Source organism: Carassius carassius, chromosome 12 (genome assembly GCF_963082965.1).
Source record: "Carassius carassius chromosome 12, fCarCar2.1, whole genome shotgun sequence".
Lineage (NCBI taxonomy): Eukaryota > Metazoa > Chordata > Actinopteri > Cypriniformes > Cyprinidae > Carassius > Carassius carassius.
Genome location: NC_081766.1, coordinates 33,579,445 through 33,723,623, shown reverse-complemented (window position 1 = coordinate 33,723,623; position 144,179 = coordinate 33,579,445). Strand labels below are relative to the sequence as shown.

The following is a 144,179-nucleotide window of genomic DNA, read 5'->3' as shown; positions in this document are numbered from 1 at the left end:
GAGTTTGAAAACATTGTGGAGCAGGACGAGGATGACGACGATGAAGTACAGCAATACATGCGCCTCAATCACAACATGGAAGGTGATGGACGAGATGTGCTGCTATGGTGGAAACAGCACGAGACCCTGCTACCGCAACTGTCAAGACTGGCTCGCTCTGTGTTTAGTGTCCCGCCAGCAGCAGCAGCAGCGAACGTGTCTTCAGCGCAGCGGGAAGAGTGATGGAAGAGAGGAGGACGGGGTTAAAACCTTCCACTCTGGATGCTATTCTTTTTCTCCACGATGCTCTGTAAGAGACTGTTCTAACTTTTCATTTGACTGGACTTTATTTTCGTTTAACTGTTGGAAACTAATGGAAAAAAGAATGGACATGTTAAGTGGTGCATTTTTGAGGTAAGATAACCTGCAAGTTTGTTTTTAATTAATTTAATTTGTTTAGATTGTAGGCTATTTCTCATTTCGTTTGCGAGCGCTGTTGCGAGCCTGCCTCAGTATTTCAATTTTTTTTTTTAATTTTACTCACTGTGGTTTAATAAATAAACATATATTAAACTAACTGGCTTTGTGATAGGCTACACTTGAAGTGTTTTATATCTATGGATTTTAATTGTAGCCAAGTAAAGTATTAGTGTTAATTTGAGAGGCTTAATTGATTAAATATGTTTTAGGCTATATGCTGTCGGCTCGGCTGATTAACGTTAATCGTTAATTCTAAATTAACTTGATAAAGAAATGAAAAGAAACATAACACAAAACTGACCCCTTTTTTAATTGTTGCAAATAGGGCAGGCTTCTGCTGTGTAATAAAATAAATGAATAAAAACACGGGCTCGTGTTGGACTCGGGCTGATAATTCTGATGAGCTGTCGGACACGGGTCGGGCTAGGGCCTGAGCGTCTCGGGCCAAGATTTGAGGCCCGTGCAGGGCTCTACCTTTTTTTGTGTATCAATATCACAAGTTTTTGTTTTTATTTGGTGTACTATTTATTTATTTATTTACTACATTTTCATGAGACTGGGCTCACATGTGTAGCGTATCAGACCCGAACCAGACAAATTAAAGAGTCGATCAGGACTGTGATTGAAATACGAGCCGAATTCCTCAGAAAGGCAACAGGAGGTTGCAAATCATTCCTAGTGCCACAAGTCAGAAGCAAGATAACCAACCAACCAACTCTTTCACGGAACAGCTTTCAACATTAACACCACTAGAACAATTATCGACAATTTCAATTCGGAGAAGAGATTGTCAAATTTGGGGCAAGTAATCAAGATGCAACGCCAGCCAGCACATGTAAACCCATAAGGGTCCTTTTAACCTCTGGTCCCCACAGAACATCTTTATGTCAGAGAATGGCACAAGAAATGTCTTTTAATTAACTCAAAAGGACTTATAAATGAATATCAGTCCATTGCTTAACTCCATATTCATTTATATGTAACCCACACATTTGACTATCATGTTTATAATCACTTATTGTGTATGTCTTTTAATAACTATGGGATAGCTTAAGGATTCATATTCATGTTTAGTATGTTCTGTATGTGTTTTAATCTGTTAGCTTGAAACATTCCTGACCATCAGTTATTTGTCAAATGTATCATATTCTTGTTATAGGAATCATATCCAAAATTATACCCTGCAAGAGCAGGAAAATTCGGACCACGTGCTTTATAAGATAACATATGATCTATGATACCCCGAGCAAAGACAATATCTAATTGGTCAAGACAATATTTGAGGTGTGGCCAAAAGGCCAGTTTAAATACTCAGGACACCATCAAATTTTGCTTTTAGCTTTTAGCTTCCGTCTAGCTTCTGCTATCAGTCATGCCGCCTTTTAGTCATGCTTTTAGCGTTTGCTTTTCAGCTGCTGCTTTTAGTCATGGATTTTAGCGTTCTTTGAGCGCGGTTCCAGCGTGCTTCGGCCTGCACGCCTGCTGCTACTTAGCCACAATGAGAAGAAACACCACCTAGTCTTGTCAAACTTTACTTCTGTTCTTTTACTGTAGTTTATTTTCTTTTCCGTTTGAGAGTTTCATGTTCTGAGTTAAGTTTTGTAACGCCGTTTCTTCAAGTCTGACCTCGAGTGCCCATTCAACTTCAACCAGCCCACATAATTCTACGCCATCAGCCAACTCCCAGCCACGGGCTTTCCAAGACGTCACTGCAACGACTACTGAACTTCTAGCCAATCAGCGACCTCGGGAAACCCCCATTCAACGACAACAAAGGGAACCCCCGTTACACAGGCAACGCCAGTAACTTTACCTCCAGACTAAGCTGAACTGGTGTATCTTATATAATTTTAACCTCATTGAGAAACTCAATTCGAGGGGTAAATTAAATGATTGATGGCTGTTCATGTGCAATTTCATGTATTGCTGTGAACTTTGGATTCTTAAACTCATCCTTCCTAACATTCTATCTTCCTGCAAGTTGTGTGAATGTGTGAGTGCGTGTGCTTGTGTTAGATTAGTTTGTCTTACAACCCGAATTCCGGAAAAGTTGGGACGTTTTTTAAATTTTAATAAAATGAAAACTAAAGGAATTTCAAATCACATGAGCCAATATTTTATTCACAATAGAACATAGATAACGTAGCAAATGTTTAAACTGAGAAATTTTACACTTTTATCCACTTAATTAGCTCATTTAAAATTTAATGCCTGCTACAGGTCTCAAAAAAGTTGGCACGGGGGCAACAAATGGCTAAAAAAGCAAGCAGTTTTGAAAAGATTCAGCTGGGAGAACATCTAGTGATTAATTAAGTTAATTGATATCAGGTCTGTAACATGATTAGCTATAAAAGCTTTGTCTTAGAGAAGCAGAGTCTCTCAGAAGTAAAGATGGGCAGAGGCTCTCCAATCTATGAAAGACTGAGTAAAAAAATTGTGGAAAACTTTAAAAACAATGTTCCTCAACGTCAAATTGCAAAGGCTTTGCAAATCTCATCATCTACAGTGCATAACATCATCAAAAGATTCAGAGAAACTGGAGAAATCTCTGTGCGTAAGGGACAAGGCCGGAGACCTTTATTGGATGCCCGTGGTCTTCGGGCTCTCAGACGACACTGCATCACTCATCGGCATGATTGTGTCAATGACATTACTAAATGGGCCCAGGAATACTTTCAGAAACCATTGTCGGTAAACACAATCCGCCGTGCCATAAGCAGATGCCAACTAAAGCTCTATCATGCAAAAAGGAAGCCATATGTGAACATGGTCCAGAAGCGCCGTCGTGTCCTGTGGGCCAAGGCTCATTTAAAATGGACTATTTCAAAGTGGAATAGTGTTTTATGGTCAGACGAGTCCAAATTTGACATTCTTGTTGAAAATCACGGACGCCGTGTCCTCCGGGCTAAAGAGGAGGGAGACCTTCCAGCATGTTATCAGCGTTCAGTTCAAAAGCCAGCATCTCTGATGGTATGGGGGTGCATAAGTGCATACGGTATGGGCAGCTTGCATGTTTTGGAAGGCTCTGTGAATGCTGAAAGGTATATAAAGGTTTTAGAGCAACATATGCTTCCCTCCAAACAATGTCTATTTCAGGGAAGGCCTTGTTTATTTCAGCAGGACAATGCAAAACCACATACTGCAGCTATAACAACAGCATGGCTTCGTCGTAGAAGAGTCCGGGTGCTAACCTGGCCTGCCTGCAGTCCAGATCTTTCACCTATAGAGAACATTTGGCGCATCATTAAACGAAAAATACGTCAAAGATGACCACGAAGTCTTCAGCAGCTGGAAATCTATATAAGGCAAGAATGGGACCAAATTCCAACAGCAAAACTCCAGCAACTCATAGCCTCAATGCCCAGACGTCTTCAAACTGTTTTGAAAAGAAAAGGAGATGCTACACCATGGTAAACATGCCCCGTCCCAACTATTTTGAGACCTGTAGCAGAAATCAAAATTGAAATGAGCTAATTTTGTGCATAAAATTGTAAACTTTCTCAGTTTAAACATTTGCTATGTTATCTATGTTCTATTGTGAATAAAATATTGGCTCATGTGATTTGAAAGTCTTTTAGTTTTCATTTTATTAAAATTTAAAAAACGTCCCAACTTTTCCGGAATTCGGGTTGTAGATTTATCTCATAAAGCCTTATACATATTGAAAAGAGAAGTATCTTGTGTTTGTGTATGATGCATGTATGAAGTATGATGTTCGACTTCGCCAGTCAGAGATCACTAAAAATAACATTAAAGAGGTGTGTGAACTTGCAAGCACGATGTCAGACACTGTAATATGCTCTGGTCCCCTCCCTGCTTACCGTGGTGACGAGATGCATAGCAGATTGTCATCACTCAATGGCTGGATGTCTAAGTGGTGCCCACAGAATAACATAGGTTTCATAGACAATTGGACGAGCTTTTGGGGCAGACCTGACCTGTTGAAAAGAGATGGTCTTCATCCCTCCTGGGGTGGCGTCACTCTTCTCTCTAGAAATATGGCAAATAGTCTTAGTGTTTATACTTGACTAACTGGGGCCCAGGTCAGGAAGCAGACAGACTGGCTAAACCGACCGTCTGCTAGCTGCCTCCCGTCACAGAGGTCAGTTAATTCTCAGCACATAGAGACTTTTTCACCTAGATATCACACTATAGAGACTGTGTCTGTTCCCCGAACTAGAAAATACAAAAAACGTCCAAACCAAGTTAAGATTAACAATTTAATTGAGGTTCAACAAATAAAAAACAGATGCAATATGGATAAACAAATGATAAAGCTTGGCTTATTGAATATCAGATCCCTTTCAATGAAAACACTTTTGATATGATCACTGATCATAATATAGATGTGCTCTGTTTGACAGAAACCTTGCTAAAACCTGATGATTACATTATTTTAAATGAGTCCACCCCCCAAGATTACTGTTATAAACATGAGCCGCGTCTAAAAGGCAAAGGGGGAAGTGTTGCTTCAAATTATAACAACGTTTTCAGGATTTCTCAGAGAGCAGGCTTCAAGTATAACTCGTTTGAAGTAATGGTACTTCATATAACATTATCCAAAGAAACAAATGTTAATGATAAATCCCCAGTTATGTTTGTACTGGCTACTGTATACAGGCCACCAGAGCACCATACAGACTATATTAGAGAGTTTGGTGATTTTTCATCCGAGTTAGTTCTGGCTGCAGATAAAGTTTTAATAGTTGGTGATTGTAATATCCATGTTGATAATGAAATAGATGCATTGGGATCAGCATTTATAGACATTATGAACTCTATTGGGGTTAGACAACACGTTTCAGGACCTACTCATTGTCGAAATCATACTCTAGACTTAATACTGTCACATGGAATTGAGGTTGATAGTGTTGAAATTATGAAGCCAAGTGATGATATCTCAGATCATTATTTAGTTTTGTGCAAAATTCATATAGCCAAAATTGTAAATTCTACTTCTTGTTACAAGTATGGTAGAACCATCACCTCTATCACGAAAGACTGCTTCTTAAGTTATCTTCCTGATGTATCCAAATTCCTTAGCATATCCAAAACCTCAGAACAACTTGATGATGTAACAAAAACTATGGACTCTCTCTTTTCTAGCACTTTAAATACAGTTGCTCCTTTACGCTTAAGGAAGGTTAAGGAAAACAGTTTGACACCATGGTATAATGCGCATACTCGCACCCTAAAGAGAGCAGCCCGAAAAATAGAGCGCAGCTGGAGGAAAACAAAACTAGAGGTATTTCGTATTGCTTGGCGGGAAATTAACCTATCCTACAGAAAAGCATTAAAAACTGCTAGATCCGATTACTTTTCTTCTCTTTTAGAAGAAAACAAACTTAACCCCAGGTATTTATTCAGTACAGTGGCTAAATTAACGAGAAAAAAAAGCCTCAACAAGTGTTGACATTTTCCAACACCACAGCAGTTAGCTACAGTATCGCATCAGACAGTGCACTATAGACCCCCTGAGGAACAGTTCCACTCATTCTCTACTATAGGAGAGGAAGAATTGTATAAACTTGTTAAATCATCTAAACCAACAACATGTATGTTAGACCCTATACCATCTAATCTCCTAAAAGAGGGGCTTCCAGAAGTTATAGATCCTCTTCTGACTATTATAAATTCCTCATTGCCATTAGGATATGTGCCCAAAACCTTCAAACTGGCTGTTATTAAGCCTCTCATCAAAAAACCACAACTTGACCCCAAAGAACTAGTTAATTATAGACCAATCTCGAATCTCCCTTTTCTGTCCAAGATACTAGAAAAGGTGGTATCCTCACAATTATATTCCTTCTTAAAGAAAAATGGTATATGTGAGGACTTCCAGTCAGGATTTAGACCGTATCATAGTACTGATACTGCTCTCCTTAGAGTTACAAATTATCTGCTCTTATCATCTGATCGTGGGTGTATCTCTCTATTAGTTTTATTAATCTTAGTGCAATGTTTGACACAATTGACCACAACATTCTTTTGCATAGACTTGAACACTTTGTTGGCATTAATGGAAGTGCATTAGCATGGTTTAAATCGTACTTATATGACCGCCATCAGTTCATAGCAGTGAATGAAGATGTACAGTATCATATCGATCACAAGTGCAGTATGGAGTACCTCAAGGCTCAGTACTAGGGCCGCTACTCTTCATGCTTTATATGTTACCCTTGGGAGATATCATCAGGAAACATGGTGTTAGCTTTCACTGTTATGCTGATGATACTCAGCTCTATATTTCTTCGCGGCCCGGTGAAACACACCAATTTGAAAAACTAATGGAATGCATAGTCGATATAAAAAACTGGGTGACGAGTAATTTCTTACTGCTAAATTCTGAAAAAACAGAGGTGTTAATTATAGGACTTAAAAACTCTGCTTGTAATAACCTAGAACACTGTCTAAGATTTGATGGTTGCTCTGTCAATTGTTCGTCATCAGTTAGGAACCTAGGTGTGCTATTTGATCGCAATCTTTCCTTAGAAAGCCACATTTCTAGCATTTGTAAAACTGCATTTTTCCATCTCAAAAATATATCTAAATTATGGCCTATGCTCTCAATGTCAAATGCAGAAATGTTAATCCATGCATTTATGACTTCAAGGTTAGATTAATGTAATGCTTTATTGGGTGGTTGTTCTGCACGCTTAGTAAACAAACTACAGCTAGTCCAAAATGCAGCAGCAAGAGTTCTTACTAGAACCAGGAAGTATGACCATATTAGCCCGGTCCTGTCAACACTGCACTGGCTCCCTATCAAACATCGTATAGATTTTAAAATATTGCTTATTACTTATAAAGCCCTGAATGGTTTAGCACCTCAGTATTTGAATTCAATTCAAGTTTTCAATTCAAGTTTATTTTTATAGTGCTTTTTACAATACAAATCGTTACAAAGCAACTTTACAGAAAATTATGTTTCTACAATATTTAGTAGTAGCTTGTAGTTTGTGCACATTTGACAGGATTTTTAGAAAAAATAAAAAATAATAATGATAATACAAGACGTAGTCAGCTAGACGATGAACTATCAATATTATTAATTAATAGTTATTATATGATGCAGTCACACATGTAGCAATAATTGTTAGTTCTGTTTGTTGATTCAAGGTTAGCATCATCTGGGGTCCTCTGAGGGTCAGCATCATCTCTTCTCAGGTGTTCTGGATCCAGACTGGATGAGCTCCTTTTACATTATAATCCTGTACGTCCGCTACGTTCTTAAAACTCAGGCAATTTGATAATACCTAGAATATCAAAATCAACTGCGGGCGGCAGGTCCTTTTCCTATTTGGCGCCTAAACTCTGGAATAACCTACCTAGCATTGTTCGGGAGGCAGACACACTCTTGCAGTTTAAATCTAGATTAAAGACCCATCTCTTTAACCTGGCATACACATAACATACTAATATGCTTTTAATATCCAAATCCGTTAAAGGATTTTTAGGCTGCATTAATTATGTAAACTGGAACCGGGAACACTTCCCATAACACCCTATGTACTTGCTACATCATTAGAAGAATGGCATCTACACTAATATTTGTCTGTTTCTCTCTTATTCCGAGGTCACCGTAGCCACCAGATCCAGTCTGTATCCAGATCAGAGGGTGACTGCAGGACCACCAGGACAAGACCACAGGAAACAGATGATTTTTCTGCACAATCTGACTTTGCTGCAGCCTGGAATTGAACTACTGGTTTCGTCTGGTCAGAGGAGAACTGGCCCCCCAACTGAGCCTGGTTTCTCCAAAGGTTTTTTTCTCCATTCTGTCACCGATGGAGTTTCGGTTCCTTGCCGCTGTCGCCTCTGGCTTGCTTAGTTGGGGACACTTCATCTACAGCGATATCGTTGACTTGATTGCAAATAAATACACAGACACTAATTAACTGAACAGAGATGACATCACTGTATTCAATGATGAACTGCCTTTAACTATCATTTTGCATTATTGACACACCTAATGAATGTTGTTCAGTTGCTTTGACGCAATGTATTTTGTTTAAAGCGCTATATAAATAAAGGTGACTTGACTTGACTTCTGCTTACAAGTTAATGTCTTAAACTGCCGATCTTGTTACTGTGCTAATTAAGTGTTTTCACTATAGTTTGGATATTAATATCCAGTGCAGATTTTATGTTAAACGTCTCATTCAGTGAATCGCAGGGCGTCTCAGTGATTAGCCGCGAAACAGTGATTCTGTTCAAATTCCCTTTACAATCTTAAATGATTCCCTTTGAGCTACGTAAATTGACCTGTTTCCCTTACACATGTTTCTATCATTGTAAAGCATATGAGATTATAAGATTATGACAGTATTATGGCAGGTGATATGATGATATTTGTCAACTGCTGCAAGCAAATAAAGACATACATTTAAACCTTTATCAGTGTTTACAGTGTTTAATGTTGTGTGTTTACTGTAGTTCATATTGTATTGAACATCTGTCTGCCGAGAGAGACCTAATAAGGATCAGCGCTTAGCTATACAACACTCTCTGTATGTGACTGCATACTAATGTCACAAGACATTGCCATAATGTCACAAGCCACTGCATACTAATGTCAAAAGATAGATAATGATTATGAAGGGTGTAATGGAACATTGCTGCTCACTATACACTGAGCTGTCTTAAGAAGCTTTACTCCTCTTTAACATAGTAATCACCCTTCAGAAACGCTCTCCTCCATTTTTTGCCGTTCATTATATCTATATAACTGCATAATGCAAACTCCGATAACACCGCCCCAAGCAGACATTTATGAGGTGTTGGACCCAATAATCATATCCTATTCACTCTAGGTAATCTAGACTAAATGTCCTAAACTGTTCACAGTGGATTTATTACTTCTGCCTTCTCTTTCGAAAATCTCATTCAACACAAAAGCTATTAAATAGCTCATATAATTGACTTTACTGATTTTATTTTGATTGAGAAATTGTAATTTATCTTTGTTTTATGATTCATCCTTTTTTTATTTATGTTTATTTATTTATTTTTTATTTATATTTATTATATTTTATTTATTTTTTATTTATCCTTCTTTTTAATGTGTTGTTATTTGAATAAAAAAAGAAATTGGTAAACTATTCAACTGGGTCTTCTGTCCTGGTCACATGAACAAGAAGAGCATATGTGAGAGATGAAAGATTGAGAAACTAACAAGTTCTTTCTGTTTCTTCAGTTGAATTATCATGATGTCCTAATTCCAAATATGACCAAAGATTGTGTATGTGGAAGTGTTGAGGCAATTTGGCTATAGAAAATATAGCATTATAATTCAACTCCAAGTCATCAAACTGATCCTCTCTTCCCATTGCTAAACATTCAAGCCTAAGACAAGCAACTTATTTATTTATCATTTATTTGAATGATACATACAGGGTGGGAAAATAAATGGTAATGTTGAACCAAAAACAATACATATATGGGCAAAGGTACTAAGGCACACCTCTTAATTACTGAATTCAAGTATTTCATTCTGACCTATTGCCACAGAGCCATGCAGTCTGCATGTACAAACATTTGTGGGGGAAAAAGGTCATTTCGAAGAGCTCCGTGAATTGCAGTGTGGTACTGTGAGAGGACCCCACCTTTAGAAAAAGTCAATTTGTGAATTTTCTCCATTGCTAGATAACCCATAGTCAACCGTAAATGGAATTATTGGAAAGTAAAAGCATTTAGGAACAGCAGCAGCTTAGCCGTAAAGCGGAAGACTATATAAAGTCAAATTGCAGGTCAAAATTTATTTGCTGAAACCATAGCTGAAGAGCTCCAAACTTCCCCTGGCAACTAACTAACCTCCTAAGCAACTAACTCCGTGCAGTGGAAACCTGTTCTGTGGAGTGACAAATCTAATTTCTCTGTTTAGTAGTCTGATGGGCAAGTCTGGGTTTGGTAGATGCTAGGAAAACATCTCCTGCCTGACTTCATTGTGCTGACTGTAAAGTTTGGTGGAGGAGAGATAATGGTATAGGGATGTTTTTCAAGGGATGGGCTAGGCCAAAAACTATAGAATACTCTAGATGTATCACTCGTATAGTTTTGAATGGGGAAAAAATGCAATGTTCAATATGGCCGCTCTGTACAAGGATTTCCCGCCTTCTGTGTAAAAGAGCCAATGGGTAAAGTCACTGCAGCTGTCATAAGAAGTCTCGGTTGCTATAGAAACAGAGACATGCGCTCTGGACTGCGCATGTGCATTGGCTGGTCTAGCCTGAGAAATACTTCCAGTATACCCTTACTTCCAGCGAAAATAAATCTTAATGCTTCTGGATACCAAAACATTTTGGACGATGCTATACATTCATTTTTTGGGGAAACTGTTTGGGGAAGGCTCTTTTCTGTTCCAGTATTGTCTGTGCCCCAGTGCACAAAGCTGTTTCTCCTTAGATAAGGACGTTCACATAGTCGAGATCTAGTCTTTAGCCAACTGAGTTTGAGCGGGAAACATGTATTAATGTCTTTTAATCTTAATTTTTTGTTGCATACAAAATAACAATAAAAGCGAAACAAACAAAATGTCAGAGCCCAAGTCCAAGTTAATCCGAGTCCAAGCTCATTCATAATTGCAGTCCGAGTCCAAGCATCCCAACTCCGTTGTTCAGTCTAGCACAGAGAAACTGGGGAACCATAATAAACCCCAAACCCAGCATAGAGGGGTTCAGTAAATGTGGTGTTGAATGTGTGTATGTGTTTGAGTGTGTGTGTGTCGGAGACACTATAGAAGGAGAGAGAACCAGCAGACCAGTCCAGATAGACACCTACTCGATTAGAGGATGAAGGGGTTGATATATCACTGCTGTCATTATTGTGACAGACAGTGAGTCTGTTATAAAAACTGCTCAGATTCCAGGACTTTTGATTGAAACCAAATCTGCAGTCACTTCCACCTTTCCTGATGATATCTTTGTATGTCATTGATATTTCTGTCCCCCTCCCACTCCATTCAGCCTCCCAGTAACAGCGTCCAGTCAGACTCTCTCCACACAGAACCTGAGGATGGTGCTCAAATCTCTCTGGATGATGAGGATATGACTCTTCCTCTTCCACATATGTTACCTTTTTGTTCCCTTCAGACAGGATCAGATGAGAGTTTGCAGTGTTTGGATCTAGAGTGAGACTACAGGCATCTGAACAAACAAAGAACGAGATGAAAAGAGAGCAACATTTATAAAAACAAAATAAATCAATTCTTATATTAGTTTGTGTTTGTGTATAAACCTACATTTTTGTAGTCCTGCTGTAATCCTGAAATCTCCTCCATAACCCACACTATAAACACACAGACATACAAACCTCTCTCAAATGTCATATATTGCTAATACACAAAGCACATACTTACTTTTTATCAAAAAGGTTTACTCCATGTTTTTTTTTTTTTTTTCAGAAAGCAGTTTTATGATACATGAGTTTGTCATGACCATGGATCATGTTGCTCTCTGTTACATCTGTATGCAGTTTTGTGAGCAGTTTTCTAGGCACCTCATGTTTGATCTCTGCTCAGAACAGCCGCTGTCAATCACATGAGACCACCCATTTAAATGCACTTTAAAAAAATACAGAATCGAAGTCAATAATCAAACCTGAATCAAATCTTATTGTGAATCAAAAATCTTTGAATTGGGATTCACTAAACCACAGAAGTGAGCTGCTATTGATGCCATATACTTTGCATATTTGCTCTTTATGTGTCATTATTGTAGTGAATCAAGTGCATGAATAAAACTTTTTTTTTCACGAGTTACTAGATATAGCTGTAAACATCTCCTGCTCCTGAGGAGCTCATATAAAGTATACAAATATACTTTGATTTGAAACCCAAAATTTGAAAACAAATCAGAAATAGAAAGGTGCTAACATGAAGTTTAAATATATATATATAAAATACATACTTGAGTATCTGCAGTGAGCAGTTTGCGTCATTCAGTTTGTGGTTGAGCAGCTGGACTCCTGATTGTCCTGGGTGATTGTAGCTCAGATCAAGCTCTCTTAGGTGTGAGGGGTTTGAATTCAGAGCTGAAGACAAATAACAAAAGCCTTCCTCTGTCACCATACATCCAGACAACCTACAGACAGATAGACACATATTCACATGTGTTATCTAAAAGAGAACATTCATCAGACTTTTGTTTTTATACTAAGCTAATTATAAACACTATAACCTCGCCCTGACTGAAAACCTTCTGTTTCCCAATAACCTTTCCGAAACAGCTCAATCCATCATCACCAATTCTAATGTAAGAGTTTTGAAGGCTTGTACACATATTTTGTTTCAGTAACAGAATATCCTGAATCCATGGCATAAAAAAGTGGTTCCACATACATAAGATTTTTCTGGACACTCCTTGCTTTGTCTTATTTATTTACAGCCATAACAAACATAGATCAGTTAAGTACCCCCTCATAAATACCTCAATATTTCCAGCAGACAGTTTGGATTCTTTAGTCCATCAGAGAGAAGTTTCACTCCTGAATCCCGTAGGTCATTATTAGTCAGGTCCAGCTCTTTCAGGACAGAATTTGAGGATTGTAGAGCTGATGATAAACTCTCACAACACTGATCAGTAAGATGACAGCCAGCGAGTCTATACAACAAAGAACAAATGATGCAGATGTCCAGTTAGTCACAATTTTAAGGGGCCATAGGTTTCAATTAGTTTTATGTATATTTCCATCCAGGATATACTGAATTTAGAGTGGTGGTATGGAATAGCATTCACTTAATTATATTATTTATTTCTGACTCCTTGTTGACTATTAGTTTTTAATATTTCATTCTTTTAGATATCATCAATAGCAAATACTACTTTCATTTGCAACATAATATACTCACAGAGCTTTTCTGCAGTTAATCACAGCTGGTATAAGTCTTCTTCTACCCTCATCTGATGTGTTGTATCTCTTCAGATCCAACTCATCTAGCCCCTCTTCTGACATCTGAAGCATGTAGGCGATTGTTGAGCAGTGAGCAGGAGAGAGCTTCTTCTCTGAGTGTTTGTCTGATTTCACAAATGCCTGAATCTCTCTGGACAGAGTCTGATCTTTCACTTCCAGCAGACAAAGGAACAGGTTGATGGATCTTTCAGTGGAGAGTCCATGTCCATCTTTGATCTTCTCTTTAATGTATTGTGAGGTTCTCCTGATGCTCTCTGAGCTGTTCTCTGTGTATGTCAGCAGATTCTGTAAGAGTCTCTGATTGGACTCCAGTGAGATACCCAGCAGGAACCGCAAGAACAGATCCAGGTGTCCATTTTCACTCTCAATGGCTTTATCCATTGCTCCTTGATGCAGATTATGCATTGAATCAAAAACCTTAAGGGTTTCTGTTGTACTGCGTAAATAGCAGTAAAACACATGAAAAGCAGCAAGAAACTCCTGAATGCTCAGATGAATGAAGCTGTAGACTTTCCTCTTATGAATCACTGATTCCTCTTTAAAGATCTCAGTACAAATCCCAGAATACACAGAGGCGTCATTGACATCTATACCGCTCTCTCTCAGATCTTTCTCATAGAACATCACATTGCCCTTCATCAGCTGTTTGAAAGCCACTTCAGCAAGTTTCACAATCATTTCTCTGTTGGACTGCAGAAGTTTCTCTGGATCTCTCTCTTCATACTTCTGGTTCCTCATGTTGATCTGAATCAGCAGGAAGTGGATGTACATTTCAGTCAGAGTTTGAGGGACTTCTGCACTCAGATCTTCTTTCAGGAGCTTCTGAAGCACAGTGGATGAGATCCAGCAGAAGACGGGGATGTGGCACATGATGTGGAGGCTTCTTGCTCTTCTGATGTGTGAGATGATTGCATTGGCTTGATGCTGGTCACTGATTCTCTTCCTGAAATATTCCTCCTTCTGAGGCTCATTGAATCCCTGAATTTCTGTCAGACGGTTGATGTATTTGGAGGGGATCTGACTGGCTGCTGCTGGTCTGGATGTGATCCAGATGTGTGCAGAGGGAAGCAGCTCTCCTTTAATGAGGTTTAACATCAACACATCCACTGATGAAATCTCAGTAGCATCAGAAACTTTCTGAGCATCTGAAAACTTCAGTGTGATTCTGCTTTCATCCAGACCATCAAAGATGAACACAATTTTACATTCCTCATAAATCTGTGAGTTCAGATCTTGAAGTTCAGGATGAAAGTCCAGTAGAAGTCTGTGAAGACTATACTGATGATCTTGAATCAAGTTCATCTCTCGAAATGAAAGCACAAACATGAAATCTACATCCTGATTGGAGTTCCCCTCTGCCCAGTCCAGAATGAACTTCTGCACAGAGACAGTTTTTCCGATTCCAGCAATGCCTTTAGTAAGAACTAGTCTGATTTTGTATTTCTCACATTCTGGTTTAGGTGAGGCTTTAAAGATGTCACTGCAGTGGATTCCAGTGTCTTGTGAATGTTGTGTTCTGCCTGTTTTCTCTATCTGTAAAACCTCATGTTCCTCATTCACCCCTTCTCCCTCTCCTTCTATGATGTAGAGCTGTGTGTAGATCCTGTTCAGGAGGGTTTCATTCTCCTGGATTTTAATTCCCTCAAACAAACTTTCATACTTGTTCCTCAGGCTGTTTTTGTGCTTTTCTTTGATTCTTTTTTTCAGGTCTCCAGTCTCCTCCTGCAGGGCTCCTTGTGTGTAGCAGACTCTGTGCATCTGAAGATCAGGATGTGTTCTTGATCTTTGTCGGCACTGAGGACAGTCAAAGTCTTCTAGTCTCAATTGATCCCAGACAAAACTAATGCATTGTCTGCAGAAACTGTGTCCACAGGTGATAGAGACCGGATCTCTTAGAACCTGCTCACAAGCTCCACATCTGGACTGATCCTGGATCAGATCATCCATCTTTTCACAAAAGGCATAATGGCACATAAAAACTTTACCAAGTGTAAGAAACAGTATAATTATTATAAATAAAATATTATATTTCAGTTTTCAGCATTATGTAATTATTTGGTAACACTTTATTTCGATGGTCCTTCTTTATTGTCATGGTCTCTCAACAGACATTCTACTGACTATAAGTAACTTTGCAAGTACATGTCAAATTATTATAAATAAAATATTATATTTCAGTTTTCAGCATTATGTAATTATTTGGTAACACTTTATTTCGATGGTCCTTCTTTATTGTCATGGTCTCTCAACAGACATTCTACTGACTATAAGTAACTTTGCAAGTACATGTCAACTTATTCTTACCCTAACCATAACTAATACTCTAATGAGACTTAGTAGACATGAAAGGTGAAGTGACATTCAGCCAAGTGACCCATACTCAGCAGTTGGGGGTTCGATGCCTTGCTCAAGGGCACCTAAGTCGTGGTATTGAAGGTGGAGAGAGAACTGTACATGCACTCCCCCCACCCACAATTCCTGCCAGCCCGGGACTCGAACCCACAACCTTTCGATTGGGAGTCCGACTCTCTAACCATTAGGCCACGACTTCCCTAAAAGTGAAAAAAGTGAAAGTGAGTGAAAGTGACGTGACATTCAGCCAAGTATGGTGACCCATACTCAGAATTTGTGCTCTGCATTTAACCCATCCGAAATGCACACACACACACTGTGAGCACACACCCGGAGCAGTGGGTAGCCATTTATGCTGCGGCGCCCGGGGAGCAGTTGGGGGTTCGATGCCTTGCTCAAGGGCACCTAAGTCATGGTATTGAAGGTGGAGAGAGAACTGTACATGCACTCCCCCCACCCACAATTCCTGCCGGCCCGGGACTTGAACTCACAACCTTTCGATTGGGAGCCCGACTCTCTAACCATTAGGCCACGACTTCCCCCAGGTGCAACGTTACTTATAGTTAACAGAATGTGTTAAATGGACCATCAAAATAAAGTGAATCTAATTATTTCAGGTAATGTAGAATGACACTTTATCAAATTAGACATTACCAAAATGTAATAATGATGCAACTGTAGCAGAAAAATGTATTTAACTTTTCACTTGCCCTATTAAAAAAAATCCACATAACTCCACAACAGTAGGACAAAATCTAATGCTGCCCACACGCTACAGGATTTTTGACCTGATTTATTGTTTAATGAAAGCCGAGCAGAAGTCTGTGAAGGCTGTCCTGATGATCTCAATTCAAGTTCAGCTCTCGAAATGGATGCAGAAACATGAAATTTTTAAGTGCCCCATTATGGATTTCGTAAAATTACATTTCATGCAGTATGTAATGTAGCAGTATGTGAATTTAAACATTTAAAATGTCTACATAAAATCATCTAAAGATTTAAAAGAGAAAAGAGTCGGGTTTGAGCTGGATTTCTTTAAGGGGAAGTGGCAACCCTGTTCAGCAGGTTAAACATTAGACCTGTCAGTGATCCAATCATGTATAGAATTTGTTTTGACTGAAAATGATATCAGCCATAACAGACAGTGTTAACAACAGCAATCCGATAACTTTAAGTCATTCTGTTGAAGTTGTAAAGTTGGGTTTGGGTTGCATAAGAGGTAGAGTGTGGACTTCATTGGGAAATAATATTCTTCCCTTACAATAGAGATTAAATATAATAACTGCTTCAACTGAGTCAAGTCAGTTAAGTCAAATAGAATTAATAGTTCAGAGATCTTGGCAGGATGTAAAATCTAGTATGTATTTTATAGAATTGCTTAAAAAGCATGAAGTCCATACAGGGTCATGTGAAACCAACTTTATCGCAATCAGAAACCAATCTTATTTACATGCAGGACCAGATTTACAACTTGGAATTCTCAGTTTAATTGTCTCCTACGAAATGATTTGTATATACCTTCCATGTTTTATGAATGACTTACTGTGATCAGAGTACCCCGCTCGTCAGTCCTGCTGTTTTCGACTCCTTCCTGGTTAATGAAAAGCAGTAATGTTTTTACTTTCAGTTTCTCTTTCACTTGGTTACTCAAATGTTTTGGAAACAGATCATATGTTTTGGAGTAAACAAGCCAGTTTAATTCAAATTCTTGCTATTTTCGTCTTCTTTTTAATACTAATACATGCCATAGTATCAAATATTTTTAGTGCATATGTATCAGTTAATTAAAAACATGCTGACACATACAGTACAGACCAAATGTTTGGACACACCTTCTCATTCAAAGAGTTTTCTTTATTTTCATGACTATGAAAATTGTAGATTCACACTGAAGGCATCAAAACTATGAATTAACACATGTGGAATTATATATCGAATTATATACATAACAAAAAAGTGTGAAACTACTGAAAATATGTCATATTCTAGGTTCTTCAAAGTAGCCACCTTTTGCTTTGATTACTGCTTTGCACACTCTTGGCATTCTCTTGATGAGCTTCAAGAGGTAGTCACCTGAAATGGTCTTCCAACAGTCTTGAAGGAGTTCCCCGAGAGATGCTTAGCACTTGTTGGCCCTTTTGCCTTCTGTCTGCGGTCCAGCTCACCCCTAAACCATCTCGATTGGGTTCAGGTCCGGTGACTGTGGAGGCCAGGTCATCTGGCGCAGCACCCCATCACTCTCCTTCTTGGTAAAATAGCTATTGATGCCTTCAGTGTGACTCTACAATTTTCATAGTCATGAAAATAAAGAAAACTCTTTGAATGAGAAGGCGTGTCCAAACTTTTGGTCTGTACTGTATATATATTTTTTTTATTTAATTTATATGACCTATAATTCTTTTTCATTACAATTACAATTCTAAAATTCCATTTCATTTACATTTTAATGTTTGTGACACACACACACACACACACACACACACACAGTGAGAGAGAGAGAGAGAGAAAGAGAGAGAGAGAGAGACCTAAACCTACCCCTCACAAATTTAATGCATTTTCATATTCTCGAAAAAAAGAACTTCTGTATAATTTATACGTTTGTTTCAATTTAGGTTTCCATGGTGACACAAGTCCCAACCAGGATAGAAAAATATGTACACACACACACACATTAAAAAAAATATAAAAATCATACAAATAGGGCACATTGAACAGTACTAATATTTATAATGAAGGAAGTGTAATCAAATTCAGTTAGAATAATAAAAAAATATAGGGTTACTGTTACTGATCAAAAGTAATCCATGCTTGCACTAAATCAGGATACAGGATTCAGCCAAGAGAAGTGAGCGATTATATATATTTTTCTTTTGTCGATTGATTCATATTAATAACAGCAGCAGGTATATGACTGCTGTAAATTTAAAACCCTATTGGACGGATCCAATATAATGAGACACATCAAATTTTCTCCCAACTGTTTACTTTGACTTTACTTTGACTAACAAACTTTGTGCCTTTCAAACACTGCTGATTGCAATTTCAGCTGAAAGGCTAAGCAGGTGTCTTGTCTTAGACTTGTTATACACAAACAAAAATATTATATATATATATATATATATATATGTATATATAGGTAGAGGTCAGAAAGACTAATTTTGGAAATGGAACAAGGAAGACGGGTTCATGGAGAAAGACAAAGACGACAAAGAGCTGTTATTTCAGATGAAATAAGGGCTACACTTATATACCATGTCGTGAATCATGGTGTCTCATTGAGAGAGGCAGGCTTGAGGGTGCAACCCAATCTGCAAAGATCCACAGTGGCATCTGTAATGCGAATTTTCCATCATACAAACAGGTAAGAGTTACAGTAAATGAAAACATTACAGGAATTTATTTTGTATTGCAATTATAGAATATTTACACATATATATATATATATATATATATATATATATATATATATATATATATATATATTACAGTAAGTTTGACTGTAAAATATATTTTTACAACAGGACCCAAAGGCTGCCCCCAACAGGAGGAAGAGAAAAAATATTTTCAGGTGCGCAGGAAAATGCTATTTGGAGACATGGTTGTTGTCAACAATGCAATAAAACTGCAGGAGATTCAAGATGGAGTGCTGGCTGATAATGATATATTTGCAAACTGCACAGAGGAAGGAATGTTATAGGTCAAAGGGCCACTGTGGAGGTTCCAGACCAAAGGGGGGGGGGGGGTATCACCATATGTGCTGCAATGGCCAATGATGGTTTGCTTCTCAATACAGCACTCATTGGCTCATACAACACATAAAGACTTGTAGCTTTCCTAGAACAGCCCTATGCTCAGCTAGTGCCAGCAGAACAGGGGGAGCCAGTAAGAAACCCACACGTTTTTGTCATAGTTTGCGATAATGTTGCTTTTCACCACTCTGCAGCTGTCACAGATTGGTTTGCAGCACATCGCAGATTCATGGTTTTGCACGTAACAAGGAGGAATATTTCTGTTACACGTAACAGGCGTTTCCAGCAACGATTTACGTTTGCTCTATGATTAGGATTGCCTGCACCTAACATAAGAGGTCAATGTTTTCCATTATTTATCTTTCAAGAGGAGTCTATTTGACATTTCCAACACCCTTGTCATCTGTGAGAGACACTCGGCTTAACCACCTCTTAATGCAACCCACCCGCGTATTACAGGACGCAGTTGGACTTTGCCAGCCGATCCAAGTGCGTGATATCAGATGCTATCAGCAACAGTAGCGAGGTAGGCTACAATTTCGTTTAGTTTTAAATTAGCCTGTGGTAGCCTACTCAATTTAAATTTGAATGTGTTTTAGGTATCCTAACTAAAAACACGACAATATAGGTTCCATCATCCCTTAATTGCCTGCAGGAGTATATTGGCCGAATTCAACACACACCCTTTATCGCGTGTGAGAGATGCTCATGGCTTTCAACCATCAATGCAACCCACAGGACGCAGTTGGACTTTGCAAGCCAATTCAGGTGCGTGATATCTGCCTTTGGCTTATCTGCGGCACTGCGGACAAAGAAATACACCTTCATTGTTGGCAGTAAGCTAACTTCATTTATCTCTTTTAAACGTTTCATATTAGCAAAAGTGTCTGTCTTGAATGAATGACGTCCGCCAACGTCATGTCGTTTGTGCAAGCAGCGAATTACGACCTATTATTACATTTTCAAATCAGGCGTCCTCTAGCGGCCTTATTACGACAGTCTCGTTTGTCGGTTGTGACATCATCAAATGACCTTTGACTGTCGTTACGATCGTTACCACTCACAAAAAGGAGGAGTGACCCAACAGTTCGCAGAGCGTTGTTGTCCAGGTGTGTAAACTATCTTATTTTATGGTTTATTTTTTAAGGTACTGTTTTGATTCTCTGCAATTAATGTGGAAGTACGTTATAAGTGCAGTTTGACGTTTTCTTTACAAATCTGTTGCGAATGCCAGTAAACTAATTTGTGAAATGCCCAGTGACCACAACAATTACCATATTATTTACCATGATAACTGTTTTACTGTGGTATTTGTAGTTAAAGAAAATTAATACCTTTTTGTAATGTTATTGTAATTCAGTGTTTTTCTTTTCTTTTCTGTTTTGCAGTTTCTTCATATCACACACATCTCCAGCTCCTACAACCACATTCAGTGTCCAGCAGCTCTTTATAAAGCTCTCTCTCTCTCTCTCTCTTTCTCTCTCTGATGTTCCTTCCCTATTTTTCTGAACTGTAATTTTATAATTCAGTCACACATATGTTTATTTCTTTCTCTTGTTCGTCATGGCATATTTCCAAAGCTCAGAATCAGATTTGGATCAGTTCTGTCAGAAAGCTGCTAGTATTAACAGGGAACTTGAACTCGAAGCTCAATGCTGAACTTGAAGAAGTTGTCAGGGAAGCTGAAGTCCTTCACAGTTTCAACACTTGACAGGTAATGTTGAAGACATTTAGTTATACCTAATTTACTTTAATTAATTTATTATGTGTTAATAACCTTCCTTATAGTCCTTCCTTTCAAATATTTTGTTCACAGCTCATTTACCATCAGTACGAGCCCTGAGCTTTTCCTCCTGCTGTCATTGACCATCGCCTCGCCTCTCATGCAGCCTGTGTCCATTGTAAGCAGTCAGAGCGTTTATATCCTAAAGTTTATATTGAGTCCACTATATTCTTTATTAGTGCCGTCTCTTCCCGTTCTAACAGTACATGATATCTGTCCACACCTCACAGTCTGCCTTTATTTCCATGTTGATTTTAATTGAACACATCTGTCTAAAAGCAAGTCTGGAAATGCTGTTTAACTTGTCATGTGCCACATCAGATCTTCAGTTAATTTGGCCAAATTAGATCATTTAAGGCTGTTCACACCCAGAATAGTAACTACAATAACTATTTTAGCATCCACACCAGCAGATGACAAAGTTATGTTTATCATTATACAAACAGTAGTGATGTTGTTGTCTGTCACTTTTAATGCTCAAGCTTGTTAAACACATGTGCATTCTGATTGGCTGTTCTTATTGTTCTTCAACTGGAAAATATATTCCAATGATGTCATTCCTCTGTGTCATTAAATGTTAAATAGTTGCAGTATGGACTCATCGTTGGTGTGAATATGTCTTTAAACTGCTTACAACCATCCTGCTAGCATGTTATCATGTAGAAGATAATTGAGAATAATATAGCTTGAAGATACAGATTTCTTACTTCTCATTTTAATAAACTTAAACACAAGATTCTGCCTGTTTCTCTTCATCTTAGTCCTTTACTCTCTCCACTCACTCACACATTCTCTCTTGCTCTGTTGTAAGGTAGAAACAGAGCGGATGGTTGCATGATGGCCTTTTTCAGTTTTGTCAACTGAACGTTTACTAGTGAGGCTCAGCAAGTTCTTGTCATGAACTTTTCTCTCTCCATGAAAGTTTTGAGGAAATTTGTTTTCTTTAATTCTCTAATCTGTCTTAATTCATATGTTTAACCATAAGTAGTAATTAAACATGGGGTTAATAGACGTATTTTTGTTTTACAGCTGAAGAGCAAAAACACAAAGAACATCAGTCCTGTTGGGGATGAGGAATGAACATGGCTCTATTGTGCTCTATTGTGACAGCACAGATGTTACGCCCATAAAAGAAACTTCACAAGTGAGAGCCCATACCTCCAACAACCTTCAACAGGAATCAATGGTATGTCCATTACAACAATTCTAAATAATAATATTATATACTGTTAATTTATTTACAACACCCAAAATGATTTTGTCTCTCCAGGACATCTGTCATCACAATGAGCCATGGACTGTTCTCAACGTTACCATCAGGCAGACGTAATCGCAGAAACAGCACCAGCAGACTGCACACACACACCCACACACACACCTACACACACACACACACACACACACACACACACACACACACACACACACACACACACACACTCACACCAGCCTCATATGCACTGCACTCTATCAGTTACACTGACTGGACTCTGACTCACTATTATTCTGCTCCCTGACATTCTGTTTGCACTAATTCATACCGTACTGCACTGCAAAGGTATATCTACAGTATAAAGTGTTTATTATTGTTTTCATTTTGTGCTCTTTGTATAGTATAATATTGCACTATATATTATTTTCTACCTGTATTGAGCCCTTATGTATACTGTTTATATTTTTAATACTGTATATGTGTTGCAAATATATTAAGTACTTATCATGCTGCAGAATTTGCACAAAAGCATTTCACCACTTGTATACTTGCATTCATGGTATTGTGATGATAAAGTGATTTGATTTGGTCACATGAGTTGTTTAGCAGTTGTACTGTTGTGCTGGATAACAATTGCAAATTGTTTATGACACTGAAGAAGATTATGATAGAGACATGGATTTGAAGAAAACCAGGAGAGCTCTGATGAAGAGAAGGAAACTGGATGTGATTCTTTGGTGCTCAAGACATGTCACCGTGTGTTCATCTGGGTTTCTTCATCTGATTAAAATAATTTTATTTCACTTGAATTTCATTTGTTTTAATATGCTACTTTATCTGTCTTTATGCTGCATCCTAGTAAATATTGAGTATGGTGTTGGATAATAAAGTACACTGAATATTCACTATTAGTGATGGTTTTGGTAAATACACTATTTAATTTTGTAAACAATACATATAATTACCATGGTTGTTTTAAGACATAAACATTTAGTCATATTAATGAAATTCAGTTAGATGAAGAGCAGGCAGAAAGCTGCATTAGAAGAGAATGCATGGACTTCACGAACAACTGAAGGTGATTAATCAAGGAAAAATCAACATGAATCCTATTCTGTATTATAATGAAGATGATCATGCACATTACTGATGTTTAGCACCTTAAGAGGACAAAGATGAGACATTCTTTACAGAGATTTATGAATTAGGTCTTTTACATTATGATTCTTTGCATTGCATGAATTGTATGGCTTTTGCACCATAAAAGGCACACTATCCTACATCATCTTACTGAATGACACATTGGCCTTGTGTGATAGTACAACGAAGTGTCACAATATGTATTTGTTGTCTTTGTTTACTGTCAGAACTGTATTCTTGCTCTTGATCTAATGAAATAAATGGATCCCTTTTATTTTCTGGTGTCTTTATTCTCAGATAAGTATGACTTCCAGCGTACATAATGGTATGTCTCTGAAAAGACAGTCTAAAGAAATGTGAGTCAACAGTTTTTTTTGTCCATGATGAGAATAGATTTGTGCATTTTTCCCTGCCCTTCCATCCCCAGGGGCCCAGTAGAGTGCCATAGAAGAGCAAAATAATTAACATTTCAAATGGCTGTAAATCTAAATCTAAATCAGAATCAGAAAGAGCTTTATTGCCAAGTATGCTTGCGCATACAAGGAATTTGTTTTAGTGACATAAGCTTCCAGTACACAGAGACAACAACACAGAAAAAAAAAAAGAAAAAAAAAAAGTCCTGGTAGGAATGCATATATCCTCACAGAAACTGATATATGATGTTACAGTCTCTGTGAGTTCATCCAGATCGGTGGTAGCAGCTTCAAAAACACTCCAATCAGTGAGGTCAAAACAAGATTGTAAATCATGCTCTGTTTCGCTGGTCCATCTCTTCACAGTCTTTACTACGGGTTTAGCAGATTTAAGTTTCTGCTTGTAGGTCGGTATAAGATGAACCAGACAGTGATCAGAATGTCTCAAAGCTGCTCATGGAACAGAGTGATATGCATCCTTTATTGTGGTGTAACAGTGATCCAATATATTACTGTCTCTGGTGGGACAGGTAACATGCTGTCTGTAACAGCAGCCGGACTCTCTCCAGAATCGGAGCAATCGGGGGAAAAATGTAGAGATGAAGTCGGCCACGTCTGTGCCATGGCGTCCAGCCCCAGTGGAGCTGGATGAGCCAGAGGAAGCCAGAGGGGGCAGTGCGATGTCTCTCGAGTCTCAAACAGATCCACCTGAGTCAAGCCAAACTCTCCAACTCTGCTTCATCACCTCGGTGTGAAGTCGCCATTCCCCGGGCCTCGGCCCCTGCCTCAACAGGATGTCTGCTCCCATATTAAGATGCCCAGGAATGTGGATTGCTCACAGCCAGAGGAGTTCACCCAGGGACCACACAAGGATCTGGTACGCTAGTTTGTATAAACGGCATGAGCGCATAACTCCTTGGTGGTTGATGTAAGAGACCACTGCTGTGTTGTCGGTGCGCAACAACACATGGTGACCTCTTAGGTCTTGGAGAAAGTAATGTAGGGCTCAAAGCATGGCCAGCCTCCTCGGGTAGATGAAATGCCATGTCGGATGGCGGCCACTCCACAGACTGCGGGCAGGGTGGCCACTCATGACCGCACCCCAGCCGGTGAGGGATGCGTCTGTCGCTAGCATTACGCGGCGACAAAGAGCTTCCAGCACCAGGCCCTGAGAAAAGAACCAAGGTTTTCTCCACATGTCTAAGGCACGTAGGCACCGCCGCGTGACCTTTAGCATGCAAAGTGGGTTTCCCCTCAGGGAGATCCCCTTGGTCTTGAGGCACCACTGTAGGGATCTCATGTACAGCAGGCCAATAGTATTCACGTTGGACGCAGCTGCCATCAGACCCAGTAATCTACGAGACTGCTTGACAGTGAGTGACCAGCCTTGTCTCACTCTCGCGACTGCAGTGAGGATCGACTCGATCTGAGCAGGTCACATACGTGCCTGCATCGTGGTGGATGAAAACACATGTAAATAGAAAAAGCATTAGCAAATTAAGAAAACATCTTCATCAGTTTGACAGCACATGTGCTGCAAAAACTCACAACACAATCAAATACAAAAACACACTGCAAATGCTCACGACACAACCAAATACAGAAACACAAGTACAGACCACAACGGGAGGACCCCAACAAAACGAAAATAAACTTTTTTTCTTTTCTTTTTTTTTTTTTTCTTTTTTTTATTGATTACCATTTGTATAACCACAGTTGTACAAATACCATGTTTAAACTATGGTTAGTGTAGTAAATCCATGGTTAATTTGTGGTTACTATGGTTTAACTATAATAACTATTTTACTTTTATTTATTATATAAATATATATAGTATAGTATATATAAATATTTATTTATGAATTAATTTTAATAGGAAAACCATATGGTTAACTTTTGTAAGGGAAGTTGGGGCTAAAGTAAGTTAGCCAGCTTACATGCTCTAACATTTACAGTAATTGTGTATTTCATCAGCATAGTTAGGCTTATAATAAAAAAGGCAAAGGAATTGTATGATCAGGATGTTAAAATGAAGAAAAATCTCACCTTTCAGAGCAAACATTGATACATTTTGGGGGAAAGTCGTGGCCTAGTGGTTAGAGAGTTTAACTCCTAACCCTAGGGTTGTGGGTTTGAGTCTCGGGCCGGCAATAACACAACTTAGGTGCCCTTGAGCAAGGCACTGAACCCCAACTGCTCCCCGGGCGCCGCAGCATAAATGGCTGCCCACTGCTCCGGGTGTGTGTTCACAGTGTGTGTGTGTGTGTTCACTGCTGTGTGTGTTCACTTTGGATGGGTTAAATGCAGAGCACGAATTCTGAGTACGGGTCACCATACTTGGCTGAATGTCACTTTCAATTGACTTCAATATATCCCAACCACGATCATCATTTTGTTGTTCCCTTGAATATTTCTGATGTAGTCTGTGCCTATTTGCATTACATTTATTTATTTATTTGGTTTTGTTGTGACCATTTGCAGTGCGTGTGTTGTCAAATTTATGAAGATGTTTTTATTAATTTGCTGATGTTTTTTATTCTATTTGCAGCGCATTGAGCTCTCTCATAGTTTTGGCTGTTTATTTACATCCACGCAAACTCTTGAAAACGGGTTTTAAAGTGCAAGTTATTTTTGTGACTGACCCTATACTGCATTTGCATTGAAAAAAATGCTTAAAAATGCTTAAAAGGGATAGTTCACCCAAAAAAAAAGAAAATTTTATGTTTATCTGCTAACCTCCAGGGCATCCGAGATATAGGTGACTTTAATTATTTTACACAAACCAAGATTTTTAACCCAAACTGTTGCACTCTATCAGTCTTATAATTTAAGTGATGAAAAAAAACTTTACACATACAAAAACAAATTAAACCCTGCGGCTCATGACGATACACATAACGATTGGTCTGTGCAAGAAACAGAACAGTATTTATATAGTTGTTTTTTTTTACCTCTGATTCAAACTGTTAGAATTCTCCTGAGTGCTCCTGTTGTGCGTATTCTCAGCCACGTATCTCTCAAGTGTTCCATTGACATATGGGAAGCCAAACAGTGCAGAGAGGACGTGTTTACCAGTGCGACCAAACTGACAGCACGGCGCCAACTAATCTCACCAGCGCGGTGCTGATCAGTTACAACAGCGCATTGCGAACATTACTCTTCTTCTAATAACATTTTATGGCTGATGGCAAACCAACTTTTGGTACATTTACTGCTACTAACTGGACTGGAGTGTGAAGCACTAATAAACAATGAATATATCCATATATATATATATATATATATATATATATATATATATATATATATATATATATATATGTGTGTGTGTGTGTGTGTGTGTGTGTGTGTGTGTGTGTGTGTGTGTGTGTGTGTGTGTAAATTCTCCTGATTAATCCTATTTCTTTAATGTATTAATACCATATATTTTACCTTGTTCTGTATGCTCTTTCAAAAGGCAAAAAATGATTCCACACTGATGTTTCTTACTTCCTTAATGAGTTTTAACCTTTCTTTTTCATATTGTTTTTACATTTTATTAAAACATGCTCTATTGTTTCTGCCTGATTAGGCATTGACTTCTGTAGAAATTTTTCAAACATTCAGTTTCATTTGACAGTAAATGTTCAGTTTTTATAATATTAGCATTTGTATTTTACATTAATTATATAGTATGAGCAAATGCATTTTACAGTATACATTACAAGCTTTCTGTGTAATATGTGGTTTTCTTTCAGTCGGTGCCAAACTGTTAATCTATGATTTAAATTATAATTAAAGCTATTGCTCTGCTAGGAATTATTCAGAAACAAACACATTCAATGATTTCGATTTGTTGAATTAAGATTAATTCAACAAATCAACAAATTAATAATAAGATTATATATATATTAGACTCTTTGACCTTTCTCATGTTTTCTAAACACTCGATGGCCACTTTTCCTTCACAATCATTTCCAACTTTTGACTGGTAGTGTTTATATAGGCTGAAGTAAAAACATTATTCAACTGATATGACAATAAAGGGTGTGATACAATTCAATGTCAGACTCACATCACAGAGAAATCAGACACATTCAATAACAGCACATTATACTACAGCCTTAATTCTGCCTGCCTACATTAATCCTGTATACAAGCAGACAGATCTTCTGTTGGGTTTGTCCTGCTGACAGATTTTGTCCATTAGATGTCACTGTTGATCTTTGTCTTAACCAACATACCATCTGACTGCATTTTGGGTTGTCTAAAAATAATAAAATTTATAACATTATATATATTGAAGTCCAATTAAAAGTTTTGTAATAAAGTGGCTTTGCAAATACATTATGAAATGTAAAAAAAAAAAAAAAAAAAACAATGGGGAAAAAATACAGTAAAAGAAATGAACTATTTTAAATTAATGCTGTTGAATTATATTCAGAGTTTGATATTTTGAGTTTTAATGGGGTATTATGCCTTTTTTTAATTGCTAGTATTTTTCAGTTACGTGTATAGTAATGTTTAATTCGGTCACACTTTATTTTAAGGTACAATTCTTGTTTATTAACAAACCATTAACTATGACTTTTGCCTCAATAAATTCCTAATTTGCTGTTTATTAGTTAAGTTAAAGCAGTAGTTAAATTTGGGTATTGGGTAGGATTATGGATGTAGAATATGATCATGTATAAGTACTAATGAACAGCCAATATGGTAATAATAGACATGCTAACAACAATTAGTTAAGAGTGAAATTTGATCCCTATATTAAAGTGTTACCATAAATTCCCTTCATACAAACCTCCACACTGATCAGACTTGTAACACCACTATTCGTTCTTTCAAATCCTGATCTCATGCTTTCATTTGGTTTAATCACCAGAACGCAACAGTATAACTGTATAGTCTCAACAAAGCAAATAAAACACTGTAATGTGGATACATTGCTGCACTTATCATTCCTCCAGTGGGTCCCTGAAGAAGGTCACTACAAGAAGTGATAATAACATGAAACATACAAACAGAATAATGTGACATGTTTGCATAACAGCCCATTAATATCTCACATGAGACATTAGTATGTTGTTTTTATGCTCATCTCCATTTTAATGACATGAGAGTTTAGAAAGATGCTGCTTCATTTTGTTCCATATTTAATTGCTTCCTTTTCTTTCTGCAAAAGAAAAGCAGAATAAAAGACAAATAGTAAAGATAATAACAAAGAGAATGAAGTAGTTGATGAATAGGAGCGCTATTTGTTATGAACAATACAGTTTTAACAATAAACTGTTTATCGTGAACTAAAGTGAGCATTTGAGAAAAAAATATAAAAACTGGATCTGAACAACAAAGATAAGAATATAATAATATGAAAAATGAATTTCTTGAACACAACAATGCAAGTCAAGCAAAAATCTGAGTTTCAGGATGGATATCATCCTATAGACCATACAGTATATATACAGCTCATGTCATGAAATGTGTTCTTTGATGTTGAATCAGTAGTGTAAAAAATAAATAAATAAAACAGTGTACATTAAGGTAACTCACAATACACCTCAATAAGTGTAAAACCAATGTACAGCACTCAGCGGTCAAAAGCGACAAATGCACTTTGAAGAGCGCTCGTGGCGGTAGAACGCACACTCTGGTTGGCCACCTACTGTACACACAACATCTAATACTGCACATACCTATGGAATGATATTGCGGACTTTATTCAAAAGGAATTGCAAATTGTATTTGCAATTGCGTTTTCAATTTGTGTACGCATAAAATGTGACATAATCCAAACGCAAATGCAAATTGCGCATTACCGTTTTCATTTTCGATTAAGTGAACGCACAGTGTCTGCCAAATTTAAAATGGAAATGCAAAGTCCGTTTGCAATTGTGTTTCCCATATCTTACGAGCTATGAGCCTGTCATATTTAAATAGCAATATTAATTACCACATTTGCCTTTTCACTCTCTCTGCACTGTGCATGTAAACTGCCAAAACTCAAATGGAATCGCAATACCTTTTGCATTTGAATTTCCAACGTCTACACGGAAACCTGTCAATCAAGTGACAGGGGTGGGGCCATTTTATTGGGCGTGTTTGCATTGGGAAGTGACGATCGTACTAAAATGTACCATGTTTCTACTAGGGTAAATATGAGTTAACGATAGTGTTTGTAATTAAGCCACAGTAGCCACAAATGTACAGTTGTCTGAGACGTTATGAAATGTTCTTTAACATCATGAACAATAAAATGTAGTCAGTGTTCTGCTATTGTTTATTTTCATGATAGGTAAACACAGGCCACAAGTTAACACGGTCACATTTCCTTGATTCAGCAGCTGCACGATGTAGAGCCGAGAGTCCTGTCTTGAATCTAGAGATCTGGTGCTCATTCAGTGTAGCTTGGTAGCTCAGTGGTTAGTGACTGTCATCTCTCGCGGCATACCATATTTTAGCGCGTGTTCGAAACCCGGGCCAACACAAACGTTCTTTATTTTTTTGTTTATCCTACTAACTTCAGCCGCCAAACGGGCGATCATACAGTGAGGAAAATTGCATGTTATCAAGTACGCTGCTGTTTGCAGAATTACCGGACCTGCGTCCTCGCAGACATCACACTCCCGAGTCGAATGCACAAAGTCTGAACTACTGAGGATGCAAGTCCCAAATCAGCGGCTGATGTTAGTAGGATAAACAAAAAAATAAAGAACGTCTGTGTTGGCCCGGTTTCGAACACGCGCTAAAAGACGGTATGCCATGAGAGATGATAGTCACTAACCACTGAGCTACAGATCAGCATCAGCATCAGATCTCTAGTTTCAAGACAGGACTCTTGGCTTTACATCGTGCAGCTGCTGAATCAAGGAAATGTGACAGTGTTAACTTGTGGCCTGTGTTTACCTATTATGAAAATAAACAATAGCAGAACACTGACTACATTTTATTGTTCATGATGTTAAAGAACATTTCAAAACGTCTCAGACAACTGTACATTTGTGGCTACTGTGGCTTAATCATAAACACTATCGTTAACTCATATTTACCCTAGTAAAAACATGGTACATTTTAGTACGATCGTCACTTCCCAATGCAAACACGCCCAATAAAATGGCCCCACCCCTGTCATTTGATTGACAGGTTTCTGTGTAGACGTTGGAAATTCAAATGCAAAAGGTATTGCGATTCCATTTGAGTTTTGGCAGTTTACATGCACAGTGCAGAGAGAGTGAAAAGGCAAATGTAGTAATTAATATTGCTATTTAAATATGACAGGCTTATAGCTCGTAAGATATGGGAAACACAATTGCAAACGGACTTTGCATTTCCATTTTAAATTGGCAGACACTGTGCGTTCACTTAATCGAAAATGAAAACGGTAATGTGCGATTTGCATTTGCGTTTGGATTATGTCACATTTTATGCGTCCACAAATTGAAAACGCAATTGCAAATACAATTTGCAATTCCTTTTGAATAAAGTCCGCAATATCATTCCATACATACCCATGTTACCAGTGAAATTATAACAATAACATGGATTTTGTTTTTTTTTAACCCAGTTTTGATTGTTGTGGTTTAGAGTATTTATGTGTACATTTAACTGTAGAACAAAACAAAGCTGAAAAAAACTATTCACATCAGCAAATTAATTATGCAAACATATGACACAACATATGACATATGATCAAATCATCGTATTTTGCCTTGCTCTTCTGTAACAGAATCTGAATTAGTTTTTTCACACCCGCTTAACACCCTTTGGCTCAGGTGCTGCAGTAGGCCCGCCCCCAAACTCTCGCTATTGGCTGTGCAGATGTATCCAAATTAATTAACAAGCAGTTGCAATGCTTTGGACGAACAATTTAAGGCCCTGAGCCTTCCATAGTGGATGTTTATTTTCCACTTTAATTATTGATTGCTATCAGGATGTGAAGAGACTTTCAACCAGTTTAACAAAAGATGTTTCTACCCCCACCTTTAAATGAAGCAGCTCGTTATTAGGTCCACAGGGCAGCCTTTACTCAAGAGCATTTATGTTTAAGAGATTTCAACAGAAGAAGTCTAAATGAAAGACCTCCCTCAATACGGGGAAACGTATTAACATATGTACCGCTGCAGAAAGAGAAAACACTAAATCACTGCTACAGTTAAAGACTCACACCATTCAAATTCCATTGATTGCAGGTACAGTATCCAATAATATAAAAAATTTTATAATTTACATGTATTCATTTTGCAGTTGCTCTCATCCAAACCATCGCTCAATGCAGTTTAGAAACAGATTTTAATTAGTGTGTGTGTATCCACTGGGAATCAGTCCCACAACCTTGGTGTTAATCTCGACCAGCTGAGCTACAGGGACACAAGCGTCATGTGAGCTGTCTTTACTCCAAATGGTTTCATTGCTGCTCAATTGCATGAAGTTCAACACGGTTCATGATTACACTGTTAGAATGCATTATTTTAGGCCATCAATATCTGTTCCATATATTAAGAGATAGACCAGCAGGCCATAAAAGAGATTCCATTGCTTTTATTCCATGAACAGGAGTGTCTTTATACTTTATACTAGATTTATACTACACTAGAACACCTCCTCGAGTTTATGCCAATGAAGCAAAATCAGTGTCCACTATATTACTGGACACTGAGAGATAACATGGAATCCATGTTACATTTACATTTACATTTAGTGATTTAGCAGACGCTTTTATCCAAAGCGACTTACAAATGAGGACAATGGAAGCAATCAAAAACAACAAAAGAGCAATGATATATAAGTGCTATAACAAGTCTCAGTTAGCTTAAACGCAGTACATGTAGCAATACATGTGTGTCATCTTGGCGATGGCACAATCAAGCAGCGTTCACTTGCAGAACGCAAGCTTCTAGAGGCGCATAAGTCTGAAGTAATACATTTAGGCAAATGGGTGCAGAGCCAGTGGTAGTTTTGTAGGCAAACATCAATGCCTTGAATTTTATGCGAGCAGCTATTGGAAGCCAGTGCAAATAAATAAACAGAGGTGTGACATGTATTCTTTTTGGGTCATTAAAAATTGATCTTGCTGCCGCGTTCTGAATTAATTGTAAAGGTATGATAGAACTGGCTGGAAGACCTGCCACGAGAGCATTGCAATAGTCCAACCTGGACAGAATAAGAGCTTGAACAAGGAGTTGTGCAGCATGTTCCGAAAGAAAGGGCTTGAACCTCTTGATGTTGAATAAAGCAAATCTGCAGGATCGGACAGTTTTAGCAATGTGGTTTGAGAAAGTCAGCTGATCATCAATCATAACTCCAAGGTTTCTGGCTGTTTTTGAAGGAGTTATGGTTGATGTGCCTAACTTGATGGTGAAATTGTGATGAAACGATGGGTTTGCTGTAATCACAAGCAGTTCTGTCTTGGCAAGGTTGAGTTGAAGGTGATGGTCCATCATCCAGGAAGAAATGTCTGTTAGACAAGCTGAGATGCGAATAGCTACCGTCGGATCATCAGGATGGAATGAGAGGTAGAGTTGAGTGTCATCAGCATAGCAGTGGTATTAAAAGCCATGTTTCTGAATGACAGAACCTAATGATGCCATGTAGACAGAGAAGAGAAGTGGTCCAAGAACTGAGCCCTGAGGCACCCCAGTAGTTAGATGTTGTGACTTGGACACCTCACCTCTCCAAGATACTTTGAAGGACCTATCTGATAGGTAAGACTCAAACCACTGGAGTGCGGTTCCTGAGATGCCCTTTGCCAGTGTTGACAGGAAGATCTGGTGGTTAACCGTGTCAAAAGCAGCGGACAGATCAAGCAGGATAAGTACTGAAGATTTGGGATCCGCTCTTGCCAGTCTTAGGGCTTCAACAACTGAGAACAAGTCAGCCTCAGTTGAATGTCCACTTCTGAAACCAAATTGGTTGCTGTCAAGGAGGTTGTTCTGTGTGAGAAAGGCAGAGACTTGGTTTAACACATGTAAGATTTTGAAGTTAGCTGTTTTCCAGGCCAGCATGAAACAGCATTTGACAAAGATAAAGCTTGCATCATATGCTGTCCATCAGCATATTAGACCCTTTGTAAAGCATGTCAGATTTGTAAATTATCCCCATATCAGCGTTTACAGACAGAAAGAAGAATGGCAACTGTCCTGGAGCAGCTTGTGCTTTTATTGGAATATGTTACAAGGTTTGAATTCTGTGTCACTCATAAAACCAAAATGTTACCACAATGCCTCTTAACCCACAAATCCAGCTTTGTGTCTCTCAAGCTGAGGCTGATCTTCCCTGTACATGAAGCTTTAGTACAGGACCATTTGGAAAAAAAGAAATATAAATATTCAGACATGTCCCAAATGTTGCGACTCTAAAATAACTCTTAAATAAATGGAACAGGTGGTTGGAAATTTAGTTCAACCTTCTGAGGTGGATGGACAACATTTTCTGAAGGTTGAGGACTTCCCTTTCACTGACACTTATATATATATATATATATATTTTTATTTATTTATTTTTTTTATTATTATTTATATTATATAAAATTTTGTATCCTATATATGGAAAGTGTCACTTAAAAAAAATCATTGGGCATTGAGTATGGGGTGTGTGTGTGTGTTTGTGTGTGTGTGTGTGTGTGTGTGTGTGTGTGTGTGTATATTATTATTATTATTATTTGAAAAAATATTTTAATTTTTATATATTGTTTGGGAAAAGAACATACAAAAAAAAACAGTAATGAAACATCTTTGGAAAAAACACAGCAGATCTTCATACAATTTTAATCTTTTCCATCACATGAGAACACAAAAAGGTTGAACAAATCGGACCTCAGTTAAATCTTTTTATAGAACCATTTTTTATTTTTATTTTATTTTTGTAATTGACATGTCATGACATTTAATAAAAGTCTTCCAATTTTCCAGTTGCCACTTATCAAGTGTGTATAGAGTCAGCTCAAAACAAGAACATCCATAAAAGTATGGAGTGCTGCAAAAGTACATTTCAATTTCATTTAATGTAAAACTGGTATACACTGTACATATTAGACACAACGTCGATACAGTTGGAGTAGGGCATTACACATCAGTCAGCCATGACATGCTCCTGACAGCATTTGTGTAGCCAAACCCAATGAGACAAATGGAGACAACAGAGAATAAAAGTCCTCACCCTCTTCCTTATAGAAAAAAACATTCCAGACACATCCAGACTTCAGCAAGCAGTAAACATTTAAAACAGAAATATACAAGTCAACATGGACGGACAACAGTTTCTCTAACTGTGAGAAATGGCCTCAGTATAAGATCATTAGGATTGGATTACTGCTGCTTCTGTACGGTTCTGATTTTGCATATATTCGACATATTATTATTTATATTTCATTTCAAACAAAAGTTTGATGTTTGGTGTTCTGGTCACATGAGGCAGGCTTGGCTCAGTTTTCCTGATATCTTCTTGTTTTGTGAGCACAGATTCTTTCTCAAATCTGCTCAATCTGGTTTCTTTTGTAATGTTTAAACACGTTTAGTTTTAACAATAGAAATTTAAAACTTTACAAGAAAAGGAAAAGCAAAATATAATACTAACAAATAGGTTGTTGGAACACTGAATGTCAAACATCTACCCTGCCTTCATTTCTTTATAATTGTTTTGTTTGACTGAGTGCAACACAAAAATGCAATGTTCATATATTTTTTGGGTCATGATGGGGTCTTGATTCTCGTCCAGGGGGTTCTGTTGTTAACTGCTGTGCAGACTCAGACTGTGGTTCTGGAAAAGGAAACACAATGCAAGTTAATCAGCGCTTTAACAGTTTCTTAATTCACCTTAAAACATTCAGCCCAGATGACAATGTGTTCACACTGCGTTTGTGTGAACACCCACTTGAACACATGAATCAGACAGGTTTGAACAATCAACATTCATTTGATGTAGTCATATTTATTCATTATATTACATTGCCTGTGTGGTTCTGCACAGTTCTTTTTTGATTTAGGGGAAAAAAACAAACACACAAACTTGCTTAAGGCAGCTCTGGTTTAACAAAATCTCTTTTATTACAGGCAGTGAGGTTCTTAAAAGTTAGGAAAGAGGATGATTTTCTTTTTCTCTTGCCCTTTTCTAAGTGAGCGGGTCTCATTCAGGTCTCATTAGCATTTCTTGGTCAATTGCTGTGACATTGTATTGTTCTACTGTAAATATTTATGCTGCATTGTCTTTTTTAACTGCATTTTGAAACAAGTCACTGAACAACATTTCCCCAAGGGGATGAATAAATTCACAAAATGCCCTCCATCAAGGCGGTTAACAAAAGTACATGAAATGGTCACACAAGGAAGTTAGTCACACATTTTGCAATTTACAATCATGTGACAAAGCAGCAATATATATAAAAAATAAAGTGAGATAAAATAAAGTACAAAGGTTTTTATATGAATTCATCATAGCTGCATGCACAACAATGCAGTTTGAAAATGCTGCTTAAAATAGTTTTAGATGGACTCTTGCACATGAGTTTTTACAGTTAGCCCAAGATTCACTTTACCCAATAATGCCATCAGTAGTAATTCTGCTAAATGACTTTAATTGAAACATTTGCACAGCATCGGCGTGCATCCTGACAATGCTGAAGCAAACTATCTTTTATTTCACATTAGCAGAATTGCTTGTAAAAAGTTCACAGCACGTTTACAGGAAGCAGAAGTGTGTCACAGATCAAACCTGTCTGTTTGGATTGTGCGTCTCCCAGCGGTGATAAGCAGAGCATGAGCGTGCTCATAGGGTTTGTCACCATCTCAAGACGATGTGTTTGCAGACACACATCAGACCCAGCCAGAGGCGGGAACAAACACAAACACACACGCAAACTCTCGCAGGACGCTGCGGTTTGCTGCTGTCTGTATCTGATCTACCTGCATCTGTGTGTCACTCTTGGGAAATATTGGCACTTTCATTACACTTTTGTGTACGGATCGTATTTTAAAAACATCTGAGCAATCTTAAACCTGGTTTGATTCTTGTTGTGCTTCAAAATGAACTCTAAGCTAGAAATTCGGAGTTAATGTCAAAAGTCTGAGTGATAGAAAACTACTGTTAGAAAACTGGGTTCGTTGTTTTGTCCGCTGTGAATGCTGTTAAAAATATTCAGGGAAACATGGATTTAGTTTTTCACGTAGCTGCTGTCATGAATTAATCGGAGCGTTTTTGTTGACCTGATTAATTAAGAAATTGCTTCAGTGCAAAAAGCTGCATCTTATCCCATTCAGTTTAACCTGATTGCAGTAAAATAGCACTGTCACATTTACATTTTATAATTACATTTAATTACATAATTAAATCCAAAGTTACTTATAGTTCGTAGAATGTCTAAAGTGAACTAAATAAAATGCAATTATACATCATCTCAGTCAAGCACACATTTCAATTAATGCTTTATTAACGCCTACAAATATGATAAAAATAATTAATTAATTTATTAATTTATTTTTAATAAAGGACCACCCACAGAAAGCGGGCAGTAAGCATAATTATATTTAACATTTTATATTTAATTAATCACAGTTGCAATTCATAAAATAATGAAGAAATGGTAGAAATGACTGGTTGCAATTAAAGGGTCCTATCAGCAGATGCTATTTGTTTCTTAGACAGAGATGCATCATATGATTTATGAGATGTAGCTAATATTATAAGCAAATATTTAAACATTATAGTATGGGAGGAATTATGGGGCCAAGCACATCAGTACATGAACATTACTTTCAGAATGGTCCAAAAAATTTAAGGACAGCAGGAGATTATGAAGTTTATTATATGCTATTTGACAAATTATGCAGAAATGTATTGACCTGTAGAGCCATTCAACTCTTGAATCTAAAGAGGCTCATGACATTAGGCCAGATTTAAGCACATTCATCAAATGTCACTAACAAGTAACATCCAGTTTTGTATTTCGGTGTGTGTGTTATGAGTAGGGATACATAAGGTATGTAACTGTGTGTATACGGGAGTAAAGGCAAGGAGTTTTTCCCATCATGCTCTTGGCAGGTCAGTGGAGATGCGGTGACTCCTCGCTGAGCTCAGGGCATGAGGAGTTTGGGTAGGGGGCAGACGGTCTGTCACAGCCCTTCATCTTCACCTATATGAGCTCAAAACAAATAAATAAAACATCTCTGTATCCATCCGTCCGAGTGACCTCAGAAAAAAGATCCCACACAATACAGCAGTCCAAAGAAAACAACCTTGACTTTCTGATGGACAGATAAGTGCGATTCTGACAGCAAAGTAAACCCTCAGATCATGATCTTTCTCAACTGTTACAAGCAAGCAGTGGGAGTGATGCAGTCAGTCAAGTTTTCATCATTTAGTGATATTTAACTGATTTCCACTATTACGTGTGTGTGTGTGTGTGTGTGTGTGTGTGTGTGTGTGTGTGTGTGTGTGTGTGCGTGTGTTTACGTGTGTGCGTGTGTTTACGTGTGTGTGTGTGTGCGTGTGTTTACGTGTGTGGTGTTTACGTGTGTGCGTGTGTTTACGTGTGTGTGCGGGTGTGTGTGTGTGTGTGCGTGTGTGTGTGTGTGTGTGTGTGTGTGTGTGTGTGTGTGTGTGTGTGTGTGTGTGTGTGTGTGTGTGTGTGTGTGTGAGTGAAGAAAAAAACGTGAAAACAAATGTTTGGCACACCATGATCAAAAGTTCAGTGTTGGATATTTATCCAATTTATGTTAAAAACCAAACACACGTGTGTGTTAAAATAACATTTGTGTGTTCAAAAAGTAAAGAAATGCTTATATAACATCACTTACCAACGCTGTGTTATTGCAAGATGTCAGTGACTTTGCTCCAAAAGCTTTAACAAAACATCATTTTTTTCTATAAAACGGTTACATTAATCATGTTTGTTATTTATTTGTTCTTTTTTTATTTGAAGCAGACTAAATAATGTAAACTTGGCTTACTTCTTCATTTCCTCTTTCAGATAACCAGATGTTTGAGATTTGACATTTTTTTGATATTATTTATGATTACGAATTATTGTCTCTGAATTAAAAAAACACAAATAAATAAAAATAATAAACACAAAAGGAAGTAGCAACAGATCTTTTTATCTGTACTGTGATGCACATCTGAGTGGAGCGAAATGTAGGGTGGAACTTGGTTTTATGTACTTGCTGTTGATTGGATGTTGAAATGAGGGCGTGGCTTCAGATGAACATTTGGGGGTGGAGTTTAATAAGTTGAGTACATGATTGGAGAAGACCTGCATATGTCCGGTGTTAATTATGAAACATTTACTGATGAACTGTTCACAATAATATTAATAATATGCTATTATTAATGTTAAGTTGTCCTTGTTAGAATGTAATTAAACACGTGTTAATTAACAACATGTACTTAATATAGGTTTAGAGCTTAGTTTAGGGTTTGGTTTAGTGTTAGTTGCTTCTAATTATGCATAATTATACTTTATTATTGTATATATATGTGATGTGTTAAAAAGACACATTAAAATTACATTGCTCTCATATTCTGAATGTCCATCAGTGCACACTTATACACTGCAGAGACTGTAAAAACTGGTAAATAAGTACAAGGCCTTTCTCAGTCAGAGTAAAAGACAGCATTGAAATTCCACATGTATGAGATCATATAAAATGTGTTGTATTTATAACACGCAATATCTAGCATATTTCCCACGAGAGCTGCAGCCACTAAAAAAAGATACTGTTCCAGGAAAGATTAGTTTCATTATGTGTGGATAACTTGTCCCATTTATTTGTCAATGAAATGTCTCATTGTCTATCAGGAGAATTCACTGCTGTCTACCTGTTAATATGTATCACAGCAGTAAAGGTAAGAATCTGTTTTAAGAGCTCCACTGTAGATCCTTTTTATTGCCATGGTGTCACACTAACATAAAAAATGTCTGAACTCCCATCAACATGGTGTAAATCCTCAAATTGTGCGAGGTAAAGAGGGCCACAATACAGTTTTCCATCCTATATAGATTTTGAAGCAAAAAGCAAAAGCCAGAATTGTGGTATGATTATAAGCAAAGGTAGGTTTTAAAATGTTTAGCTGCTCCTTAGCTAGTCTCATTCTTGTTTTCTTCAAAGTAATAGTTTGTTTTCTTTCATTAAAGTCTTTAAGTATAGAGGGGGGAATAACAGAGATGGTATGAAAAGGGGACAGGTTTAAAAATGAATATGAGAAATTCACAGCACTCATCTAGGGAGGTCTATTATATCAGAAAAATAATGCAGTCGCTCAATAGAACTATTATCTGATAAAGGAAGTACGCAATTTGAAATCTGCCATCTCTGTTTATTTTTGGAGCCAATCACTGGAGCTGTAAATGTCACATGACTAATTACTGTACAGTTGCAGGAAAATGCATATATCATTATACAGGTCCTTCTCAAAAAATTAGCATATTGTGATAAAGTTCATTATTTTCCATAATGTAATGATAAAAATTAAACTTTCATATATTTTAGATTCATTGCACACCAACTGAAATATTTCAGGTCTTTTATTGTTTTAATACTGATGATTTTGGCATACAGCTCATGAAAACCCAAAATGCCTGTCTCCAAAAATTAGCATATTTCATCCGACCAATAAAAGAAAAGTGTTTTTAATACAAAGAAAGTCAACCTTCAAATACTTATGTTCAGTTATGCACTCAATACTTGGTCGGGAATCCTTTTGCAGAAATGACTGCTTCAATGTGGCGTGGCATGGAGGCAATCAGCCTGTGGCACTGCTGAGGTGTTATGGAGGCCCAGGATGCTTAGATAGCGGCCTTAGGCTCATCTAGAGTGTTGGGTCTTGCGTCTCTCAACTTTCTCTTCACAATATCCCACAGATTCTTTATGGGGTTCAGGTCAGGAGAGTTGGCAGGCCAATTGAGCACAGTAATACCATGGTCAGTAAAACATTTACCAGTGGTTTTGGCACTGTGATCAGGTGCCAGGTCGTGCTGAAAAACGAAATATTCATCTCCATAAAGCTTTTCAGCAGATGGAAGCATGAAGTGCTCCAAAATCTCCTGATAGCTAGCTGCATTGACCCTGCCCTTGATAAAACACAGTGGACCAACACCAGCAGCTGACATGGCACCCCAGACCATCACTGACTGTGGGTACTTGACACTGGACTTCAGACATTTTGGCATTTCCTTCTCCCCAGTCTTCCTCCAGACTCTGGCACCTTGATTTCTGAATGACATGCAACATTTGTCCAAAAGTCCAGTGCTGCTTCTCTGTAGCCCAGGTCAGGCGCTCCTGCCGCTGTTTCTGGTTCAAAAGTGGCTTGACCTGGGGAATGCGGCACCTGTAGCCCATTTCCTGCACACGCCTGTGCATGGTGGCTCTGGATGTTTCTACTCCAGACTCAGTCCACTGCTTCCGCAGGTCCCCCAAGGTCTGGAATCGGTCCTTCTCCACAATCTTCCTCAGGGTCCGGTCACCTCTTCTCGTTGTGCAGCGTTTTTTGCCACACTTTTTATTTCCCACAGACTTCCCACTGAGGTGCCTTGATACAGCACTCTGGGAACAGCCTGTTCGTTCAGAAATGTCTTTCTGTGTCTTTCCCTCTCGCTTGAGGGTGTCAATGATGGCCTTCTGGACAGCAGTCAGGTCAGCAGTCTTACCCATGATTGCGGTTTTGAGTAATGAACCAGGCTGGGAGTTTTTAAAAGCCTCAGGAATCTTTTGCAGGTGTTTAGAGTTCATTAGTTGATTCAGATGATTAGGTTAATAGCTTGTTTAGAGAACCTTTTCATGATATGCTAATTTTTTGAGACAGGCATTTTGGGTTTTCATGAGCTGTATGCCAAAATCATCAGTATTAAAACAATAAAAGCCCTGAAATATTTCAGTTGGTGTGCAATGAATCTAAAATATATGAAAGTTTAATTTTTATCATTACATTATGGAAAATAATGAACTTTATCACAATATGCTAATTTTTTGAGAAGGACCTGTATTGTTTAATATTATATTAGCAAGTGCCTGATTTCAATGAGATTTCCTTTGTGTCGCATCACAGTGTTACAGCTACAAAACTGATTTTTAAACCATCCCAGTGATGCTTTGCCTTGTTTTGTTCATGCTTCACTGACTGATCTGATGCTAGTATTGAGCATTATAGTGACACGTATTCACAAGTTTTTTGCTTAATGCCACTGCAAACACACCCTATTTACAACTGTATTTCTTCCTTTATTTGCTCTGCAATGCAAAACGTCAAGATGGGGTTATTTGGCTGATCATGTGATCTCAGCATGGCATCCTCATTCTCAGTTCATCTCACCTGAAGCTCGGTTTGGAAGAAGAACTTCAGTGGGCATTGTGAGCAGTCGTAGATCTTGTCCTCCTGCCCGTGCGCGGTGAAGATGTGCTGCTGCAGTTTACAGGCCTGCACAAAAACTGCAACGAGACACAACACATGTTAAATCACATCTTTCCAGTTTTGCATCTTAAAGCTTTTTGACACACAGGAATATGTTTACTTTCTTGAAATTAGTACTGCAGACAAATTAGTAGACAATATTTTTTATGCTTTTAAAAGAATCTCTTCTGCTCAACAAGGCTGCATTTACTTGATAAAAAAAAATACATATTGATATATTTTTTTATAATTAAAATGAACTGTTTCCTATGTGACTGAGATTGTCACAGTGCCACATGCTTTTTCGGAAACCATTCTAATATAAAGATTTGCTGCACAAGATTATTATTAATGCTGAAAACAGTTTCTGCATTTGATTGATTTATTTATTATTTTAATTTTATTAATCTATCTATCTATCTATCTATTGTGGAAACCATGATACTTTTAGTTTTTAGGATCCTTATAAATACAAAGTTTAAAATCTTAGTATTTTTAGGTACATTTTTTTAAATGTCTTTTCTGTCACTTTTCATCAATTTAATGTGTCTGATGAATAAAAGTATACATAAATAAATAAAAGAAAGAAAGAAATGACAGAGGTTGGAAACTTTAAAAAAGTCACAAATTTGTTGTACATGATTGATCTCAGCATAATTTATATACTTCCATGTTATTTCATAGTTTTACTGAGTTTGCTATTATTAAAATACGTAGAATGCAGTTATAATAAATAATGAGTGAGGGTTTCTTTCAACTGCTGTGTACATACAATAAAACTACTCTTTCAAAAGAATACAAAAGTTGTATGAAATGTCTGAAACAAAATTTAAATTTCTCTCAGTTTTTCTCTCAAATCACTTTTCTTCATGGATCACATATAATAAAGCAAACACATAACCAGCATTTTACAGTAGTGTTTATGATGAAACACACACACGAGGATGCAGAGGAAGTACTCTCTGGTTATTTTTTTATTTATTTTTTCATAATATTACTCAGTTCAAATGAGGAAAGACACATGTTCTGTTTTCCGAGCTCAGTTTTTACAGTTTGGCAGCATATGAAAGAAGTATTGTCATGAATGAGTGAATCAAGATGCTGGGAAACCTGAATGTTTCCAGTCCTTCACATCATGGGGGAATCAATCCCTCCTGCACACAACTTTTTCGGTCAAAACACTCTGCCAATGTAATGCGGCTTTGATTCACCATCCAGCTGGAAGCATCCAGGGTTTGGCAAGCCCTGCTCTGTGTCTGAGTGGATAATGGTCAGCGGTCGGTGTTTTGAGTCATAGTGAACAGTGAGGAATAATGATGCGCTTTATTTAGAGCCACTGTAGGGACATAAACAAGCACAGGAACTGCAGTCACTTTCACATGCAAAAACACTGTCTCTCTTAGTCAACAGTGCTAATTATATTGACTTTATTAATATTCATGCAGGCTCATTATTTATGTGTAGCCTGATTTCAGTCACATATAATCTTTGAAATGGCACTTAAAACACATAGTGCGTCTGTGTGCTTTAATTAAGCCATAGAGCTTCTGAACGTGTTTGTGTGTGTGTGTTTGTGTGTGAGAGAGAGAGAGAGAGCATGCAGCAATTCTCACAGGAGTACTTCAAACATGCTGTTTGTTTTTAGAGACCCATATGTTAAGGGTGGCTAGTCACACACACACACACACACACAACAAGTCGTGTCTCTGATGTAAAGAGTGAGTTCTGGTCTTCGTCTGAATTTCTTACGAGGGATAAACAACTGTTTGCCTTCATGTCACTGTGTGGATTTAAACCAAACTTTGATGTTCACTGCTACCAAACAACCTTTATTAGTGTCAATGAGAACCTGTGTCTTCTAATTCAAATCATACATGTAAAATGGGTTTGAGATCCTGAATATGAGCATAAATGAGAGAGAGAGAGAGAGAGAGAGAGAGAGAGAGAAAGAGAGATGGACGTGATTTGTTTTCAACCATGCAGATAATGGTTACTTGTGTAAATCTGAGCGAGGGTTGGCCAATAAGGTCATGCCATGGTCAGATGCATTTTAACCCTTCTCACATAAAACAACCGCAATACTTTGCCAAGAAAAGCCAACACTTTCTACAGTCCAATCATTTCCCAATGGACAAATTCAAGCCATGCCCTACATTTCAAAAAGCTGTTTCACGCAGATAAATGACATAAGGAAGAAAAGACGCCACTAAATTTCCATGTCATTGTTTATATATGCTAAATTTTACATATTGCTAAATGTTTATTTGTTACTAAAACTCAATACCTCTATGGAGGCCATGAATGGGATCTGTACTCTACAGTGCCAAACTGCACTGTTTGTCAAGAGACAAAGCATCCAATGTGAAAGCAAGGACAACAAATTAAGGACTTCAGTGTGTGTCCGTGAAAAAACACATTAAAGATATTCAAGATGGCTTTTCAGTTTTCCCATTACATATTGCCGAGGAAAATGTAGTGTATTCTTCTGTTCTTACAAAAAATGTTAATGTGGGTGTTTGGGGGTTTTGATCGTTTGTTTGATGAATGTGCTACGACTTATGTAATGCAAATAAATATTCTGCACATTTTAAATAAAGTCCACCAATAGTTCCTAAGAAATGCTATTTTACAGTTATATAACGTTAATAAAAAGCCTACAAACATGTAATACACTGAGTAATTTAGAATAGAAGTAGGTCACACTTTACAGTAAGGATCACAAATGTGCAGAATGAGATTATGGGATGTTACTTATGCATGCTAATATTAGAGCGCAGCTCCATTGATTTAAAAAATAGTTTTAGACTATTAAATTTTCATGTTGATGATTCCAGCCATCCATGAGAATAATGAATGCACAGATTTTCTTATTTCATTTATACAAATACATTTATATAGCAAGGCTTTCATATTAATTGGTTAACTCGGTATTAGGGAACCAATGAATGATTTGGTAGAAAAAGTATAATTAAATGTATTGTACAAGAAGTAATTTTTTTTTTGTATTGATGGGCACACATTTACAAACCCAGGGCCAGGCAGCATCATTGTGCACACAACTGAGTGTAAAACAGTAGTGTTTTGTTGTGTAAAGTGAGACAAAAGCTCATAAGTGGCATGCCGAGTGTTTGTTCTGCGCTTGGCTTCCTCCAGGGTGATCGGAGCTACTTTCAGCTGCGGGCTGCCTGACTTCACATAGCTGTCAAATGTGTCCCGCGAGAGCGACACTTCTGACATCTCCCCGCTGCCTCTGGATGGCTCCTCGACTCTTCTTTTACCTCCTTCCTCCCTCTCTCCTCCTCCCTCGCTTTGCATGATCACACTGTGTATGTCCTTCCCCATCCGCATTACTTCATGCCTGCCTCCGCTCTCTCAGGCTGCAGTCCCCAAACAAATGCTTCTATTAAAACTGGTCGACTTGAAATAATGCATTAAAATTGTATATAATTTCTGATTTTCAACTGGTGAAATGATATTGCTTATCAGGCACGTGCACACATAGACATGAAAGGGGGCTTGAGCACCTGCCCTTTTTATTCCTGGAGAGAAAGTGCCCTTTTTTCTGGGATGCTTTTTTTTATTTTTGAAAAATAATATATATTTCTGTTTGCACACAGCTTCCCTGTCAAACAAATATATTTATTGAAATATAGTATCTAAATATCAGGTCAGGAGTTCTGAAGCGCTCCCTCTCCCTCTCCCCCGATTGTTAAACCCGAATGTATTGCTTCCGCTAAAGAAAATAGTCCGCTCCGTCTCTACGGTTAGAATCCTGTGAGTCCATAGCAACGCTCTGTTTTTCATGGCAACGGTCTGTTATACTGTTGGTTATAACACACCGCATTCTACATTGGAATTCAACCAAGCCATGTAATAAAATAAGTTAATAAAATAAGCATATATCACCACCAGGTGATATGCTTTAGTTATTTTGTTTATCCTATTTACCTGCATTTCCCTGTCAATTAGATGCAAATGTGCGCACTTTAACTAGTTGACGCCTAATTTGCATACAGAACGTCCCCAGTTATTGACTTCCATCAAGAGTCTTTCCCCCTGAAATGTAGAAATCTAAATTGGTGAATTTAGAAGAAATCTACAGATGCAAACAGATGGAGGATACACTCTAAAAAATGCAGTAAATCTGAGTAACTGCATCTGGTACATTAATAAATAAAACAGAGTAGAAATAAGTTAACATTAAACTTTAAAAATAACAATATTTATAAATTAACTATTTAAGTAATTTAACTTTTTTTATTTCCTCGAAACCTTTATAAAATAGTATTCCATGCCGCCACAAATACATACATGACATTGGCTTTTATTGAATTTTTACTCAATTATTTTGGTAAGTTTAATTTTAAAGTTATGTATTCTGATAACACCAAAATAATTAAAACGATGTAGTGCCTTGTGCAAAAATAAACAAATTATTAGTAAAACACGCCCCTCTGTTTGATGCAGTTATTTAGGTTATTCTAAATATGAAGAGTTCAGATGAAAAATCCTCTAAGTGCCATCTGAAATTTCCTTCAATAATGATCATTTTTATCAAGCTTGTATGTTTATGTTCACTTATTTCACATTACTGGCAATGGAAATTACCTATTAATAAAGTAAATTACTGAACTTAAATACGAGCTTGAAAAAAAAAAGCTCATAAGAAAATTTCAGATGGCACTTAGAGGCTTTTGCATCTGAACTCTTCATATATACTTGAAACTAGTAGCATAGAGAATGTGTTCAGAACATGCAGATTGTGGAATGGTTTCCTTTGCTGCTCTATAAACCTAGTGAATACTAAGGAGACCATGGTTTCTGTGAACTGATTATTTTGTAGACATCTTTTGAAAATGAAACAATTGCGTGAGTTTGAGGAAGATAAAATTAACTTTTTAAATAATTTTTTTTTAAAAGGAAGTCAGAGTTGCGTTTATTATATATATATATATATATATATATATATATATATATACTTTTTTGTTTAAAAAAAAAATTATGAGAAGTGCCCTTTATTTCACTCGAGCCCCTGCCCCTCAAAATGTCTGTGCACGTCCCTGTTGCTTATGATCATTATTTGTGCCTGTAGAGGACTGAGAGAATGAGTTGAATTGAAAGGCCACCATATTCTTCATAATATAGCATAAACGTTTCAGCTGAGTCTCACACTAGGTTTGATAATTTCAGTTCCGACCCTGGAACATCCCTGAAGGTGTGTCTTATATATTATATATATATATATATATATATTAAATTCATTATATTTGACTCTGACCCATGCACATTTTTCTCCCCATCCAAAATATATCTTAATACATGCCAAATATGTTGAAAACAGTAAAGCGCAATGAAATATATTTTTAATTTGAAAATATATTTAGTTTTTAGCCTTCATATACCAAAATATATTTGAAATGTATTTCAGGGTCCAGAAAACACATTTCCAGTCTTACAGCCTAAATTTGAGCTAAACGTAAATGTGGATGGAACAGCCTACTAGAGATGAAAACTAGATTTATAAAAATTAAAAAAAATGACATTTCTTCATATATATTGCAATTTTTGACATCTGACATCTGAATGTATGTGTGGATGGCAAAATATATTTTCAAACGCTTGAAAATCTTTATTATATAGATTTTGTTTTTGCCATATTTGGAACCACAATAGATTGTTGTCAAAACAGCAGCTGATTACCACTGTGTATAAATAACCACTCAAAAGGAGATTTTTGTTTTACTACCAAACCTCAAGAAGCACAGAACGGTGTTTGCATCATGTTAATACAAGAGATGCAAAGAATGCGATCAGCTGTCTGAAGGAGGCTTCTGTGGAGACAAGCAGCAATGAAAATACACTCAGTGCAGGGCATCAGTCGCACTTGCTGGCAAGGTGAGTTAGAAAGCACTCACACAATTGATCAAACCCCAGGCTACTGTTTTCAAGCAGAATCCAATTTCAGAAAACACATTTTGCACAAATTAAATGATCTAACTAGTGTGAAAACACCCCTAGATCAGTGTTGGGATGTTTGTGTGACGCATGTGTTCATATGTTTGTCATGATTTCTGCAGTGCGGATGCTGTCCTCACAGAGCTGCTTTCTTTTCTCTCTCTTTCTCTCTCTGCTGCATGATCAATATGAGTGCGGAAGGAGATGTGGGACCTGTCTGTCAGGCACCAACACCAAATAAAGCCAAAATGAAGAAAAAAAAGCCCTGTAGATCAAGTCAGTAAGAATGAGAGAAGCAGAGAAAGACAGAGAGAGACAAATGAAACATGTTGTTGAGGCGGCAGTAGAGAAATACATCAAGATAAAGTGATTGATAAGATGCAGCTTAAGGTTTAAAGTTATATGCTTTATGTAGCTCCTGAATCAGGGCTTCTCAAACCTTCTCAAACAAGGATTTTCTCCATAGAGAAAGGCAAAAACCTTTTAATGCAGACCTACCAAAGGCTTTGAGGTTGTGAAGCAATGCTATAAATGACAGAAAACTGTTTGTCTGTAGAAACTGCAAATGTGATTCAACATTCGTTGAATTCCTGATGTAAACGCTAACCACAATTCTACAGATCAGCAATTCATGCTAAACTTGCTGATAATGGAATTGAATCTTAACAGTAACTCTCATATAACATCGCAAATATATGCAATGGAAACCAGGCTCTCTGCAGGAACTAACAACTTTGTGGCCCACATAGACTTTAGTCAGGGTAGCACCATATTTGATTTTTGCCGGGAATGAAAATAAGGCTGTGAGGGACTGAAGTACAGTGCATTCTATGGATTACCAACATACCGATGGTTCAGCTGAAAAAGCATATTTCTGTACTTGCAGTATTATTAATGTACTTTCAGTAGATGAAAAGTTGTGATATAGTGTTTTTATAATGTGTCACTATTGCTTCATCTGTTTCAGATCATGTGATATGACAGGTTTTTAACCAAAATGACCCGTATTGTTTTCGAAGTACATCTGCATGCATCTCTTATTTTAATATATAAAACTCATATCCAATCATAGCAGTTGTACCACTGGGTGATTTGATGACATTTTTCACAATTCTTTCATTAATTCAATACATACATAATCTAGTCCCTTTGTTTAATTTTCAAAACATTTATTTGCTTCAAATTGATGTAAAGTGGTGATTCAGTGCTTGTTGGTTTGGATCGAATCTTAACTGCATATGAAGACATTTAACGTTAAAAAAATTAAAATAAAATAAAATACCTACAGAATTTTGATACTGACCAGAGTTTTCCAAATTTGTCCTAAGTAATGTTACAAAGCAAAGTGAATATCATAAGTGAATAAGCGAAGTGAATAAGATCTGACTGACCAGAATGAACAATTCCTGAACATACTTTTATATACACTCAGAAAAAAGAAAGGATATATCACTGGGATGGTACCGGACAAATGTAGTTCTATCCTAACAAATGTATTTTGGAAAAGCCTATTTATTGAGCTTTCAAAAAATTAATCCTTTGACTGCTTTTGTGGTCCAGGGTCACATATTTACATTAAAGGTACTAATACACACCCTTGGGAGGTACACAAGGTACAAAGGCTAACCTTTATTTCTGAGAGTATATTTTGATTGTTTGAATACAGCTCAATCATAAAGGTCCAGGTGTTTGTGAAAGCCCGACTTAAGCAACAGTCTGAAATGAAGCTTTGCACACTGAGCAGCAAACAGCCTCTGTGAGCTCTGGGATTTCATCATGCAGACAGTTAACCCTGCTGACACCAGAGATGAGACGCTTTCCTCCTTCACATCCAGAGACAGAGCAGATCATTGACACCAACATCCACTAATACTGCATGCACTCGTCAGCCTCTGTCACAGTACCAGTCTGAGGAAATCAATGTCTGTGTGTGATCTTAAATGCATGGAGAAAATTGCATGGAGGATCTTGATAGGGGAAAACCAGTTTCCAGTATGCATCTGAATTTGGTGTTCACAATGTATCCTATGGTGCAGCTCGTGAAAGAATACCCAGTGTCAACAGAATCATAATTTCATTTGTGTTATTTCAAAGGTTTGATGTTTTGATCATTCTAAGATGTGGAAAACTGTTGCTTATTAATAAAAAAAAGTAAAATAAACTATGGGTGTTATTATATATCATATATATATATATATATTATATGAAAGACTATGATTTTAGTTCTGCTCTGGCATACGCGCACACACACACACACACACACACGAATATAAAGATGTACCTATGAAGCAGACGGGACACTTGAAGGTGCCTCCCATGCCTTCAAAGCTGTGCTCGATGAGGTGACACTGCAGTTTCGCTGGAGAGTCGAAGGTTTGACTGCATAGTTTACATTCATGAATGAGACCTTCCTCTGGAAAAAGACAGAAAAACACAAACACAAACTGCATCACTGGAAATGTCTCAAAGATACACAATATGATTTGCAGTGCATTTTAAGCATCCTCATGAAATGAACATCGGTCAAAACTAAACAGGAGACATTGAAACCATGTCAGATGCTCATTTTTTACTTTTATATTATATTTATATCATATTACTTTTAAAAGATCTTTAATTTTTGCAATCTGTTTCATAATTTACAGGACTGGAAACAAAGATTTGAATAATACACTTATATAATAATACACTTTGTAACCAGCATTTCCAACAAACAAACAAATAAATAAAAAAATAGTAAAAACTTTGTACCTCAACGTAAAATAGTCAAACAATTATAAATTATAATTTTTTTATTTAATTAATTTTTTTATTATGAGTATTTATTTAAATAACTCCTGTATTGTTTCTAAAACAATAAAAAATGATTCAGAACGGATTAAAAAAATACTAATAATATTTTGGTTCTGATATACATGCATTTGATTCATTTTTTTTTTTTTTTTATTATTATTATTCACTTATTTTAATTTCCTAATTTTCGACATGACAATACTGACTGAATCCCTGATTTACTGAACACAATTCATGTTTTAGTCATAAACCTAGAATGTGATCACTTGAGACTCTATAAGGGGAAAATAAGCTTTGTTCAAAGCACAATTAAAGATTGCATGTATACAGTGGAGTTGATGTTATCGGTGATTTCAGAGCTGGTCTGATCTTGAAGGTCTGTGTGGGCATATGTGGTTGCACTGGCACATGGGAGAAACCCCAGAGGAGTCGTTGGCACAGGTGGCCACAGATGGCATTTAGCATAGAGTGAGCAGTGACAGGATCTTCAAACACACCTTCAGCACCCAAACACAATACTAGACTGGTTACAACACACATAAAACTTCATTTTTTTCATTAATGCGAGTGGTTTGCCCATGCAGGAGTCACCTTCACAATGCCGGCGTGCTATGGGCGATTGCCAGGGCATTGCTGGGAGGTTGTTATGTTGTTTACACGGCTGCCAATTCAATAGAGCCGACCTCTACCACCATATTCTGGTCTCTAGATATCTGTGTAATTCTAAAGTATAAACTGTTTTCATTTGTAATAACTTTTAAAACGTTACTTTTTTTTCATGATGGCAGAGCTCTATTTCCAGCAGATTGCTGAACAGAGTTTAAAGAACAATATGTATGTTTGAAATAGATATAAAGAGTTTGTCATAATGCATTCTGAGATTGGCTGATCTTCAATGGATACATGTGATGCTGCAGCAATACGGCGGCAGATACTGACCTGAGAACAGCTCACTGAGGGAGTCGTGCATCTCTTAATACATGATGAGCCAAATTAACAGTGATTAAAGCCCTGGGAGTTAAACACTGACTCCTCCTCCTGTGTGTGTGATTTCCCTGATGACTTCAGCAGCTCAGGCGGGCTGCCGTGTGTTTATTCATTTAACGCTGAAAATAGTTTAAGAGGGCTTTATAGGGGAAACTTTATCAAATCAAACATGGATGATTAATGAAGGATCTGAGCTATACTTTATTTAGGAATGCTGTAGTGTTTCTGCATGTGATCTACATGCGAGATTGATATCTCATTACTGATTAAGAGACAAAAGACATTCATACAGTTATCAAAGGACTAAAGAAATCCCACATTATAATGTACACTGGGAGGCTGAATTTTAATACATGCATTACTTTATATTCAGTGGCATGAAGTCATTATGAATTTTGACACACTTTATTTTAAGTTCTCAATATTAACTATTAACTATGACTTTTGCCTCATTAAACTCCTAATTTGTTTCTTATTGATTGCTAGTAAGGTAGTTGTTAAATTTAGGTATTGGGTGGATTAAGGGATCTGAAATGTTATCATGCAGAATAAGGCATTAAAATGTGCTTTATAAGTACTAATAAACAGGCAGTATGCTAGTAATATGCATGCTATTTAATAGTGAGAATTTGTCCATAAAATAAAGTGTTACCATGAATTCTTATTAAAATAGAAAATAAAATAAAATAAACATTCTCACAATTCTTGACTGGGATATCTACCAAATTAAAGACATTTGTGGGATCCTAGATTTGATGCATGCATACGCATGCAGGATACAGTCATCAAAATCTATGTCATCAAGCAAAATCAGGCTGTTCCAATTTTTAACTGAACTGAACACTTGCATTCATTCATGGGATAGACAGATTTAATTTAAAGGAATACTTCACCCAAAAATGAAGATGTTTAATAATTTACTCACCCTCGCATTGTTCCAAACCTTTCTTCTGCCCATTGACTTCCATAGAATGAAAAAATATATATACCATGAGAGTCAATGGAAACCAGAAACTGTTTGGTGGCCAACAATCTTCAAAATCCTTCTTTTGAGTTCAACAGAAGAGAGAAGGTGGGTGAGTCAATGATAACAGCATTTTGATTTTTGGGTGAACAATCCCTTAAAATGCAGTTTTCAGTCCCTTTCAGTGTGCATGAATACTGCTTCAATTTAAAATCGTTTGGTAAGTGCTTTCGTGCCAAAAATGTAGACCTAATTTGAACATATCTTTATCCTGCTTACATACAAGACCAGATATACATAAAGCCAAGCATTAGTATAATTTCAGAGCACACACACTCTTCATGTTAATACCTCTCGGCATTCACCAAATAAGCATTTCACACACTCTTTCTTTCCTCGTCTCACAGTGTCTCTCTGTCAGTTTGTCGGCCGCCCCATGAGCCGCTCACACCAGGAGAGAGGAAGTTCATTAGCTCAGCTAAATCAGAATTAGTCCCTTCATTCTGACGGCCTGAACTTCATTAGACGGCCCTTCACAATCCAGCAGGGAGACGTGATGAATCAACGCGGGACGATATCTTGCCTCACACAGCAGATTCACACTTCCTCCCCACCTCCCGCCCTTTCTCTCTCACCATCTTCATCTCTTTCAGTTCACTTATTCTTATGTTTCCACTGAAATCAAGAATAAATTGCTCAGAAATGAGACGCGAGTCATGTATGAATGAAAGTCACATGCATGCAGAAATGACATCAGTCCTGCATCACACATGGTCAATAAAAGCCATTTCACTGCATGAGTCACGGGACAAAACGTGAACAGTTCAGAGAAAAGAACTGCTTGCAAATCAGAAATTTCTCTCACGTAACTATCACTGCATCTATAAATGATTTCAGTTCTGTCTCCTCTACATGTAGATGATAATAACCATATAAAAAACAGAAATGTCTGCAGTACAAGGCTGATTTTTTCCTTTGGCTCGCGTGTTCTGTAGCCGCCCCACTGATGCCTGTTGCCATAGTTTCACAATTCAAAAGAGGCAAGAGTACCAATCAGATAAAGGACAGGACACAATTAGCAAACAAATCAGATTGTTGTGCAGCATGCCAAATGAAGGAGATGGCACGGAGGAGCAGGTCCTGTGAGATTACAACCCGGATATCAAACAGCACGCTTCAGGTCGTGTCGTGCTATAGAACATGCAGAGATACAGCGATCTGAAGCAGCCATGTATGAAAATTATTTTATAGCATAATCTGATATATACTGACTTACTGATTAATCTGTGTGCATAGTTTATGCATTTAAATGAGAAAACACTTAAGTTATTTTACAGTTTCTGTACACATTTCCATACAACTTGAATAATAACCGCAACAACAACAAAAAATGCTTCAGATAAAATAATTTCACTATTGAACCATGAATAATTTAATGGCACAACAAGTTTTTTTTTTTTAGTTTTTTTTTTCAATTATAAAACACTAGACAGAAACTTAGACATCATATAAGTGATTTATTTTAGCACTAGAAAAATACAATAAGAATAATTTGAGTAAGAAAAAAAAGAATAATAAGAAAAATAAATCTAGAAAAGTAATGGGTTGAAAGTCACATGTCTCATGAGATTACATTTAAAATCTGAATAAGATATCATGAAAAATGAGACTCTTGCAAATATTATTATGAGACTATGTCTAGAGCCCCCACCCCCTAAATATAAAAAAAATATTTACAAACTATTTAGTCATTTAACATACCACTGCATAGTTTTTTCAATTATAAAACACTAGACAGAAACTTGGACATCATATAAGTGATTTATTTAATAATTTGAGTAAGAAAAATAATAAAAATATTTAATAGATGATGGAAAGTACATTTTTGAAGTACAAGTGAAACGCTTCCAAAATATTAATAGTTTTACTTCTATGAACTTTGGAAATCATTGAAAGGGCTCCATTTGAAATACAGAATTCATAAAAACAGAAATACTTCTGATAATTGAAATCATCAAGAGATTACATTAACAAATGAAAACAAAAGTGCAGAAACTCTATGAACCATAAGCACTGCTAAATGCACAGCAATGCAAAAATGAAGGTAAGTTGATGATTTTGGAAGGACATTTTAAAAAAAATTGCATTTGCAAGATGTTGTCAATATTTTCCTGGTAGAAGAGGACTGTTTATCTTAAATGTATATACCTGCTAAAAATTAGTTCAGCTGAATAACTAAAACAAACTAAAAGTCCCAAAACCCCTTTGATTTAAAGGGGTCTTTAAAGAATTAAAGTGTAAAAAGAATCCATTTAGACTGAATCAAATGCTTGTGTAAAACAGTAATCATGTGATGAGCACTATTTAGAGTTTTCAGTATTTTTCTCTTTCTTCCTGAGGGTGATGTCTGATGGCATTTACATGAAGCTGTGCATGAAAACCTGACTGAAAACTGCAGTGGCTTCCATCAGCGGGGGATTTTGAGGGTAGGCGCCCTTGTGGGAGAATGTGTTGTGTGTGTATTTGTATTGATGTGTGAGACGAGGCAGGCGAGAGGGAGCCCTCGGGCTGCTGTCTGCACCTCACAATCACAAAACTGAGAGACACGCTCCCTCTACGCTTGCAATTATACTCACACACACATATAGAAGAAACACAGGCACAGAAGAAAGACTTCAGTAATTCACTCCCACCGAATGTGTACTCGGAGACACTGACATCTCGTCTCAAGGGAAACAGTTCTTTTCAGCCCCCCTCACTTGAGTCAGGGAAGGACTACCCTGTTATATACCAGGTGATGGGGTATGTGAAGGTCACACATGATAAGTACGCCCAATGTGACACTGCTCAGGGTGAGTAATGTGGGCACTGTAAAAGGAGCAAGCCACAAAACATCTAATGCAATGGAGACAACAGCTGCACAAACAAGACTAATGGAACTGCTGCCGGTTTCTAAAGATGATTGTGTGAATAGCTCCATTTTCCATTCTAAAGTCACCCGTTTTCCATATGTGCTCATAAACACATGTGCTACTTGTCCAGTGAAAAGCCAAACTCAGATGACTGCTTGCTTTGGACGAGTTCAGCTTCTCCTGACTCCTGCCAGTAGAAAACCAGTTCTGATCTGCTGCCAGATCTGTGAAGAGGACCATGCAGAAGAAAACAATAATAACCACACTGAGGTCAAAGCATGCTGAACTCATGCAGCCTTCCAGCTGTGGAAGACAGCCTTTCTACATACAATCTACAATATCTTAATGCAGCCAGGATTTCACTCGAGGCTAAAAGGAGGTGGAAGCCATTTCAAATAACACTCTCTGTAGTATAGTCTGTTTAGCTGTTAGAAGAACGGAAAATAACCCAAATTGTCAAATTTTAAAACAACAGTACTTGTGCATACGGGTTTATGCTCAATGTTCACATTTTCAAGTCTTTCTTTGGTAACTGCAGCCACTATAATTGGAAATTGATTAAATTTGGCATGTGTACTCAGAATGTCCTCCTCTCCATCTGTACCAATTTTTGTGCACTTTGGACTCTGCGCTCACAAGATACAGGCCAACTAGCCACTTTGGACCACATCAAAATTGACTCATATCTTATTACAAAAATTAATCAAATTGCTTCAAGGACTTTTGTCAGCCTCGTGTGAGTTCTACACATTGGATGCAATATGTGAAATGAAGTCTGTGAAGTGACGTGTGTCCCAGTATGGTGACCCATACCCTGAATGTGTGCACTTCATTTAACTCATCCAAGTGCACACACACAGTATTGAACAGACACACACAAAGACACACACACACAGAGCAGGTGGGCAATCATATTGCTGTGGGGGTTTGGTGCCTTGCTCAAGGGACTCACCTCAGTTGTGGTATTAAGGGTGGAAGAGAGCACTGGTTATTTAATCCCCCTACCGACAATTCCTGCTGGACCTGAGACGCAAACCCGCAAGCTTCAGGTTGCAAATCTGACTCTCTAACCATTAGGTTAGGATACGACTGCCATATGTCAGTCCACCGATGTACACACCAATAACACACTACAATGATTCCATGTCAATGTTTTGTGCCATTCAAACAGTGCTCCACATGTGAAATGCACAGTAGACAACTATTTCTCATTCTGCCCATCTGAGCATGAAAAGTAATGCCTAAAGACACATACAGATAGCTACTGTCTCCAACAGCTCACTAACAGCACTCACCCAAACAGAACAACTCATCAAGCCCATGTGAGTGCAAAAAAAATAACTAAATGGTACCAAACAACTCTATGAAAAAAAAAAAAAAACAAGCCCAAAGTAGCAGATATGGGAATGCTATGGATGGACAGGTGGTGTTGTCTAGCTATTTAGGGTTCCAAGCACAAAGTAATGGAACCCATACTGTATTTGTTAGGATTTTCTTAATATGGAATTGTAGTTGTTGTCTTCTTCTTCTTCATAGAACAATATTGTAAAAAGTTGTGAAATTTGGCACACTGAAAGAGTACAGTCTGAACAATAACCACAACAATTTTGGAGTCTTTAACTCAAACCTTCTAGTGCCACCAACAGCTCAAATCAAATGAATAGCATTTGGAACTTATGGGCTAGAATTTTTTTTTCTTTCCTCTGATTCCTTGGCTCAAGATGCTTTGATTAATTTGCATCTATCTAATCTAAGTATAATCAGTTTGTATATATATTCAAGCAAACTAACCTCCCACCTAGGCTTTTGGAGATGCTGTAGTGCAGGTGTGTTTTTTTTTCTTTTTTTTCTAAGCCCATTCCTTATTACAGACGGTGGGCAAACGATCACCAATCAGTCTCTCAGTACACATGGCCAGTGTTGAGGAAAGCTACTTTTAAAAGTAATACATTACAATATTGTGTTACTCCATAAAAAAGTAACTAATTGCATTACTTAGTTACTCTTTATGGAAAGTAATGCATTGTTACTTTTGTGTTACTTTTTGTCACCAGGGCTGGACTTGCTTGTTTGTTTGTTTGTTTTAATAACCATAGTACAGAAACGGTCTTGTTAAAAGTTTTAAATGATATTTTTATTTCGATTGATTCAGGCAGCTCAGTGGTTTTAGTTTTATTAGATTTCAGTGCAGCATTTGATACCATTGATAACAATATGCTTGTCTCTCATCTAGAAAAGATAGTGGGAATCTGGGGTATGGCACTTGAGTGGTTCATGTCCTTTCTTTCTAATAGGATGTTTTCAGTCCATTTTGGTCAACGTTACTCTAAACCGGCACCATTGTCTAGTGGATTTCTGCAAGGATCCATTCTTGGCCCAGTCTTGTTATCATTATATATGTTACCCTTAGGTAACTATATTCTATATTTTATAAGCATGGAGTATCTTTTCTTTGTTACGCAAAAGACACTCAGGTATATCTACCTTTGCAGAAACAGGATAAAAGCTCTTTTGATTCACTTTTGAGTTGTTTACATGAAGTTAAATCTTGGATGTCACTAAATTATCTGAATTTGAATGAAAGGAAAACTGAAATAATCTGGTTCGGGGCTCCTGACTCCCAAAACTCTTTTGACTTGGGCAATTTAGCTCCCTTTTGTAAATCTGTGGTGAAAAACTTTGGTGTCCAATTTGATAGTTCTTTGAAATTTGAAAAAACAGATCAACTCTGTGGTCAAATCTTGTTTCTTCTATTCAAGATCAATAGCAAAGGTTAAACCGTTTCTGTCCACCAATGATTTTGAAAGGATTACTCATGCTTTCATTTTTGTAAGACTGGATTACTGTAACTCACTGTATATGGGTATCAGCCAAGTATTGTTAAATCGTGTTCAAGTGGTTCAAAATGCGGCTGCTAGGCTGTTAACAGTTACTCGTAAAAAACAGCATTGTCAGTAGCAGCTCCAAATTGCTTGAATAAGCTACCTCTACATCTCAGACTGGCTCCATCACTAGGTTATTTTAAATTAAAATGACTTGAATTAGCGTTTGGCGCTGCAGACTTATGAGCTAGAGGGTTTTTTTTCTTCTATAACATTTTATGTTGTTTGTCAGAAAGTTAATACTGTGTAATTTCCATTTAGAGATTGTACAGCACATTGGTCAACGTTACATTTGTTTTTACTGTGCTTTATGAATAAATAAAAGAAATAAAGAAAGCAGAAGAAGAACCAAAAACGTCAAAAGTTAAATTTTTGACAACCGTAAAGGCCAAAAGTTAAAGGGATAGTTGACCCAAAAATAATAATTATGTTATTAATAACTCACCCTCATGTCGTTCCAAACCAGTGAGACCTCCATTTATCTTCAGAACACAGTTTAAGATATTTTAGATTTAGTCCGAGAGCTCTCAGTCCCTCCATTGAAGCTGTGTGTACGGTATACTGTCCATGTCCAGAAAGGTAAGAAAAACATCATCAAAGTAGTCCATTTGACATCAGAGGGTCCGTCAGAAAAGTTTTTGAAGCATCGAAAATACATTTTGGTCCAAAAATAGCAAAAACTATGACTTTATTCAGCATTGTCTTCTCTTCCGTGTCTGTTGTGAGAGAGTTCAAATCAAAGCAGTTTGTGGTATCCGGTTCGCGAACGAATCATTCAATATAACCAGATCTTTTTGAACCAATTCAACAAATTGAACTGAATCGTTTTAAACGGTTTGTATCTCAAATATGCATTAATCCTCAAATGACTTAAGCTGTTAACTTTTTTAATGTGGCTGACACTTCCTCTGAGTTAAAACAAACTAATATCCCGGAGTAATTAATTTACTCAAACAGTACACTGACTGAACTGCTGTGAAGAGAGAACTGAAGATGAACACCGAGCCGAGCCAGATAATGACTCGTTCACGAGTCAAGAACCGTTTCTGTCAGACATGTCCGATTCGAGAACCGAGGAGCTGATGATACTGCGCATGTGTGATTCAGCATGAAGCAGACCGACTCACAGAGCGTCTGAACCGAACTGATTCTTTTGGTGATTGATTCTGAACTGATTCTGTGCTAATGTTATGAGCGCGGGTAAACCGAAGGCTTGCAATCAATGCCAATGACGCCACTACGTAGAGCGCAAAAGAACCATTGAACCATTTTCTTCAATCGATTTATTGAATCGAACTGTCCGAAAGAACTACCGGTGATCCGAAAACCGATGCAACCGGTTCTTGACCTGTGAACGAGTCATTATCTGGCTCGTCTCGGTGTTCATCTCTCTCTTCACATCAGTTCAGTCAATGTACTGTTTGAGTAAATTAATTACTCCGGGATATTGGTTTGTTTTAACTCAGAGGGAGTGTCAGCCAAATTTAAAAAGTTAACAGCTTAAGTCATTTGAGGATTAATGCGTATTGGAGACGTGAACCGTTTAAAACGATTCAGTTCGATTTGGTGAACTGGTTCAAAAAGATCCGGTTACATCGATTGATTCGTTTGCGAACCGGATATCATAAACTGCTTTGATTTGAACTCTCTCACAACAGACACGGAAGAGAAGACAATGCTGAATAAAGTCGTAGTTTTTGCTATTTTTGGACCAAAATGTATTTGCGATGCTTCAAAAAATTCTAACTGACCCTCTGATGTCACATGGACTACTTTGATGATGTTTTTCTTACCTTTCTGGACATGGACAGTATACTGTACACACAGCTTCAATGGAGGGACTGAGAGCTCTCGGACTAAATCTAAAATATCTTAAACTGTGTTCCAAAGATAAATGGAGGTCTCACGGGTTTGGAACGACATGAGGGTGAGTTATTAATGACATAATTATGATTTTTGGGTGAACTATCCCTTTAAATTAAGTTTAAAGGAAGTGCCTCTGCACCAATTTCGCTCAACACGGGCACAGGAGGGGTCTCAGTGAATAAATGGGAAAAAAGGAACTTGCATTAATTATTAGAAAAGGTACCTTAGATATTTCATTGCCAATTTAAAAGTAAAGCATTACTTTATTAGTTACTTGAAAAAGTAATCTGATTACATAACTTAGGTTACTTGTGATACATTAACTTACCGCTAATACTGCACATGACTTTGAAAGACATGTCTTTTAGCCTTTTTTGTCCTGTTTGGCAGTCAAACCAAACAAGGCAGTTACTGAAAAGCACAAGACAAACTCAATGACAAGAAAAAAAACTGCATTTGCAGCTCCTGTGGCAGGTTGAACATCCTCATATGGTGAAGGAAGGACATCAGCTATTCATTTCCACTATAGAGACTATTTAGAGTTCCCACTTCAGGTCCTGGGAGATTGTATGCTGTATGTTGAGGGTGGCAATTCCACTCTTTTCTCCAGTGTTTTAAGTTTGTGAAAGTAGAAACAGATCTGGGTATGAAGATATGGCTGTGTGTACTAAAGCATCCAACTGGCCGTGTTCCTGTAGTGCAGGCACAGGCTCCAAGGTCATCCACATCGGGCTGTTCTCTCATACTGTTGGCTGCATTAAGAACATTTCATCTGCTCCCAGCATCCCAGCGGCTCGACTTCCTCCCGGGAAACCAGGTGGAGTGTTAAAAACACTCCACATATGGTGAAGTCAAGCTGCTCGGAGGCTTCTGGGTGTCTGCTGTGGGGATAGCAGCTCCTAAAAGGCCCAGCTGGTTGTTGGAAAAGGGCTTCTATATTATTGCACCCCAGCGGCTATGTCTTTCTAGAAAGAGCACTGGCCTGCTCGCACCAGAAGCCCCCACCAATATCTCTCACAGACCGACTCTGGATCCAAAGCAACATTTGGTGTTCCACTGCTGTTTAATCAAATTCCTCCATCTGGCCCCAGTTTTCCAGCAGAACATGGTAAGGTGCCTCCAACTGGATATTGTAGAGGAAGCCACAGGCTGCAGACAAAACATGTATACAGAACAACATTTATATGTAAAAGATGAATGACAAATAAAAGGATCGGGTGGCACCGTTATGACATGGGGGCATTTTGTTGGCATAGGTTGAGTCACATGCTATGGCCTTCGAGGTCACCAGATCTCAGCCCAATGGGAGATTTTGGTGTTAGACAGTGGTCTCCACCATCACCATCATCAAAACACTAAATGAGAGAATATCTTATATATCTGGTGTTCCATCCCTTTTGCAGAATCAATTCCAATGTGCATGAAGGCTGTTCTGGCAGCAAGTGGTGGCGGTAGCTCAGAAACACTGACATTACACTATATAGGAATAAACTCTTAAGTAAATCTGCAGTCTTTTTCACATGAGTACTATTCATGTTGCAACCTATGTGGAATAGAGCATTCCAAACCTGAGGTTTCATCTCAGTTAGAATACGGCCTTAGAAGGCAGCTGAGGCAGCTCACTAGGTAATGGAACTTAGCCAAAGTAAAAATGAGAGCAGACAAAAGGAGATGTCTTTTTTCTGCAGTGTCTCCAGGGCTTCACCCTTGATGTGGCGCATTCATCATCATGCCTCCAATATCAGTTATTCAGCGGCTCGTCTGCTTACAGCAGAATTAATTTGAGCTTTAATTACTCTCATCGGTGGAATGCTGATGAAGGCAAGCAAACGGGCAGCTTGGGACGCCGCCGCACTCATACTTCATACCACCTCAATTCCACACAGACGCATGAGCTGGCAAACAACTGGCAGGCTGGCCACGTCAGGACCTGTGGTCTCAGATACAGCCCAGAGCACATGAGAGAAAAATCGAATGACAAACCGTATATGCATGAAAGGTATGTAAGGGATAAGGCAGACAGCCATTACAGCAAAACAAGCCCCGATAGGGTTATCAGAACCTCCATTTGAACAAGCAACCTAGTAATATGACAAACACACAACAATATTACAATATGTTTTATGATCCCCTTTTATCATCAGTGTAATCAGTTTTTATTACAGGTACGTGTATAAGAATGTGTATGTGTTTATATGAATGGTGACAATGGGTCTGGCAAATGGACCACTCTCAAAAAAAAAAGCTAAACGATACATCTTTGAACCTTATTTACCCCTTATTACCCCTAAATTTAATAGTTTAGAAATAAATATGGTATTAATACTTTAAAAGTAAATATTAGTACCTTTTAAAAGGGTTCCACTCCAGCAACAGTGGAAAACCTTTATTTTGATTTTATTATTATTATTATTATTATTATTATTATTATTTTATTTTATTTTATTTTATTTTATTTTATTTTATTTTATTTTATTTTATTTTTTTAGAAATGCATGGCTAGTTGTAGGAATGCAATGATCCTGCCTTACTATGCATATAGACAATGCAGTGACAGTAGAGCTCTTCTTCACTTATGATTGCTGTGAAAAACTAAATTATTTCAGAATATAACAGTTGGTTAGTGCAGTAAATGACTAGTTGATTAGTCAATTAAACACATATAAAAAGTGTTTACACAGAATGTACATATTCTATTTCAAAACACCTAAATAAAACCCAACATATAAGAAGGCAAGGGGTCACATAGAGAATTTGCGAAACCTATTTTTAACATGGCATTGTGTTTTAATTAGATTCCTGTAGCTTAAACAGCAGAGCATGGCATCAGCAAGGTCATGGGTTTGATTCCTGAATTGATAAAATGTACACCTTGAATGCAATGTAATTAATTTTGTATAAAAGTGTTTGCCAAATTTATAAATGTAATATAAATTTTAATATGACAGATATTAGATAAGCCTACAGATAGATACTCAACTAATATCAACAACAATGAAAATACAAGACTTTGCTCACAGCAGATGACTTGAAGTTTGACAATAATTATAATCTAAGTACAGATCTTTCTGTTTTGTTTTAAAAATGAAAACTAGACCAGAGTTGGGAGGCCAAATGTTTCCATTCACATCCAAATAACAAAAAAACATACAATAAAAAAATTAACTGATGTATATTTACAACAAATATGATGTTAATAATAATACATTAACTAATTGAAATCCCTTCTAGCTTCACCAACAACCTACAGACAGACATAAAGCGCATTAGTCTGGAGGTCACAGAAGAGAGCTAATGGTGTCATGTGGACAGAGATGGACTTTGCACAGGTAGAGGTCTGGTCATGGCTGGATGACTCCAGCTACAAAAAAATCTCTGCTTAATGAACAGCTGGGTCACCAACGCTTGGCACTTTCATATTTCTTAATGATAATAATCATTACAGTGTAAGCATGTTTCCCCAAAGTCGGCAGAGTTAGCAGACACTGGCAGGCAACGCTGCCATTAAGAAGCGAGGAGTCTTCATCAGAGAAGTTCAGATGCTCAAAGAAAATTACTCTAATCACTAATGAGATCAAACTGCAATTAACACTTCATGCTCTTAATGATGGGAAATGCTGAGCATGCCATGCTGGTGAACCTTGAAAATGACTTTAAGTTCTAAATGATTTCCCAAATGAACATGCACTTTTTCCACAGTAATGTTTTGTTCAGTGGAACGTTTGTCTAGATATGTATTTCAGAAGTGAATATGTTAAGGATATTATAACAATGAAGGCCTTTGGAAATTACAAGATCCAATATCTATTTGCATATGTTAAAATTAGCATACATTTTAGGTTGGGGGTATGGTCGCGTGAGTATAGACAAAATTCCTTACCAATACAGTCGATAGCTTTATGCAACAAGCATGTCGCTTGCTTAACCACAGCAAGTTGCAGTGATCAGAGAAACCTAAAGAAATAGCATTCCCAATAACCAGATGAGCCATAAGCAGCTAGCATATTTCAAAAACAATTAGATGGCCTTTAACAAAATCTTCAACATTAGCTTCTTGTCGTGGCAAGTTTACACGGATACCAGAACTTGCAGTAACAACCAACAGCTTAAAGTAACAAGCAGGTCTAGCAACAAATATGATATTGACACTAGATAAGCGTTAATAAATAAGCAAGTAATCCCAATAGCTTAAAAGCAAAGACCTTTTGATTAGCATAGACTGGGGCAGCTTGCCTTTACAGAAGAGGAGCAGTAGTGAAAATTTGCTCTTCTTTAATAAGAAGAGCAGCATGCCCCCTTAATGCAGTACAACATATGGTCAGTACTCCAAATTTAGGCAACAGGCATTTTGCCCTTATCCAGATAAATGTTAGCATTAATAATAACCTTTAGTAGCAAAATATACATACTGCACGTTTAAAGTATCAAGCACGTTACCGATACACTAGATTGCTTTAAGCAGCAGCATACCACTGACTAAAACACAGCATGTTGGAAATATTAGTCAGATCATGTGTAAAAGTGTTGTTGATGCAGTCATATTAGCACAACTTCAGCAATAAATTGGGAGCAAAGAGTCTATAGGCGCGTTTCCATTGCCCTTCAAATTGCGCAAATTGAAACTGCTCATTGAAATATGCCTAATCGAAATGCATACATATATCGCTGCTCTCCACGCTGCTTCTGTCAAGATACACACAAACACCTTATTCAAAATCCGTTGCCATGACTTATCTATGCCATGAAAAAATTATTAATTAGTCGGTTAATGGAAACGCCATCATTTCGCAATACTTTTTTATCAACATTTGTAAAATATCGCCAAAGTTTTGCGCTAAATTGTAATGGAATTATATACGCCTTATGTCAATTGTGAGAAGCAGTGCTCTATCAGGTCATTTGCAAGTCTATCGGCTTATCAATCAATCAACGTGGCGAGTTCGCTTTCAAGCTCAAGAACTTGAATCTGGTGAGATACTCTGTGGGAAACCAACCCGTCGCAAAATTCCTCATTGAACGCTTCCTATAAAGATGGAATTCGCCGTCTGATTATCTGAGCAAAGTGATAGCTGCTGAATAATCACTGAAAGGGCTTTATAAAGGGAATTATGATTGGCATATAGGTAGACGTGGATCAGCTGAGTGTCAACTGATGCAAGCTTGACTAACTTAACCTGCCAGAACTAATGCTACACTCCATTTCTTTGTGTTGGATTAGCTGTATTGGATTAATTTCACAGATCTGATGCTTTTACAACAACCCAGGATTCAGTAAAATTGCTTTTAGGCAAAAAGATAAAAATATATATATATATATTAAAAACAGTATAATAATAATAATGTGTCTAAATATGTCTGCTCAATAATAATAATAAAAACACACATACACAAACATTGGATAAACCTTTCACATCAACACATAAAAGATCTGAGCAAAAGACGCTTCCGGCTCCTTTTGTATCCCCCTCACTATATTTCACACAATCCTTTGTCTTGTGAATACAGCTGTCAGTATGGTCATATCACAGGCCATTATATGCCCTATCCACATTCACTATTGAAGCTAATGATCCGTTGTCCTCCATGCACCTCAATGAGGAGGACTACATTAGAAATCTCCTAATGTAGAGAAATATCTTAATTAGCAATTAGAAACATTAAAAATTAATCAAAGAAAGAGAATGTTTAAGGTTTGAGTCTCAAGGTGTGTGAGTAGGTGGGGGAAGACTCAATGTGGGTAGGGATGTAACGATTTCCTCGTTTTCTCGATGCATCGATTACAAACCCTAACAATGCATATGCATTGATCTTAAAACATGACAGTAATTGATTTAAAATGCTCAGAATCAAATGAATCGCAATTTCTATATAGCGATTGTCGAGCAGTGTATTTAATTTCTTACAGCAAACAAAAAGTAAATAAAAAGTAATAAATAAAATAAAAGTAATAAAAAAGAAGAGAAATCCTTGTAAAAAAAAATAGAAATAATAATAATTATGATAATACAGAGGCTACATACATAAAATGATTGTATTTTACATTTCTGTCACTTCTGAAATGATGGCTACGCCCCTGGTGTGACAAAATATTAGCTCATACATAATACTTTTAAAGCTCTTTTTTTAAATCTTGGCTTACATAAATTTTTACGTATGCCATGTCATGCAATAGCATCATTAGCAACTATCATCTAACAATGAACAAAAGATTTTTTTTTTTAACCTATGGTTCTCTGACCATAAAGTCTGGTGTAATTTGACCCCTGACTAAGCATTTAAATAATTTAGGGGAAGCATTTAAATAATCCTGTGAATGCACTTAAAGAATTCAGAATCAAATTTAATTGTGAATTAATTCTAATTGAATCATTCTATTATTTTCAAAAATCATTCTTGAATCGAATCGAAAACCTATTTTTGAGAATTTGAGCATTTCTTCAACCACATGCACTTTAAGCTCTATAAAAATTCAGAAACTTTTGAATGTTTTGATAGTTTTTGTACAAGCTATGTAGAATTACTGTATGTCCAGAGTGTTCAATGGTGGAACTGATGATAATGATCATGTAAATTATACAATTATTTTTTATTTTTTTACTAAAATGTAAGACCGTTGTCAAAAAAATTGCTTGGTTGAAAGTTATGCATGGCAAAAATGGGTGTCACGGTTCATGAATGCACTGTTTCCTGCTCGTCTCAGGTTACGTCATGTTGATTGTTTCATTCCAACGGCCTACTTAACGCCCTGCCTTTCGTCTCTTGTTTGTCAAATCATTGTTTGAGGTCCTCCGTGCTTCATGTCTGTGTCTTCTCTGCTCAAGCGTTCAACCTTGTGTCTTCGTTCCTGTTCGTCGTTCTGTGGATTCAACATCACCTCTCACCAATGCTCCTTTACTCACCACCTCACCGATCTGGGTTGCCATCGACGTCCCTGCATCATCCACCATCAACCCCATCTGACTTTGTCACTACAATAAAACCTGTTTACTTGCAGTTGCTTCATTTCCTTTATACCCGTGACACTGGGTTATTTGATATTAATCTAATTGCTACTGCCAATACATTCACAGACATGCTGCTGGGAGCATGAAAGAAATAACCCCCATATATAACATACATGAAATCACCCCATAGCAGATCTGTACATGTGGAGCTGGGGACTGTGGAGGGTTTATGAAGCAAACTGTAACTATAACAGCAAGCACTAGCTGAGTATTTGAATGTTGAGTAGCAAGCTCATTAGCTGCTGATGTAAAAAGTAGATTAAAACCTACTTTGAGTTCAAACCTATTGGCCTGCACCATCTAGAGTTTTATGACATTTTTTATGTATTTATTTTTGTAAAAGTCTACATCTGGGACAAAGTTTAATCCCTGTCAGAAGAAACAAAGATGGCTGAGCCCTTTCAAAAAAGTGCTAGTGGCTAGGATAATAGGTGAAGAGAAACTTCATACCAAAATGCTGACATAATATATATGTTATGATTTGTATAAAAATATTTGCTTATAATACTGTACGTACATGTATGCATCGCTGTTTTCTTTTCTCCTCTCGATCCAGTTTTTCACAAGTTCATCAAACAACCGCAGTAAGAATATTTCATCAAGCACGGTGAGTAATGGCTTCTCCTGCTATTGTTATTTGCACCTCTTGCCACATGTACAGTTTATCTATCTCTGTCGCTGATGAGGGATTCACATGTGATAAATGCAGGGAAATAGTTAGGCTGACAGAGAAGATTTCAGAATTAGAGACACGCATCCAAACTTTAATTGAGGACAGTAAGAATATTAGGGCTCTAGATACGGCTTTGGATGCGTCTAGCTCAGGGATTCCTGTACATTGTTCGGTTCCGGAAACAGAGCCCCTGCAGCAGGGCAACTGGGTGACGGTGAGGCAGCGTAGTCGTGGGTCAAAACACCGCTCTTCTGTTCAGATCAAAACATTAAACAGGTTCTCCCCACTCAGTGATGCACCCACTGAGAAACCTGATGAAAGTGCTCTAGTTATTGGATATTCTATTCTACGGAACGTGAATATAGAGACACCAGCCACCATAGTCAAATGTTTACCGGGAGCCAGAGCGCCTGACATCTTGGCAAATTTAAAAGTGCTGGCTAATGCTAAACGTAAATACAGTAAGATTGTTATTCATGCCGGCGCTAATGATGTTCGACTTCGCCAGTCGGAGATCACTAAAAATAACATTAAAGAGGTGTGTGAACTTGCAAGCACGATGTCAGACACTGTAATATGCTCTGGTCCCCTCCCTGCTTACCGTGGTGATGAGATGCATAGCAGATTGTCATCACTCAATGGCTGGATGTCTAAGTGGTGCCCACAGAATAACATAGGTTTCATAGACAATTGGACGAGCTTTTGGGGCAGACCTGACCTGTTTAAAAGAGATGGTCTTCATCCCTCCTGGGGTGGCGCCACTCTTCTCTCTAGAAATATGGCAAATAGTCTTAGTGTTTATACTTGACTAACTAGGGCCCAGGTCAGGAAGCAGACAGACTGGCTAAACCGACCGTCTGCTAGCCGCCTCCCGTCACAGAGGTCAGTTAATTCTCAGCACATAGAGACTTTTTCACCTAGATATCACACTATAGAGACTGTGTCTGTTCTCCGAACTAGAAAAAACAAAAAACGTTCAAACCAATTTAAGATTAACAATTTAATTGAGGTTCAACAAATACAAAACAGAAGCAATATGGATAAACAAATGATAAAGCTTGGCTTATTGAATATCAGATCCCTTTCTATGAAAACACTTTTGATATGATCACTGATCATAATATAGATGTCCTCTGTTTGACAGAAACCTGGCTAAAACCTGATGATTACATTACTTTAAATGAGTCTACCCCCCAAGATTACTGTTATAAACATGAGCCGCGTCTAAAAGGCAAAGGTGGAGGTGTTGCTTCAATTTATAACAACGTTTTCAGGATTTCTCAGAGGGCAGGCTTCAAGTATAACTCGTTTGAAGTAATGGTGCTTCCTATAACATTATCCAGAGAAACAAATGTTAATGATAAATCCCCTGTTATGTTTGTACTGGCTACTGTATACAGGCCACCAGGGCACCATACAGACTTTATTAAAGAGTTTGGTGATTTTACATCCGAGTTAGTTCTGGCTGCAGATAAAGTCTTAATAGTTGGTGATTTTAATATCCATGTTGATAATGAAAAAGATGCATTGGGATCAGCATTTATAGACATTTTGAACTCTATTAGAGTTAGACAACACGTTTCAGGACCTACTCATTGGCAAAATCATACTCTAGATTTAATACTGTCACATGGAATTGATGTTGATGGTGTTGAAATTATTCAGCCAAGTGATGATATCTCAGATCATTATTTAGTTCTGTGCAAACTTCATATAGCCAAAATTGTAAATTCTACTTCTTGTTACAAGTATGGAAGAACCATCACTTCTAACACAAAAGACTGCTTTTTAAGTTATCTTCCTGATGTAACCAAATTCCTTAGCATATCCAAAACCTCAGAACAACTTGATGATGTAACAGAAACTATGGACTCTCTCTTTTCTAGCACTTTAAATAAAGTTGCTCCTTTACGCTTAAGGAAGGTTAAGGAAAACAGTTTGACACCATGGTATAATGAGCATACTCGCACCCTAAAGAGAGCAGCCCGAAAAATGGAGCGCAGCTGGAGGAAAACAAAACTAGAGGTATTTCGTATTGCTTGGCGGGAAAGTAACATATCCTACAGAAAAGCATTAAAAACTGCTAGATCCGATTACTTTTCTTCTCTTTTAGAAGAAAACAAACATAACCCCAGGTATTTATTCAATACAGTGGCTAATTTAACGAAAAATAAAGCCTCAACAAGTGTTGACATTTCCCAACACCACAGCAGTAATGACTTTATGAACTACTTTACTTCTAAAATTTATACTATTAGAGATAAAATTGCAACCAGTCAGCCGTCAGCTACAGTATCACATCAGACAGTGCACTATAGACCCCCTGAGGTACAGTTCCACTCATTCTCTACTATAGGAGAGGAAGAATTGTATAAACTTGTTAAATCATCTAAACCAACAACATGTATGTTAGACCCTATACCATCTAAGCTCCTAAAAGAGGTGCTTCCAGAAGTCATATATCCTCTTCTGACTATTATTAATTCCTCATTGTCATTAGGATATGTCCCCAAAACCTTCAAACTGGCTGTTATTAAGCCTCTCATCAAAAAACCACAACTTGACCCCAAAGAACTAGTTAATTATAGACCAATCTCGAATCTCCCTTTTCTGTCCAAGATACTAGAAAAGGTGGTATCCTCACAATTATATTCCTGGTATATGTGAGGATTTCCAGTCAGGATTTAGACCGTATCATAGTACTGAGACTGCTCTCCTTAGAGTTACAAATGATCTGCTCTTATCATCTGATCGTGGGTGTATCTCTCTATTAGTTTTATTGGATCTTAGTGCTGCGTTTGACACAATTGACCACAACATTCTTTTGCATAGACTTGAAGACTTTGTTGGCATCAGTGGAAGTGCATTACCATGGTTTAAATCGTACTTATATGACCGCCATCAGTTCGTAGCAGTGAATGAAGATGTATCCTATCGATCACAAGTGCAGTATGGAGTACCTCAAGGCTCAGTACTAGGGCCGCTACTCTTCACGCTTTATATGTTACCCTTGGGAGATATCATCAGGAAACATGGTGTTAGCTTTCACTGTTATGCTGATGATACTCAGCTCTATATTTCTTCGCAGCCCGGTGAAACACACCAATTTGAAAAACGAATGGATTGCATAGTCGATATAAAAAACTGGATGACGAGTAATTTCTTACTGCTAAATTCTGAAAAAACAGAGGTGTTAATTATAGGACCTAAAAACTCTGCTTGTAATAACCTAGAACACTGTCTAAGACTTGATGGTTGCTCTGTCAATTCTTCGTCATCAGTTAGGAACCTAGGTGTGCTATTTGATCACAATCTTTCCTTAGAAAGCCACGTTTCTAGCATTTGTAAAACTGCATTTTTCTATCTCAAAAATATATCTAAATTACGGCCTATGCTCTCAATGTCAAATGCAGAAATGTTAATCCATGCATTTATGACCTCAAGGTTAGATTATTGTAATGCTTTATTGGGTGGTTGTTCTGCACACTTAGTAAACAAACTACAGCTAGTCCAAAATGCAGCAGCAAGAGTTCTTACTAGAACCAGGAAGTATGACCATATTAGCCCGGTCCTGTCAACACTGCACTGGCTCCCTATCAAGCATCGTATAGATTTTAAAATATTGCTTATTACTTATAAAGCCCTGAATGGTTTTGCACCTCAGTATTTGAAGGAGCTCCTTTTACATTATAATCCTCTACGTCCGCTACGTTCTCAAAACTCAGGCAATTTGATAATACCTAGAATATCAAAATCAACTGCAGGCGGCAGATCCTTTTCCTATTTGGCGCCTAAACTCTGGAATAACCTACCTAACATTGTTCGGGAGGCAGACACACTCTTGCAGTTTAAATCTAGATTAAAGACCCATCTCTTTAACCTGGCATACACATAACGTACTAAGATGCTTTTAATATCCAAATCCGTTAAAGGATTTTTAGGCTGCATTAATTAGGTAAACCGGAACCGGAAACACTTCCCATAACACCCTATGTACTTGCTACATCATTAGAAGAATGGCATCTATGCTAATATTTGTCTGTTTCTCTCTTGTTCCGAGGTCACCGTGGCCACCAGATCCAGTCTGTGTCCAGATCAGAGGGTCACTGCAGTCACCCGGATCCAGTACGTATCCAGACCAGATGGTGGATCAGCACCTAGAAAGGACCTCTACATCCCTGAAAGACAGCGGAGACCAGGACAACTAGAGCCCCAGATACAGATCCCCTGTAAAGACCTTGTCTCAGAGGACCACCAGGACAAGACCACAGGAAACAGATGATTCTTCTGCACAATCTGACTTTGCTGCAGCCTGGAATTGAACTACTGGTTTCGTCTGGTCAGAGGAGAACTGGCCCCCCAACTGAGCCTGGTTTCTCCCAAGGTTTTTTTCTCCATTCTGTCACCGATGGAGTTTCGGTTCCTTGCCGCTGTCGCCTCTGGCTTGCTTAGTTGGGGACACTTCATCTACAGCGATATCGTTGACTTGATTGCAAATAAATGCACAGACACTATTTAACTGAACAGAGATGACATAACTGAATCCAATGATGAACTGCCTTTAACAATCATTTTTGCATTATTGACACTGTTTTCCTAATGAATGTTGTTCAGCTGCTTTGACGCAATGTATTTTGTTTAAAGCGCTATATAAATAAAGGTGACTTTGACTTTGACTTTGGCATGTACAAATTGATATCAGTGTTTGTTACCATCCAACTGCACCATTCCAACTCAACAGAAATTACTAAACATTCTGGTATATCTGCATGTAAACCTTGTAACAGTCACCGCCTGTCGCAGGATCTTTTAGGACTGGTGGGTGCTATTTTCCTCCTAGCCACTAGGAGGATGCCGGAGGGCACATGGTACGGGATAAAACAGTAAGCATCAGAGTAAGGGTTTTGGTAGAGGATTGGTTTTGGGATGTAGGTATTGTTCCTCAGCTGCGGATGTAGCTACGTGCATGGACCAAAAACCTTGCTTATACTACTGGAGCACTTGTATGATTTGTTTGACGAGAGAAATAATGACTCACCAAACAACTAAGCATTGGACAACCTCATATTTCATCATGGTCCACCTTGGCACCTACAGATAAGACTGACCTTTTTCATTTTCTGAGCTATTGAGGCTTGTGGACCTCAGATGACTGTGTTGGACATTTCGATGCACCCATATGTATATATAAGGGCATGACTGAAAATAATGAAGTGATCGCTGTATAACAAGTGTATGTTTTGTGATATATTGGGTTTTGGTACACTGTTAAAAATGTATTGTATTTTTACAGGAAAATCCTGGCAACTAATTGCCATGAATTTACAGCAAGTAATATAGAAGAAACATACAGGTGATTTAATACAATAAAAATCTGTGTTTATACAGCAGTGTTGCTGTGATTACAGTAGCATTGATACAATAAAATGTTGTATTTTGTATTGTTGTCGTACAATCCTCAACAGTGGTGACAATCCCGAAAAACAGAATTGCAGCAATGCATGCTGGGAGCCATGAACATGTTTTGTATGCTGGCATGAAACATGTCACCATTGTTGTGTTTCATTTGCCAAATGTTGATGTCTGTGAGTTTATAAATAACCTAAAACATGTTTTAAACAAAATGTTAGCAAAGACAATATTTATACACTGTTAAACATTAGTGTATGAACCACAACAGTATTTTAAATTACTTATTTTTATATCAGTTGGTTCACTTAAACCATTTTAGTGCAGTCAGTAGGTTGCTATTAAAACAGACTTGCTGATCTGCTTTATGTATGCAGAAATGTTTTCTGAAAGCAACTGCTGCAGAAAAAAGTATTGCAGCAAAAGTTGAGGGTCAAGAGCACAACTGAAGCAAACCCTGATCTCTATGATGGTGATCTCAAAAAAACATTTTCAATAAGACATCAACATCTTAACCTCTGTGAATTCTCAATAAGAACTTCTGTAGATGCATGACAGAAATAAAATCATTCTGGTTAGTATTACTATAAGTGAAGCTGGTAATGCTGTTTGTGGAGTTGTAGTTTGGGTTCTTATTTCTCTTTCTTTCGTGATTGTTCACAGCAGGTGATTGAATGACTGAGAGAATGTTGCAGGAACATTTTACTAACCTTAAAATAACATTATACTAATATGGAAACTGGAGTTCTTATGTTAGAAAGAATATGAAAGTACCAGTTTTAATGCTATCCCACAATGCTTTGTGGTGTCTGTAAAACAATGCTTCTACAGTGTAGTTACAATAATATTACAGGACTGTCCTTCAATTTCCCATCATGCATTTGCATTTACAATAAAAACCATGAATACAAGTGTATTGTTGTAAAATGTATTGTAAAATTACATCAATTGCTAACAGTGTAGGTATGAGTCAAACTTTGAATATATGAAGAAAGAAACATTGCACTCATTTGTGGAAGTGTTTACTTTAGATCTTTAGAGTTCAATTGAGTATTGCACACAATATTACCCCTTTTTTATATAGCTGGACTAGTGCAAAGAATCTGACAGTTATAACCTCCATGGAGTATTCAGATGAAGTTTATCTCAAGGTGCTGATTTGTATTTTTTTTTATAGATAGGACAGTAATAAACCACGAAAGTGACGTGACATACAGCCAAGTATGGTGTCCCATACTCAGAATTCGTGCTCTGCATTTAACCCATGCAAAGAGCACACACACAGCAGTGAACACACACCCAGAGAAGTGGGCAGCCATTTATGCTTCAGCACACGGGGAGCAGTTGGGAGTTCAGTGCCTTGCTCAAGGGCACCTCATTCGTGGAATTGCCAGCCCAAGACTTAAACCCACAACCTTACAGTTAGGAGTCAAACTCTCTAACCACTAGGCCACAACTTCCCCATGGTGCAGATCTGGCACATGTCCACTCGTCTGAAGCACCTGAATCTTATTAGAACATTCTCGAACATTCCACAGCGTTCCTTGACTGCAGCCGGAGGGCATCATGAAGGACTTCAATGAGAGAGTTTACTAATCAGCATCCTGTTCACCAGCAGAGCCCAGGGGGCCAAAAGCAATAAGAAAAACAAGAGAAACAAAACTGAGCCAAGCTCCAAAAATGCCACAAACACAGAGACCACCAAAAGTCTACAGGCTACATATCAAGCCACATGTTACAATTGCTGTGTGATTTCTTTTAAATAAAAATACAGTTCAGCACAGATTTAAAGAGAATCCTTATTATGGAAATTATATACTGTACTTTAAAAGAATATGAACGAACAAGAGCTGAATGTAATGTTTTTGGACACTTAATTTCATATTTACTATAATACATTGTTATGTCAGTAAAAATTTATTATATTTATTTAAACACAGTTAGCTGAAATTAAGATGGTGTATTAAGATAACACCACTGCTCTGTTTATCCACTTCCACTTCTTTATTCCAAGGATTTTCTTCTTTCTCCTTTCAGCATGACATTAGCCCACAGCACTGCTTCACACAGAGTGGCCTGCTGGACAACAAATGTGCATCCTACACTGCTCCAAGCCTTCACCAACTGCTTCTCTGCCATCAACCTCACCCACCTTCCTCTGGCTGGGCCGCCCAAGCCTTTCGCTCCCCGCTGGGCAACGGAGCGACACAAGGCTGGATGTGTTTGCTGCTTGAGCGTGAGCCACTGCAATCAGCCACCCCCACCTCACTCCACATGCAGGATGTCCATGTGTGACCGTCCTTGAGAAGGTGGCCCACCAACTTGGCAAAAGCTTTAGAGGAGGATGGAAATTTGCCATCTTTCCTTTTGCCTGATCTCACATATTCAGAAATACCTTGGGTTTATGCTGACAAATCAAATGTTATTGGCTGGATTATGCAAGTAAGTCAAACCATCAGTCTCCTCATTGGCACAGAAGGCTTTCTACATCGTCAATAAAAGACTAACCAACTAAACAGAAAATCTAGATTTGGGCCTCAGGGCTTCTGTGGCCAAGACCAGTCCCTACTGTCCAGTTCACACCTACCTCCAGCTCCTTACCTTATCTGTCTGCCTTCTGGGAGATGTCTCTGTGGAAATCAGCAATATTAATGACCATTAATCAAATCTGCAAAGCACACCTTTCTACATTTACAAACCGCAAGGCCAGGTTACAAGTACCTACTGGTTTTTGTGCTCATGTTTAATAGCATCCCATTCTATACAGATTTAGAGTTATTGATGGCAATAAAGCAGAGACATGTGCTTAGAAACAACACCCAGAAGAGCATAGTGCCTGCTCCATTACATAGCCTAATAACACTGACAGCTGAGCGCAGATAACCTCCGGCCCCCTGTTGCACTGCATCTTTACAGATGGCCATTAACAGGAGAAAGTGTGCCCTTTTTCCAAGGGAAAATATATAAAGCTTCAAATCAGGCCTTTGTTTTTTTTTTCTCTTTGCAGTTTTGGCACATGCAAGTTGAGTGGGAATTACAGTCCAGATATACACAAACTCAATTCTGTTATAACACATTTTCTTCCCATAAAACACACCAAATTATGAATAAGAATGAATAACGGTAATGAATAAAGAACATGACCACATACTGTAGACCTTGGCTAATTATGTTAATTTCCTGACATAAAACACTCTACCCTGAAACTTCTCTGTTCTCTGTAACATACTTGCCAAACACTCAAACTGAATTTCACCGAATTTCAACCTTGCTTTAGCCTTGACTGTATACCAGAAACATATTCCAGTAATATTATTAAAGGTGTAATAAAAAAAAACATCCAAGTGGCAAACAAGTTACATGGCCACACTTGACCGCAATACACCAAAATTGACATTGAATTGACAAATGTTTAGCCATTTCTTACAGATCCAATTAACAATTAACAGTCTTACCTAGCATATGATTGGCCACATGTATCTGAATGTCCCATTTACTGTAGAAGACCATCTGACACTTGATGCACTGGTAAGTCTTCTTCTAAACAGTGGGGGAAAAGAAATAGCAAATAGAAATTAATAGTGTTGGACAATTGATGCTGAAACAAGACAATACACATCCCTTGTACTATGGTATATGTCAGTTTTTACAGTCCTCTAGGTAACACTTTGTTTTGATGGTCCCCTGAAACTAACAAGCAACAAGTTAGTTGACATGTTGTGGCAAAGTTACTTATAGTCATCAGAATGTCTAAATGGGACCATCAAAATAAAGTGTATTCATCCTCTTTAATTGTGTAAATGGTACTACCCAATAAAAACCTTTAGCAACAATAACTATCACTATTAATGTACTGAGCATGCACTATATGATTGCTATAAGCAACATCTTACCTCGTCACTTTGGCTTGGGCTAACTCTTGACATGGGGGAGCCATCAGGGGTCCGTAACAGAGCAGCTTCTGGTGTTTGGTCTCTGTGCACTGTCTGTAGGTGTGCTTGAAGCTCTGCCTCTGACTCGAATTTAACATTGCAACTAGAACAGCGGGTCTTGGTAATAGAGGGTGATACTGATGAAGATGATGAGGAAGAACAGAGAGCCTTTCTCTTCACAGGACCAGGGCTAAGGCTCTCTCCTTGGGTCCATCCAGCAGCAGGACCCATTGAGGTTTGAGCCCCTTGATGCAACAGTTTCCCTCCATTTAGGGTAAAGTTCTTGCTACTAGCGGTATTGACACACAGCGTGCAAAGACCATATGTCAAACCATTAATTTCAAGTTTCACCAAGTCCTGCTTAGAGTGGAACTCTTTGAGACATGCAGCACACTTAACGACTTTCTGACTTTGACTATGTTGAAATTCTGTTGCAGCTGAGTATGCAGTTGGTTGATTTATAGATGCCACTCCAGTTTTTTGCATGTGAAAGGTACCATGGATCTTGAGTTCTACAGTTGAGGTGACAGTCTGCATGCAGACCACACAGCGGAAGCCAGTCAAAGAATTGCGCAAATCTGGATGCATCTGACAATGTTCCAGGAAGTCTTCCTCACTCTGCAGCGGTAATTTGCAAATCCGACAGCTTCCAGTGTCCAGGCTTTTGCTGTGAGTGACCTTGTGTTCTGTAAGAGTAAGTAGGGAAGGGAAGCGCTCTCCACAAATGGGACACATGTAGTGTTTAACAGGTCCTAAGTGTGTTTGCATGTGCTCCCGAAGTCCTCCCTCCGAGAAGAATGTTCTAGAGCAGACATTGCATTTGTGGTTTCCCTTGATCATTTCAGCCTTTCTTTTGTGCATAGCACTCTCTCCTGGTCGAATGTTATGATCACGAAATTGGTGATTGGTTAGGAGGGACTCCATGGTATAGGATGCACCACAGATGTCACAGCTATACATGACCTCCGAGGTATCAAAGTCTTCTTCGCTACCATCTCGACTGTTATGAGACTCCCACGCTCCGGTGCCTCCGTGGCTGTTGGTCAGAAAGGCCTGTAAGTCTCCATCATCTTTGGCAACTGAATCACCGCTACCAGAAGTGGATCCATTGGTGTTGCAATTCTGGGTCTTTCCCTCAGACACACAGTGCTTTTCACAAAGGTGACGTTCTAGCAGATAAACAGCATGGAAGGCTTTGCAGCAAAAGTGACAATTGTACTTTTTGCTATGGGTGGTAATATGACACTGAAGCTCTACTTCTGTGCCAAAGGACTCACCACAAAAGATGCAACGGTGTGAGCAACCCTGATTTTCAAGGTGACTATGTTTGACATGCATTTGAAGGTCAGCCTCATGCCTGAAATCCCAGTTGCAAGAAGTACATCGGTATACCTTTTTCTCATTACTGTGCTTCACTGCAAGATGGAGTTGAGTTGACACTTTAGAGTCAAACACTTCCTGGCAAAGAGTACAGCGAAAAAACACAAAGGTGTGCATATCCAGAAGGTGCTTCTGCAAATCATCCACAGATGTGAACTGCTTGTCACAACTTTCACAGATGTAGTATGTGGACATAATGGTGAAATGAACAGTCACATGTTTTAGAAGAGACTCCTGGTTAGGAAAGTCCTTGTTGCACTGTGGACAGGTTAGCTGTGGCACGACACCATCAAGGTGGGTCTTTAGGTGTGTCTGGAAAAGGTCTAAGCTGGTGTACTTAGCACCACACTGGTTACAAATGAACTCACTTGAACATAAGGAGATGCTTTTCTGTTTGAATAGTGGGGCCTGTTCTACAGAGACTGGAGATGATGGGCTGAGAACTCGTAGAGATCTTCTCCCATTGTTGATATAATTCAGAGCAAGAGGGATGTTCTTGTGGTTCTCCTTTATGTGCTTGTTAAGCTTCATGACACTGTTAAAAATGGGGGAGTTGGTACAGTAAGAGCAGGAGTAGATCTCCACAATGGGATCTTTTGGAGTAACCGCTAGAGGAGAATCAAACTTTACGCCAGAGTCACAGTGAGTCTGTCTGACATGTTCTTCTAGAGTGGCCTCAGTCAAAAATCCCATAAAGCACTTGGGGCAAAAGAATGCATTGCTTTCTTTAGTGACTGGATTAGGAAAGCCATGGGAGCAGCGTATGTGCTCTTGCAGAGCATTAAGATCTCCAAGCACCTCTGGGCAGAAATTGCACTGCAGCAGGTCATCGGACAGGTTAGTCAGTACATCTGCGGGATCCTTGGCATTGTGGATCTGTTTCAAGTGCTCGTTCAAATTACAAAGTGATGGAAGGATATCCTGGCAAAATTGGCAAGTATGAGCCTGCTCTGGCTTGTCAGCATGTTTGGTCTTAAGGTGAATCTGCAGCACGGCAAGGCTTGAGAAAACTTGTTTATTGCAGTAAATGCAGCTGTATTCGATTTTTGGCTGTTTGGCAGATCGCCCATGCAGGTTGTTGTGAGTGGCCCTCTTTCTTCTCCCACGTGTCTTGGGCACTGTAGAAGCAGCTTCCGCCATGGTCGAACTGTCAACAGAAAGATTAGAATCTGGTGTAGTGCTTGAAACAGAAGTATAACCTACAGGCAACACATAGGGGCTATTACTGGACTCTGGAAGCTGGTGTTTATCCATGTGAGTGTACAGCTCCTCTACAGTGGGGAATTGCTCAGAGTACACAGTGCATGTGTTGCTTTTTGTATCTCTCCCATGCACCTGATCGATGTGGCTCAGAAGCGTTCCTTCATCACTGAACGGCTCGTGGCAGTAGATGCACTGCAGACCAGGTTCAAGACTCCTTCCGACAGGAGAAGAGCACTCTGGGTGGCTTTCTGCAATGTGCTTCTGCAGTTCCTCAGGCATGTCGAAACCCTCCTCACAGCGGCTGCATTTGCGTGTCTCTTTCAACCTCCACTCTTTAGGGGACCTTGTAACCACTCCATCCTTCCCACGTTCATGCACCTGCATGTGTCCGTGAAGCAAGTTGTTGGACAGAAAACCCCGGCGGCAGACTGGGCATTTATGGGGCTTGTTGGCAGCATGCGTTTTCATATGGATCTTTAGATGGTCACTGCGTGAGAAAGCAGAGTCACAGTCTCCACAATGGTACTTTTTGTCACCAGTGTGAAGCTTGATGTGTCGGTCACGGCTGCGCTTGTGCTTGAACAAGCGACTGCAGAATGTGCAGCTGAAGGGAAGTTTATCTCTGTGACTCTGCTCGTGGCACGTAAGGAAGCTCAGGCGACTGAAGGATTTTGCACAGAACTGGCATGGGTAGGGTAGGCCTGCACCTCCTTCATCCTCACCATATTCATAGTCATCGACATGGCCTGGAGAAGTGTGGTCTTTACTAGATGGCGACGATGTAGGCCAAGAGCACAGTGGGTCATCTTCTATATCAGTTCCATCTGTCAAAAACACCCAGAAGATAAGACAGAATGCATTACCTTTTAAACAAAACAAACTTTTTTTGTGAGACATCTCTCCATTCAAAATTATATTCGTTTTTGTGAGATAAAGTTAAACTTCAAGGCAAGGTCCATTACACCATGTATTCCAATAATATTTGCTTGTGTACTAATAATTAAAGCTACTCTAATTAACTACTAATTAACTATCATGTTCTAACTCTTTCAAACTATCATGCACAATGAGTTCCCACAGATAATATATTTGTTTTGCATATCTGTCATCATTACTTTCAGCGAAAAAATAAAAAATATGTTGTAGAAAAAAAATATATTTTGAGATTAACTGATACAGTATTTCACTGACCCCTGCCTCACTGAAGCTGTGATGTGTTTGTTTAATGAAACAGCCGGTGTGTCAATATGTGTAAAAAATTATCTGTGCCCCATAAACTGCTCTTTGTATGCAAAATTTTATTTAATTCTGCTTTGAAACAATGTATATCTTGATGTGTCCTGTAGAACTACATGACTTTAAAACAAAGTTCAGTCGTTTTTAATCATTTGCTCTGTGCATGAGTGTATCTAAAGCATTTGTGGAGATTTACTTGAAGTACATACCCAACATTGTTTTAAATCAATTTAAAAGTTAACTAGCCTCAGAAATATAAAAAAGGGCCAAGTTGGTCAACATATTAACTAGATTGCTGCTGGACGACAGTGATATCAACTATTAAGTTTGATATTTGTATATTAAACTAATTGAATATGATTATAGTCAGCGCTGGAAATGACTAAAACTAAAAGGTTTATTCTCTTAAAGGGTTAGTTCGCCCAATTTGCTAAATTATGTCATTAATTACTTACCCTCATGTTGTTTCAAACCCGTAAGACCTCCGTTTATCTTTGGAACACAGTTTAAGATATTTTAGATTTAGTCCGAGAGCTCTTAGTGCCTCCATTGAAGCTTTGTGTACAGTATACTGTCCATGTCCAGAAAGGTAAGAAAAACATCATCAAAGTAGTCCATGTGACATCAGAGGGTCAGTTAGAATTTTTTGAAGCATCGAAAATACATTTTGGTCCAAAAATAGCAAAAACTACGACTTTATTCAGCATTGTCTTCTCTTCCATGTCTGTTGTGAGAGAGTTCACACAGCTTCAATGGAGGGACTGAGAGCTCTCGGACTAAATCTAAAATATCTTAAACTGTGTTCCGAAGATAAACGGAGGTCTTACTGGTTTGAACATGAAGGTGAGTTATTAATGACATAATTTTCATTTTTGGGTGAACTATCGCTTTAACTCTTTACATTTAAAGCATCCACCGCAGCCATCAATGCACCACTTCTGTACAGATTCTCCACCTTCAACAATAAAATCCAAGACAATCAATGTCAGACTTGAAAATGCCTGGTGTGAAAAAGTCAGTACACCCCATGAAATATGTAGGTTAAAACATACACACACACAAACAAACACGTATTAGCACTTCATAGTTTCTGGATTCTGGTGTTGATTTGTTATAATGTGGTATCCACTCCCAGGTATCTGTCAGAACAGACAAATGACCACTTTAAAATAGATAGTGTAAAAAAAAGCCTCAAACTGTAGGATGTTGTACACTCTCATACATACATACAACCCATCAACCCAATTCTTGTGCATATCCCTTTAAATACAGTAATGGAGTGAATTGCCAACCAATAAACTGCCACAAGGTTTTGCTGGGAAAGAGAAAAACAAGGGGAAATAGCAATGATTTATGAGACATCTTCAAGCAACCATCTCACATATTCATGTCTCTTCCATTGTTTTTACCTCGGGATCTGCCACGGTAGCATGCATTTATGAACAGCTTGGCAGCATATCTTCAGGAAACAGATAACAATGCAGGTTGACCTGCTGTTCCTCTAAACACACAGCTTTACGCAGCTCAGCCCAAGATACACATTCTGACTAATTCTGCCTTTCCTATATTGACTGCACAGTTTGGAACATTCTGATCTAAAATATGAACAATGCTCAGTTGCAATGTTAACACAAATGTAATACAACAAAATATATAAGTAGTACTTCCGATCAACAGTCCAATTGTAACTATTCAAGATCAATGTCAGGCTTGTCTAGTGCTAACAGACAAGAGTGTGAACACTGACTGATGGGTTCAGAGTCAGGGCAAAAGAAAAGCATGTTTTTGTCTCTCTAACTTGTCTTGTTTTTTTTCCTTCCTTCACTCAGACGAGAAATGTGCAGGACACTAGCCGCCTGAGTAAATAAAAGCCAGAGTCTCATGGGTCCTCATCCCCGGCTCATGGCAGCGTGTGCCTGCCAAAGTGGATGCTGGTCCTGAAAACCTACACCCTACAGCTGAGGGTCTGTCTTTGTTGGCCTGCCAAAGCCTTCCTGAGCATCACTGTCCAACATCCTGCCACTTCTACAGAGGAAGACCTCCATCTTATGGGTTGACGTTGGTGCATTTTTTTATGCAAACAGTGTATGTAGTGCTCAAAGCAACCTCTCTGCACAGCTGGAAACACTTTTGACATCAGCTTTATGATTGCTTGGAAATGGAATAATGCATTTTAATAGTTCAGACCAGCTGCTGTTGCTCCATCCAACAGTTAAACAAAGGTGCTCCTCCATGATATCATGCTCATTTTCTGAGCTGATCGACAGTTAACAAACGCTGAAAAAGCTAAATTGTAAAATTAATTCTCATTATCTTATGATTACATTTTTAAACATAACATTTTTAAATCAAAACTAGAGTCATTTTTCAGTACTCTAATGTACTGGGGAAAAAAACCAACAACAACAGTGCCATGTATTTAAAGTGTATTTATATATATTATATATATATTATTATTATTTTTCAGTGTATTACGCATAGACAAGGAATAATAATGGCTTCTATGTACTGTAAATGAACCATTTTAACCTAATTTTGGTAATTGTTTATTGCTGGTAAAAATAAATAAATAAAATAAATAAATAAATAAACTATGTCTATAGATGTTGAATAGTTAGTTGAATAGTTACCAGATTGTCAAATATTGTATTTTTGTTAAGATTTGGATGTTTAGCTATAATGTAAGGCACAATGCACTGCGGATTACTAATATGCCCACTGGTGTGGTCACTCTAAAGAAGGAAGCAGACAGGAAGAAATTACATGAAAACATGTTAAAAGGGAAATGTCATCGTACAGAGGAAGATGTTATGAGCTGTTTGTAAAACAGCTCATAAACAGTTTGTAAAAAATAAATAAATGCATGTACTGTAGGCCACAATACAAGTGCAAAGTTTACAATATTAATAATTTTACATTTAAATAAATTTGTTTTTTTAGGATGATGTTTTACATTTCTCTGTATCCTTCCTGGCATCATGCAAAAGTTATGTATGAGGTCTAGATTGTAGCTAAAGACCTCCTCCTCATATCTCCATCTATCATCATTTCTAGCAGGCTTCAGCTAGGACTGTTTAATCTTGTTTAGGAGGCCAGTTACTGACTCTTCAGCTATGATTGCATCATGCTGACCTAAATTCCTGGACCACTGAGAAAAACATAATCTAACCAAACATCAGTATAAAAGAGTTTGTTCCCATACCAGAAAACCAGTAAAATAACTTCAGTATATATATACTACCAATTTTATGAGATCTGGATATGATTGCAGTTGTGAAGGTTTTGGGAAATTGTAAAGTCTGTAACCTTAAAAAAAATCAAAATAAATAAACACACACACACACACACACAAATATATATAATGCAGTTAGTTCAACTTAAGACTGTTTGTATGTTTTGCTCGCTTGTTGTTTTAATGTGTCTGCCTCAGTAACTAAAGTTACACTTGTCAAGAAATGAGTAAGTAAAGTTAGTATGTAACGTAATAATGTAAGGTTAGACACTTAGCTAAAAGTTATATATAAGTTTGCTATTATCGATGTAAATCAACCATGTTTTACTGTGTTAGTTTGACGCTTTTCATGTTTTTTTTTAGCTGCTCGTCGCTGTACTGTGGCTCATAAAGGTAGCCATGAACATCCGTTTCTAACATAACTTCGTCTAAATCAAAATCCTCCCCAATGCATCCGTCTGAAAAATCTGTATTTTCCTCCATATTTTCGAAAAGTTTCTCCCGGTGAAATCAAACGCACGGGCACTGATCTGTGATAGGTCTGTTAGCGCATTAGGCACAACCCCCTATGGGCAGACTGCTTGTGCTTGTAGTCTTTACAGAAATCAACCCTTTTTACACTTCCTCCTACAATGACGTCAAATGACGATTTTTGCATCATTGTAGGAGGAAGTGAAAAAGGTAAATAGTGGATTTCTCTCGTCTCAGGGGAAAATGAGAGAATGTTGCACAACCATTCAATAGTATGACTGGTTTTCTAACAATGGACCTCTTAATGCAAATGGGTGGAGTGACCCTTTAAGTGCATTTTTACGTCATAATTTTTTGTTTTTGAAAATATGGTTAAACAAGCATTAATGAACTAAAATATACTAACATTTTACTAAATATAAAATGTAATTTCTATTGAAACCTGTATGTCATTTATTTCAATAAATTTTCATTACACGTGTAATGATTGACATTTAATACAAATTTAGTCCATTTAAAATATAAAACTTATTAATACTTAATAATGATAATTTATCATATACTTAATGTACTGTATGTAATACGTGCTGGATGTGTAAATCAAACGCACTAGGAAGAAGATATATATACTGTATAGAGAGAGAGAGAGAGAGAGAGAGAGAGAGTTCTTTTAATGATCACGGGAGAACAAGGGCACATCCCACACAAATCTCCAAACATTAGAACTTAACATCAATAGCGGACAACAGGAACTGAACAGACCAGTTTTTTAAACACAAGGAAAGTAATGAGGGGAATGGAAGCAGGTGGGGATTTATCAATTAACAAAAAGAGGAACAGAACATGACCAGATAGGGATAACACAAAAGGAACAGAAAGTCCATGAATGTAACAATGTATTATTAAATATCACTAAACTATAATTTAAACATTTTACATATACTTTAGTATGTTAGTCAACATATCAAAATAAGTGTACTTTAAAGCATTACAAAAGATCATTAAATGATTAAAAATGTACTTTAAAGTAAAACATTTTATCTGACTGATTACAAGTGCACCTTTTCTCTTTAAGTACACTTAGGTGGGCTTTTTATTTTATTAACACTTTATTATATGCATCTAGAGTTTTTATTTTTAAATAAACATCTAAAAAACATTTTCAGAAAACATCTAAAGACACATTTTTTTCACCAGCACTTGACCAACTAATACTAGCACTTACTATCCTATTCTATTATTATAAAAAAAAAAAAAAAAAAACATAGATATGTGTTCTGTGCTAAACTAACTGAGACTTGTCATGGCACTTGTATACTGTTGTTGTTTCTCTTGTTGGCCTGATAGCTTCTATTGCTCTCATTTGTAAGTCGCTTTGGATAAAAGCATCTGCTAAAAGATTAAATGTAAATATATTTTTAAGATATGAAGTACATGAAAAAAAGTGGTAACTTCTAAATGAACTGAAATTATTCAAGTCAAAAATATGATTTAACAGCACTGAACCAACCTACATAAATGTATTTAATAGCATGGGTTATATCAGACATAAATAGCTCTTTAAGGTAACAACTGGAGGTTTCCACTACAAGTGCACTAGACAATAAAGCACACTTCTTTTTCAAGGGTATAGTGAGATCAGAGCTCTGGCGTCTGACATCCACAGCTTCCTGTCCATCACAGCACACAGGTGGACACCCAGAAAGACCGGTCAAATGACAGATAGGGACGTGAAATCTAGGACAGTCACTTCTTCTGTTCTCAACATTTACTGTGCGGGAAAACATCGATTGAATCTAAGAACTGCAGACTAATACTTCTGACAACTTAAATTGATCAAAACACATCTGCTTTCCTTCATTAAATGAGAAATATCAGTTTCTTCATAGTACAAGCATGACATATGATGTAAATATCAAAGTAAATATAACTTAATACTAGCAATATGCCCAGACAAACTTATCAACTTTTTTTTTTTTACTTTATTATATGATATCAATATTTATCATGATATTAATCATGAAATTATTTTACCATTAATGGGGAAGAAAAATGCTTTCCACATCTGTGTTAGACTTTGATAATGAATGTAAATATAACTTGTTTGTTCACAGAGTAGCTGGGCTCCATGAAATATATATATAATTATTATTATTATTTGAGACATGCATTTTAGTATGCAATAGTAATATATTTCTGTCATTTAATCCAAACTTTTGTTTTGGCAGTTTGTCACAAAGATCTTGAGTTTGAGTGTGTATTTGATGATAGTTTTTTCTCAAATTAAATGGTATAAAGCAGCTGAAGTGACTCTCAGAGCAGCTCAGGAGATGGAGATTGTGTGTTCGTGTCCTCATATATTGAAACGCAGCGACTGAAAACATAGTGAGCGTCACGTGTGTCTGAGTTTGTGTAGTAAACAAAACTAGTGCACTCATTCACATAGAGACACTTACAACATGCAGCCATATTTATTTCCGCTCTTAGATTAATCCATATTGAGTAGAAATGTCCAGAATGTATCATAGTCATCTACATTCATTTTAACGCAATATAGATATGATTGTTTATCGCCCAGCTCTACTTAATTCTGACTTCATCTCTTAGCTTTATCACAGATCATCAGAGTCTTTGTTTCAGCTCTCTTCTGTGATATTCAGCTCATCCTCGGGCTCATCTCAGCGTGCAGCGCTCAGGAAGTGGAAGTGCTGTTGAGCAGGTCAGGTATGAGTGAGCAAACAGGAAGGTTGCTCTGTCCGGGGCCTTGGCTGGGTCTCTGTCCCCCGCGGCCCACCGGGGGGGAGCTCAATCTGTCCCCCAGCAGAGCCTGGCCCGGCCCGCTTCACTGATTCACCAACCCTGAGCGAGTGAGGCAGAGCAGCAGCATACAACAGTTTGTGCTTGACTACAACCAAGACAGGCAGCCAATAAAAAAAAAGGAAGATGGATGAGCCAAACAAACTCCAACTGCTCATAGCAGTTCATATGTCTCACACAAAACACACTTCCCAGCATGTCTTGTTTCCACAACTTCAAAATGGCAAAGAGTGTGTGACCAGGAGCTCTAAAGGGGGCCCGAGGGGCACCAGTGACCCCGTGTCCATAAGTTTGCACTGATTTAGTTTTTCAATAACAAATAAGTATGCTCTACTTAATATTCAACAATTTGAATGCTTATTTTGAACAAAAAATAAATAAGTAATAATTATAATAATTATATATACACTGAACAAAATAAAAAAGAGTGGCCTTTTATTGTGGCCAGCATAAGACACACCTGTGCAATAATCCTGCTGTCTAATCAGCATCTTGATATGCCACACCTGTGAGGAGGATGAATTATCTCAGCAAAGGAGAAGTGCTCACTAACACAGATTTAGACAGATTTGTGAAATATTTTTGAGAGAAATAGGCCTTTTGTGTATATAGAAAAAAATATATACATATACATATACATACATACATACATACATACATACATACATACATACATACATACACACACACACACACACATATATATATTTGTATTTGTAATAACGTACATAAATTGTTTATTTTGTATTTGCCTACATTATGTATTTTAACAGTTTTATTATAAACCAATCATTATCGCCTCATTGTTTTTTTATATAATGCATTTTAAGTCATTTTAAAGGCTATTGATGGCTTAGCTCTTTTTTATAGCAACAACAACATCAAAAAAATATTAAAGTATATTAATACTTTGTAAATTATTATTTGAAGTAACAAAACCATGGTTAATTTGCAGTTACCATGGCAACAAGAACGATGATTTGCGGTGTTATTGTTGAAACCATGGGTAATTTTCGTAAAAAAAAAAAAAAAAAGGTTCACAGGAATGTGCATGAAAGTGATAAATGGGCCTATTTTTTTATCTAAATCTTCCGGGTGAACGCTGGCGCTGTTAGCTGCTGCTGCTCAGGGAGGGAATTTTAAAACTTTAAAACTTTTAGCGCTTCAAAATCGTCCTGCACTTATGAATGCATGGATGCATCTATGAACTGTTTTTATATCATTTTAAGGAGTCTGACCTCTGTATCCACGCTGATTTGGCGGGCTTGTACGCTGGTTGATCTACCTGCGTACATATGACTGCTGATGCTCTGTGCGGTTGCGGATTAACTGCCGGCTACTAAGTGTTCTTTGCGGTACCTCTGGCACGCGGTTCAACTATGAAGATCACTGAGCTACTGGTGCGGATGAACTACATCTGGGTCGTTCTTTCTGCAGTATACCACTCGGTAGCATGGGCGATACTCCAGTATTCGGCGGCGGAACTTACTCAGCTCCGTTTGCATCATTTTAATCTTCTGTCAGCTCCACATCTTCCCTTGGATATTGTGTACATTCCACGTCGGAAATATATACATCGCGGGTCTCGGCGGAGTTATAACACCGATGGCTCATGTCAAATACGGTCCTTTTGGTCATCTAAACCACGCCCACCTAGGAGGCTTACACGGACTCGCAGTGTAAATCGCAGTGTACTAATCAACCCGGCCAGATCGGTTGGCAACGATTCTGGTAAAAACTATTTTTTCTTTGGATTACTTAATATACGATCGCTTTCCACTAAAGGACCCCTGGTGTACGATCTACTGTCTGACCGTGAGTTTGACTTTCTCTGTCTAACTGAGACATGGCAGAAACCAGATGACTTTTTCCATCTAAACGAGTGTGTTCCCCCAGGATATAGTTATGTTTGTAAATCTCGTGATACGGGAAGGGGAGGGGGGCTAGCAATACTCTATAAAAAGAAATTGAAAGTATCTCAGTTAGCTTTGTCTACATATTCTTCTTTTGAGTCAATTGCCATAAAAATCAATGGTGCGATTCCAACCATCCTCATAACTATCTACCGCCCTCCCAAGAGCAATAATGCCTTTTTAACTGAATTATCTGAACTCTTAACTTACCTATGTTCCATATCTTCAAATGTCATCCTTCTGGGTGATTTTAACATTCATACAGATAATGTCAGTAATGCATTTACAAGCGAATTTCTATCATGTTTGGATTGCTTTGGTATACAACAATTTAACACACTTCCCACTCATACTAAGGGGCATACTCTTGATCTTGTTTGTTGCTCTGGTATAACACCTTTTAATTGTACTGTTTCTGATCTATCCATATCAGATCACTTTCTGGTCTCATTTTGTGCCAAACTGGACATTTTTAAGGTAAACCTGTGTCGCCCGATTACATTTCGGAATATTAAGAACATTGATTTGCCTACTCTTGCTGATGAACTTGCCATCTTTTCCAGTAAATCTGATTTCACTACTGTTGATGAACTGGTAAAATATTACAATGATGGACTGAACATGCTTTTAGATGAATTCGCACCCGTGAAAACTCGAAGGGTTTCGTTTGTGCATTCAGCTCCTTGGTTTACACCTGAACTGCGTGAACTTAAAACTAAAGGCCGTAGGTTAGAGCGGCTGTACGTCAGGTCTGGCCTTACTGTTCATAAAGAAATGTATGCTGAACATATTCAAAATTATAAAAATGCACTGGCTACAGCTAAATCCGATTACTACTCCAATGTAATTGGAGTTAGCAATGGGAACTCTAGGTCTCTTTTCTTGGTGGTAAACAATATTCTGAAACCACCTGATTCTTTGCCATCTGATATGTATTCCACTGACTTATGTGATCGCTTTTTGACTTTTTTTACATCTAAGGTTGAAAATGTACATCGGCAATTACTTACTGGTACTCTTCACAATGACTCCTGTCAGTCTATCACTCACACACCCCCCCACTCTGTCTTCTCTAACTTTACACTACCAACTATTTCAGAGATAGTGGGTCTGATAGGTAAATCTAAATCTTCGACTTGTCAATTAGACCCTCTACCAACTCCTTTAGTAAAAGCTTGTTTACCAGCCCTTTTTCCGTTGATTACTAAAATTGTTCATGCTTCACTTGGTTCTGGTTTTGTATCTCCATCGCTTAAATCTGCTATTATTACACCCATACTTAAGAAACCAGGGGGTGATCCATTTGATTTTGAAGATTTTCATCCAATTTCCAATTTACCATTCATCTCTAAGGTAGTTGAAAAGTGTATTGCAATTCAAATTCATGAACATCTGTCCAATAATAACTTGTATGAACAATTCCAATCTGGTTTTCGTCCCCACCATAGCACTGAGACTGCTCTTGTCAGAATAACCAATGATCTACTGTTGGCAGCTGACTCTGGGCTTTTAACTATACTTGTCCTTCTTGACCTGAGCGCTGCCTTTGATACTGTCTCACATAACATACTTCTTGACAGATTAGTTTCCATTGGTATTACTGGCACTGCTCTGTCTTGGTTTAGTTCATATCTATCTGGACGCAGTCAGCATATTCTATTAAAAGGTTTTAGTTCAAGACTATCTACAGTCACCGCTGGTGTTCCCCAGGGTTCTGATTTGGGCCCGCTTCTCTTCATTATATATATGCTCCCTCTTGGTGATATTTTAAGGAAATATGGTATTAATTTTCACTGTTATGCGGATGACACCCAACTTTACCTGTCCGCCAAACCCACCGGTTCTTTTCCTCCACCATCTTTGTCAAGCTGTTTAGCTGAAATTAAAGACTGGCTTTCAGCGAACTTCTTGAAATTAAATGGCAATAAAACTGAGGCTCTGCTTGTTGGCACTAGATCTGCTGTGTCTAAATCGAATTGTTTCTCTTTACACATTGATAATACTGCAATCTGTCCTTCCTCTCAGGTTAAAAGTTTGGGTGTCATCATGGATAGCACACTATCTTTTAAAGCTCAGATTAATAATATCACACGGATTGCATACTTCCATTTGCGCAATATTAATCGTCTACGTCCATTTCTTTCAAATAATAATACCGCAGTTCTCATTCATGCACTAGTCACCTCACGTATAGACTACTGCAATGCTCTTCTTACAGGTATTCCCTCCAAATTGCTGCATAAGCTTCAATTGGTTCAGAATTCTGCAGCTCGTGTTCTCTCTAGAACACCTTATACTGATCACATTTCTCCAGTTCTCCAGCAACTTCACTGGCTTCCAGTAAAATATAGAGTTGAATTCAAAATCTTGCTACTCACTTATAAGGCACTTCATAATCTTGCACCACAATACCTTACTCAACTTCTCCAGGTTTATACTCCTTCACGTGCACTTAGATCTTCATCTTTAATTTCTCTTGCGGTACCTCGGATTCGACTTACTACTATGGGTGCCAGATCTTTTAGTTATGTTGCCCCCCGCCTATGGAACTCTCTTCCCCTCGATGTTCGCAATAGCGATTGCTTGTTGACTTTTACAAAGCGTCTTAAGACATATCTTTTTATACAGGCTTTTTTATAATATTTTTATTGAGACTTAAATCCACTTTATATGTATATGCTGTTTGTTTTGTTGTTTGTTTTGTCTTATGCAGTGACCTGTATATTGCTTGTAAGGTGACCTTGGGTGTTCTGAAAGGCGCCATGAAATAAAATGCATTATTATTATTATTATTACCTAAATGATTTAGAATTTATTTTAATATATATTAAAAATGTATAAGGTGTGCATTGTAGCTGACACCTAAATGAACACATTACAATTGTTTTATGACTGCAAGTCTTTCTCCTCAAATGCTATTGAGTTTCAAATTTGCGTTTGAGCCCATGTGCAAAAGTAGCATAATTTACATATGATTTACAGTTTATTTTAGTAAATATCCAACATTCAATTCAATTGTGCTTTATAGCTGTCACCTAGATGAACAATTACAGTTGTTTTTATGAATGTAAGTCATTCTCCTCAAATGCTACTGACGTTATAAAAGTGTAAACCAATATCGCATGTAACTTTAGAGACGGTCCCTAAATTTGAGACTCTGGAACATCTAACGTCAAGCCAACTTTTTTTTTTTTATTGTTTTACTTTCTTTAGTTTTCTTTTCTCTGCGTCGGAATGCTGATGTCCTTTACCCGGACATAGATGTTCATCCATCAATTATGAACATTTAGCCGAAAACATGAGGTGCAATCGGTCGCGAGCGAGGATGGGAGAATGGCGGAAGTTTTTTGTTTTTTTTGAGCAACTGGGATGGTGCCCCCTCTGGGAGTTGGTGCCCAACGCAGACTGCGTACTCTGCGTGTAGGGAGCGACGGCACTGCCCATCAGTGTGAAGATGCACTGACATACCATCAAGCCTGAACACACACACACACTCACTCACTGCATTTATTAATGATTATATTTTGACGAAGGTGAGCAAAACCTGTCGTCTAAGCTCACACAAATGGAAGTTACCTATTTTCTGAGTTTGGTTAAATTAAAGCTGACTATAAGTTCACTAAGCATTTGATAAATAATAGTCTGAAAAAAAAACTAATAAAAATAATACAGTAGTTAAATAATAGGTAATGGTAGTGTAATATTAAAAATAAAGGGCGTGTCCATTCGTTATGGGGAAGGTGCCATTGTTGTATTCCATGCTCATGAATTTGGGGGCGGAGCTATCAAGATAGGGGTGGGATCCTTTTAGGTAGGGTCGTGTTTGTTTTGGTGATTTCAAATATTACCACATTTCTCAGAAATCGCTTACTGCACCTTTAAGTTTTTTTCTAAAACAGAAGACACAATTTTGCTATCATGTTGCGGGAAAATTCTTTGACTTTTTAATGTTTTGATATAGTATAGTATATTTTCTGTCCTTTAACCCTACTTCTACACCCAAAACCTAAACCTTACAAAAACCATTCTGTATTCTTATATTAAGATGTTATTTATATGTTTATTAGGCCGTTTTCCTCATGAGAACCATTGGTTGCTCCCCGTAACCTAGCTGATTTCAGGTTTTATTATCCTTGAGGGGACATTCGGTCGCTACAATGTGGGGAAAACCTGACTCACACGCTGACATTCTGCTTTGGTCTTTTAACTGCAGATTTTCTCTCTGTCTGTTTTACTGCACGAACTCTAATCCACTCCAGATGAACTAACATCTCTGTTTCTCCACAGTCATATTCATCTCACCCTGCCTTATTCCTCAGTACAGAAGAGAGACACAAGTACAGACAAACAACGGACAGAACAATAAAAACAAAGAATAGACGTTAACATCTTTATTAAAATGGGGTGTTTCATTGCATTCAATGCATCTCTATATCTATATGTGTGACCCTAGAGCACAAAACCAGTCTTAAGTTGCTGGGGTATAGTAATAGCTAAAATAAAAACACTGTATGGGTCAAAATAATCGATTTTTCTTTTATGCCAAAAATCATTAGGAGATTAAACTAAAGATCGTGTTCTATGAAGATATTTTTGAAATTTCCTACCATAAATATATAAAAACTTATTTTTGATTAGTGATATGCATTGCTAAGAACTTCATTTGGACATTTTTTTTTTTAATTACCTGGTAGATATACAAGCAGCAATATAAAAATAAAAGCAGATGCTGAAGTGTGTGTTTCTTTAAGTCTATTCAGTTAAAATAATATACAATTACAATACAATTATAAATGGTATATCTTTATCTGGGTACACTGACAATAACAACACAACATTGTGCTTTTGTAAAAAAAACAAAACAAACAGGGTGCGCTTTCTGCTGGTTTGGTCTCCATAAACTTCTTTCTGAAACATGTCACGAAAACTAACCAAAAGTCTGCGAATACTTCACACTCAAGTGTGAGAAATATGTCTATAGAAAACTTAAAGTGTCCATTTTAAAATGAAATGAAATCCAAAATGAATCTGCTGATTAAGAAATCCCTATGAGACTAAAGCAGAGTTACAGTCTTTTCCGTCGCAGAGTTCATTATCTGCAGCCATGCCTGTGCACAAACACCCTCATCACATAGATACAAGATAATAATAATAATAATTGATTACAGAAATTTTTTTTGAATGTTTACACTGCATTATGATGAATGTTACAGTCTGTTTAGATCAGTGTTGATCTACTATCAGATAATGATGTTTATAGTGTGCTAAGCAAGAATTTACTTGATAAAATATCAGAATGTTGTTTATGAACTGTGTGGTAATACAGACAAAGCATATGTGCATGAATGAAAGTACAAAATCATGTTGTTTTTGTTTGTTTGTTTGTTTTTAGGAGTGGACAAAATTAGTATTAGTGACTGTTAATGTTGTATACATGTGCAGTTGGCCTATGTCAGTGTTTATGGAATATGATACTAATTGCTTTGAAAAGTTTAATGCTTACAGCTTGATACATGAACCCCTGGTTTCACAGATGAGGCTTAAGCCTATCCCAGACTAAAATGCATTTCTGAGCTGTTTTAACTGAAAGAACTTGCACATACCTTAAAATAGGTCAGTTCCATTGTTTTATCTCAAGATGCACCAATAATGCACATTTATAAAAATTACTTAAAACTTTACTTTTTCTAAGCTTTTTTGTTAATTTTGTTAAAATGCTTAGGTATTACAGTTGTTTTAAAGCTAAAATGCTAAACTATTCCATGTTTAACTCAAACTGAAAGATTAATTTCTATGTATCCAGCTTTATAGGGATTTATGAAGTAATTAACGATTCAAATAATTAAGTTACTTCTTGAGTATTTCGAAAAGTAATTTAAATACAATATTGATGATGTAATTAGTAATTAGTAATGAATTAATTTTTTTAAGTAACTTCCCCAACACTGGTTGAAACCCAATACTTACATTTAAAATATAAACCTATTCACTGACACCGCAGGAACTGTTCTGAGTCAAAATGCAGCAGCCATCCAGACATGCACTGCACCTAAACAAACTACTGCTGTTGTGCAGGAAGAGAAGCCTGCAAAACATTGAAAAAAAACCCAGCATACTTAGAGGCAGAAGACATGGGAGATGGGGTGGAGAAGACAGTCGCAGTGGAAAAAAGACAGTTAAAAAGAAATAATAATAATTCGCAGAAACACACATAAAGCTGCAGCACAGACAAAAGGCAACACAGACTGGTATTTGTTGAGCTGTCTACACATGATACCGTGCTGAAAGTTTATTAAACAAGAGCCATTCACGTGAAGACTCCCCACCCACAGACGAGCCGAAGCCCCGCGGCCCCCATCATTCAGACATTGCTTCATTTCAGCCATGTGTTCACCTCCCCGCCGCTCTGGCCTCCCTCATACTGCTGCAGATAAAACAGTCCCCGAAGGATCCTGCCGGTAATTTCCAATTTCTATAGAAATTCAGGTATTAGAGAAGACCGCTTGGGGACCGGCTACAATATATCTCCACCATTTCATCCGAGTGAGAGAGGAAGAAGTAGCAGAAAAAGAAGAAAAAGAAAAGAGCTGGAAGTCCCCCCCAGGGTCTCGCAGTTCAAATTTCTGAAGTTCAGAGGAGGAGGAGAGAGACGGCTCTGGGCTGAACATACGAGCATTAGAAAACCCACCACAATGAGAGAGAGAGAGAAAGAGAGAGAGAGAGAGAGAGAGAGAGAGAGAGAGAGAGAGAGGAGCATTTCCTCTCTGGTCTGGCTGCCACTGGAAGCTTTTTACAAAACATGTGTTGCTGACATGCTGACAGATTGCTCAGTGAAGTGTTCGGAGCGTGCACACACTGGCCATTTACAGGACAAGGTCCTCTACCTGAGGAGCCATGTTTTATACATACACTTAAAAAAAGACAAAGAAAAACTGATTGTAAACAAAGCAGGTTTCTTGAAGGTATAGGAACAGGGATACAGCACAGCACAACATGCAAACTTTGTCAAAATGACAATGGAAAATCTATAGAGTCTGCCGTCTGATTGAGGACCATAAGTGAGCAGTATTGACACCATCTTCATCAGCCGCTGGCTCAGAAAGTGCTGTCGTGGCAACCGAATGAAAACGGCGTATCATAATGTATTCATGATGCAGCGACCCAGGGGTTGAGAGCACGCTCTCCGGGGACCTTTTACCTAGGGCTAGACGTGTCGGAGCAAAATCACTCAATGCAGGACAAGAGCAGAATACCGAACAGGCCACAGGAGAGAGAAGACGAAACAGGAGAAATGAAAGAAAAGACTGATGTACATTAACAAATCGGGACACATCGGCAGCAACACACAGATGGAAATAGAGTTTTAAGACATGAAGATGGTGAATTTTAAAATCAAACTAAAACACTATCTAAAGCAATCATGAGTAGCAAATTGGAGCTCTGCAGCATCAGTCATTACTCCAGAGTCCAGTGAGAGATATACAAACAAAAATTGGTTTTGTTGAATTAGTGGCGCATTTAAATCTAATTTGTACATTTTCTTTTGTTCTGGTTATTCCCCATTGATTGAAGGGTCCAGGCACCAAATGTGCCCCAAAACCTTCTAGGTCCCACCCACTACCCAGCTGTTCATACACACATCCATGCAGTTAGTAGGTGCCACTATAATAATCACGTACTTTTTTCCAATCTACAAAAATGGCTGGCAGCAGCCAATCCAATTTCAGCAGCTACTAGGTACTAATATCTGAGAAGCTGATCATTAAGAAATTTGCTATATCAATTTCTGTCATTTAAGATTTTTTTATTAGCTTTTAACAGTAATACATGTTACAAAAATGCAATAAGAGACAAACATAAACAATGGCACAGTGGAAAGATGACAAAAATAAAGTTAGTGATGAAAGAGAAAAAGATAAATAATTACAGAGACTGGATGTCAAGAAACAATCAGGGTTCATGTGGAAACATTTTAAATAGTTTACCAATTTTTTTTGTTGTTATATAAAAATATTAATTAATATTAATAAACTAACCTGATAAAATGAGATCAAATAAACAAGCCATTTTGGTGTAGTAGGACAAAGCTGTTACTAATTCAGGTTATCATGTTTTACTCAGTAGTCTGCTCTGATATATAAGGCATTGTGTGCATCAGAGTTTAGTTCAATATAGCATGGTTTTAAGTGCCTTTTATAAATTATTGGCATGCAATACAAATATTAAAGGACATTTTTATAGTCGATTAGGCAGATTCACCAAGTAGCATATTTGCTCTAGAAGATATAAAAACTAAAGTCCTGAAAACTAGAGTATGGGAGAATGCACTGTCAGACAAACATTACTGCAAAATAATCCCAAAATCAGGATGTGCCGTTTTCCTTATGTTGCCAAATAACTCCTGCTAGCTAGCTAAATGCTATCCATTGTGTCAGTATCCCAGTCTATGTTCCCCTGTCCTGGTTTTGTGGACTCTTATTTTGAAATGTTCTTGTTCCCCTTTGTTTCTGTGTCCCCTTGTTCCTTTGTCCATCTTTTTAGTTTCTGATATAATTGGTTAGCTCATCCCTCCTTGTTACCTCATTATCCTGTCAGTATATAACTCATTCTCACATTACTATTCCCTGCTGAGTATTGTTTAGCCCATGTTGTCTTGTTTCCTGCCTTGTCTTGCCTTCGTGTATTGTTTTGGATTGTTTACCTGGTTTTGATTCTTGCTTTCATATTTTTGGATTTACCCTTTGGATTACCCTGTCTGGATATTATTCGCTCATCGAAGACCCGTGCTTGGCCTAGGATTATTCTTGTGTCTTACCCTCTATATACCTATTTGCCATTGTTTGACCCATGCATGTTATGACCACATCTCTGACCAATTAAAGCTTAATAAGTCTGTTTTGAAGGTTCTTGGATTTTTATAATTATTTTGCCTTCACAATGTAAAAAAAAAAAAAAAAAAAAAAAATTCAACCAATTTCCCATAAACGCACTTATATTCCACTGGACTATACTTAAACTTTTATTTATCAATAATTCATGCCTTGTGATACATTTTCATTGCAAGAAAGCCTTGCAATCAATCAGAGACAATAACTGGGTTTCCATCACCCTGCTTTTATGTGCATTTTGAAGTATCGCTTCAGAATCGAAATGCTGAATTTCAAATAAAAATGCCTAAATTTGCAAAAAAGGTTTTACGCTCGCTTGAGGTGGATTTTGACTTGTGCGAAAAATGATTAATGCGAATAATGGGAGATGGAAATGCATTTTGCTAGTCCTTCAAGAGCATCAAAAAGTCATGTGACGTTGTGCTATGGGACGGCAAATCCTAACTAACCAGTGGACCAATCCGCCTCCAAAACCAATGATTGCATTTTTTGTGTTTTGTCTGCTCATTCTGAGATGTAAGTAATTTATTATATAGGAAAAATTATTAGATTTTTAAAATTATAATATTATATATAATATTTGAATGAAAACACGGCTAATATCATGTTGAGATGGACCGTCTTGGGTTACGCATGTAACCATGGTTCCCCGAGAGGGAATGAGATGCTCCTTCTTCTATTGGACACTATTGGTGACTGCTGCCAACAGGACTGAAGCACGTGTGGAACAACTCCAATCCCACAGATCCACATAGCCCATGATGTCACAGGCAGGGCCCCGGAAGTAAAAGAGGGTCTGCTGAATACGTTACTAACCCAATTGTCTGAAGGAGATGTAAAAACAGACAAGCCCTAACCATGGTTACATGTGTAACCCGAGATGTTCCCTTTATAGAGAACTCACGCTGCATCCTCTAGTGGACACTATGGAGAACAGAATGCCCACTAAGCCATGCTGTAGTGCATGCCTGTTCCCCTGGTGAGAGAGAACCAATCTTCCCTCCAAAAGTGCCCATGCCACTGATGCCATGAGGAACCCCACCAATCAGGAGAGATATCCCATTAAGAACAGCTGTCCTAAGAAGACCATGTTAAAATGAGCCAAAGCAGCATGCAGGGCCAAGGGGGACTGCCCACTTAAAAAAACCTGTAGCCCACCCCTACTACCTTAAGCTTAAAGTGCCCCTATTATGCCATTTTTAAGGTTCCTGATGTTATTTTGAGAGGCTCCTTCAATAGGTCTACCTGGATGCAAAATAGAACGTTTTGTTTTCTCAAAATATGCATTTAATACAAACTCCTTTTTCTAGCGATTCTCAAATGATTCTTTTGAAGCCATTTTTTGGTCCGTCAGTGCATTCAAGGAGCGGTGTTCTGTGGTACACTGGTACAGTGCAGCGATTGTTAACGTACTGTGTCTATTTTTGCTGTGCTGCAGGCGCTGAATTAAAGTGAAAGCGCATTGTTCGCGGGACAAATTAACATGGATTGACATGGAAACGCAGTCACATGAGTTTTTGGCTAGGTTTAAAACAAGAAAAAGAGCACTTTTAGATAAACAAGGAAAACAATATATATGTTCACTTTTATGGAAGCAGAAAAACAAAGTTCATTAAGACCCGTGGGATTGCTTGTGATAAAGATTTAAATGCTAATGCACGAGACTGTTTCTGTCTGTGGTGTTTTAATTTAAAATATTTTAACAAGAAAAGTAGGCTTATTATTGTGTTTAAATGTTTTGCCGCTTGCTTGAGCAGCTTATTATACAAACCTAGAAGTAAAATGCATGAATAATGCATTGTTTATATTTATTAAGTTTAAACTAATGTCTATATGAAAGATTGTCACTGTTCTGTTATAAAAGACTTACGATGCTGAAAAAAAATATATATATTTTTTTTTACATGATATGAAATCAAAACAATGAACAAATCGGGATCAGTAGCGGACTGCAAACACATCCTGTGTGAAAGCACAATGAGTCTGTGCTGCGGACTGCATATGCACTGCAGGCAGATTATGCATATATAATATCCATTTTATGCAAGTGCTGTCGGTCTAAAATTTTCGCCAAAGGCGGCAACACGAGCAATTTGCTCCTGCACCTTAGCCGCAATCACGTCTTGGAATATCAACCAGCAGAAAATGCATTGTACACCTGATTATGCATGAAAAAAAAAAAACGTCATAAACCGGAAAACCGGTATAATTTTGAAAAAAAACGGTATATACATTTTTGGTCAAACCGCCCAGCACTACCCATTGCCATAGTTCTGTATTTTGAACGCTCAACAGAAAAAAATGTACATCTATTATTTATTATACTTACAGGATGTGATTCAGTGGAGCCAGTTGGTCCAAATAAACTAGGTACTGAGCCATCTTTCAAGTACAAGCATTTTGTGAATCCTGTAATGTGTTACCCTGTGATGTGTAGCCATCATGGAAGTGGGATTTGTAATTACTAATCACTCTTTCTTTTAGGAGACAATAAATACAGAGTTCTGGCATGTTACTCTAGATGGTGCAGTCTGATGGGTCTAACTCAGTCTGACCTAATGACATCATTATCACATGGCACAGTTGATTGTTACTCTCCTGTATCAGTAGCCAATGAGCTTACTGCTCAGCATTCAAATATTTGACTAGGGTTTACCGTAGCAGTTGCAGCTTGCTTCAGAAACCCTTCTGTTATATTTGCAACAGGAATATCTCTTACATGCAACCAGCAGCATGTTGTGGATGTATTGGCAGTAGTTAGTCTCTGTACTTGCTCTGCCGCAGCAGAGATCAGATACATTAACATTGTCATGTACATTACCATGCCAATCCCTCCGAGAGTTGTTATGACATAACTTTATTTATCATGCACTTTTGGCTTTACAACTTTACAAATTGTTTACAATCTCATCCAACTACAAAAAACACTTGTATTAACTTAAATTTTTTAAATTGCATAATATAGGGACACTTTAAGGGGTAAAGGGAAGTAGAACATCTACTTAAAATCCTAAGCATCAAAAGGTGTTAGAATCAGAGCGCATTTTAGAATAAGAATGATTCTCATCCGTTACCTTCCTGAGATCCACTCAGTTCCCCTTAGCGCTCGCCCACCTCTACATCCGATTCCTAAAGGGAGGAGGGGCATGAGTGGCCACGCAATATTTCTGATCCTACCTATGATCCTCAGATTGAGACGGACCGACCCCCTCAGAGGTTTTATAGAGGAAGAATTGGGACAGTGAGGAATTAACTTGTCGAATGCAGTGGACTGCTTTTTCACCTCCTTGAACTTCTCAACCAACGCAAAGCCCAGAAGGTGAAAGCAGAGCATCAAGAACAAGGGCTTTCTCCCTTCTCCCAAAGTCTGTAATATATAACCACAAATGCCTCTCCGCAGCCACAATTGTTGCCATAGTATGCCCAATGGCAGCAGTAGTCTGTTTAGTGGCACAAAGAGCCAAATCTGTTGTGTGGTGCAGTTCCTCTACTGCCTCGAGCTGAATATGGTCTGTCCCATGATCTCACAAACGCCGTGTGGAAGTCTAGAAGAAAGGGGAGACTCCTGAGGGAGGGGAGATCGTGACCGGCCAGAAAGCGCTCATCCAATGTACCACAGGCGAGCTTCTGCCTTGAATAAAATCAAGCTTGAATCAAGTTGGGAAGTTTCAGTGCTCTCACTTTCATCGCCATCACCAACCACATCCATGTCCTTACTCTTACTAGATGAGCCCAATGTATTGCTATCCATGAATCAGATGACCCAGGTCAAAGTGTGTCTGAATCTCACTGAGCACTCGAGCTTGCAGCGGAAGGTCCATATCCTTCTCAAACTTTTCTGCAAGCTCAACCTGTGAACCCCACGATCTGAGTATACATCGTGCCTCAGCAGCAGTGCGACCCAAACTGCGAGACACAGTTGCTTGTCCCTCATCTGTCAAAAAGAGGGTAAAACACGAACAGAGCATGAACAGAGCACAATGAGCACATTCAAGGAACTTAAGCACCGAACACGTGTGTTCCTCACCAAGACACATAATGCATAGATATTGTGTCCCCAGGTGTTAATGATGTCACAGGCTACATGGGCCAGTGGGATTGGAATAGTTTCACACATGCTTCAGACACTGGTCCTACTGGCGGCAATCCCCCATAGTGTGTTCATCACGAGTGGGAATACACGGTCTGTGCGCGGTCTGCCTGGGATTGAGGCACGCTGTTTCGGCTCTTGAGGGAGCCGACTGCCTGCACTGGTACAAGCCAGTGTGGACGCTTGGATCCCGGAGGACTCTCTCGAGGGGGAGTCTTCGCCAGCGTTCCTCGCGGTGTCGGTCCCGCTTTCGCCTAGGCGGCACTCGCTGGGTTCGCAGATAAGATCTGCTGGAGGGTATGGAGACGGGCGCGTCCCTATCTCCTACCTCACCCGCCAGATCTGCCCGATCTCCGGGTGCGGAAGCCAGAGTGCTGCGGTCCTTCCCCCCCCGAGTGACGGCCGTGACGCACCGCCTTTTTTTCTCAGAGGAGATTGAAACGGAGGACGTCGATGAGCTCACAGTTGCACAAACATAAGCTGCATAAACATCAGTTGCACAGACAAACAGTTACACAAGCATCAGTTTCACAAATATATTATGCCTAACTGTATAACGAGCAGCATTAATGAGGAGCGCAGCTCACGCAGTCAGCTCTCGAGAGAAAAAATAAAATAAGGGGGCTGACTGTGCTTCTCGCATATCTAAGGACGGGGCGAAGACGGCTCTGCCTATCTCCACCCGTATTCCCTAGATTTAGAGTTCATTCTCGAGGTTCAGAAGCAATTTTCAGTTTTGATATAAATCTTACCAAAACCAGAACGTCTTTACTCGTCTGATTGGTTAACTGCATTAATTCTGAGGAATTAAATTCAGTATCTATCTGACTATGAAAAGTTATATATGAATTATACCAACAAGGCAGACCGTGTTTACTCGTCTGATTGTTTGTTTGCATTAAATTCTGAGGAATATAATGACACTTATCTCACTCTGAGAAATTATATATACTGGAGGGGCTGCTGGGCGGGAGCAGCCCTCTCAGTCTTTAGTCAGAGCTTTGCCGCCCGCGCTCCCCCTGCGTCGGGACCGGAGGCTGAAGCAACGCTCTGAACCAGGGTTTTCCCAGCCTAAGGCGGATCTGAGGGCCGTACTTCAGGCTGTGAGGCCCTCGGTTAAGAAGTCCTGACACGTTTCGGTCACGACTGCAGAGGGCGGCCCCTACTGGGGTGGAGCGGCGTACACCACATTACACGGTGCCCGTCTCGCCTCAGCGCCCTCTGGGGGCCGGTCTGCCAACCTTGCCAGTGTTCCAGGGCGCAGCGGTCCCCAGCGAGCATCGTTCTCAGTATTTTCCGCCCGTGCACGTAGCGGGGCTGAGACGCTCGCTGCCCCTGCGGAGGCCTCTTACACCAGAGTTCAGTCTCGAGAGACTGATTCCCTTAGTAGATTATTTAGCAGCGTGAAAACTACACAGTAGAAAAAGCTACTGATTCAGTTCGGCTCTGCACCGCCGATATTCAACGGGGTTATTCCGACGATAGTCGGCCCCGGGCAGGGTCTGGTTATGGAACAGGAAGTTAAAACCCTATTAGAGAAGGAGGCCATCGAGGTGGTCCCTTCTCAAGACAGGGAGTCCAGGTTCTACAGCCGGTATTTCACAGTTCCAAAGAAGGATGGGGGGTTGCGTCCGATGATAGACTTGAGGGTCTTAAATCGTTCAGTTATGAGATTGAAGTTCAAATGCTCACGATCAAGCATGTTGTAGGCCAAATCAGGTCCGAGGACTGGTCTGTCACAATATATCTCAAAGATGCATACTTCCACATTTCCATCCTTCCACAACAAGGGAAGTTTCTGAGGTTCGCTTTCGAGGGCGAAGCCTACCAATATCGAGTACTTCCCTTCGGCCTTGCACTCTCACCCCGCACGTTCACAAAATGTGTAGACGTGGCTCTGGTTCCCCTGCACATGCAGGGCATCCGCATTCTCAACCACAATCGACGATTGGTTGATTTTAGCTCAGTCAGAGCAGGTTGCGGCTCAGCATCGAGATGTCGTTCTCGCACATTTGGGGGAGCTGGGTTTGAGACTGAATGCCAAGAAGAGTGTACTTTCTCTGGTTCAGAGAACCACCTATCTAGGCGTAGTATGGGATTCGACCGCGATGCAGGCACGATTGTCCCCTGCTCATATCGAGTCGATCCTCACCTCAGTCGAGAGAGTCAGAGAAGGCCAGTCACTTACTGTCAAACAATTTCAGAGATTGTTGGGTCTGATGGCAGCTGCGTCCAACGTGATACCTCTTGGTCTGCTGTACATGAGACCACTACAGTGGTGGCTCAAGACCAAGGGATTTTCCCCGAGGGGCAATGTACTTCGCACTATCAAGGTCACACGGCGCTGCCTCCATGCCTTAGACATGTGGAAGAAACCTTGGTTCTTGAATCAGGGCCCGGTGCTGGGAGCTCCTTGTCGCCGTGTAATACTAGCGACGGACGCATCTCTCACCGGCTGGGGTGCAGTCATGAGTGGCCACCCTGCCCGTGGTCTGTGGAGTGGTCGCCATCTAACATGGCATATCAATTGTCTAGAAATGCTAGCAGTTTATCATGCACTGAAGCACTTCCTCCCAGACCTAAGGGGTCACCATGTGTTGGTGCGCACCGACAACACATCGGTGGTCTCTTACATCAACCACCAGGGAGGTCTGCGTTCGCGCCCTTTGTACAAGCTGGCGCACCAGACCCTGGTGTGGTCCCAGAGCAAACTCCTCTCATTAAGAGCAGTATATATTCCTGGGAAACTAAATATGGGAGCAGACATACTGTCGAGGCAGGGACCGAGGCTGGGGGAATGGAGACTTCACCCAGAGGTGGTGAAGCAGATATGGAGAGTATTTGGCAGGGGCTCAAGTAGACCTATTTGCGACTCAAGAGACATCACGATGTCCCCTTTGGTTCTCTCTAGTTCATCCAGCTCCTCTGGGATTGGACGCTATGGTACAGACTTGGCCGAGGCTTCGTCTGTACGCCTTTCCCCCTATTGCTCTGCTCCCGGGAGTTCTGGCGAGAGTACTCTGGGACGGGGTCCGTCTGTTATTAGTAGCCCTGCTCTGACCGGGCCGAGCATGGTTCGCAGATCTGGTCTCGCTCCTCGATGGCTCTCCATGGGAGATACCGATCAGGACAGACCTACTCTCACAGGCGCAGGGTACGATAATTCACCCTCGCCCGGAGTTGTGGAAGCTTTGGGTGTGGCCCCTGAGGGGGCACAACTGTTAGCAGCTGGTCTCTCAACTGAGGTTGTTGAGACCCTCCTCCAATCCAGAGCTCCCTCAACGAGGAAACTGTACGCCCTGAGGTGGAAACTCTGAGACCTCCAGTATGGTCCCGTGTTCCCCCCTGGGACTTGGGTGTGGTGTTAGAGGCTCTTTGCAAATCTCCATTCAAACTGATTCAAGATATCTCAGACAGACATCTTACTCTTAAAACCGCCTTTCTGTTGGCCATTACCTCTCCGAGGAGAGTAGGAGATTTACAGGCCCTCTCAGTGGCCCCTACTTATCTTGATTTTGCACCTGGCACGACCAAAGTGTTCATATACCCTCAAGCGGGATATGTTCCTAAGGTGCCCTCTATCACACCACAACCTGTAGTGCTGAAGGCCTTCTGTCCTCCTCCCTTTTGGGAGCCCGACCAAGAGAAGCTAAATTGTGTGTGTCCAGCTCGAGCGCTGGATGCATGCGCCCACAGAGCTGCCCTGTGGAGAAAAATGGACCAATTGCTTGCATGCTGCGGTCCCCCCAAGAGGGGTTTTCCTACTTCTAAGCAGACAATTAGTCGTTGGATAGTTGAGACTATCAAGGCCACTTTGAGTCCTCTGGTCGTCCCCCGCTGTCAGGAGCCAAGGCTCAATCTACATGGGGTATGGCGGCCTCCAAGGCCTTTCTAGCAGATGCATCCATGCTGGACATCTGCAATGCTGCGGGGTGGTCCACGCCTTCTACTTTTGCAAGATTCTATGGCTTAGACATGCCAGTCACTCCAGGCACTTCAGTCCCCTCGTCCTAAGCTGTGCTCTTCGGATACACACTAGGCAGGGGTTTGGAAGTCTGGCGGCGTTGGTACTCGTTCCCCAAAGCGCATTTGATGCAGCTCGAGTTCCTGAAGAGGAACGTCTCTAGGTTACGTATGTAACCCTAGTTCCTCGAGGGAACGAGACGCTGCGTCTCGGAGCCATACCCCCGGCACCCCTGCCGGCGCTTGCTGGTACTCGAAGCTGAAGCCAGCTGCACGGCTCGTGCCTTTATAGCTTTCTGGTCGCTTACGTCACCCCGCCTGTGACGTCACGCTCTTCTATAAGACAGATTAGATATCATATTCAGAGTCGCTCACGCTGGGCGCGTTCCCCAAAGCGCATTTGACGCAGCATTTCGTTCCCTCGAGGAACTAGGGTTACATACGTAACCTAGAGACATTTTCTAATATCCAATGAGTCAATAAACTGATTGTGATGCTATCACGTTTGTACAAAGTATGACTTTAATTCAGTTATTCTATTTACTGATATATATATTTTTTTTTTTCACATTTGATAAAGTTTCTGCTAATAGTGTGCAACACTCAGGTTTCAGAAGTAAAAACAATTTTCTCAATAAGGAAATTGTTTTAAACATTAACTGATAAACCTTTAAGGGCAGGCCTATTGTGAGTTCTGAGGTTTTTTACTGATTGTATATGCTTTTGTCAAACCCATCTATTTACATTAATTAAACTTATTTTTAAAATAATAATGTTTAATAGTGGAATTTGTGGTGAAAAAATTACATTATCCATGATTCTATACAGAAAATTCCGCCAATTAGAGAGTTACAGCAAGCAAAGTCCACCTAAAGAGATCTTTAGCTCCACCCATGACATAATCGAGTCAGTCGCCTGTGCTTTCAAAACACCTTTAAGATAATGTTTATATTTCTATTTTAAATTTGATTTGCAATGATTCATATAATTATAGTTCTTTCCATTTTATAAATTATAGTTCTTTCTTGCACTGTACCTTTGTGTCTGATTTTCATTTACTTTTTTGCTTCAAATCAAAGGTTTTAAGATCCATATGGGAAAAATCTAATGGGAAAATGCTTCTGGAACAAACGCCACTGAAAAAGTGGGTGGGCACTAATGCACTCTAGAGGAAGCAAAGTGGAAACTCTTTGTCCATTGGCTTAAGTCCAGAAAGACAGCAAGAACAATAGCTCACCTGTTTTTTCCTATATTTGCGTCTCTACAGAGATGAGCTATGGCTGGTAGACAAAGCTCAATGAATAGTTTATATGGAGCAAGATAGGATGCTCAGGAGACAGAAAGAGAGAGAGTGAGGAAGAGAAATAGATATGTCTCCTGAGACTGGAGCTTCTTTGAATATATAATGACACTTTGGCTTTAACATGGGCGGTACTGAACACGCTGAGGCTGTGCACACATTCAAATAAACATTCATTATAACACTGCCAAGCGCAAGATAACTCCCTTTCAAATTGTTGAACTGATGAGTTCATCAATGATGAGTTCATTGACTTGACACTGAAAAACACTAGCAGAGGCCGAAGATCCTTCAGCTTGTCATGGTAGAAATCATGCTATAAACTTCGGTTGGGCATTTTTTAGAAATTAATGATGCTTCAAAAATCAAAAATACCATGATGCTTTATTATTAATAATATTATTAAAAAAAATTTATTTGACAAAGCTGGAAGTCAGCAGAGCTTAAATCGGAAACTACCAAGCAGCCTATCAGTTCAAACTACACTGAAAATAAAATGTTTTAAGATTTACTTTGAGACTTTTTTTATTTTTACTCCACAAACTGTATATATAATAATAATAAAATAATAATAATAAAGGTCGACTTTTTAAAGGAAAGTAACACTGAATTAAATAAAAAAGACTGAAATTGTATTTTCTTGTACTCCAATAATTCTTTGAACTTAAAAGTCAAAGTGCACATGAAGTTCTTATAATAGTAAAATACCAGTGTTGTAATGTAACAAAAAAAAAATACTTCGTTACAGTGCTTAAGTATTTTTTGGGAGTATCTGCACTTTACTTGGGTTTTTATATTTCAGGCAACTTTTACTCCGATACATTTCCTAATTAAAACCACACACAGAGTGCACGCACATTAATTTATTAATCTATTAAAACTCAATATTCCAGGCATTCTAAATTGTAGACGGCAATAATTCTTCTGTATGCTTTTTATATTTATATAATTTAATGTAGGCCTAGTTAACTTAATTTATATCACACAAAGTGTACCGTTTTTCTGCAGATGCATGAACACATTTAATGATCATCTTATACAAGTTCATTGAAGCAATAAGTGACTTACATTTTAGACATAATATTGCTTGTTTTTGCTCAATTTTGCCAATGAAAGTAGTTCCAAACAAAGATCACAGCACTGTCTGTGTCTCTGAGCAATGAATGGTATAAGTCAGCTTTTTGAATGAATCAGTTGAATAAATAATTCAGTGATTCACTCATTAACAAGGTCAAATGTTTTGTTTCTGAATGAATCAGTCGTTTGAATGAATCGGTTGAATCTCAATGACTCACTCATTAACATTCACTTGCTGTCACCTACTGGCGGTTTTATTTTGACATTTCGACAATTTTGTTTGCCATGTTTAAAATTATTTCAAATATCAGTATTCAACGTTTTATGTTAAAAACAAATCATTAAGCCTATTTATGCATCTGTACCTGCAGTTTAAATGAATCCAAGCCCTAAATGCTATTTCAGATGCAGATTCCTGAAATGTTTTCTTATTTTGGAATAAAAGACACTGGAGTACAGGAAGAAGTGCCTCTTATTCTTACCCAGAAATACAAAATGGAAGAAGTTGTTAGGCCTGAACACAATCTTGCTACTCGTTTTTATCAGCTGTGTATGAACTTCAACTTCTACCAACGTAATTTTCTGGTAAGATATCTGTACTTTTACTTGAGTATGACTTTCAGGTACTTTATACACCACTGCAAAATACAGCATATACTGTATGCAGCCAGCAGGAACCACTTTTATATGTCCGTTGTTTTAATTAATGTAATTTTCTTACAGTAATGAGAGCATGCATTACATTTTGAAGATTTTTATATTTCTTGTAAATCATATTTAGATTATGTTTTCATGCTAAACCATCAAATGCTGTGAAAGGGGTTGTATAAGAGCTCATTTTATGTGTTTTTATTTTTTTTAGATCTTCATTACTTACAGCAAGATCCTATATTATTTAAACCTTTCACTTTTTTTAAATAATCAATTATTTCTTATGCTGCTGTAGGAGTTTTAAAGTAAATTATTTATAGTTTTACTAATTTTAACCATTTTTAATGCAGTTTATTGCCTACACATGCACACTTGATTTGATATTGTATAGCTTTTGATTTTGCTAACAAAATGAAACATTTGATAACTTACAGATGGAGTCATAAATGTTTAATGTGTTCCTCCACTATTCTTCATACTGACGACTCAAAGTCAGACTGAGCTCTGGTCTATTTAAGCTCTCTGTGTGCCAGTCACATTAGACTCTTCTCTCTTTTTAAACGGGAGCACTAGAACAGAGAATATGAAATTAATACCAAATAAACCATAGCACTTAAAGTATACATTTAAAGGTAGACAGTACTTACACTTTTATTGGAGTATTATTTCATAAGCATGTCTGCACTTTGATTTGTGTACTTCATAGTCCACCATATACTGCATTCACTTTTATCAATAAACCTCTCACAAATGGATCCTCAGCCAGTGGGTTCATCAGATCCATTACCAATTTACACAATTTCCCATAACCTTACTTTCTGTATTAGACTCTAAATGCATATTTCACTCTCAAAAGATAATGGGAGGTCTTTTTCCTGTTTATAAGACTGTTTATTTGAACTTTTTTAAAATGTAAACCAAAATTTTTTTTTTTTTTTTTTTTTTTATAATGGAAGATTTTTTAGATTAACTTTAATTTATAGTTCACCTTAGAAACAGTTCACCAAAAAGTAACTGCTCAAAATGTAGATTTCATCAGATTTGTAGAAATGTAGAATTGTATCACTTGCTCACCAATCGAAGCTCTGTAGTGAATGGGTGCCGTCACAATTAGAGTCCAAACAGCTGTTAAAAACATCACTATAATCCACAGCAGTCCAGTCCATCACTTAACATCTGGAAAAGACAAAAGCTGAAACAAATCCAGCATTGACATTTTAACTTTAAACCATAATTACTGACCAAATTTTGAGTCCGTAATCCATAACACGTTTTCCAGTGAAAGAGTCCAACTCCTGTTGCCTTTCACATATATGGAGCTATTATTATGACAAAACGATTTGAATTTGAATTGTGTAAATTAGAATTATTTGCAAGTGTAATCTAACAAAATTGAATTTTAGGTGGTAGTTTAAATAGTTCTAAATTAGATTTATTTTTAAACGAATATTGAACATTTGAAATTTAACAAACTGAAATGTTTTTATGGCTGAATATTATAGACATGTATTAAACCGCTAGTTTTTTTGTTCTGAATTCTTACACTGCAAATATTCCGTTTAAAAAATTCAGATTCAAGTTTTCAAGATGAAGAAATTCGTAACTTCAAATTCAGTTTTCTAAAATTCAATGACAAAAATTCAAACTCAAAAATTCAGATCTTACAGAAAGTAGGTCACAGGTCATCCACAGGGAAGAGTAGATGATCTCAGAAATGTTGAACAGAGCATTTTGGCCAATTGGGGACTGCGGAAGTTTTCCAGCGCGAACGTGGTGGTGGTTCAAGAGGTTGCCACTCTCTGACTCTGATCATGAATCGCCCGGAGGTAAGTGATTCTTAAACATAAATTATTTTGTGTTTATATGTTAGGTTAGCTTTCTCAGCACATGAGATATTTGTCTAAGCGATCTCTGGTGTTTGTTTTAAAGTATATTTTGTGTAAAATTGATTAGAACGCCACCGTGTCTACTAGGCTTAAGTTACACAGACAGGACGCGAGTGGCGCGACGCAACACAGTGCTTGAAGCGACTGTTGCAAAGAGCTGGGACTAGGTCAGAAATAGGAGTTAATATATATATATATATATCTATCTTTATATATATATATATATATATATATATATATATATGCCGCCTAATAAATATAGCTATAGGCTAGCTATCCTGTGTCATTTATAAAAAGTTTAGTTTGTATGTAGCCAGTGTTTCTGTTACCCAAATAAGTCACATACATAGGCTACTGAAAACAATTTTCTTGCAGTGAAAATGTCAATATTGTAATCAATCTAATTTGTAATTGGTTATATAAAACGGCGCATAAACCTTAAAGTAGTGTTCTGATGCAGTCTTCTTGGACCTAGGTCAGCAGCATTTTGTCATAATAATAGCTCCATACACATAAAAAGTGAGTCACATATTTGTTTAGAACTGTTTGGATAGTTTCAGCATTTAAACGGTGCTTGATCTATGCAGATTTCTCTCCTGATTCAGATGAGACAACTTTGTCACTGTTATTATGGATAGAGGACTCTCTAGAGCCAGAAGCAACGGTTTAAAGTTTAACCGTCTTAATGCTGGATTTGTTTCAGTGTTTGTCTTCTCCAGATGTGAACTGATGGACTGGAGTGCTGTGGATTATTGGGATGTTTTTATCAGCTGTTTGGACTCTCATTCTGACGGCACCCATTCACTACAGAGCATCCATTGATGAGACACTGATGCAGTGCTACATTTCTACAAACCTGATGAAGACACAAACTCACCTACATCTTGGATGGCCTGAGGGTGAGTACATTTTCATCAATTTTTTATTTTTTGTTGAACTATTCCTTTAAGCTTAATCCTTATTGGTGCAGCCTACCTTTAATAATGAGCATCAAAATAAAAGAGATTTTATTTTGAACTGGATAAGCGTGCTTTGAAACAGTTTACAACTCCACAAAGAAGAATCTGTTAGAAGCTTATGCTGGTGACCTTGAGGCGCTGTATTGCTGAGTGTTTATGTGGAGGTGGACAGCTGTTGCATTTCCAGCCTCCCTGAGGACAGCAGCGGCTGAACCAACAGGATGCTGAAACCAGCCGTGGAAACTCAATCCTCAGCCGGGCCGGAGCCAGCACCCCACCGACGCCGAGAGCTTTCAGGGGTAAACACTCCTATCCCAACCCCCTCTGGAGAGCACTTCTACCATCCTACCCAGGCAAAAAGACACCCTCTCTGGGGACGCAGTGCTTCAGCCCTGCACCTCGCAGCGGGAAAAGAGCCCATTGGGTTGGGGTCAGTATGAGCGATGTTGAAGGGTGCAGCCATTCTTCCTTTCCCGTTCCTGTGGAAGACAGCAAGTCCTGCGGGACACATTCCTATAGCCGTCTCGCTCTTTCTCTCTCTGCAGTTCTACATTAGCACAATCAATAGTCCAATCACTTCAGGGACACGGGTGGATCCATCAGTCTATTCCCATAACGCAATGCAGTGGTCATGACTTAAGTGCACAGAGAGGTGTTAAAGCTCCTCTGGACGACGGCAGCCATTGATCGAGGCGACACGTGACATCTCTTACTGCCTCTGTCTTTGTGTCTCATTCTCTCATGAAAATCGGAAATTTGTTTTGCACACCCCTAGTCGAGGTTCCCTGTAGCGCTATTCACAGAAAACAACTATCAGATATATTCTACCTGATATAAGGAGCACAGCAAAATATTACAAAGACGACATGTCTTTATTGCATTGTATTCTCTGGCAACACACACAGACGCACACACACACACACACACACACACACACACACACACAACAGAAGTTTAGGCCTGGATTGCGATAATAATAAATAATAATGTTTTATTATTATTATTATTTAAAGTTAACTATAATAACCCTTTTGGTTTTGTCTAACAAATCTGTCACCGGATGAATCTGTGATTATTGAACTGTACGTTATGACTATTAGTAATTTGCAAGTGGAAATTAACCAAGAGCTGTTACTGTGTTTTGTTCTCTTAAGAATCGAAAAAACTCTCAGTCAGACTAATTACTGCCCATGTCATTTCTGAAGAAAATGAAGATGAATGAGTGTGTTCAAGTCTTTTTCTGGTGAATTTATTCTGTGAATACATGAGAAAGACTGAATGTGTGCTCCTCGCTGCAGTGTGATTTTAATAAACCTGCTTTCACCTGCACACTTCTGCTCTTCTTCAGATATGCACCATCCCCAAATGACTATTACATTCTTCTTTTTGGCCTCCACAGGGAGCTCATTTAAAGCACTGTCTCAAGTACTGAACAATTAAGACTTATTTGTCAGAGAAATAGGGGTTTTAATGAAGGGCTGCTCTGATGGCAGTAATCAGTCGCTGATCAAATCCAGCCAAATCAATTTCGCAGAAGTACTGAATTACAAAAGCCCAATCTCCATCCTAGCGACCCAATCACAAAGGTTTGTGTCAAAGTTTTTTGTGTGTAAGTTTACTCAAAATAGATAAACTGCTATAAAACAGTGGATGCAAATAACAATGAAGCACCATGTGCTGCACATAAACACGAGTCAGATCTGAGTGCCATCTACATCGTGTTAAAGGCAGAAAAAGAAGATATTCTGAGGAATGTGGCTAAAGTCAACTGTTTGGTTATGCACATTCTTCAAAATATATTATTTTATGTTCAGCCTAAGAAATAAACTCAATATAATAATTTCATTTCAATATAATAATATAAATAAACTATAAATAAACTCATTATGGACAGTTTTGCTCCGTTTTGTCATTGATTCAGTAAGCCATTCATAAACACACCGTAGTTGCCCAAATCTAAACTGCATACTACTCTTACTATTTTAGCATGTTTTTTATAGCAGAAATAGCAGTAGTAGTCGTATGCTAGTCATTTGATTCATTCCTGAATGAATCTTCCGTTTAGTGAATCAGTGTCTTACTCATTAAGACACATACTACTGGTTTTACTTTAATATTTAATATCATTTTATAGTTCTATATTTAGTATATTTTACATTTAAAACATTAATCTCACAACATAATTGAAGCAAATGTAACTGCAGTGTAAATGCATTCATGGCAACTCTGAGCTGCATTAAACTTTGTAAAAATGTAGCACAAAAGATGGATCTTTGCAGATACTGATTTCATTTGATTGGTATCAGCCCTATAGTATTTCATTCTTCTAATTGCATTTATTGACTAAATATATTAATTTACATGAATGATGATGCAACATTTAAAAACATTAGAACATGTGCAATTATAAAAGTAAAAAAATAGATGAATAAGTGTCCCCTGAAATCAATTTAAGAGGGAAAATTACTGGATGTACCTTAATGGAAATGTTTATTTTTTTTGTCACTGGTTTTAGATCATTTTTCGTTGTTTATCCTGGCTTCACGAATCCTACAAAAAGTGTCCTCCTTTTTGATGTTATAAAAATAGTAACTATTCAGTATTCAATCATAAAAAAAACAGATATGTTTAGCTACGTACAACATTATTAAATAAATGTCAACATTTATCAGTCAATGTTACAAATTCTGACTATTTTAAGGCTAACTCTCCAATATAATACACATTCTAAAGGGGTTTGTCCAATAAATTTTTGCATCTGCACGGTTTAAAAATTGTCTGTATGACTCATGCATCATGCAATTCTAGAGCCTGAAGTGATGTTGTGTGTGTACTTTAAAGTAGTATCTATATAGCATGGTTGTTATTTACCTGTGAGGTGACACTGATGACTCTTGTGTGGAGTGAGAGGGTTCAGGAGCTCAAACACCTCCTCTTCCTCCCCCTCAGGACAGATCTGGCTCCTCAGATGGCCATTTCCTTCATTCTTTGGCTCAATCTCAGCAGCAGAAGCAGCATCTGATGGACCAAGCGTAGCAGGATGAGAGATGATCATCAGAAGTTTAAGATCTATTCTCACATAATCCCAGAAGACAAACGGACACATTAAAACAACATTCTCAGCAATAATTGTATTGATTGTATCTGCATTACATTTTATTACCAAAATAAAATAAAAAATCATTGATTTGGTTCAGTATGAGCAGGCGACTGAAGGTAATTTAATCTACTAGCCACTGTGGTAGATAAATTGTCATGGATTGGCCTTTGACAACAACAATGCATTCTTGTTTTAAAGCGTTTGAGAGTGTATTGAGGAAGTGGAGAAAGAAAAGCTCCATGTGTTTGATTGACTGTTCACCTCAAACTTCAGTGCTTCAGTTCTGCTCGTTCCAGTATCCTCTATGAGTGTGATTGGAAATTAAACTCTGGGTTGTGGTCCTCCAGGAATTGATTTCTTTTCTCAATTTATTAAACATAATCGTCTGTGATATTTGCCTGCTAGTTATTTATCCTGAAAATTTAGATTTCCATTTGGCATTTGGATTATCTTGCACTGGTAACAAGATTTCATGACTGTGGTTGCCAGAAGACTTTTTTTTTTTTAAAGAAATTCAAACATTTTCTGCCCAGTGGTTTACTTAATCTTCCCAACCTGGCAACCATATACTTATGCACAGAAAACATTGTAGAAGAAACAGTGATGAGCTGAAAACACCAGCAAACATGTTAGATATTCTGCTCAAATAAAAGTGTAATATAGCCAGTCTGTTTTCTTTCACACAGTTTTCTGCGACTAAATCCATGAGCAGTTCATTTCTACTGACACTCTTAATTTGTGCTTATGTGAAAGTGCAATAATTCTGATTGTAATTGTGATTATATTTTTGAGCAGAATAATCATGATCAGCCATTTAACAATTATCCAGAAGCCCTAATATAGGCTACTATCAACTGGTCATTGTTGCAAAAGCATGAACGAATGTGATGAATACAAACAGTGCAGTCTACTATCAGCCTGAGAACGGATGCCAACCAGATTTGGCAGGGCACTTGCAGCATGTTGAATTAACTAGCTTTGTACTCATTATCTTCTATCAAGTTCTCTCTGAGAAAAGAGAAAGACAAGTGCTAAAATATCTGCAAGCAGAGATGACGGGCCCAAGCCATGGTGGGCACAGTGGGCAAATGCATTTACAGCATGCAACCCCTAAATAATGCACAGTACTGTCTTAGAATAACAGTATGTAGTATGGTGTTTAATTTTGGATGCATTGGATGCAACTGGTACTTACTTACTCAAAACCTGGCTGCTCAAAAACTTGCAACTAAATTTGTACACAGCTCATCACGTCTCCTTGGCAAACTGGTTCATCGGTATTCCAAAAAATGATTCTGGGTTTTCTGCATTCTTCTAATATTTTACCACAATCTGATACAATGGCAGTATTCAATTCATGGTAACACTTAACTAATATAAGGCCTTTCGAGATATCTTTTTCTGTGCATTAATGACATTTTGTTGTTGCGGTTTTATCCTTTGTTTAATCTGAAGAGGCTGTATCTGTATGTCTGTAAAGTTGTTAATTCATGTTTTAGATGCAGTCAATATGTCGATCCTGAATACTCCGATTAATGATGCTTCAGTTAAAGTTTATACTACATTATTGTATATTTACCAAGATTTACTCCCATTTGGTGAAAGACGAGTCAAACATAAGCCAACTGTGAACGAACTCAATGAAAGATGACCTGCACCGAGCTGTTATTTCTAAGATTATTTTCAACCTACCAGCTGTAAGGATTGAACTTTACCAATCGATGTGTGAGAATCCTCTAGAGATGCTGTCACTGATGTGCACTGCAGTGAGAGAGATCAATAACGGGACGTTTGAGGGTCTGACCGCTCTCCTGGAATACACACGAGCCTCCACACAAAGCAGAGCAGTGAGCATTACTGAACTCACTAAAACACAATCAAGCATTTACACAGTCTCCTTGGTTCTCCATCTAGAACATCAAGTCACACTCTGAAGCCTTCATTGCTTTTCAAGTAACAAACTCTGCCCAACAGGACAAACGTATGCAGATCTCACACTGTCCACATTATCACATAATAAACCTTGACAAGGTGACCATGACCCCAAAATGGACGACAAACTCTATCAAGAAAATATAAAATGCAAACATATATTCCTGTGAAAGTGAACATTTAGTGTTTGAAAAGTGTATGCTGTTTTATCAATACGGCAAATGCCATGTTTAAGTGATTTCTCTTCCCCCTCTTTTCTCTGATTCCCCCAGCAGTAAGTTCATTCTGTATATCGATCTTCTTTCTCTAAGCGGTGCACACACACACACACACACACACACAGTCTAATGCACTCCTCGACTCATATTCTCTTCCAAAGGACAGCACAAATTAGAGCAGAGAAAATAAAGGCGAGTTTATACGAAAGAGAGAGACACTCGGAGACTGTCACGTGTAAACATTTATTGCTGTTTCAGGGCAAATAAATGTCATAAATTGCAATGCACTGAAAGTAAACATGAATGAAAACTATTTTATGTAAAGACGCTTAAGTCACTTGCCTATCCATAATAATGTGTATAGATAGATAGATAGATCACAACACAACTCTCAAATATGAAATATCACAGTTTGAACATGCATTGCTGGGCTGAAATATCAGTTGCTTTCATCATCCGTTGTCCTGTATTTATGTCTTCACAGCAGCGCCACTGTTGCGCTAACAGATGACAGGCTCGCAGGTACCATCATCCATATGAGCTTTAAAATAAACACACATGAGAGCCGACCTTTACATCAGACAAATGAAGCAGCAGATCCACTGGACTCACTCATGACCTGATTACTGCTCACCGCCGCTGAACGCCACATGCATGACAGGAGGCATTCATCTACTGAACCACCACAGCTCACATCCGCTCCTAGACATCCATATAACAGCCCAAAGAGCTGCACTGCCACATGCAAATCTGATTCATATATACATTATCCCTCTGGGCTGACTTGCATGGCACACAGAAATGAGCAGGGACACATTAAGGCACATAATGCATCTCTAAAAAGTGAAGATGATCTCTGGGAGACATTTGTAAAAGTGCTGGAATCTTATACAAGCTAGCTAAAGTAATTACATTAAAATTCAGTATAATGCTTATACATTTAACAGCTACTGGTAGTTTCAGTCGTGCATTCCTTGTAACTTTTCTTCAACTGAAAAGGTCAATTTAAGCTGAAAAACACACTGATGCATGTTTCGAAAAGCTCTTGCAGTGCAAATGCAGACTAACAGACCCGCTGCTGTCAGATATTTCATTAATAATAATCAAACACAACTCACTGTTCTTTGGATAACTTTAGCTTTAATGAGCTATCTATACTCAGATACTGAGAAGTTTAATTATTCTTAATTAATTGGTATCATGAAATTCCACTGTTATTTGTACCAGTTGCAAAAATTGTAATAATGCATTCGGTTTAAAAAAATAAAATAAATACTATGCAAATTTGGAGAAATAGAGTGACAGACTGACAAACATCATTATCTGTTTAGTGTATGTGTATAAAAGTGTTGTCATTCTGGAATATGCAACGTCGTGAGAGAAATGTTAAAATACTATGCCTCAGCAACAGTATGTGTCATCTGCATTATTAGCATTAAAAGCCTCAAAATCATTACAAATATAAATATGTTTTTTTTTTTGAGCAGCATATTGCATATTATATATATATATATGAATGTATATGAATGTCTGCTGAGGAAAGCAAAAACTCAAAACTCTCTGACCTGTAACAAGTACTAGATAAAGACCAATAAATGCATGTTAGATTTACCCCCAAAAAGGATGTCTCATGTTTATCCATTACATAGATGTTAGAGCATTCTATAATTACAGATAATTCCATATCTACTTCAGTCATAAAACTCTAGATCAGTGTTTCTCAAACTTTTTGGAGTATTGGACCCCCATAATATCTGAAACCAGCCTCATGGACCCCCTACCCCAGTTCTCATCTGCCATCCACTGTTTTCTTTCCAACCACAATGATTTTCACAGTTAAACGCTATGAATGCAATATCAGTGAATGCAAGTTAAGTAATTAAATTTTTTTTAATGACTGGCAACTTGAATTGCATCTGGCCATTTAATTTGATTGCATTGAAATGGCACAACACATTACACAATCAATCACAACAACATTGTCAATTTCAGAACAATATTCTACTGTATTCTGTAAAACATTACATGTCCATTAATGTCCAATTTGAGATTAATATTTTAACAACGTCCATTTGAATGTTACTTTCTTTTGTAAAATTTACACTTTTTAATACTAAAATTTAATTTTACTGCATTAAAATTACACGACACATGCTTCATCTACAACCAATTCTTTGGAACAACATTCTCTTTCAACACATGGAACAGTTTCAACACTGCCATCTATCTAATTTGGCTTTAACTTTTTAACACATCCATCTGAATGTTATTTTGCTTGAATCTTTTGTTTAATGTGAAATTTGCACCTGTTTATCACAAATAAGCTTTTGCATCCTGGGGTGAAGTGTAGCAACAGCAGCAATAAGGTTCCTCTCCAAGCTGAGTCTGTTTCTCTGTTTTGTTTTTATGTGTGCCATGGCTGAAAATGTGACCTCACACAGATAGGTTGATCCAAAAGGCAGCAGTTCATACAGAGCATGTTTCCCAACATCAGGGTACTCCTTTTCAACATTGCACCAAAACTGTGTCAGTGATGTTTCTGAAAACATTATTTTCAAACCCCTATCTGAGGACAAATCAATAAGTCTTTCCTGGAGGGTAACAGGAGCGGTCTGGGTGCAGGTAGACACAAAAGGGTTCCTTATCCAGTCAAGTGCAGAATTATGAACCTCAATGTCAGGAAAATATGATCTGAATTCAGAGGAAATTTTGTCCAAGTGTGCCTGTACTGTCTGCAGAATGCTCACTTTTTCAGCTCTAGCATTAACAAGGCACATGTCCAGCTGAGGGAAACTACTGACATCCCCATTCTGGCATTTCTGACACCAGAGCTCAATTTTCTTCATGAACCCTGAAACTCGATCATACAGGTGTAGGACAGTTGTGTCTTTTCCTTGCAATTCCAAGTTCAAGTCATTCAGCCTGCTGAAAACATCTGCCAGGTAAGCTAAATATGCCAGCCAGCTGTTGTTCTTCAGCAGTGGTGCAAGTGAATGCAAGTGCTCAGTAAGAAAGTCACTGACTTGATCCCGTAACTCAAACAGTCTCTGGAGTGTTTTTCCCCTTGAGAGCCAGCGTATATCAGTGTGAAGCAATAATTGCTGGTGTTCAGAATTTGCTCCATCACATAGTTTTTCAAACAATCTGGCATTTACAGGTCGGGATTTAATGAAGTTGATGATTTTAACAGCATCATTAAGGACTTCGTGTAATTTGGGGCACATACGTTTTGAAGCTAAAGCTTCCCTGTGAATTATGCAGTGAACTGTCTTAATGCCAGGGTTTACCTGTTTTGCGCGTGCGAGGAATCCACGGGTGCGCCCCGTCATTGACGCTGCACCGTCCGTGCAGATATGTGAGCAGCGCTGCCAGTTCAACGAGTGCTCCGTGAAAAAAGAGTCCACAACATTAAAAACATCCTCGCCGGTAGTTCTGGCCAGCATTGGCTTGCAGAAAAGAATATGTTCGGTGATATTATCTGTGTCCTTGAAGCGAACAAACGCTACCAGTTGTGATTTGCCACTAACGTCAGTTGACTCATCTAATTGCAAAGCAAAATAGTCAGACCGCTTTAATTTTTCCACCACTTGCGCAAGGATATCCGCAGACATATCATCAATCCGACGGCATACAGTGTCGTTGGATAAAGGCACCGTTTTAATTGCATCTGCTGCCTTCTTGTCCAACATTGTTTCTGCTAGGATGGCAGCTGCTGGCACAATTAATTCCTCAGCAACTGAGTATGGTTTTTTCGATTTGGCTACAAGCAAAGATACCTCATATGAAGCAAGCAGGGAAGAACTGTTCATCTGTGTTGCCTCTTTTAGTGTGTCTTGACTTTTCCGAAATTCGGAAAGTTTTCTGTAAAAAAAAGTCTGCAGATTTACCTACATATGAAGCATGTCTCGTTGTCAGATGTCGCTGTAAATGGGATGGTTTCATTGCGTGGTTAGACAGGACCTCACCACACAGAAAACATAATGGCTGTGGAGGCTCAGTCGTTGTCATGGTAAACCCAAACATTTTGTAACTGTCTTGATATTGACGTTCTTTTGGTCTGTCCTTTTTAATTCGCTTTTCTGGTGGGCTGGAATTTTCCTGTCTTGTGTCAGACCCGCTGGTAGATGGCCCATCATTTTTTTTAAGCCACCTGTCCATGATTGCTGCTCTCCCCTATGTGACAGTTCTCTGACTGAAATCAACGCGCTGTAAACATACTGGATTGAGTAAAATGGCGGCAAATCGCGGCAAAAATAAATTAGGTCATTTAAAATAATTTGTAATTTCAACCTTAATTCTGGTTTTAGTAATACTAAACAATAAAGCTAAAAAATAAATTTAGGATATTTAAAATATATATATTTTTAAATGGTTTTACGGACCCCCTGCAATTATGCCACGGACCACTTGGGGTCCGCGTACCCCCGGTTGAGAAACACTGCTCTAGATGACGCAGGTTGATAGGTACTTTACATGCAATCGTCTGGCAATCACATCATTTAGTACATGGCACAAGCTGATTGGCTTCCGCTGCAGCCAATGAGATTAGCTTGCTCAACATTTAAATATTCACTGTAACCCTCCACCTCCCCCAGCACCACCTGTCTAGATCAGCTGCAAGATGTATGCCTATTCATTCAGTTTAATATCTGTGTGTCTGTTGGCAGTATCAAGTCCAAACCTGTTCTGCAACAGCAGATAGAGTCCGCAATGACCAAATACATCAACTCTGACGTATGAATTAACGAGCTAAAACCATTTTCGAGAGTTGTCATAATCTAAATATTTACTTATTTATTGAAATCCAAACTCACTCTGTAGTTGAAGTAATATAGCATTTTAGGCTTAGCAACAATAAATGACCTAGTATGTTGCTACACTTTAAAATATTTCCAGGATTTCACAATATATGACTTTAATATTTCACAGGTAATTACATTATTACCACTTCACAGGCTTTAACTGTGATATTTCACAATAAAATACCGTATTTAGACTTTTACTGTGAAAATAATGCAGGCGCGGGGTTTTACAAGAAACTACTGTGAATTCCGTCATTTTCGCGCTGCAACTGCGTCATCTGAGCTCCCCGGAGCTCCCTGTCCTGATCTCCTCCGTGGTCATACTCGACGGATTCAGTGCGGTAAGTGTTTAATTTCAAACTTTGTCAATTTGATGACTGTTTTTAATATGAAATTTCATGTAATTTAAAAGTATGAACCAAATTAGCGTTGGTTAAGTTCTGTTTCATGTTTTTGTAACTTAGCTGGAGCAGACTCGCGTCTAGGTTTGAGCGCGCAAATTTGAATGATCAGACGTTGGTTGTGTTAATAAGTGTATAGCTAGTAGTAGCGTATTAAGTTATTAACTGTGAGGCTTCACGTTAACTACACCGTCAAAATTGAACTTTAGCTTTGCTTAATGCTTTTCTTAGTTAACGTTTGTTACTCTAACAGCACTCTCTCTTTTCCCACAGCATTTTTCTACCACCGGGAAATAAAGTTATAAGGTAAGCTGTGGCCTCAATGTGTGTATTATGACAGTTATGATCAACTAGATACATTATAGTGTTGTGGATTTGTGCAAAGGTGGAATAAATTAATCTCAAATTAGTAATGTTAGTTAGCTGGGCGTCGTCCATATTTTTCTGCCGTGTGTGTGAAACGGAGCAGCCGTTGTCTGTCTCGTCAACAGAAAAAATAAAGTGCATTTTATTATAAAAAAGATATAGGAAAATAAATGTGTTTATCACTGAATTAGTGGAGCTTCGTTAGCTGTGCTATTCTAAAGTAAAACAGGTCGACATCTGGAGATGTTAGGAGCCATTTTGTCTGTGAACGGGTAATAATTCTAGGAGGAAGAGTGCAAGCAGAAACAGCCACATGGAGATGGACTGGCAACAGGCTCTTCCTCCATCCTCTGCAAACAGTACGTGTAAATGATGTAAATTGTTGTGTGCAAATGCATTGCCTGGGTAAATCACACACATCTAACTTACTTTGTTGCAGGACTATTCTTGACTGTGTGTTTGTGATGTAAATGTTTTTCAGTTGCTGTTAAGTTATTTAAATGGTTGCTGTTTAATTGAATCCAAGTAATGTCACCTTGTTAAAACTGAGCTAACTTTAGTTTTGCTCAGTACTGCAACAGCAGTGACCCACTGAAGGTGATGACTGGGAACTGAAACCTTTTTAATCCCACTTGAATTAAACTAACATCTTTCTACTCTGTCTTTTTGTTTATATGTGCTTCTTGGGCATCAACCCAGAGACAGGTACAAAATCAAAGAGGCAGAGAGGACACATAAACCAGCAAGTCTGTACACTGATCAGGAAGCTCATTGACTTTGAATGGATGTCAGTCTAATGTAAGTTGTGTTCCAACTTCAGAACAGACTAACGAAACACTGTCTTTGTTTTAAGCTAGAATTAGTTATGCAGTAAGATGTTTACTTAAGCTATTAAAGGGTTAGTTCACTCAAAAATGTAAAGTCTCTCATTAATTACACTCCCTCATGATGTTCCAAACAATTTTGTTCAACACAAATTAAGATAATTTTAAGAAGTCCGAGAGCTTTCTGATCCCGCTTATAGACTGCAATGTTATAACCACTTTCAAGCCCCAGAAAGGTAGTAAAAACATTGTTAAAATAGTCCACGTGACTACAGTGGTTCAACCTTATTGCTATGATGCGACGAGAATACTTTTTGTGCGTTCCGCACTATTAAGTATTTTTGCATCGCTTCATAACATTAAGGTTGAACCACTGTAGTCACATGGACTATTTTAACAATCTTCACTACCTTTCCGGGCCTTGAAAGTGGTAATAAAATTGCTGTCCATGGAGGAGTCAGAAAATGTCTTAATTTGTGTTCCAAAGATGAGCGAAGGGCTAACGTGTTTGGAATGAGGGTGGGTTTTTGGGTAAACTATCCCTTTAATCTGTTCTACGAGTTTAGACAGGCTGCAAAATGTGTAAAATTCATTGTTCTTACGTTTATTTGAATTAAACATGCCTTTTCAATGTTATAGGTTATTGATATGTTAGAATAAAAACGTCAAATTTACAGACGTACTTTACAATAGTTTTAAGTGTAAATTTACATCACATTACTGGCTTACTGAGTTGCATTACTATGTACGCATGTCATGTAATTTTTGCTTAACCTCAATCATGTTACTTTCAGAGTCCTCTGGTTTGTTGATTTAATATTAATTGATATAGTACTATTCACATGATTTATCTGATTTATCATGAGTTTTACAATTGTAATTTCTTAAATTGTACACATTTTAGGATTAGTTTTACATTGCGAGTACCATACTTGCAGGTACTTGCACCACAAAGTAACTTAAACTTTTTGTCTTTCTTATCTTTTGTAGATAGTGGACAGAACCCATACTATGCAGATACCTGCTGCAAGGGAAGGAGTGAGACACCTGCAACCCTCTCTTTTCCCACCTTTTTGTCTTTTCTTCCCTCTCTCACTCTCTCTTCTCTCTCTCCTTCTTTCTCTTTTCAGCTCCTACGTTGTGAAGTACCATTATCACATAGTAAACACATGCACAGTGCACACACATAGACACACATTCCTGTTACCCAGTGTTCATTCCTGTTACCCAGTGTTTATTCCTGTTATTAAATTGTATTTTTCAAGTACCATTATCACATAATGGTAAACACAGTAAACACATTCACACACATATTGACAGACATACATGTTACCCAGTGTTCATTCATGTTACCCAGTGTTTATTCCTGTTATTAAAATGTATTTTTCTTCTAAAAAAATAAAAGTTAAACCATTGTTTTTATCAGTTTTGTTTGGTCCATCATTTATGCTAAATCACAGAATAGACATGGTTAAATACAGTAATTCTACAGCAGCTTACTGTTAAATTACAGTAATATGATAGACTAACTGTAATTGCACAGTAAAATACTGTAATTATACAGCAGCTTACTGCTAAATCACAGTAATATGATGACATAGTTATTGTGAAGTCACAGTAAACAGCTGTCATTTCACAATTATTTACTGTAAAAATGATACGGTAACTTGCTGTGAAAGTCATGCAATTATTAACCTGCAATTTATTGTAAATTTACAGTGAAATAATTAACAGTGTAGGCATTTGCAAAATTTAAGAATGGGAACAATCGTTTAAGAACGAGCCATTAAAAATCCATTTTTGTTGACCACTAATCTGAATATTGATGAGGATGCAACCCCCTAATGTTGCTTCCTCGATCTATATGGTGATTATGGTTACTTTGGTTTATGAGTTATCTAAAAAATGTAAAATAAATGTTATGTTTCTATACAAATGGCACCTTTCCAGTCAACATGCAGCCTACAAACAACCCACATATAATCTACAAAATTAAAACAATGGAATATGCCAATAAAGTGATTTTTACAGGTACCAGTTTTCCACCAACAGAGTTTGTGCTGCAAAATGTGTCTGCCACTTCATTAGAGACTCATTCTCTACCCATTAAACAGGAAATGTTCCTCCTGTATGCCAGGTGTGGAAACCTAAATGGATTTTAGAATCAGGAGGAGAACAAAGACTCCCACCTGCTTCATGAGAAATGAGGCTTTCTGGGAGGAGACTTCAGCTCTACCCCTGCGGTCTCCATTATACCTCCACTCTCTGCACTTTCATTTCCTGGCACAGAGGAAAGGGACGCCTGACGAGACCTCCCCGCTGGTCCCTGGCACTGACTGACAGCCCAGAACGCTTGCTTTGAAAAGCACCTTTAAAAAGAACTCCTCCATCTGACACAATTAGGCTGAAAGGCCAATAGTTGTACAAAGGCAGGCTTTCTGCTCAAGCACAAAGATACAATAACCGTATGCCAAATAATCCGAAACAAAGTTAATCTAAATGCAAAATCATCATTCGACTGAGTTTCTTGCCATTTAGCAGACACTGTACAAAAGCAACAGTACGCCATTCAGTCTTTTAGAGTCTATTGAGGAGTCTGGCAGTATATTTAATTCTCTAGGGTACATAACTGACAGACTGGAGAGCTGGAGAAATTATAACTGTGCTCTTTGGCTCAGCCTTATTTCAAACTAAACTTTACATCCCAGATCTTTAAATAAATAAAGAGACAGTTCACTAAAAAATATAAATTCTGTCTTTGTCTATTCACCCTCAAGTTGTTTCAGACCAGTATGAGTTTCTGTCTTCTGCTGAACACAAAAGAATATATTTTAAATTATGTTGCTATCCAAAAGGTTTCTGGTCCCCATTGCCTTTTTATTTATTTATTTTCTTCATGGAGGTAAATGGGGAACAATGAACGTTTGGTTATCCACATTCTTCAAAATATCTTTAATATTCATACAAGCTTGGAACAACTTGAGTAAACGATAACAGATTTTAAATTTTTGGGTTAACTGTCCCTTTGAAGTGTCTTTCATAATCTAGCTCGTAAGTGTCACAACAATCCATTTAACATCCTGCCAATTTAACTGCATCTATCTTTCTTGACTTTTACCTCATGAATCATTTGTGTTGGTCAATAACCTATTTAAAACACAAACATGAATTGTGTGATTTATTAGAGTAACATGCAGTATTCAAAAAACATGCATATTCATCTATGCAACCAAACTAGGTTGCATGTGTGAACTACCGGCTACATTGGCAGAAATGTTGTGTTCCTCAAATGCCCATCCATCATGAGACTATCCATAACTAACTCTAGCCAGGATCTACATATTTTAAGTGAATTTTGGGAGCTCACATAAAAATGCAACAACAGTACGTACAAACATTATGTAATTGTTCATTTGTGCAAGAAAGCCTTTTAATAATAACGCTCCGATCTCTGTTTACTTATGGACATATTGTTTGTATTTCACTTTTTGTTGAATTCCAGGTAGCTTACATACAGTAAAAGTTATTGTTTAATAAATATTCTGCAGTAGTTTAGCATTCTCTGTATCTTTTTCTATGAATGTATTATTTATTTAGTTAGTTATTTTTGCCACAGATATATTAGGGGACGTATTTTAATAATTCAATAAATGCATTTTAACAAGGAGGCACTAAATAATTTAATGATATCTTTTCAGGAGGAACTGTAGATTGATTTTTGAAAAAAAAATCAAATATTAATATGCATTGAAGCAGTTCTAAGACATAATAATAAAATATGATGCTGGATTATATTAGAAAAAAAGAAAATACTGACCTGAATCTAAACATACTTCGTAGACTAGATGGATAAATAATTAAGATAAAGTATATAAAATGAGAATTTGAGTAATTCTTGAGAATTTACTATTCTTTAAAGTATATAGACACATGATTATCAGCTTTCCGCTCCAAACATTCCCTTTCTGGAAAATTTTAAAGCTCAACGACGTGCATCACCATCCCTCTAAACCGTATTGAGTTTTCCAGAGCTACTCTCTAAAGTAAAACTCTTCAGACTTGACGTCACAGATGTGTGATGGGGGTTTTCAGAGGGCAGAGGACACAAAGCACAACACAATACAGTATGAAACGACACCCTCATGAGGTTTAAACCTTTTACATGCAGACAAAGACTCAACGCCAGACTGCATATGAAATCAATACATGTGCAACGAAAGTATGACGTCATTACTAAAATAATACATTCATCCTCATTTAACCTCAAGGAGAGCAATTATTTAATTGTCCGTTAAGTAAAATGTTCATTTTTCTTCAACTGTATGCAAGCACTAGACATTAAGTAGAAAGCCATTGCTCTTAAAACACACAAAGAAATCACAGAAGAAACTTCAGCAGGGACAGCTCAGCTTTAAGTTCTCCAATGATAATCATCATATTTCAGTGTTACCTCTTAAAAAGACCACTTACAGGACATTACATCTGTGAACAGTCTCTATGTTTGTTCAACTGAATGCATATAATGTTGACTGTTCATTATCCAACTACAAACAGTAAAGAAACCTACAAACATTAATATATATATATTTATATAGCTAAATTGACCAACATAATCATGCACAGTTTAAATATAATGTATATACAGTGTGTATGGGTCAAAGACGTTAAGATGTCCGCATCAAAAGAAATGTACAAAAGGGATTTTGTGTCCATAGAAAGCACATTAAATGTAAGTAAAATGTCTACTTTTAAGGTTTCAAATAAGTTTTTGGAGAATATAATATCAAAATTTGGTTAAAATAATGTTACATTGTCATTCAGTGTAACACAATATTTATGCAAAAATTCAAACAACATGTTTATTCTGAAGTGTACATATTAAAATATCTAAAAGAATAATGGAGCATACTAAATTTTATTGTGTTTTAAATTAGTAAAAAATTCTTACTGACAAATGGGCAAAACCTAGGATAGTGGCAAATGTTAAAAATGTAAAATTACAACTCATTAGTATTTGGGGTGAAAGTAATTAGTCTTTTAATATGTCATAAATTGATTTTTGTTGTAAATATGCCTGACAAGCTTGTTACACTGAATGACATTTTACTGGGTGTCTTCTGTAAATCAGGGGAAAATGTATGATATTTATTTTTTGCTCAGAAAAACAAAAAGGCAATTAAATAAAACAGAAAACTTTTTGCATTTTTGGGGGGAAAAACTACAACAGTTTAAAGCAGTATTGCACGTTTTTTTATGCTTAAACACTTTTTCGCCTTTGATCCGTATATATAATAATTTATAAGTGTTGCTGTATACAGAAAACGAACACTTAACATCGAAGACATTTCTAAAAAGGTCCCTTTATTAGTCAGCAAACTCAGTCCAAATATTTATATGTGAAATATTACAGAGCTGTTTTTACTGATTTATGAATATTTCTGTAAAATGCACTTCAAAAAGCATCCAACTAGTGAGTAAGAGACAGAGAGGAATGTGGCACAGCAAGTGCTGCAAACCACAGCCAAAGACATCCTGTGTGTGTGTGTGTGTGTGTGTGTGTGTGTGTGTGTGTGTGTGTGTGTGTGTGTGTGTGTGTGTGTGTGTGTGCACGTGATGCAGACGTGCAGCTCTGAGTAAATGTCAGTGTGAGAGGAGAAAGTGTTTGCATATGAGCGGTTGATGTATGTTTTTGGCCTGAAGACATTTATTCCCTTAAGCAATAACGCTGTCACCTTTGTCCAGTGCATTATATATTAAAATGGCCTTTGGAAAAAAAAATGTCTATATGAAATGTCTTTCCTGAAAGCCAAACACACTGCTCATGTGTATTTAAACTAGCTTGTGTCTCCATGAAAGAGGACAGGATTTCACACACCATCACTGACCTCCATCACCTGCTGTGCTCGGACACTTTTACAGGCCTACACATTATGCTCCATCACACACTTCACTACGTCCAGTGTCAGAGCTTTCTCAGTATGAGCAGCACAGGTAAGAAAGTCTGTGTAAGGTTCGATCTAATAAGGGTTTCTTTAAAGCTCAAACAGCAGAGTCTGGCAGTAACATAATGAGTGAATTTACCAAGGAATGTAGAGTATGAACAGGTCAAATGTTAACCTAAAATATACATCTAACTCCTGGAATTATTAAAAAATAACCTCATGAATTACAGTAAATAATAATAACATAATAATAATAATAACACTAGTAACAGCATCCCACATATAGGAGATTTTGTCCATTAGATCGTAATGATCTCTTTGACTCTTGAACATGAATAAGATCAGCAATGAATGGAGGGGCTATACCATGCAGGGATTTAAAAACAAACAAAAAAAATCTTAAAATCAATTGTATAAGATACTGGTAACCAATGCAACGATCTCAAAAGAGGAGTAATGCGATCATACTTGCGAGTACTCGTCAGTAGTCTTGCTGCTGAATTTTAAACAATTTGTAATCTGTCCAAAAATGTTAAAAGTACCATAATAAAGTGAGTTGCAATAATCTTACAGAGAAAAAATAAAAAAATGAATATGCTTCTCCAAGTCTATATGTGCTAAGAAAGGCTTGATCTTACAAATCATTCTTAATTTGTAGAAGCTAACTTTGACAACTTCACTAATTTGAGAGTTAAATTTTAAAGCACTACCACAGATCACACCCAAGTTTTTTACTTGATTTTTCCTAAAAGGGCTTAGTGTTAACCAAGTTGACTCCTGCCGTATCGCTCATTTCAGAGGGACCAAATATAATGATCTCTGTTTTCGATTTATTAAGACTCAGAAAGTTAGCAGACATCCAAGACTTCACCTCATCTACACAGGCCAACAGACGCCCCAAGGCACTGGAAAAATCTGGGTTAAAAAGACAAATACAACTGAGTGTCATCAGCGTAAGAATGAAATGACACACCATATTTTTCCAAAATCAATCCTAACGGTAGCATATACAGAGAAAAGAAAAAAGGGGCTATAATAGAACCTTGTGGGACACCACAAGAAATGAGTGGCACTGCTGATACAAATTCTCCCATACGGACTGAAAAACTCCTATTTTGAAAATATGACTTAATCCATCTTAAGGCATTTCCACCTACAGATGTTTCAAGACGAGATATAAGTATTTGATGGTCAATCATATCAAACGCTGCCATCAGATCTAAAAGTAAAAGTACAGTAAAATTTCAGAAATCAGTCACAAGAAAAATATCATTAAAATCTCTCAGCAAAGCTGATTCAGAGCTGTGATGTTTTTTAAAACCTGGCTGAAACACTTCACAGATCTCATTTGTATTCTGAGGGGCCATCTCATCCTATGGGTCTAGTTTTATCTTCTTGCTTCAAAAATAAATTAGTAAAATAAAATAAATATAATGCATCTACTAATCTGGCAGGAATGCATCCACAAATCACTCATTGACTAACAGACAAAAAAAATTGATATTTATTTTAATACAATGTCAGATCACTATTTTCTAGAGAAAAAAATTAATAAAGAAAAGAAATAAAAAAACTCAAAACTGTTTAGACTGACTAAATCTTACATGTGTTTAAATTCACATGAAATGTAAAAATGAAGAAGTGCATGGCCTTGTGTTTAGATTAGATTTTGTGCCATCTTTGATCAAGAGAAAAAAACAAGGTTATATAAAATTAGGTCCAAGCATAATCTACCTGTAATTATTTTTTTTAACTCATGTGCGGCATTAGGCCTATAACAAAGACATCATTCATTTATATTGCTTCAATCATAATTAACTCAGATTTATTTAATAAAGTGGAATTTCTTTCCGATTAAAACAGAAATACATGAGTCTTTCTTTTTTTCTCAAAATTAAAAAATAAATAAATCCTCTGTGTGAGTTGGTTTACAAACATATGTTATTAAATCCAATGGGACATACAGAGAACATCAGCATTGCCAAAGACTCTGATCACAAGATCACAAACAGAACTATCTTGGATGCAAAGCAAGAACACATCACAATAACACGAGGACAGTTCTGCTGAAAATGTGGTAATGGGCAAGCGATCTATATCGTTTATCCTACTGGTAAGCATCCACTTTCATGATAGAGCTCCGCTGCAGTCACGTGATGTGTCACTCCAAACTTGCGTGCCAATTTAACATCCAGATCATATATCATCACTTCTTGCACATATCGTCCTGAACTCTCTAATGAGACCAGCAGACTTAAAACAGCGCGTTTCCGGTGCATTCTGACCCTTGTAATTACTCTCACACCTCCAGTAGTTACTAGAGCACATCTTTGGGTTTTATAGTTGCTCACGAAGCTCGCGCATACATCGATCCTTCAATTTGCGCACCGGAATTAACGGTGCTGTATAACGCGAATGCATTTACCCCAATGCATGCATTTACAAAATTCCGTTTTCGTTTCTCGAAAGCCCTTTTTACAGGTATGAAGGAGCACTTACCTTTCAGAGCTCTTGGTTTGGCTTGTTTGCGGCGCGACATCCTATAGAAACCCGCTGAAGATCATTCATATATATCTATATCTCTCCTCTAATGTGATCATAAAGCTCATTCAGTCTGACACCGGATCACTGCACATTGTACATTCGAGAGAAAAAAAACCCTAAGTCTTGCTGGTTGGTCTAGATGTATCTGTTTAGAGCAGCTGAAGAGTTAAAATGTCATATCCATCTGCTAACATCGCGCTGTAAATTCATATAGGCTACATGTTTGATTTGCTCAGTTACGTGCATTATCTAGATTTCAAAAGCCGCTGTAAATGTGAAAAGAAAAAAAAAATAATAAAGCGAAAAACGAGTAAAAATGAATTATTTCCTTGCATTGGCACGAGTAAAATACTAATTGACACTGTCTATTTTATAATTTCATCTGGAGAATCAGGACTGAGTCTGTCTTAAAAACAAAAACAAAAAAAAGAGTCGGAGAGGAACATGCGAGCTCCCTCCTCATCACCAACCTGCGAGGTCTCGCTCTGCGCTGTCGCTCCGGTAGTCCACATAATAATGGAAAATGGAAGCGAGGCCCCCAAAGCCATGAGGACGGCTCCAGAGGGGGCCCCATCCCCGCGGGGACGCGCCCTGTGCGTAATCACGGAGGAAATCATTGTCAGCCTGCTGCTCTCAAATACTGACAGAGAGGCATGATTAAAAACCGCGGGGCGTCGGTAAGATCCGGCGTCTGGACCCGGAGCCTGGACTTCTGGCGAGACTTCTGAAGGCGGATTGGTCCCTCTTCTGGTAGACGAGACTCAGCAAGAGAAATGCACATTCAAATGCAGAACCATTTCACATTTTTCAATTTCATATTACATTTCAGACATGGGTTACTCACCACAGTGCTATGCGATATTTATGGAAGTTTTTCACAATGAGCACTGAACTTTTGTTGGGAATGTCAAGACTTTATAATGATAATAATAATGCATTAGGCTATGTTACTGCCCACAGTCCAGTCACACTTTCTCCATGTAGTAAGATCTGATGTGATTGGCTTTTGTTTTACAACAATGGTAACCATAAAAACATAATGTAAACTCTTTATAGTGTCAAATATAACCGCTTTAGCAGTTCTTCCCCTTGACTTCAAAAAAGAACAAAATAATAAAATAACATTTAATTTCAAAATGTCCAATGCAAAACATGCTGGGAACTAGAAATATACTAACCAAATTTCCAAAGTAAACAATAATATTTTAATTAATTAATGCAGAAATGTGCATTTACCTTACTCAGTATATTAACTTCATATAATGATCAACGTTGTTACGTCAAAGGTTTAATTAAAGGTTTAATTAAATCAATCAGTTAGGATTTTTAACTGGCAACTAACAGGTCCGGATTCATCTTTTCAGAGTGTGTTACATGGACTTACTGTTACAGCTGTTACATACCGATTACAAACAACTAGCTCTATTGAGGAACTGGAACCAGACTGGAAGATGTTCTCTGTTGCACAGGGACTGAGCAGGCGCTGAAGGACTTCGTTAAGTTCTGGTTGTTCATTAGCACTGTCATACTGTGACCTCCGTATTATCTGTGTAACATCCTCACTTTATTTATAAAGCCTTTACATGTTGAGAATCCGCTCTAAATATCTGGAGTAAATTCCCCACTTACCATCTGACAAAAGCACAAACAAAGTGTGATCAAAAGACGCAAGATTGATATGATTTGCTTTTTTGTGTTTTTGGGATGTAAACATTTTTTTGTGTGTGGTTTCGTTCTGTCAGGAGGTCTCTGTTGTCTTTCAGATGAATATGAGCGGTGCTCAGGGTCCCAACATGCTGTCAGACTCTCTCCCCAAATCTGAAGCTCTTTTATACCTGCGGCCCCCAGCCGTTCCTCACAAACACAAACAAAGAGCGCTCCAAACCCACACAGACTGCTCCAGCTTTCCTTCAGAACAACACTCGTATTCCTCCACCGTTTGGTTTAGTTAGCAGCACAGAAACGTTTCATTGTCACGTTTATTGTGTTAACTTACTAGGGCCTAAAACAGACAAGTCTGTAAATATATTACATATACATACACACAAACATATATATATATGAATGAATGAAGCATTTCTAGAACTTTTCTTATGCACTACTCTACAGTCACAGCACTGTACAATCATATCTAAATGCTTAATAAATTTCTTCAATAAAAACTATATAGACATATTCAAACAACCAGTGAAAGGACAAAACACATAACAAAAACACTTGACTAAAACTTGAATAAAATAAAAATATGGAAAATAAAAAAATATAAAAACTTGTTCAAAATATTAATAAGACTAGGATCTTGACACTAAATAACACTGCACAACAAATACAGTAACAAATTACACTAAATATATATCTACATACTGTAAAAAATATATACTTTTTTAAAAACTTGCAAATAAATATTTTTGGACTGTATTTTAAGAAAAAAAATCAGTCTTGATACTTCAAAAAAGGTCTTAAACGTTAAAGATATGTAGTTACTTAGAAAGTTTGAGGCCTGTGCAGGATTTATAATTTTTTTTGGTTTATGTTGAACATTTATTTGATTTGATTTGATTTGATAGTCTTTCTACTTCAAAATTGTACTTTCCATTTACTCGTGCTTTGTGAGTGGAAAAGTTGTTTATAAATTGTATAAATATATTACTTTTATGATTATATTAATTATTGTATTTTATATGATCGTTTTTATTATTTATTGGAAGCTGTGGTTTTGTTTGTCTGTTTGTTTGTTTGAAGTCTCTTCTGCTCGTCAAGACTGCATTTATTTGACCAGAAAGAGTAAAAAAAGCATTCATTTGATCAAAAAATCTAATTGTGTAATATTATAACAATTTAAAATTATGTTTTTATATTTTCATATACTTTAATGTGTTTATTAATGTATTTCTGTGATGCTCCGCTGTATTTCCAGCATCATTCCTCCAGTCTTCAGTGTCACATGATCTTCAGAAATCATGAAAATATGATGATTTATTATCAGTGCTGAAACATTGGAAATGTTGAACCTGAGGATTTAAATTTTTTTATATTTTTGATGAATAAAAAGTTATAAAAATAAAAAGAATAAATAAATAAATAAATAAATAATAAATAATAATATAAGTTATAGAATAAAAAGAATAAAAAGATCAAAATAGAAGTATTTTCTAACAATAGAAATATTTTTTATCAATTTGACATCCTTGAAAAGAAAAATAATGTTGATAATGTTTTTGATTGATATTTTGACACCTATCCAAATTTTCTCCATTGAAAAAGGGTATTTTTTTGCATGAGGGCAAATTATTTTAAACCCTGAATCTTCAACAAGAGTTTTGTTTAGTAATGTATATTCGATGTATTGAAGCTGTGAAGAAAAGATGACTGGTTACTAGCAGGTTGTGCCTTCATCAGTAGAAGTGTGCTGGTTATCTTGAGGACTCATGTTTAAAGCAGCTGGAGAAGAAGCCGTCTCCGAATCCCTTGACCTGCTGTGAGAAACTAGTTCAGCAGGGCTGTGAAACGGTCAGGCTGGATTATATTCTTCAGCAGCGAGGGATGATCTCTGCGCTGGTCACATCTCTGCTGTCAGGAGGTCTGTGATGAGAGACCCGGGGACCGACGGCTCACAGCAGACTTACATCCCCAAACTTCCCATTTCTCACTAGATAACATACACACAGCTGTCATCCCTCTTTCTTTTTCTCTCCATTTCTGTCTCTCAGAGAGGTACTGTCACACACACACACACAAAGGATATTTCAGGTTCCATGGAAAGAAATCAACAAAAAGCATAACTAGTAAACTAAACACAAATAGATGTGGGTAGCATCAACCCATTCTCACTCCAAAGGCGTCAAAAACCGAAGCATGGTCAAGCGCCCCTAGCGTCACTTTTATGACGCCAAATGTGACTCTCGGCGTCGAAATATCGACGCCCTACGACCTTCATTGCTTTCAGTTCAAGAAGTCTCATTCAGCACACATCGCGATACTTGCTGTCAGTTCCACTGTTTGGGTGAGTAGTCGTAAATACGCTCTTTTAATGCCTTTTATAAAATGTATTCTGTCTTCTTTATTACTCAGATTAGCACCATATGTTTAATCGCTGTATTATATCGGTCATCCGCGGCTGTCTTTGAGTTTCATTGCGTTTAACTAAATGAACACAGCTGCTAATTAGTGTGATTAAACTCTATCGGTCACGTGACGTGCCATAGACCTTCTTAATTTCAGGTTCAATTATGTTGTATTTGTAGTAAAATCGTGTTTATCACGACACTTACAAAAGTAATAAATGAAATGTGAAGTTAAAACACAGTAAACGGGACATTTACCATGTTTTTACCACAGTAACTGTAGTTTTACTATGGTATATTAGTAATCAATACAACAATACAATAATCACCAAACCAGCTATGTTCTGTAATGTTAATGTTTTTATGTGCTTTTATATGACAGATATCACAGTTATCATATGTTCTGTACCATGCTTTTAATACCTTTTAATGTAAATCCAAAAAAAAATCAAATAAAACAAATTAAAACTAAATAATACAAAAAATGTATTTTTCCATCTTGCAGTTCATTCATGTCAGTTTATATCTAAATATTTTGCTCACAGATCATTATTAACAATCTGTATATAATTCAATTTTATTTTCTCTCCCCTTTTTTATTATTTTTATTTTTAGCTGAAAAGACGTAAAGGAAGCAGTCAGCCCAGTGGTGTTTCTGGAGAAGTATTCCTTCAGAAATGGAGAAGACAGAAAGCTGCGGAGGCAGACATTTGCAGCAGTAAGTCTGTGATAGTTTTACCCTTTTATCAAACATTCCTGCTGTTATCATTTGTACAGCATGTGTTGTTTTCTCACACTTGCCATCTTTGCACTTGACCACTTGATTAATTATTTGACGTCTTTCCTGTATTTGGCCTAGGTTTTCATGACCTGATGACTGTGGTTCCCAATCCTGGTCCTGGAGAACCCCAGCACTGCACGGTTTTGGTGTCTCTCTTATCTGACAAACACACTTTTGAGGTGTTGGAGACTTCACTGATGAGCTGATGATCTGAATCAGGTGTGTTTGATCAGGGAGACGTCTCAAATGTGCAGTGTTGGGGTTCTCCAGAACCAGGATAGGGAGCAACTGCCTTATGGGACACTCTTATGTGTTTACAGAGATTTTTAATATCTAATTATCAATATTTCACATACTGTACATTGAACAGCTTTCCGTGACCTCTTGTGAGATCTCGGCAAAAAGTCTTGACGATTTATTCCAAAACATGATGCATGATGGGATACACTAAGCGTTGTATAGTGCTCCGGAGCAGTATTGGAGAGGTTTAGTGTGTGTTAAGGATGCTGTGCTTTGGCATTATTAAGACCGGGGACAGTCTTGTGCACACACTGTCACGTACACACACTCTCAAGTGGCCAAGACTGCAAGTGTGGGTATCTGGACAGGGTCAAAGTCTTAAAAAAGAACCCTAAACACAGTTGCACATCACTTGTATGATATTGTACAAGCCCCAGGACTGTCTCATCTGACACTATCAAAAGAATTCATATGACTATAGCTTGCTATTAATTACTTGCTTTTAATAATGCATGCATTTAACATTTAATTACACAGCATCTTTACAGAGGCTGCTTTTATGGTCTAAACAAAAGCCAGTGTAATGTACAAGTTGCACATAATTAATATTTACTTCCTTTCTGTCTTACAGGATTGTTTGCAGATAATGCTGTTCTTCTTTTTCAGAAGTTTTTGGTGAGCCAACCCTCACACACCTTCCGAAAAACTAAAAGAGCTATAACTGACTCTCAGCAAATCTTGCCATGATCAGCTCTTCCCAGGTACATTTGGTTAAAACATTTTTGAATCAACATTTACTCATCAAATGCTCTGGTTTGAATCTTACTTTAAATTAACTTAATTATATGTTTAATGAGCAATATTAATTGCACACAGAGTAAGTAGAGATTATCTTGTTTCACAGAAGAGAAGGAAGACCAAGGAAATGACTTGCCCAGGATGAGGAATGAAGACGGCCATCTTGAGCCCAAACAAAGACAGAAGTCCTCTGGTATGTGTGTGTTGAAACAATGCTGTGTTATGTGTTACAGCACTTTATGATGATCTCTCACAGGAATGGTCATGTCAGCCTTGATTTTTTTTTATACTATTACAATTACAGCATGTTAGCAAAGTGTGACTGGACATTTTTAATCTTATGTTTTTAAAAACACACCACCTGTTTAAAAGCAGACAAGTGTCATGAAATTGGTTTAGTTGATATAAACACCAATTGACATTATTTCATTGTTTTGTAAATGTTATGTTATAAATTGTGAATTGTTAGTTGATTGGTTTGAAGCCAGGCCTTACACTGCACAGACTAAAACACATTTGTGAGAGAAGTCAGGAACTTTGGAGAAAGATTCAAGAGGAAAAAGACACATTTACTGCAACAGTAGATCAACTCTAGAGTCTCTGAGAACTATGCTAATGCAGTCTCATGAGCAAGACCTTTGCCTCTGTAACATTTTCTTAATTCTTGCAGAATGAAATATTTATTGCAGTATTTTAATTTGTACAGATGATCTCATCAGCCAAATGAGGGGTTTTGACCAAATGATGCTCTTGAAAGAAGTGAAAGAAGAGGATGTGGTAAATTGTATTCAGAGAAAAAGCTTCTCAAAAGATCTTAAAGCAGCTTGAAGAATGGTAAGTGTACAGTACTACAAGGGTCATAGTTGCTCACCCTGCTACAATCACACAGAACATAAGCTGAGCTCTCTGTCCATTAAACAACTTCATCTGGATTGTTTGTTTCACTTTGACCAGGTCTGGGATCTCAGGACTGAGAGATCCTCTGGCTGAGAACAAGCTACACCACATCAGTGCTGGATATCAACCACAAACTGTTTCCAGACACGAGAGAAGAAGATCACGATGGGGAGATGAAACCAGTTTAGATGTGATGATAAGGAATCATTATTTTCTGGAACAGTATCACATGTCTTACATGTATCACAGTTGACTGGATGGGACTGTGTGACTTTTAAGGACATTTCATCACTCATCTGTGTGAACTGATTAATATATGAGGTTAATGTATTTTTGTTGATAATTATTTTCCTTGAATCTTATTTGTCTTGATGCTACTTTATCAACTTTATAGTGTATGCTTCAATAAAATGAAAATGGTGAATATTGTGTTCTGAAGATTCTTGGTAAACACATCATTTTACTAGGTAGGCTCATATGTGTTTACTTTAGACTTGGAAAAACTACATATTAATTGTTAGGATTATTTTTTACTTCAGTCATAAACATTTTTGATCAGATTAATTACATCTGGGACATCAGTGCACCAGAAAGTTATTTTTTATATTTTAATAACAAATATGCAATTTTTTGGTGTAAGAAAGGGAGTTAGGATATTAATTATTTTGCATTACAAGATGGGCTTTATTGTTACAAACACTTGAGGGATAACTGAGAATGTAGCAGGAATGATCAACGTGGATCTTGTACTGTATTCAAACCAAGAGCATGCACATTACTGATGTCCAGCACCTGAGGAGGAAGATACGGGGGTGAGGAGGACATTTTTACACTGATTTTTGCTAATTAGTTTATATATATATATATATATACATATATATATATATATTCTTAGCACTGCATGAATTTGTCCTTGTGTAATAGTGAAGTATCACAATGTGTATACATTGTCCTTGATTACTGCTTTACAGTGAGGAATAGATAAAGGCAAGTTGTTGCAGGTTCATCCATTATATTTATTGCCATTTACTTCAAAACTCAAAGAAATAATCTATTATTTTCATTATTAAATAATTTCTTTCTAATTTTTCCATGTTTCATCAGACGGCCTCACAATGTCCTGTCAAAAGCTGTCCTAGTCATGATGTAAGAATAGAAAACAGAGGACTGTGAAAACTGTCAGATATAAATGTGCCTCAGCTCAGTTTGTTGTCCATGATGAGGAGAATACATATATGTAGGTTTATACTGCCCTTCTACCCCCAGGGGCCCAGTACCACCCCCCGGAAGAGCCCAAAACTGTACATTTCAAATGGCCGTAAATCAGAGTCCAATAAACATATCAAAGAGAAAATGGGCAGGATTACTACTTATGCTATGCTGATAAAATAATGTTGAACTCAGTTTTCAGAAATAAATGGAAAGCTGGCATAAAGGCATTTTAAATATTGCTCACTGTAAAATACCACATTTCAGCCTGCCTCTCAATTATATCATAGATGTTTGCACAATGAACATATTTAGATATCCAGTTTTCCTTACAATAAATAATTTATTTTGTTTCGTTAATAAAGTTTTAAACTACATTACCCACAACCCTCCATCGTTCTATCTATGGAAAGGCAACACTAGGGGGCTGTTTTTTGTAGTTCATTGAAGTTATGCACAGGGTTAGGGATAGGATCTCGCTAAAGATGTCATTTTTCTCAAGATAGCGACACTTCATTGTTGACTTAATATATTACTAATGTGATGCTAGCAGCAAAACATACTTTTTAACATGATGCGCTGTTTAAAATGGGACTGTCCTGAAAATTCACAGCCAATGACATCAAAGCTGAGCAGCGGCGTCACACTTCTTTATCCATTTATGACAGATGTCTTTCGTTTTTCGGCTGAAGGGATAGATTCGGTTAACAAAAGATAATATTTGCTACTTATTAGATTCGGTTTTATTAACGTCTACACCTTCCTCCGTTGTTCAGCTTTACAAAAATTGGGCAATATTGATGTGCACATGCCCAGCACTCGCAGTTAGCACCCAACAGATAGATTCCTCTCATTAAATATAAAACAGATTTTTAAGATTTTAATTTTTTTTTTGACCAAAAAAAAATATATTTACTAATCAAATGATGTGCTTCTAAAATTTACATTGTATATTACATTGTGTTTTAAAGTTATAATTGTTCACATTTGTGTTTCTGTGATTTACAATTTCTCTACCATTTGAAGGAATAAAAACAGAAAGAATAAATGAATGAATGAACAAATAAATATATAAAGCATAATGAACATGCATATTTTGTAAAGATCTTCCATTATTTATTGATATGTCAAACTCATTTAAAGACGTACCCAAATTAAGAATAAAAGGGCAGTTATGTTGTAATCGTTAACTATTTTCAGTATGCAAATGAAAATGCTTTTATTAAAAAACAAAACAGGAAATACAGTATGTCTTTCAGAGAACACTGGAAAAAGCTGACCAAAATGTTATACAACACAATGTAAATGTTTCAAACTCACAAAATAACACCATGAAGACATGCATTTCAAGTGTGCAATATCATCTATAAAACTCTATCAGCACAGCATCAAATAAACACTGATTGACCGAACAATTGAAGAACAATTGATTGTCCGAACAATGGAAGACAGAGAAAGTGTTCAGGAAAACAAACACCTGCTACCTTTGACAATAACATCATGAATTCACTTCATGACTGGAACTAGGGTATGACTGTGTATGAATATCTCCTTTACTAAAACTCCTGATGAGAACTGATGCCTTTTTTAATGATAAAAGCATTAGGAAGACACCGAGTAAAGTTTACTGTATGAAGCTTGAAAAAGAGAACACAATGCTTTATCAATACGAAAAATACTATTTTAACTTTTCTTTTCATCACTGGTTCTGTAATGTATTCATTATGAGCTTATAATTAAAACAAAGTTACATCTTCTGCAAAAATCAAACCACTGTAAAGTCTAATCACTGATCCAGGGACCATTTCTGTGTGTGCGGGGGATAAAGAGTTAACGAGGTGAGTCCTTGTGCATGATGGAGAACTACAGTGTTATCTGCAAACAATCCTGAAAGACAAAAAGCAAGGAAATATTTAATTACATTCAACTTGTACATTACACTGGGTTTTGTTTAGAACACAAAAGCAGCCTCTGTAAAGATGCTCTATAACTAAATGTTAAATGCATGCATTATTAAAAGCAAGTAATAAATAGCAAGCTATAGTCATATGAATTATTTTGATAGTGTCAGATGAGACAGTCCTGGGGCTTGTACAATATCATACAAGTGATGTGCAACTGTGTTTAGGGTTCTTTTTTAAGACTTTGACCCTGTCCAGATACCCACACTTGCAGTCTTGGCCACTTGAGAGTGTGTGTACGTGACAGTGTGTGCACAAGTGGGAAGTCGTGGCCTAATGGTTAGAGAGTCGGACTCCCAATCGAAAGGTTGTGAGTTCGAGTCCCGGGCCGGCAGGAATTGTGGGTGGGGGGAGTGCATGTACAGTTCTCTCTCCACCTTCAATACCACGACTTAGGTGCCCTTGAGCAAGGCACTGAACCCCCAACTGCTCCCCGGGCGCCGCAGCATAAATGGCTGCCCACTGCTCCGGGTGTGTGCTCACAGTGTGTGTGTGTGTGTTCACTGCTCTGTGTGTGTGCACTTCGGATGGGTTAAATGCAGAGCACAAATTCTGAGTATGGGTCACCATACTTGGCTGAATGTCACTTCACAAGACTGTCCCCGGTCTTAATAATGCCAAAGCACAGCATCCTTAACACACACTGAACCTCTCCAATACTGCTCCGGAGCACTATACAACGCTTAGTGTATCCCATCATGCATCATGTTTTGGAATAAATCGTCAGACATTTTGCCGAGATCTCACAAGAGGTCACGGAAAGCTGTTCAATGTACAGTATGTGAAATATTGATAATTAGATATTAAAAATCTCTGTAAACACATAAGAGTGTCCCATAAGGCAGTTGCTCCCTATCCTGGTTCTGGAGAACCCCAACACTGCACATTTGAGACGTCTCCCTGATCAAACACACCTGATTCAGATCATCAGCTCATCAGTGAAGACTCCAACACCTCAAAAGTGTGTTTGTCAGTGAATGCTGCGTTCCAGGCAGGTTTTTGAGCCCGTAAGTCACGACTTCAAACCACGACTCACGACTTTATAGCGTTCCAGGCAAGTCACGCCAAACTTCCTGAGCGCAAGCAATTGTAGCTAGATTATTAATTTTATTGCAATGTTATATTGTCCTAAAATCGTTTTTTTAACGTGCACCACTTGCGTAAACACTGCATCCATAGGCAATATTATCCGTAGAGGCTGCCAATGTTGTTTCGCAGGCCATGTGACGTCAGAGTTCGTAACTCGGAGTACATCTATCTAGTACGAGTTCACGGGTGGGAAGTC

The 144,179-nt window shown here is 37.8% G+C and overlaps 2 protein-coding genes and 1 long non-coding RNA gene across 3 annotated transcripts; 1 reads left to right on the top strand and 2 right to left on the bottom strand.

Moving 5' to 3' along the window:
- Positions 1-11,006: 11,006 nt before the first annotated feature.
- On the bottom strand, positions 11,007-17,309 carry LOC132155295 (NACHT, LRR and PYD domains-containing protein 3-like). Its single transcript, XM_059564173.1, has 6 exons — positions 17,264-17,309; positions 13,307-15,315; positions 12,885-13,058; positions 12,366-12,539; positions 11,699-11,745; positions 11,007-11,603 (listed from the first exon to the last, which is right to left on the bottom strand). The coding sequence occupies exons 2-6, from the start codon at positions 15,313-15,315 to the stop codon at positions 11,080-11,082; spliced, it is 2,928 nt and encodes a 975-aa protein (XP_059420156.1). The 5' UTR covers positions 17,264-17,309; the 3' UTR covers positions 11,007-11,079.
- Positions 17,310-34,818: 17,509 nt separating this feature from the next.
- On the bottom strand, positions 34,819-115,851 carry LOC132155294 (zinc finger protein 521-like). Its single transcript, XM_059564172.1, has 6 exons — positions 115,687-115,851; positions 77,711-81,156; positions 77,273-77,357; positions 50,609-50,740; positions 42,295-42,410; positions 34,819-35,751 (listed from the first exon to the last, which is right to left on the bottom strand). Exons 2-6 carry the CDS (start codon positions 80,798-80,800, stop codon positions 35,722-35,724), a joined length of 3,453 nt encoding a protein of 1,150 aa, XP_059420155.1. The 5' UTR covers positions 80,801-81,156; positions 115,687-115,851; the 3' UTR covers positions 34,819-35,721.
- A 23,075-nt stretch (positions 115,852-138,926) lies between these two features.
- Positions 138,927-140,148, top strand: LOC132154325 (uncharacterized). Its single transcript, XR_009437151.1, has 3 exons — positions 138,927-139,020; positions 139,534-139,661; positions 139,782-140,148. It is a non-coding gene; the product is annotated as an uncharacterized LOC132154325 (long non-coding RNA).
- The last annotated feature ends 4,031 nt before the right edge of the window (positions 140,149-144,179 follow it).

Bases quoted from the DNA above. Each gene is read 5' to 3' on its own strand.
- LOC132155294 (XM_059564172.1), bottom strand. From the start codon at position 80,800: ATGAAAACGCATGCTGCCAACAAGCCCCATAAATGCCCAGTCTGCCGC. The intron at 50,741-77,272 runs GTAAGACTGTTA...GTCTTTTTCCAG, and splicing joins TGTGGCCAATCATATGCTAG to AGGAAGGTCTCATTCATGAA. The intron at 35,752-42,294 runs GTGAGATGAACT...TTCCTTTTCCAG, and splicing joins TCTTCCAAACCGAGCTTCAG to AACCACAGTCTGAGTCTGCA.
- LOC132155295 (XM_059564173.1), bottom strand. From the start codon at position 15,315: ATGGATGATCTGATCCAGGATCAGTCCAGATGTGGAGCTTGTGAGCAG. The intron at 13,059-13,306 runs GTGAGTATATTA...TTTGTTGTATAG, and splicing joins ATTAACTGCAGAAAAGCTCT to ACTCGCTGGCTGTCATCTTA. The intron at 11,746-12,365 runs GTATGTATTTTA...GTGTGTTTATAG, and splicing joins TGCTCACTGCAGATACTCAA to TGTGGGTTATGGAGGAGATT.